This window comes from Physella acuta, unplaced genomic scaffold (assembly GCF_028476545.2).
Source record: "Physella acuta isolate Inbredline_101_S28 unplaced genomic scaffold, ASM2847654v3 ptg000315l, whole genome shotgun sequence".
Classification (NCBI taxonomy): domain Eukaryota; kingdom Metazoa; phylum Mollusca; class Gastropoda; family Physidae; genus Physella; species Physella acuta.
This window is the reverse complement of record NW_026731834.1, coordinates 862,227-1,004,568: the sequence shown is the minus strand read 5'-3', so window position 1 is coordinate 1,004,568 and position 142,342 is coordinate 862,227. Positions and strand designations below refer to the sequence as shown.

Here is a 142,342-nt window from a genome sequence, read left to right as displayed (position 1 = left end):
GCCGGTTAGCTCAGTTGGTTAGAGCGTCGTGCTAATAACGCGAATGTCGTGGGTTCAATCCCCATACTGGCCAATGTTATATTTTTTAATAAAATACAAAAATAATATTTTTACAACTTTCATGTATATTATCATGTTTTTAAATTTTCTGTTTCTTACGTATGTGGCCGGTTAGCTCAGTTGGTTAGAGCGTCGTGCTAATAACGCGAATGTCGTGGGTTAGATCCCCATACTGGCCAATGTTATCTTTTTAATAAAATACAAAGATAATATTTTCACAACTTTAAAGTGTATTGTCATGTTTTTTAATTTGTTGTTAGTCTAGTACGTGGCCGGTTAGCTCAGTTGGTTAGAGCGTCGTGCTAATAACGCGATATCGTGGGTTCGCTCCCCATACTGGCCAATGTTATATCTTTTAATAAAATACAAGGATAATATTTTTACAACTTTCAAGTATATTGTCATGTTTTTAAATTTTCTGTTTCTTAAGTATGTGGCCGGTTAGCTCAGTTGGTTAGAGCGTCGTGCTAATAACGCGAATGACGTGGGTTTCGATCCCCATACTGGCCAATGTTATATTTTTTAATAAAATACAAAAATAATATTTTTACAACTTTCATGTATATTGTCATGTTTTTAAATTTTCTGCTTCTTAAGTATGTGGCCGGTTACCTCAGTTGGTTAGAGCGTCGTGCTAATAACGCGAATGTCGTGGGTTCGATCCCCATACTGGCCAATGTTATATTTTTTAATAAAATACAAAGATAATATTTTTACAACTTTCATGTATATTGTCATGTTTTTAAATTTTCTGTTTCTTAAGTATGTGGCCGGTTAGCTCAGTTGGTTAGAGCGTCGTGCTAATAACGCGAATGTCGTGGGTTCGATCCCCATACTGGCCAATGTTATATTTTTTAATAAAATACAAAGATAATATTTTTACAACTTTCATGTATATTGTCATGTTTTTAAATTTTCTGTTTCTTAAGTATGTGGCCGGTTAGCTCAGTTGGTTAGAGCGTCGTGCTGATAACGCGAATGTCTTGGGTTCGATCTCCATACTGGCCAGTGTTATATTTTTTAATAAAATACAAAGATAATATTTTTACAACTTTCATGTATATTGTCATGTTTTTAAATTTGTTGTTTGTATTGTACGTGGCCGGTTAGCTCAGTTGGTTAGAGCGTCGTGCTAATAACGCGAATGTCGTAAGTTCAATCCCCATACTGGCCAATGTTATATTTTTTAATAAAATACAAAGATAATATTTTTACAACTTTCATGTATATTGTCATGTTTTTAAATCTTCTGTTTCTTAAGTATGTGGCCGGTTAGCTCAGTTGGTTAGAGCGTCGTGCTAATAACGCGAATGTCGTGGGTTCGATCCCCATACTGGCCTATGTTATATTTTTTAATAAAATACAAAGTTAATATTTTTACAACTTTCATGTATATTGTCATCTTTTTAAATTTGTTGTTTGTATTGTACGTGGCCGGTTAGCTCAGTTGGTTAGAGCGTCGTGCTAATAACGCGAATGTCGTGGGCTCAATCCCCATACTGATCAATGTTATATTTTTTAATAAAATACAAAAATAATATTTTTACAACTTTCATGTATATTATCATGTTTTTAAATTTTCTGTCTCAAGTATGTGGCCGGTTAGTTCAGTTGGTTAGAGCGTCGTGCTAATAACGCGAATGTCGTGGGTTCGATCCCCATACTGGCCAATGTTATATTTTTTAATAAAATACAAAGATAATATTTTTACAACTTTCATGTATATTGTCATGTTTTTAAATTTTCTGTTTCTTAAGTATGTGGCCGGTTAGCTCAGTTGGTTAGAGCGTCGTGCTAATAACGCGAATGTCGTGGGTTCGATCCCCATACTGGCCAATGTTATATTTTTAATAAAATACAAAGATAATATTTTTACAACTTTCATGTATATTGTCATGTTTTTAAATTTTCTGTTTCTTAAGTATGTAGCCGGTTAGCTCAGTTGGTTAGAGCGTCGTGCTAATAACGCGAATGTCGTGGGTTCGATCTCCATTCTGGCCAGTGTTATATTTTTTAATAAAATACAAAGATAATATTTTTACAACTTTCATGTATATTGCAGAGGCGTAGCTAGGGGGGGGGGCGGGGGGGGGGGGGCGGCCGCCCCGGGCGCCGACCCTATGGGGGCGCCAAAAGGGGTGGGAAAAATTTTTTAAAGCTGATTTTATGCTGCAGTTTTGAATTATAAACTGTCTAAGTTAAGAAATGTAATGGCTACACGCCTTTACATACTGATTTAACTGTTTTCTACCTTGATTTCTTAATGTAAAACATATACTCTTAAGAAACAGTGACCGGCAAAACCGCTTTGAAGCTTTTCTTAGATGGGGGGGGGGGCGCTTTTTCGAGACTTAAAACGGAAGAATTTACACTAGATTGTTGAGTCGAGAAACGTTACCGCTATTAAAAGAAACCAATTGTATTAAAACGTATTGTACGATTGTTGAACTGTAAAATACGTTAGTGACTTATCAAGATGGTGCAGGGGGGCGCTTTTAGGCTAAATAAAATAGCAAAATTACACAGGATTCTGAGTAAACAACCTTTAGCTCTCAGAAAGAAACGAATTGTACTGTGCATTGTATAATTGTGTAACATTTTAAAAAAAAGTTAGTTACGTTAAAAACCGCTCTACAAACTTTGTCCAAGATGGTTGTGATGAGTGTGTGTGGGGGGCGCTTTTTTCGCTAACAAAAATCGCAAGTATTTGTACTGGATTGGTGAGTAGATAACTCTCTTAACACTTAGTAAAGAAACCAAGTGTATTAACGCGTAATGTACAATTTCAATAGCCAGTTTTGTTTTAAAAAAAGACGCGACTAGTTCTTTGTAAGATTCTTACGATTCTCTCAACTTCAACGTGAGAGATCCGATACTTTTGATTGATTGCATTACATCTTACCTGGATCACTGAACTATATTAAAGAGAACTAAATATCACGGATTCTTGAATCCCTAAGCCAATAACCACCACTTTTTTCCATGCTCTTATTTCATTCTCCACTTTCTGTAATCTAGCTCCAAGCCATACAGTAAAAGAGACCACATTTAGTTATAGATCCTGATTGAATTTTTTTGACAATGCATTTGAATTCCACATTTTCTTAGAGTGCTAAAACGCGTTTTATTGCTGCTGATTATAATCAGAACGTCATGGGCTATCATTAAATTGATTGTTACTGCTTCTTCAATCAATACAATTAGTTCTGCATTTGTTGTTGACGTTGTGCGAGCAGTGTTTCTTCCAGACTTTTTTCTCCGGGGGGGGGCACTTGAAATTTTCGAGGGGGGGGGGCGGTAGACTTTCTTCGGGGGGGGGGGGGGCGGACACTGTTAAACGTATATATTTTCTATATATAAATTATATAAATTTCATTTCGTTCGAGGGGGGGCGGTAAAAAAATTTCGGGGGGCTTCGCCCCCCCCCCCCCCCAAAAGATGCCTGGAAGAAACTCTGTGTGCGAGAAGGCAGGGCAAATCTGCGAAATCCAAGACTACGAGCTGTTAACATCCGTTGGATTCCAGTTTGTTTTCTCTAGCTTGTTTTGTCATACCATCAACCAATCAACGAAATACCCATGTCGTATTCCAATGTGAACAATAAATATTTCTGATAACTTCTTCTTGTATGTCACTTGTGTGTCCTTACTCTAACAAACTTCGAATCCAACTATGTACCATATCACAACAGAGATCGTTCCAAAACTAGAACATAAAAGGCTGGTCTAAACATATTAGCGTTAGCTACAAACTACCTTCTAACACAGATCAGGCTTATTTTTTTTTACTGACATTACTAATCTTTCGCAAAAAAAATTAAACGCATCTTAATGGGAATTAAATTGTCGTAAAGTTTTAAGGAATGGAAATCATACAATGTAATTATTAAACCTTGTCCGGACTGTAGCCTACACGCTTACACACACGCTTACACACACAAATACACTCTTACCCACACACAAGCTTATATATAAACACACTATCACACACACATAATTATACACACACACATGTATATATATATATATATATATATATATATATATATATATATATATATATATATATATATATATATATATATATAAGCGGGGGGGGGGGGCGCCAAATTGAAAGTTCGCCCCGGGCGCCGGGAAGGGTCGCTACGCCTCTGGTACTATATTGTCATGTTTTTAAATTTGTTGTTTGTATTGTTCGTTGCCGGTTAGCTCAGTTGGTTAGAGCGTCGTGCTAATAACGCGAATGTCGTGGGTTCAATCCCCATACTGGCCAATGTTATATTTTTTAATAAAATACAAAAATAATATTTTTACAACTTTCATGTATATTATCATGTTTTTAAATTTTCTGTTTCTTAAGTATGTGGCCGGTTAGCTCAGTTGGTTAGAGCGTCGTGCTAATAACGCGATATCGTGGGTTCGCTCCCCATACTGGCCAATGTTATATCTTTTAATAAAATACAAGGATAATATTTTTACAACTTTCAAGTGTATTGTCATGTTTTTAAATTTTCTGTTTCTTAAGTATGTGGCCGGTTAGCTCAGTTGGTTAGAGCGTCGTGCTAATAACGCGAATGACGTGGGTTTCGATCCCCATACTGGCCAATGTTATATTTTTTAATAAAATACAAAAATAATATTTTTACAACTTTCATGTATATTGTCATGTTTTTAAATTTTCTGCTTCTTAAGTATGTGGCCGGTTAGCTCAGTTGGTTAGAGCGTCGTGCTAATAACGCGAATGTCGTGGGTTCGATCCCCATACTGGCCAATGTTATATTTTTTAATAAATTACAAAGATATTATTTTTACAACTTTAAAGTATATTGTCATGTTTTTAAATTTGTTGTTTGTGTTGTACATGGCCGGTTAGCTCAGTTGGTTAGAGCGTCGTGCTAATAACGCGAATGTCGTGGGTTCGATCCCCATACTGGCCAATGTTATATGTTTTAATAAAATACAAAGATAATATTTTTACAACTTTCATGTATATTGTCATGTTTTTAAATTTTCTGTTTCTTAAGTATGTGGCCGGTTAGCTCAGTTGGTTAGAGCGTCGTGCTAATAACGCGAATGTCGTGGGTTCGATCTCCATACATGCCAGTGTTATATTTTTAATAAAATACAAAAATAATATTTTTACAACTTTCATGTATATTGTCATGTTTTTAAATTTGTTGTTAGTCTAGTACGTGGCCGGTTAGCTCAGTTGGTTAGAGCGTCGTGCTAATAACGCGAATGTCGTGGGTTCGCTCCCCATACTGGCCAATGTTATATCTTTTAATAAAATACAAGGATAATATTTTTACAACTTTCAAGTATATTGTCATGTTTTTAAATTTGTTGTTAGTGCAGTACGTGGACGGTTAGCTCAGTTGGTTAGAGCGTCGTGCTAATAACGCAAATGTTGTGGGTTCGATCCCCATACTGGCCAATGATATATTTTTAATAAAATACAAGGATAATATTTTTTACAACTTTCATGTATATTGTCATGTTTTTAAATTTGTTGTTAGTGCAGTACGTGGACGGTTAGCTCAGTTGGTTAGAGTGTCGTGCTAATAACGCGAATGTCGTGGGTTCGATCCCCATACTGGCCAGTGATATATTTTTTAATAAAATACAAAGATAATATTTTCACAACTTTAAAGTATATTGTCATCTTTTTAAATTTGTTGTTTGTGTTGTACATGGCCGGTTAGCTCAGTTGGTTAGAGCGTCGTGCTAATAACGCGATATCGTGGGTTCGCTCCCCATACTGGCCAATGTTATATCTTTTAATAAAATACAAAAATAATATTTTTACAACTTTCAAGTATATTGTCATGTTTTTAAATTTTCTGTTTCTTAAGTATGTAGCCGGTTAGCTCAGTTGGTTAGAGCGTCGTGCTAATAACGCGAATGACGTGGGTTTCGATCCCCATACTGGCCAATGTTATATTTTTAATAAAATACAAAGATAATATTTTTACAACTTTCATGTATATTGTCATGTTTTTAAATTTTCTGTTTCTTAAGTATGTGGCCGGTTAGCTCAGTTGGTTAGAGCGTCGTGCTAATAACGCGAATGTCGTGGGTTCGATCCCCATACTGGCCAATGTTATATTTTTTAATAAATTACAAAGATAATATTTTTACAACTTTAAAGTATATTGTCATGTTTTTAAATTTGTTGTTTGTGTTGTACATGGCCGGTTAGCTCAGTTGGTTAGAGCGTCGTGCTAATAACGCGAATGTCGTGGGTTAGATCCCCATACTGGCCAATGTTATCTTTTTAATAAAATACAAAGATAATATTTTCACAACTTTAAAGTGTATTGTCATGTTTTTTAATTTGTTGTTAGTCTAGTACGTGGCCGGTTAGCTCAGTTGGTTAGAGCGTCGTGCTAATAACGCGATATCGTGGGTTCGCTCCCCATACTGGCCAATGTTATATTTTTTAATAAAATACAAAAATAATATTTTTACAACTTTCATGTATATTGTCATGTTTTTAAATTTTCTGCTTCTTAAGTATGTGGCCGGTTAGCTCAGTTGGTTAGAGCGTCGTGCTAATAACGCGAATGTCGTGGGTTCGATCCCCATACTGGCCAATGTTATATTTTTTAATAAATTACAAAGATAATATTTTTACAACTTTAAAGTATATTGTCATGTTTTTAAATTTGTTGTTTGTGTTGTACATGGCCGGTTAGCTCAGTTGGTTAGAGCGTCGTGCTAATAACGCGAATGTCGTGGGTTAGATCCCCATACTGGCCAATGTTATCTTTTTAATAAAATACAAAGATAATATTTTCACAACTTTAAAGTGTATTGTCATGTTTTTTAATTTGTTGTTAGTCTAGTACGTGGCCGGTTAGCTCAGTTGGTTAGAGCGTCGTGCTAATAACGCGATATCGTGGGTTCGCTCCCCATACTGGCCAATGTTATATCTTTTAATAAAATACAAGGATAATATTTTTACAACTTTCAAGTATATTGTCATGTTTTTAAATTTTCTGTTTCTTAAGTATGTGGCCGGTTAGCTCAGTTGGTTAGAGCGTCGTGCTAATAACGCGAATGACGTGGGTTTCGATCCCCATACTGGCCAATGTTATATTTTTTAATAAAATACAAAAATAATATTTTTACAACTTTCATGTATATTGTCATGTTTTTAAATTTTCTGCTTCTTAAGTATGTGGCCGGTTAGCTCAGTTGGTTAGAGCGTCGTGCTAATAACGCGAATGTCGTGGGTTCGATCCCCATACTGGCCAATGTTATATTTTTTAATAAAATACAAAGATAATATTTTTACAACTTTCATGTATATTGTCATGTTTTTAAATTTTCTGTTTCTTAAGTATGTGGCCGGTTAGCTCAGTTGGTTAGAGCGTCGTGCTAATAACGCGAATGTCGTGGGTTCGATCCCCATACTGGCCAATGTTATATTTTTTAATAAAATACAAAGATAATATTTTTACAACTTTCATGTATATTGTCATGTTTTTAAATTTTCTGTTTCTTAAGTATGTGGCCGGTTAGCTCAGTTGGTTAGAGCGTCGTGCTGATAACGCGAATGTCTTGGGTTCGATCTCCATACTGGCCAGTGTTATATTTTTTAATAAAATACAAAGATAATATTTTTACAACTTTCATGTATATTGTCATGTTTTTAAATTTGTTGTTTGTATTGTACGTGGCCGGTTAGCTCAGTTGGTTAGAGCGTCGTGCTAATAACGCGAATGTCGTAAGTTCAATCCCCATACTGGCCAATGTTATATTTTTTAATAAAATACAAAGATAATATTTTTACAACTTTCATGTATATTGTCATGTTTTTAAATCTTCTGTTTCTTAAGTATGTGGCCGGTTAGCTCAGTTGGTTAGAGCGTCGTGCTAATAACGCGAATGTCGTGGGTTCGATCCCCATACTGGCCAATGTTATATTTTTTAATAAAATACAAAGTTAATATTTTTACAACTTTCATGTATATTGTCATCTTTTTAAATTTGTTGTTTGTATTGTACGTGGCCGGTTAGCTCAGTTGGTTAGAGCGTCGTGCTAATAACGCGAATGTCGTGGGCTCAATCCCCATACTGATCAATGTTATATTTTTTAATAAAATACAAAAATAATATTTTTACAACTTTCATGTATATTATCATGTTTTTAAATTTTCTGTCTCAAGTATGTGGCCGGTTAGTTCAGTTGGTTAGAGCGTCGTGCTAATAACGCGAATGTCGTGGGTTCGATCCCCATACTGGCCAATGTTATATTTTTTAATAAAATACAAAGATAATATTTTTACAACTTTCATGTATATTGTCATGTTTTTAAATTTTCTGTTTCTTAAGTATGTGGCCGGTTAGCTCAGTTGGTTAGAGCGTCGTGCTAATAACGCGAATGTCGTGGGTTCGATCCCCATACTGGCCAATGTTATATTTTTTAATAAAATACAAAGATAATATTTTTACAACTTTCATGTATATTGTCATGTTTTTAAATTTTCTGTTTCTTAAGTATGTGGCCGGTTAGCTCAGTTGGTTAGAGCGTCGTGCTAATAACGCGAATGTCGTGGGTTCGATCCCCATACTGGCCAATGTTATATTTTTTAATAAAATACAAAGATCATATTTTCACAACTTTAAAGTATATTGTCATGTTCCCACGTTTTCTTTAACTTGCTTTCTCTGTGTCTTTCTGTGTTTGTTTGTCTTTCCAATCAAATCTTGCGATCGAAATTTCTGGCACTTCCCAGTTAGCTAGCGCGCTGAAATTTTCAGGGAAGCTTTATTTTGGATGACCATTGAATATTCAATTGTTATTATTACTAAATTGATCAATGGAAACATTTTATTGAGCATTTTAGACCGCTATATAATCTATATATATAGTTATCCTCTGCGAGCCATTAGAAAAAAAACGAGCGACGCGTACCTCGCGCGCAGTGAAGCGAACGATCCCAAATCGCCACAGGCTTAGGGGCAGATAATTTAGTTTGAACCGAGTTTAAAGTTACAGGAGGTAGGCCAGTTTGGGGGAGACGATATGGTCGAGTGGTTGGGCATACGATTGCTATCCCACTCGACACGGGTTCAAATCTATGTGTTAACACAACGTGTTTTTTACGAGTTGTCTTTTTACGAGTTGTCTTTTTACGAGTTGTCTTTTTACGAGTTGTCTTTTTACGAGTTGTCTTTTTACGAGTTGTCTTTTTACAAGTTGTCTTTTTACGAGTTGTCTTTTTACGAGTTGTCTTCGTTTACCCAAAAAAAGTGAAAAGATAAAATCGATAGCAAGATTTTAATGCAAACAAACAAAGACTAAAAAGTAAAAAATAATAATCATTAAAAAAGTTTTAAAAAACCCACGTTTTCTGATTGAACTAAAAAGTAGAAAATAAACGCTATACATCACAATAATGCAAGCGATCACTCTACTATAAGCGATCAAAAACGTGGGGCGCCGTGATTTTCTTACAGTTTCTAATACTGTTGACTCTCTACAAGCTCCCTAATAAAAGTCAATAGTATTATCTAATCAATAGTAATATAACTTTTACTTCGGCGCCCCACGTTTTTCATCGCTTATAGTAGAGTGATCGCTTGCATTATTGTGATGTATAGCGTTTATTTTCTACTTTTTAGTTCAATCAGAAAACGTGGGTTTTTTAAAACTTTTTTAATGATTATTATTTTTAAATTTGTTGTTTGTGTTGTACGTGGCCGGTATCTCAGTTGGTTAGAGCGTCGTGCTAATAACGCGAATGTCGTGGGTTCGATCCCCATACTGGCCAATGTTATATTTTTTAATAAATTAAGTAAAGTAAAGTTTCCCTTTCAAACCTCACGGTTTATGGGGCAAGTGAAGTAGAGTTCACTTGTTTCTGTGACCTCGGCATATGAAGAGATAGTGTGGTCAGCACTATGCCCAGCCGCCTTTACTTTCCCTAACGTGAGTTAGGTACCCATCAGAGTTGGGTGGACTCAGGGACGGTCTACTGACTTGAACCCGGATTCGAACTCGATACTTACGGGTTAGCAGTCCAGCTCTTTTTAATAAATTACAAAGATAATATTTTTATAACTTTAAAGTATATTGTCATGTTTTTAAATTTGTTGTTTGTGTTGTACATGGCCGGTTAGCTCAGTTGGTTAGAGCGTCGTGCTAATAACGCGAATGTCGTGGGTTCGATCCCCATACTGGCCAATGTTATATTTTTTAATAAAATACAAAGATAATATTTTTACAACTTTCATGTATATTGTCATGTTTTTAAATTTGTTGTTAGTCTAGTACGTGGCCGGTTAGCTCAGTTGGTTAGAGCGTCGTGCTAATAACGCGAATGTCGTGGGTTCGCTCCCCATACTGGCCAATGTTATATCTTTTAATAAAATACAAGGATAATATTTTTACAACTTTCAAGTATATTGTCATGTTTTTAAATTTGTTGTTAGTGCAGTACGTGGACGGTTAGCTCAGTTGGTTAGAGCGTCGTGCTAATAACGCAAATGTTGTGGGTTCGATCCCCATACTGGCCAATGATATATTTTTAATAAAATACAAGGATAATATTTTTTACAACTTTCATGTATATTGTCATGTTTTTAAATTTGTTGTTTGTGTTGTACGTGGCCGGTAGCTCAGTTGGTTAGAGCGTCGTGCTAATAACGCGAATGTCGTGGGTTCGATCCCCATACTGGCCAATGTTATATTTTTTAATAAAATACAAAGTTAATATTTTTACAACTTTCATGTATATTGTCATCTTTTTAAATTTGTTGTTTGTATTGTACGTGGCCGGTTAGCTCAGTTGGTTAGAGCGTCGTGCTAATAACGCGAATGTCGTGGGCTCAATCCCCATACTGATCAATGTTATATTTTTTAATAAAATACAAAAATAATATTTTTACAACTTTCATGTATATTATCATGTTTTTAAATTTTCTGTCTCAAGTATGTGGCCGGTTAGTTCAGTTGGTTAGAGCGTCGTGCTAATAACGCGAATGTCGTGGGTTCGATCCCCATACTGGCCAATGTTATATTTTTTAATAAAATACAAAGATAATATTTTTACAACTTTCATGTATATTGTCATGTTTTTAAATTTTCTGTTTCTTAAGTATGTGGCCGGTTAGCTCAGTTGGTTAGAGCGTCGTGCTAATAACGCGAATGTCGTGGGTTCGATCCCCATACTGGCCAATGTTATATTTTTTAATAAAATACAAAGATAATATTTTTACAACTTTCATGTATATTGTCATGTTTTTAAATTTTCTGTTTCTTAAGTATGTGGCCGGTTAGCTCAGTTGGTTAGAGCGTCGTGCTAATAACGCGAATGTCGTGGGTTCGATCCCCATACTGGCCAATGTTATATTTTTTAATAAAATACAAAGATCATATTTTCACAACTTTAAAGTATATTGTCATGTTTTTAAATTTGTTGTTTGTGTTGTACGTGGCCGGTATCTCAGTTGGTTAGAGCGTCGTGCTAATAACGCGAATGTCGTGGGTTCGATCCCCATACTGGCCAATGTTATATTTTTTAATAAATTACAAAGATAATATTTTTACAACTTTAAAGTATATTGTCATGTTTTTAAATTTGTTGTTTGTGTTGTACATGGCCGGTTAGCTCAGTTGGTTAGAGCGTCGTGCTAATAACGCGAATGTCGTGGGTTCGATCCCCATACTGGCCAATGTTATATTTTTTAATAAAATACAAAGATAATATTTTTACAACTTTCATGTATATTGTCATGTTTTTAAATTTGTTGTTAGTCTAGTACGTGGCCGGTTAGCTCAGTTGGTTAGAGCGTCGTGCTAATAACGCGAATGTCGTGGGTTCGCTCCCCATACTGGCCAATGTTATATCTTTTAATAAAATACAAGGATAATATTTTTACAACTTTCAAGTATATTGTCATGTTTTTAAATTTGTTGTTAGTGCAGTACGTGGACGGTTAGCTCAGTTGGTTAGAGCGTCGTGCTAATAACGCAAATGTTGTGGGTTCGATCCCCATACTGGCCAATGATATATTTTTAATAAAATACAAGGATAATATTTTTTACAACTTTCATGTATATTGTCATGTTTTTAAATTTGTTGTTAGTGCAGTACGTGGACGGTTAGCTCAGTTGGTTAGAGTGTCGTGCTAATAACGCGAATGTCGTGGGTTCGATCCCCATACTGGCCAGTGATATATTTTTTAATAAAATACAAAGATAATATTTTCACAACTTTAAAGTATATTGTCATGTTTTTAAATTTGTTGTTTGTGTTGTACGTGGCCGGTAGCTCAGTTGGTTAGAGCGTCGTGCTAATAACGCGAATGTCGTGGGTTCGATCCCCATACTGGCCAATGTTATATTTTTTAATAAATTACAAAGAAAATATTTTTACAACTTTCATGTATATTGTCATGTTTTTAAATTTTCTGTTTCTTAAGTATGTAGCCGGTTAGCTCAGTTGGTTAGAGCGTCGTGCTAATAACGCGAATGTCGTGGGTTCGATCCCCATACTGGCCAATGTTATATTTTTTAATAAAATACAAAGATAATATTTTTACAACTTTCATGTATATTGTCATGTTTTTAAATTTTCTGTTTCTTAAGTATGTGGCCGGTTAGCTCAGTTGGTTAGAGCGTCGTGCTAATAACGCGAATGTCGTGGGTTCGATCCCCATACTGGCCAATGTTATATTTTTTAATAAAATACAAAGATAATATTTTTACAACTTTCATGTATATTGTCATGTTTTTAAATTTTCTGTTTCTTAAGTATGTGGCCGGTTAGATCAGTTGGTTAGAGCGTCGTGCTAATAACGCGAATGTCGTGGGTTCGATCCCCATACTGGCCAATGTTATATTTTTTAATAAATTACAAAGATAATATTTTTACAACTTTAAAGTATATTGTCATGTTTTTAAATTTGTTGTTTGTGTTGTACATGGCCGGTTAGCTCAGTTGGTTAGAGCGTCGTGCTAATAACGCGAATGTCGTGGGTTCGATCCCCATACTGGCCAATGTTATATTTTTTAATAAAATACAAAGATAATATTTTTACAACTTTCATGTATATTGTCATGTTTTTAAATTTTCTGTTTCTTAAGTATGTGGCCGGTTAGCTCAGTTGGTTAGAGCGTCGTGCTAATAACGCGAATGTCGTGGGTTCGATCTCCATACTGGCCAATGTTATATTTTTTAATAAAATACAAAAATAATATTTTTACAACTTTCATGTATATTGTCATGTTTTTAAATTTTCTGTTTCTTAAGTATGTGGCCGGTTAGCTCAGTTGGTTAGAGCGTCGTGCTAATAACGCGAATGTCGTGGGTTCGATCCCCATACTGGCCAATGTTATATTTTTTAATAAAATACAAAGATCATATTTTCACAACTTTAAAGTATATTGTCATGTTTTTAAATTTGTTGTTTGTGTTGTACGTGGCCGGTATCTCAGTTGGTTAGAGCGTCGTGCTAATAACGCGAATGTCGTGGGTTCGATCCCCATACTGGCCAATGTTATATTTTTTAATAAATTACAAAGATAATATTTTTACAACTTTAAAGTATATTGTCATGTTTTTAAATTTGTTGTTTGTGTTGTACATGGCCGGTTAGCTCAGTTGGTTAGAGCGTCGTGCTAATAACGCGAATGTCGTGGGTTCGATCCCCATACTGGCCAATGTTATATTTTTTAATAAAATACAAAGATAATATTTTTACAACTTTCATGTATATTGTCATGTTTTTAAATTTGTTGTTAGTCTAGTACGTGGCCGGTTAGCTCAGTTGGTAAGAGCGTCGTGCTAATAACGCGAATGTCGTGGGTTCGCTCCCCATACTGGCCAATGTTATATCTTTTAATAAAATACAAGGATAATATTTTTACAACTTTCAAGTATATTGTCATGTTTTTAAATTTGTTGTTAGTGCAGTACGTGGACGGTTATTTCAGTTGGTTAGAGCGTCGTGCTAATAACGCAAATGTTGTGGGTTCGATCCCCATACTGGCCAATGATATATTTTTAATAAAATACAAAGATAATATTTTCACAACTTTAAAGTATATTGTCATGTTTTTAAATTTGTTGTTTGTGTTGTACGTGGCCGGTAGCTCAGTTGGTTAGAGCGTCGTGCTAATAACGCGAATGTCGTGGGTTCGATCCCCATACTGGCCAATGTTATATTTTTTAATAAATTACAAAGAAAATATTTTTACAACTTTCATGTATATTGTCATGTTTTTAAATTTTCTGTTTCTTAAGTATGTGGCCGGTTAGCTCAGTTGGTTAGAGCGTCGTGCTAATAACGCGAATGTCGTGGGTTCGATCCCCATACTGGCCAATGTTATATTTTTTAATAAATTACAAAGAAAATATTTTTACAACTTTCATGTATATTGTCATGTTTTTAAATTTTCTGTTTCTTAAGTATGTGGCCGGTTAGCTCAGTTGGTTAGAGCGTCGTGCTAATAACGCGAATGTCGTGGGTTCGATCCCCATACTGGCCAATGTTATATTTTTTAATAAAATACAAAGATAATATTTTTACAACTTTCATGTATATTGTCATGTTTTTAAATTTTCTGTTTCTTAAGTATGTGGCCGGTTAGCTCAGTTGGTTAGAGCGTCGTGCTAATAACGCGAATGTCGTGGGTTCGATCCCCATACTGGCCAATGTTATATTTTTTAATAAAATACAAAGATAATATTTTTACAACTTTCATGTATATTGTCATGTTTTTAAATTTGTTGTTAGTCTAGTACGTGGCCGGTTAGCTCAGTTGGTAAGAGCGTCGTGCTAATAACGCGAATGTCGTGGGTTCGCTCCCCATACTGGCCAATGTTATATCTTTTAATAAAATACAAGGATAATATTTTTACAACTTTCAAGTATATTGTCATGTTTTTAAATTTGTTGTTAGTGCAGTACGTGGACGGTTAGCTCAGTTGGTTAGAGCGTCGTGCTAATAACGCAAATGTTGTGGGTTCGATCCCCATACTGGCCAATGATATATTTTTAATAAAATACAAGGATAATATTTTTTACAACTTTCATGTATATTGTCATGTTTTTAAATTTGTTGTTAGTGCAGTACGTGGACGGTTAGCTCAGTTGGTTAGAGTGTCGTGCTAATAACGCGAATGTCGTGGGTTCGATCCCCATACTGGCCAGTGATATATTTTTTAATAAAATACAAAGATAATATTTTTACAACTTTCATGTATATTGTCATGTTTTTAAATTTGTTGTTTGTGTTGTACGTGGCCGGTAGCTCAGTTGGTTAGAGTGTCGTGCTAATAACGCGAATGTCGTGGGTTCGATCCCCATACTGGCCAATGTTATATTTTTTAATAAAATACAAAGATAATATTTTTACAACTTTCATGTATATTGTCATGTTTTTAAATTTGTTGTTAGTCTAGTACGTGGCCGGTTAGCTCAGTTGGTAAGAGCGTCGTGCTAATAACGCGAATGTCGTGGGTTCGCTCCCCATACTGGCCAATGTTATATCTTTTAATAAAATACATGGATAATATTTTTACAACTTTCAAGTATATTGTCATGTTTTTAAATTTGTTGTTAGTGCAGTACGTGGACGGTTAGCTCAGTTGGTTAGAGCGTCGTGCTAATAACGCAAATGTTGTGGGTTCGATCCCCATACTGGCCAATGATATATTTTTTAATAAAATACAAAGATAATATTTTTACAACTTTCATGTATATTGTCATGTTTTTAAATTTTCTGCTTCTTAAGTATGTGGCCGGTTACCTCAGTTGGTTAGAGCGTCGTGCTAATAACGCGAATGTCGTGGGTTCGATCCCCATACTGGCCAATGTTATATTTTTTAATAAAATACAAAGATAATATTTTTACAACTTTCATGTATATTGTCATGTTTTTAAATTTTCTGTTTCTTAAGTATGTGGCCGGTTAGCTCAGTTGGTTAGAGCGTCGTGCTAATAACGCGAATGTCGTGGGTTCGATCCCCATACTGGCCAATGTTATATTTTTTAATAAAATACAAAGATAATATTTTTACAACTTTCATGTATATTGTCATGTTTTTAAATTTTCTGTTTCTTAAGTATGTGGCCGGTTAGCTCAGTTGGTTAGAGCGTCGTGCTGATAACGCGAATGTCTTGGGTTCGATCTCCATACTGGCCAGTGTTATATTTTTTAATAAAATACAAAGATAATATTTTTACAACTTTCATGTATATTGTCATGTTTTTAAATTTGTTGTTTGTATTGTACGTGGCCGGTTAGCTCAGTTGGTTAGAGCGTCGTGCTAATAACGCGAATGTCGTAAGTTCAATCCCCATACTGGCCAATGTTATATTTTTTAATAAAATACAAAGATAATATTTTTACAACTTTCATGTATATTGTCATGTTTTTAAATCTTCTGTTTCTTAAGTATGTGGCCGGTTAGCTCAGTTGGTTAGAGCGTCGTGCTAATAACGCGAATGTCGTGGGTTCGATCCCCATACTGGCCTATGTTATATTTTTTAATAAAATACAAAGTTAATATTTTTACAACTTTCATGTATATTGTCATCTTTTTAAATTTGTTGTTTGTATTGTACGTGGCCGGTTAGCTCAGTTGGTTAGAGCGTCGTGCTAATAACGCGAATGTCGTGGGCTCAATCCCCATACTGATCAATGTTATATTTTTTAATAAAATACAAAAATAATATTTTTACAACTTTCATGTATATTATCATGTTTTTAAATTTTCTGTCTCAAGTATGTGGCCGGTTAGTTCAGTTGGTTAGAGCGTCGTGCTAATAACGCGAATGTCGTGGGTTCGATCCCCATACTGGCCAATGTTATATTTTTTAATAAAATACAAAGATAATATTTTTACAACTTTCATGTATATTGTCATGTTTTTAAATTTTCTGTTTCTTAAGTATGTGGCCGGTTAGCTCAGTTGGTTAGAGCGTCGTGCTAATAACGCGAATGTCGTGGGTTCGATCCCCATACTGGCCAATGTTATATTTTTAATAAAATACAAAGATAATATTTTTACAACTTTCATGTATATTGTCATGTTTTTAAATTTTCTGTTTCTTAAGTATGTAGCCGGTTAGCTCAGTTGGTTAGAGCGTCGTGCTAATAACGCGAATGTCGTGGGTTCGATCTCCATTCTGGCCAGTGTTATATTTTTTAATAAAATACAAAGATAATATTTTTACAACTTTCATGTATATTGCAGAGGCGTAGCTAGGGGGGGGGGGGCGGGGGGGGGGGGCGGCCGCCCCGGGCGCCGACCCTATGGGGGCGCCAAAAGGGGTGGGAAAAATTTTTTAAAGCTGATTTTATGCTGCAGTTTTGAATTATAAACTGTCTAAGTTAAGAAATGTAATGGCTACACGCCTTTACATACTGATTTAACTGTTTTCTACCTTGATTTCTTAATGTAAAACATATACTCTTAAGAAACAGTGACCGGCAAAACCGCTTTGAAGCTTTTCTTAGATGGGGGGGGGGCGCTTTTTCGAGACTTAAAACGGAAGAATTTACACTAGATTGTTGAGTCGAGAAACGTTACCGCTATTAAAAGAAACCAATTGTATTAAAACGTATTGTACGATTGTTGAACTGTAAAATACGTTAGTGACTTATCAAGATGGTGCAGGGGGGCGCTTTTAGGCTAAATAAAATAGCAAAATTACACAGGATTCTGAGTAAACAACCTTTAGCTCTCAGAAAGAAACGAATTGTACTGTGCATTGTATAATTGTGTAACATTTTAAAAAAAAGTTAGTTACGTTAAAAACCGCTCTACAAACTTTGTCCAAGATGGTTGTGATGAGTGTGTGTGGGGGGCGCTTTTTTCGCTAACAAAAATCGCAAGTATTTGTACTGGATTGGTGAGTAGATAACTCTCTTAACACTTAGTAAAGAAACCAAGTGTATTAACGCGTAATGTACAATTTCAATAGCCAGTTTTGTTTTAAAAAAAGACGCGACTAGTTCTTTGTAAGATTCTTACGATTCTCTCAACTTCAACGTGAGAGATCCGATACTTTTGATTGATTGCATTACATCTTACCTGGATCACTGAACTATATTAAAGAGAACTAAATATCACGGATTCTTGAATCCCTAAGCCAATAACCACCACTTTTTTCCATGCTCTTATTTCATTCTCCACTTTCTGTAATCTAGCTCCAAGCCATACAGTAAAAGAGACCACATTTAGTTATAGATCCTGATTGAATTTTTTTGACAATGCATTTGAATTCCACATTTTCTTAGAGTGCTAAAACGCGTTTTATTGCTGCTGATTATAATCAGAACGTCATGGGCTATCATTAAATTGATTGTTACTGCTTCTTCAATCAATACAATTAGTTCTGCATTTGTTGTTGACGTTGTGCGAGCAGTGTTTCTTCCAGACTTTTTTCTCCGGGGGGGGGCACTTGAAATTTTCGAGGGGGGGGGGGCGGTAGACTTTCTTCGGGGGGGGGGGGGGCGGACACTGTTAAACGTATATATTTTCTATATATAAATTATATAAATTTCATTTCGTTCGAGGGGGGGCGGTAAAAAAATTTCGGGGGGCTTCGCCCCCCCCCCCCCCAAAAGATGCCTGGAAGAAACTCTGTGTGCGAGAAGGCAGGGCAAATCTGCGAAATCCAAGACTACGAGCTGTTAACATCCGTTGGATTCCAGTTTGTTTTCTCTAGCTTGTTTTGTCATACCATCAACCAATCAACGAAATACCCATGTCGTATTCCAATGTGAACAATAAATATTTCTGATAACTTCTTCTTGTATGTCACTTGTGTGTCCTTACTCTAACAAACTTCGAATCCAACTATGTACCATATCACAACAGAGATCGTTCCAAAACTAGAACATAAAAGGCTGGTCTAAACATATTAGCGTTAGCTACAAACTACCTTCTAACACAGATCAGGCTTATTTTTTTTTACTGACATTACTAATCTTTCGCAAAAAAAATTAAACGCATCTTAATGGGAATTAAATTGTCGTAAAGTTTTAAGGAATGGAAATCAAACAATGTAATTATTAAACCTTGTCCGGACTGTAGCCTACACGCTTACACACACGCTTACACACACAAATACACTCTTACCCACACACAAGCTTATATATAAACACACTATCACACACACATAATTATACACACACACATGTATATATATATATATATATATATATATATATATATATATATATATATATATATATATATATATATATAAGCGGGGGGGGGGGGGGGCGCCAAATTGAAAGTTCGCCCCGGGCGCCGGGAAGGGTCGCTACGCCTCTGGTACTATATTGTCATGTTTTTAAATTTGTTGTTTGTATTGTTCGTTGCCGGTTAGCTCAGTTGGTTAGAGCGTCGTGCTAATAACGCGAATGTCGTGGGTTCAATCCCCATACTGGCCAATGTTATATTTTTTAATAAAATACAAAAATAATATTTTTACAACTTTCATGTATATTATCATGTTTTTAAATTTTCTGTTTCTTAAGTATGTGGCCGGTTAGCTCAGTTGGTTAGAGCGTCGTGCTAATAACGCGATATCGTGGGTTCGCTCCCCATACTGGCCAATGTTATATCTTTTAATAAAATACAAGGATAATATTTTTACAACTTTCAAGTGTATTGTCATGTTTTTAAATTTTCTGTTTCTTAAGTATGTGGCCGGTTAGCTCAGTTGGTTAGAGCGTCGTGCTAATAACGCGAATGACGTGGGTTTCGATCCCCATACTGGCCAATGTTATATTTTTTAATAAAATACAAAAATAATATTTTTACAACTTTCATGTATATTGTCATGTTTTTAAATTTTCTGCTTCTTAAGTATGTGGCCGGTTAGCTCAGTTGGTTAGAGCGTCGTGCTAATAACGCGAATGTCGTGGGTTCGATCCCCATACTGGCCAATGTTATATTTTTTAATAAATTACAAAGATATTATTTTTACAACTTTAAAGTATATTGTCATGTTTTTAAATTTGTTGTTTGTGTTGTACATGGCCGGTTAGCTCAGTTGGTTAGAGCGTCGTGCTAATAACGCGAATGTCGTGGGTTCGATCCCCATACTGGCCAATGTTATATGTTTTAATAAAATACAAAGATAATATTTTTACAACTTTCATGTATATTGTCATGTTTTTAAATTTTCTGTTTCTTAAGTATGTGGCCGGTTAGCTCAGTTGGTTAGAGCGTCGTGCTAATAACGCGAATGTCGTGGGTTCGATCTCCATACATGCCAGTGTTATATTTTTAATAAAATACAAAAATAATATTTTTACAACTTTCATGTATATTGTCATGTTTTTAAATTTGTTGTTAGTCTAGTACGTGGCCGGTTAGCTCAGTTGGTTAGAGCGTCGTGCTAATAACGCGAATGTCGTGGGTTCGCTCCCCATACTGGCCAATGTTATATCTTTTAATTAAATACAAGGATAATATTTTTACAACTTTCAAGTATATTGTCATGTTTTTAAATTTGTTGTTAGTGCAGTACGTGGACGGTTAGCTCAGTTGGTTAGAGCGTCGTGCTAATAACGCAAATGTTGTGGGTTCGATCCCCATACTGGCCAATGATATATTTTTAATAAAATACAAGGATAATATTTTTTACAACTTTCATGTATATTGTCATGTTTTTAAATTTGTTGTTAGTGCAGTACGTGGACGGTTAGCTCAGTTGGTTAGAGTGTCGTGCTAATAACGCGAATGTCGTGGGTTCGATCCCCATACTGGCCAGTGATATATTTTTTAATAAAATACAAAGATAATATTTTCACAACTTTAAAGTATATTGTCATCTTTTTAAATTTGTTGTTTGTGTTGTACATGGCCGGTTAGCTCAGTTGGTTAGAGCGTCGTGCTAATAACGCGATATCGTGGGTTCGCTCCCCATACTGGCCAATGTTATATCTTTTAATAAAATACAAAAATAATATTTTTACAACTTTCAAGTATATTGTCATGTTTTTAAATTTTCTGTTTCTTAAGTATGTAGCCGGTTAGCTCAGTTGGTTAGAGCGTCGTGCTAATAACGCGAATGACGTGGGTTTCGATCCCCATACTGGCCAATGTTATATTTTTAATAAAATACAAAGATAATATTTTTACAACTTTCATGTATATTGTCATGTTTTTAAATTTTCTGTTTCTTAAGTATGTGGCCGGTTAGCTCAGTTGGTTAGAGCGTCGTGCTAATAACGCGAATGTCGTGGGTTCGATCCCCATACTGGCCAATGTTATATTTTTTAATAAATTACAAAGATAATATTTTTACAACTTTAAAGTATATTGTCATGTTTTTAAATTTGTTGTTTGTGTTGTACATGGCCGGTTAGCTCAGTTGGTTAGAGCGTCGTGCTAATAACGCGAATGTCGTGGGTTAGATCCCCATACTGGCCAATGTTATCTTTTTAATAAAATACAAAGATAATATTTTCACAACTTTAAAGTGTATTGTCATGTTTTTTAATTTGTTGTTAGTCTAGTACGTGGCCGGTTAGCTCAGTTGGTTAGAGCGTCGTGCTAATAACGCGATATCGTGGGTTCGCTCCCCATACTGGCCAATGTTATATTTTTTAATAAAATACAAAAATAATATTTTTACAACTTTCATGTATATTGTCATGTTTTTAAATTTTCTGCTTCTTAAGTATGTGGCCGGTTAGCTCAGTTGGTTAGAGCGTCGTGCTAATAACGCGAATGTCGTGGGTTCGATCCCCATACTGGCCAATGTTATATTTTTTAATAAATTACAAAGATAATATTTTTACAACTTTAAAGTATATTGTCATGTTTTTAAATTTGTTGTTTGTGTTGTACATGGCCGGTTAGCTCAGTTGGTTAGAGCGTCGTGCTAATAACGCGAATGTCGTGGGTTAGATCCCCATACTGGCCAATGTTATCTTTTTAATAAAATACAAAGATAATATTTTCACAACTTTAAAGTGTATTGTCATGTTTTTTAATTTGTTGTTAGTCTAGTACGTGGCCGGTTAGCTCAGTTGGTTAGAGCGTCGTGCTAATAACGCGATATCGTGGGTTCGCTCCCCATACTGGCCAATGTTATATCTTTTAATAAAATACAAGGATAATATTTTTACAACTTTCAAGTATATTGTCATGTTTTTAAATTTTCTGTTTCTTAAGTATGTGGCCGGTTAGCTCAGTTGGTTAGAGCGTCGTGCTAATAACGCGAATGACGTGGGTTTCGATCCCCATACTGGCCAATGTTATATTTTTTAATAAAATACAAAAATAATATTTTTACAACTTTCATGTATATTGTCATGTTTTTAAATTTTCTGCTTCTTAAGTATGTGGCCGGTTAGCTCAGTTGGTTAGAGCGTCGTGCTAATAACGCGAATGTCGTGGGTTCGATCCCCATACTGGCCAATGTTATATTTTTTAATAAAATACAAAGATAATATTTTTACAACTTTCATGTATATTGTCATGTTTTTAAATTTTCTGTTTCTTAAGTATGTGGCCGGTTAGCTCAGTTGGTTAGAGCGTCGTGCTAATAACGCGAATGTCGTGGGTTCGATCCCCATACTGGCCAATGTTATATTTTTTAATAAAATACAAAGATAATATTTTTACAACTTTCATGTATATTGTCATGTTTTTAAATTTTCTGTTTCTTAAGTATGTGGCCGGTTAGCTCAGTTGGTTAGAGCGTCGTGCTGATAACGCGAATGTCTTGGGTTCGATCTCCATACTGGCCAGTGTTATATTTTTTAATAAAATACAAAGATAATATTTTTACAACTTTCATGTATATTGTCATGTTTTTAAATTTGTTGTTTGTATTGTACGTGGCCGGTTAGCTCAGTTGGTTAGAGCGTCGTGCTAATAACGCGAATGTCGTAAGTTCAATCCCCATACTGGCCAATGTTATATTTTTTAATAAAATACAAAGATAATATTTTTACAACTTTCATGTATATTGTCATGTTTTTAAATCTTCTGTTTCTTAAGTATGTGGCCGGTTAGCTCAGTTGGTTAGAGCGTCGTGCTAATAACGCGAATGTCGTGGGTTCGATCCCCATACTGGCCAATGTTATATTTTTTAATAAAATACAAAGTTAATATTTTTACAACTTTCATGTATATTGTCATCTTTTTAAATTTGTTGTTTGTATTGTACGTGGCCGGTTAGCTCAGTTGGTTAGAGCGTCGTGCTAATAACGCGAATGTCGTGGGCTCAATCCCCATACTGATCAATGTTATATTTTTTAATAAAATACAAAAATAATATTTTTACAACTTTCATGTATATTATCATGTTTTTAAATTTTCTGTCTCAAGTATGTGGCCGGTTAGTTCAGTTGGTTAGAGCGTCGTGCTAATAACGCGAATGTCGTGGGTTCGATCCCCATACTGGCCAATGTTATATTTTTTAATAAAATACAAAGATAATATTTTTACAACTTTCATGTATATTGTCATGTTTTTAAATTTTCTGTTTCTTAAGTATGTGGCCGGTTAGCTCAGTTGGTTAGAGCGTCGTGCTAATAACGCGAATGTCGTGGGTTCGATCCCCATACTGGCCAATGTTATATTTTTTAATAAAATACAAAGATAATATTTTTACAACTTTCATGTATATTGTCATGTTTTTAAATTTTCTGTTTCTTAAGTATGTGGCCGGTTAGCTCAGTTGGTTAGAGCGTCGTGCTAATAACGCGAATGTCGTGGGTTCGATCCCCATACTGGCCAATGTTATATTTTTTAATAAAATACAAAGATCATATTTTCACAACTTTAAAGTATATTGTCATGTTCCCACGTTTTCTTTAACTTGCTTTCTCTGTGTCTTTCTGTGTTTGTTTGTCTTTCCAATCAAATCTTGCGATCGAAATTTCTGGCACTTCCCAGTTAGCTAGCGCGCTGAAATTTTCAGGGAAGCTTTATTTTGGATGACCATTGAATATTCAATTGTTATTATTACTAAATTGATCAATGGAAACATTTTATTGAGCATTTTAGACCGCTATATAATCTATATATATAGTTATCCTCTGCGAGCCATTAGAAAAAAAACGAGCGACGCGTACCTCGCGCGCAGTGAAGCGAACGATCCCAAATCGCCACAGGCTTAGGGGCAGATAATTTAGTTTGAACCGAGTTTAAAGTTACAGGAGGTAGGCCAGTTTGGGGGAGACGATATGGTCGAGTGGTTGGGCATACGATTGCTATCCCACTCGACACGGGTTCAAATCTATGTGTTAACACAACGTGTTTTTTACGAGTTGTCTTTTTACGAGTTGTCTTTTTACGAGTTGTCTTTTTACGAGTTGTCTTTTTACGAGTTGTCTTTTTACGAGTTGTCTTTTTACAAGTTGTCTTTTTACGAGTTGTCTTTTTACGAGTTGTCTTCGTTTACCCAAAAAAAGTGAAAAGATAAAATCGATAGCAAGATTTTAATGCAAACAAACAAAGACTAAAAAGTAAAAAATAATAATCATTAAAAAAGTTTTAAAAAACCCACGTTTTCTGATTGAACTAAAAAGTAGAAAATAAACGCTATACATCACAATAATGCAAGCGATCACTCTACTATAAGCGATCAAAAACGTGGGGCGCCGTGATTTTCTTACAGTTTCTAATACTGTTGACTCTCTACAAGCTCCCTAATAAAAGTCAATAGTATTATCTAATCAATAGTAATATAACTTTTACTTCGGCGCCCCACGTTTTTCATCGCTTATAGTAGAGTGATCGCTTGCATTATTGTGATGTATAGCGTTTATTTTCTACTTTTTAGTTCAATCAGAAAACGTGGGTTTTTTAAAACTTTTTTAATGATTATTATTTTTAAATTTGTTGTTTGTGTTGTACGTGGCCGGTATCTCAGTTGGTTAGAGCGTCGTGCTAATAACGCGAATGTCGTGGGTTCGATCCCCATACTGGCCAATGTTATATTTTTTAATAAATTAAGTAAAGTAAAGTTTCCCTTTCAAACCTCACGGTTTATGGGGCAAGTGAAGTAGAGTTCACTTGTTTCTGTGACCTCGGCATATGAAGAGATAGTGTGGTCAGCACTATGCCCAGCCGCCTTTACTTTCCCTAACGTGAGTTAGGTACCCATCAGAGTTGGGTGGACTCAGGGACGGTCTACTGACTTGAACCCGGATTCGAACTCGATACTTACGGGTTAGCAGTCCAGCTCTTTTTAATAAATTACAAAGATAATATTTTTATAACTTTAAAGTATATTGTCATGTTTTTAAATTTGTTGTTTGTGTTGTACATGGCCGGTTAGCTCAGTTGGTTAGAGCGTCGTGCTAATAACGCGAATGTCGTGGGTTCGATCCCCATACTGGCCAATGTTATATTTTTTAATAAAATACAAAGATAATATTTTTACAACTTTCATGTATATTGTCATGTTTTTAAATTTGTTGTTAGTCTAGTACGTGGCCGGTTAGCTCAGTTGGTTAGAGCGTCGTGCTAATAACGCGAATGTCGTGGGTTCGCTCCCCATACTGGCCAATGTTATATCTTTTAATAAAATACAAGGATAATATTTTTACAACTTTCAAGTATATTGTCATGTTTTTAAATTTGTTGTTAGTGCAGTACGTGGACGGTTAGCTCAGTTGGTTAGAGCGTCGTGCTAATAACGCAAATGTTGTGGGTTCGATCCCCATACTGGCCAATGATATATTTTTAATAAAATACAAGGATAATATTTTTTACAACTTTCATGTATATTGTCATGTTTTTAAATTTGTTGTTTGTGTTGTACGTGGCCGGTAGCTCAGTTGGTTAGAGCGTCGTGCTAATAACGCGAATGTCGTGGGTTCGATCCCCATACTGGCCAATGTTATATTTTTTAATAAAATACAAAGTTAATATTTTTACAACTTTCATGTATATTGTCATCTTTTTAAATTTGTTGTTTGTATTGTACGTGGCCGGTTAGCTCAGTTGGTTAGAGCGTCGTGCTAATAACGCGAATGTCGTGGGCTCAATCCCCATACTGATCAATGTTATATTTTTTAATAAAATACAAAAATAATATTTTTACAACTTTCATGTATATTATCATGTTTTTAAATTTTCTGTCTCAAGTATGTGGCCGGTTAGTTCAGTTGGTTAGAGCGTCGTGCTAATAACGCGAATGTCGTGGGTTCGATCCCCATACTGGCCAATGTTATATTTTTTAATAAAATACAAAGATAATATTTTTACAACTTTCATGTATATTGTCATGTTTTTAAATTTTCTGTTTCTTAAGTATGTGGCCGGTTAGCTCAGTTGGTTAGAGCGTCGTGCTAATAACGCGAATGTCGTGGGTTCGATCCCCATACTGGCCAATGTTATATTTTTTAATAAAATACAAAGATAATATTTTTACAACTTTCATGTATATTGTCATGTTTTTAAATTTTCTGTTTCTTAAGTATGTGGCCGGTTAGCTCAGTTGGTTAGAGCGTCGTGCTAATAACGCGAATGTCGTGGGTTCGATCCCCATACTGGCCAATGTTATATTTTTTAATAAAATACAAAGATCATATTTTCACAACTTTAAAGTATATTGTCATGTTTTTAAATTTGTTGTTTGTGTTGTACGTGGCCGGTATCTCAGTTGGTTAGAGCGTCGTGCTAATAACGCGAATGTCGTGGGTTCGATCCCCATACTGGCCAATGTTATATTTTTTAATAAATTACAAAGATAATATTTTTACAACTTTAAAGTATATTGTCATGTTTTTAAATTTGTTGTTTGTGTTGTACATGGCCGGTTAGCTCAGTTGGTTAGAGCGTCGTGCTAATAACGCGAATGTCGTGGGTTCGATCCCCATACTGGCCAATGTTATATTTTTTAATAAAATACAAAGATAATATTTTTACAACTTTCATGTATATTGTCATGTTTTTAAATTTGTTGTTAGTCTAGTACGTGGCCGGTTAGCTCAGTTGGTTAGAGCGTCGTGCTAATAACGCGAATGTCGTGGGTTCGCTCCCCATACTGGCCAATGTTATATCTTTTAATAAAATACAAGGATAATATTTTTACAACTTTCAAGTATATTGTCATGTTTTTAAATTTGTTGTTAGTGCAGTACGTGGACGGTTAGCTCAGTTGGTTAGAGCGTCGTGCTAATAACGCAAATGTTGTGGGTTCGATCCCCATACTGGCCAATGATATATTTTTAATAAAATACAAGGATAATATTTTTTACAACTTTCATGTATATTGTCATGTTTTTAAATTTGTTGTTAGTGCAGTACGTGGACGGTTAGCTCAGTTGGTTAGAGTGTCGTGCTAATAACGCGAATGTCGTGGGTTCGATCCCCATACTGGCCAGTGATATATTTTTTAATAAAATACAAAGATAATATTTTCACAACTTTAAAGTATATTGTCATGTTTTTAAATTTGTTGTTTGTGTTGTACGTGGCCGGTAGCTCAGTTGGTTAGAGCGTCGTGCTAATAACGCGAATGTCGTGGGTTCGATCCCCATACTGGCCAATGTTATATTTTTTAATAAATTACAAAGAAAATATTTTTACAACTTTCATGTATATTGTCATGTTTTTAAATTTTCTGTTTCTTAAGTATGTAGCCGGTTAGCTCAGTTGGTTAGAGCGTCGTGCTAATAACGCGAATGTCGTGGGTTCGATCCCCATACTGGCCAATGTTATATTTTTTAATAAAATACAAAGATAATATTTTTACAACTTTCATGTATATTGTCATGTTTTTAAATTTTCTGTTTCTTAAGTATGTGGCCGGTTAGCTCAGTTGGTTAGAGCGTCGTGCTAATAACGCGAATGTCGTGGGTTCGATCCCCATACTGGCCAATGTTATATTTTTTAATAAAATACAAAGATAATATTTTTACAACTTTCATGTATATTGTCATGTTTTTAAATTTTCTGTTTCTTAAGTATGTGGCCGGTTAGATCAGTTGGTTAGAGCGTCGTGCTAATAACGCGAATGTCGTGGGTTCGATCCCCATACTGGCCAATGTTATATTTTTTAATAAATTACAAAGATAATATTTTTACAACTTTAAAGTATATTGTCATGTTTTTAAATTTGTTGTTTGTGTTGTACATGGCCGGTTAGCTCAGTTGGTTAGAGCGTCGTGCTAATAACGCGAATGTCGTGGGTTCGATCCCCATACTGGCCAATGTTATATTTTTTAATAAAATACAAAGATAATATTTTTACAACTTTCATGTATATTGTCATGTTTTTAAATTTTCTGTTTCTTAAGTATGTGGCCGGTTAGCTCAGTTGGTTAGAGCGTCGTGCTAATAACGCGAATGTCGTGGGTTCGATCTCCATACTGGCCAGTGTTATATTTTTAATAAAATACAAAAATAATATTTTTACAACTTTCATGTATATTGTCATGTTTTTAAATTTGTTGTTTGTATTGTTCGTTGCCGGTTAGCTCAGTTGGTTAGAGCGTCGTGCTAATAACGCGAATGTCGTGGGTTCAATCCCCATACTGGCCAATGTTATATTTTTTAATAAAATACAAAAATAATATTTTTACAACTTTCATGTATATTATCATGTTTTTAAATTTTCTGTTTCTTAAGTATGTGGCCGGTTAGCTCAGTTGGTTAGAGCGTCGTGCTAATAACGCGAATGTCGTGGGTTCGATCCCCATACTGGCCAATGTTATATTTTTTAATAAAATACAAAGATAATATTTTTACAACTTTCATGTATATTGTCATGTTTTTAAATTTTCTGTTTCTTAAGTATGTGGCCGGTTAGCTCAGTTGGTTAGAGCGTCGTGCTAATAACGCGAATGTCGTGGGTTCGATCCCCATACTGGCCAATGTTATATTTTTTAATAAAATACAAAGATCATATTTTCACAACTTTAAAGTATATTGTCATGTTTTTAAATTTGTTGTTTGTGTTGTACGTGGCCGGTATCTCAGTTGGTTAGAGCGTCGTGCTAATAACGCGAATGTCGTGGGTTCGATCCCCATACTGGCCAATGTTATATTTTTTAATAAATTACAAAGATAATATTTTTACAACTTTAAAGTATATTGTCATGTTTTTAAATTTGTTGTTTGTGTTGTACATGGCCGGTTAGCTCAGTTGGTTAGAGCGTCGTGCTAATAACGCGAATGTCGTGGGTTCGATCCCCATACTGGCCAATGTTATATTTTTTAATAAAATACAAAGATAATATTTTTACAACTTTCATGTATATTGTCATGTTTTTAAATTTGTTGTTAGTCTAGTACGTGGCCGGTTAGCTCAGTTGGTAAGAGCGTCGTGCTAATAACGCGAATGTCGTGGGTTCGCTCCCCATACTGGCCAATGTTATATCTTTTAATAAAATACAAGGATAATATTTTTACAACTTTCAAGTATATTGTCATGTTTTTAAATTTGTTGTTAGTGCAGTACGTGGACGGTTATTTCAGTTGGTTAGAGCGTCGTGCTAATAACGCAAATGTTGTGGGTTCGATCCCCATACTGGCCAATGATATATTTTTAATAAAATACAAAGATAATATTTTCACAACTTTAAAGTATATTGTCATGTTTTTAAATTTGTTGTTTGTGTTGTACGTGGCCGGTAGCTCAGTTGGTTAGAGCGTCGTGCTAATAACGCGAATGTCGTGGGTTCGATCCCCATACTGGCCAATGTTATATTTTTTAATAAATTACAAAGAAAATATTTTTACAACTTTCATGTATATTGTCATGTTTTTAAATTTTCTGTTTCTTAAGTATGTGGCCGGTTAGCTCAGTTGGTTAGAGCGTCGTGCTAATAACGCGAATGTCGTGGGTTCGATCCCCATACTGGCCAATGTTATATTTTTTAATAAATTACAAAGAAAATATTTTTACAACTTTCATGTATATTGTCATGTTTTTAAATTTTCTGTTTCTTAAGTATGTGGCCGGTTAGCTCAGTTGGTTAGAGCGTCGTGCTAATAACGCGAATGTCGTGGGTTCGATCCCCATACTGGCCAATGTTATATTTTTTAATAAAATACAAAGATAATATTTTTACAACTTTCATGTATATTGTCATGTTTTTAAATTTTCTGTTTCTTAAGTATGTGGCCGGTTAGCTCAGTTGGTTAGAGCGTCGTGCTAATAACGCGAATGTCGTGGGTTCGATCCCCATACTGGCCAATGTTATATTTTTTAATAAAATACAAAGATAATATTTTTACAACTTTCATGTATATTGTCATGTTTTTAAATTTGTTGTTAGTCTAGTACGTGGCCGGTTAGCTCAGTTGGTAAGAGCGTCGTGCTAATAACGCGAATGTCGTGGGTTCGCTCCCCATACTGGCCAATGTTATATCTTTTAATAAAATACAAGGATAATATTTTTACAACTTTCAAGTATATTGTCATGTTTTTAAATTTGTTGTTAGTGCAGTACGTGGACGGTTAGCTCAGTTGGTTAGAGCGTCGTGCTAATAACGCAAATGTTGTGGGTTCGATCCCCATACTGGCCAATGATATATTTTTAATAAAATACAAGGATAATATTTTTTACAACTTTCATGTATATTGTCATGTTTTTAAATTTGTTGTTAGTGCAGTACGTGGACGGTTAGCTCAGTTGGTTAGAGTGTCGTGCTAATAACGCGAATGTCGTGGGTTCGATCCCCATACTGGCCAGTGATATATTTTTTAATAAAATACAAAGATAATATTTTTACAACTTTCATGTATATTGTCATGTTTTTAAATTTGTTGTTTGTGTTGTACGTGGCCGGTAGCTCAGTTGGTTAGAGTGTCGTGCTAATAACGCGAATGTCGTGGGTTCGATCCCCATACTGGCCAATGTTATATTTTTTAATAAAATACAAAGATAATATTTTTACAACTTTCATGTATATTGTCATGTTTTTAAATTTGTTGTTAGTCTAGTACGTGGCCGGTTAGCTCAGTTGGTAAGAGCGTCGTGCTAATAACGCGAATGTCGTGGGTTCGCTCCCCATACTGGCCAATGTTATATCTTTTAATAAAATACATGGATAATATTTTTACAACTTTCAAGTATATTGTCATGTTTTTAAATTTGTTGTTAGTGCAGTACGTGGACGGTTAGCTCAGTTGGTTAGAGCGTCGTGCTAATAACGCAAATGTTGTGGGTTCGATCCCCATACTGGCCAATGATATATTTTTAATAAAATACAAGGATAATATTTTTTACAACTTTCATGTATATTGTCATGTTTTTAAATTTGTTGTTAGTGCAGTACGTGGACGGTTAGCTCAGTTGGTTAGAGTGTCGTGCTAATAACGCGAATGTCGTGGGTTCGATCCCCATACTGGCCAGTGATATATTTTTTAATAAAATACAAAGATAATATTTTCACAACTTTAAAGTATATTGTCATGTTTTTAAATTTGTTGTTTGTGTTGTACGTGGCCGGTAGCTCAGTTGGTTAGAGCGTCGTGCTAATAACGCGAATGTCGTGGGTTCGATCCCCATACTGGCCAATGTTATATTTTTTAATAAATTACAAAGAAAATATTTTTACAACTTTCATGTATATTGTCATGTTTTTAAATTTTCTGTTTCTTAAGTATGTGGCCGGTTAGCTCAGTTGGTTAGAGCGTCGTGCTAATAACGCGAATGTCGTGGGTTCGATCCCCATACTGGCCAATGTTATATTTTTTAATAAAATACAAAGATAATATTTTTACAACTTTCATGTATATTGTCATGTTTTTAAATTTTCTGTTTCTTAAGTATGTGGCCGGTTAGCTCAGTTGGTTAGAGCGTCGTGCTAATAACGCGAATGTCGTGGGTTCGATCCCCATACTGGCCAATGTTATATTTTTTAATAAAATACAAAGATAATATTTTTACAACTTTCATGTATATTGTCATGTTTTTAAATTTGTTGTTAGTCTAGTACGTGGCCGGTTAGCTCAGTTGGTAAGAGCGTCGTGCTAATAACGCGAATGTCGTGGGTTCGCTCCCCATACTGGCCAATGTTATATCTTTTAATAAAATACAAGGATAATATTTTTACAACTTTCAAGTATATTGTCATGTTTTTAAATTTGTTGTTAGTGCAGTACGTGGACGGTTAGCTCAGTTGGTTAGAGCGTCGTGCTAATAACGCAAATGTTGTGGGTTCGATCCCCATACTGGCCAATGATATATTTTTAATAAAATACAAGGATAATATTTTTTACAACTTTCATGTATATTGTCATGTTTTTAAATTTGTTGTTAGTGCAGTACGTGGACGGTTAGCTCAGTTGGTTAGAGTGTCGTGCTAATAACGCGAATGTCGTGGGTTCGATCCCCATACTGGCCAGTGATATATTTTTTAATAAAATACAAAGATAATATTTTCACAACTTTAAAGTATATTGTCATGTTTTTAAATTTGTTGTTTGTGTTGTACGTGGCCGGTAGCTCAGTTGGTTAGAGCGTCGTGCTAATAACGCGAATGTCGTGGGTTCGATCCCCATACTGGCCAATGTTATATTTTTTAATAAATTACAAAGAAAATATTTTTACAACTTTCATGTATATTGTCATGTTTTTAAATTTTCTGTTTCTTAAGTATGTGGCCGGTTAGCTCAGTTGGTTAGAGCGTCGTGCTAATAACGCGAATGTCGTGGGTTCGATCCCCATACTGGCCAATGTTATATTTTTAAATAAAATACAAAGATAATATTTTTACAACTTTCATGTATATTGTCATGTTTTTAAATTTTCTGTTTCTTAAGTATGTGGCCGGTTAGCTCAGTTGGTTAGAGCGTCGTGCTAATAACGCGAATGTCGTGGGTTCGATCTCCATACTGGCCAGTGTTATATTTTTAATAAAATACAAAGATAATATTTTTACAACTTTCATGTATATTGTCATGTTTTTAAATTTGTTATTAGTCTAGTACGTGGCCGGTTAGCTCAGTTGGTTAGAGCGTCGTGCTAATAACGCAAATGTTGTGGGGTCGATCCCCATACTGGCCAATGATATATTTTTAATAAAATACAAAGATAATATTTTTTACAACTTTCATGTATATTGTCATGTTTTTAAATTTGTTGTTAGTGCAGTACGTGGACGGTTAGCTCAGTTGGTTAGAGTGTCGTGCTAATAACGCGAATGTCGTGGCTTCTATCCCCATACTGGCCAGTGATATATTTTTTAATAAAATACAAAGATAATATTTTCACAACTTTAAAGTATATTGTCATGTTTTTAAATTTGTTGTTTGTGTTGTACGTGGCCGGTAGCTCAGTTGGTTAGAGCGTCGTGCTAATAACGCGAATGTCGTGGGTTCGATCCCCATACTGGCCAATGTTATATTTTTTAATAAATTACAAAGAAAATATTTTTACAACTTTCATGTATATTGTCATGTTTTTAAATTTTCTGTTTCTTAAGTATGTGGCCGGTTAGCTCAGTTGGTTAGAGCGTCGTGCTAATAACGCGAATGTCGTGGGTTCGATCCCCATACTGGCCAATGTTATATTTTTTAATAAAATACAAAGATCATATTTTCACAACTTTAAAGTATATTGTCATGTTTTTAAATTTGTTGTTTGTGTTGTACGTGGCCGGTATCTCAGTTGGTTAGAGCGTCGTGCTAATAACGCGAATGTCGTGGGTTCGATCCCCATACTGGCCAATGTTATATTTTTTAATAAATTACAAAGATAATATTTTTACAACTTTAAAGTATATTGTCATGTTTTTAAATTTGTTGTTTGTGTTGTACATGGCCGGTTAGCTCAGTTGGTTAGAGCGTCGTGCTAATAACGCGAATGTCGTGGGTTCGATCCCCATACTGGCCAATGTTATATTTTTTAATAAAATACAAAGATAATATTTTTACAACTTTCATGTATATTGTCATGTTTTTAAATTTGTTGTTAGTCTAGTACGTGGCCGGTTAGCTCAGTTGGTAAGAGCGTCGTGCTAATAACGCGAATGTCGTGGGTTCGCTCCCCATACTGGCCAATGTTATATCTTTTAATAAAATACAAGGATAATATTTTTACAACTTTCAAGTATATTGTCATGTTTTTAAATTTGTTGTTAGTGCAGTACGTGGACGGTTATTTCAGTTGGTTAGAGCGTCGTGCTAATAACGCAAATGTTGTGGGTTCGATCCCCATACTGGCCAATGATATATTTTTAATAAAATACAAGGATAATATTTTTTACAACTTTCATGTATATTGTCATGTTTTTAAATTTGTTGTTAGTGCAGTACGTGGACGGTTAGCTCAGTTGGTTAGAGTGTCGTGCTAATAACGCGAATGTCGTGGGTTCGATCCCCATACTGGCCAGTGATATATTTTTTAATAAAATACAAAGATAATATTTTCACAACTTTAAAGTATATTGTCATGTTTTTAAATTTGTTGTTTGTGTTGTACGTGGCCGGTAGCTCAGTTGGTTAGAGCGTCGTGCTAATAACGCGAATGTCGTGGGTTCGATCCCCATACTGGCCAATGTTATATTTTTTAATAAATTACAAAGAAAATATTTTTACAACTTTCATGTATATTGTCATGTTTTTAAATTTTCTGTTTCTTAAGTATGTGGCCGGTTAGCTCAGTTGGTTAGAGCGTCGTGCTAATAACGCGAATGTCGTGGGTTCGATCCCCATACTGGCCAATGTTATATTTTTTAATAAAATACAAAGATAATATTTTTACAACTTTCATGTATATTGTCATGTTTTTAAATTTTCTGTTTCTTAAGTATGTGGCCGGTTAGCTCAGTTGGTAAGAGCGTCGTGCTAATAACGCGAATGTCGTGGGTTCGCTCCCCATACTGGCCAATGTTATATCTTTTAATAAAATACAAGGATAATATTTTTACAACTTTCAAGTATATTGTCATGTTTTTAAATTTGTTGTTAGTGCAGTACGTGGACGGTTAGCTCAGTTGGTTAGAGCGTCGTGCTAATAACGCGAATGTTGTGGGTTCGATCCCCATACTGGCCAATGATATATTTTTAATAAAATACAAGGATAATATTTTTTACAACTTTCATGTATATTGTCATGTTTTTAAATTTGTTGTTAGTGCAGTACGTGGACGGTTAGCTCAGTTGGTTAGAGTGTCGTGCTAATAACGCGAATGTCGTGGGTTCGATCCCCATACTGGCCAGTGATATATTTTTTAATAAAATACAAAGATAATATTTTTACAACTTTCATGTATATTGTCATGTTTTTAAATTTGTTGTTTGTGTTGTACGTGGCCGGTAGCTCAGTTGGTTAGAGTGTCGTGCTAATAACGCGAATGTCGTGGGTTCGATCCCCATACTGGCCAATGTTATATTTTTTAATAAAATACAAAGATAATATTTTCACAACTTTAAAGTATATTGTCATGTTTTTAAATTTGTTGTTTGTGTTGTACGTGGCCGGTAGCTCAGTTGGTTAGAGCGTCGTGCTAATAACGCGAATGTCGTGGGTTCGATCCCCATACTGGCCAATGTTATATTTTTTAATAAATTACAAAGAAAATATTTTTACAACTTTCATGTATATTGTCATGTTTTTAAATTTTCTGTTTCTTAAGTATGTGGCCGGTTAGCTCAGTTGGTTAGAGCGTCGTGCTAATAACGCGAATGTCGTGGGTTCGATCCCCATACTGGCCAATGTTATATTTTTTAATAAAATACAAAGATAATATTTTTACAACTTTCATGTATATTGTCATGTTTTTAAATTTTCTGTTTCTTAAGTATGTGGCCGGTTAGCTCAGTTGGTTAGAGCGTCGTGCTAATAACGCGAATGTCGTGGGTTCGATCCCCATACTGGCCAATGTTATATTTTTTAATAAAATACAAAGATAATATTTTTACAACTTTCATGTATATTGTCATGTTTTTAAATTTGTTGTTAGTCTAGTACGTGGCCGGTTAGCTCAGTTGGTAAGAGCGTCGTGCTAATAACGCGAATGTCGTGGGTTCGCTCCCCATACTGGCCAATGTTATATCTTTTAATAAAATACAAGGATAATATTTTTACAACTTTCAAGTATATTGTCATGTTTTTAAATTTGTTGTTAGTGCAGTACGTGGACGGTTAGCTCAGTTGGTTAGAGCGTCGTGCTAATAACGCAAATGTTGTGGGTTCGATCCCCATACTGGCCAATGATATATTTTTAATAAAATACAAGGATAATATTTTTTACAACTTTCATGTATATTGTCATGTTTTTAAATTTGTTGTTAGTGCAGTACGTGGACGGTTAGCTCAGTTGGTTAGAGTGTCGTGCTAATAACGCGAATGTCGTGGGTTCGATCCCCATACTGGCCAGTGATATATTTTTTAATAAAATACAAAGATAATATTTTCACAACTTTAAAGTATATTGTCATGTTTTTAAATTTGTTGTTTGTGTTGTACGTGGCCGGTAGCTCAGTTGGTTAGAGCGTCGTGCTAATAACGCGAATGTCGTGGGTTCGATCCCCATACTGGCCAATGTTATATTTTTTAATAAATTACAAAGAAAATATTTTTACAACTTTCATGTATATTGTCATGTTTTTAAATTTTCTGTTTCTTAAGTATGTGGCCGGTTAGCTCAGTTGGTTAGAGCGTCGTGCTAATAACGCGAATGTCGTGGGTTCGATCCCCATACTGGCCAATGTTATATTTTTTAATAAAATACAAAGATAATATTTTTACAACTTTCATGTATATTGTCATGTTTTTAAATTTTCTGTTTCTTAAGTATGTGGCCGGTTAGCTCAGTTGGTTAGAGCGTCGTGCTAATAACGCGAATGTCGTGGGTTCGATCTCCATACTGGCCAGTGTTATATTTTTAATAAAATACAAAGATAATATTTTTACAACTTTCATGTATATTGTCATGTTTTTAAATTTGTTATTAGTCTAGTACGTGGCCGGTTAGCTCAGTTGGTTAGAGCGTCGTGCTAATAACGCAAATGTTGTGGGGTCGATCCCCATACTGGCCAATGATATATTTTTAATAAAATACAAAGATAATATTTTTTACAACTTTCATGTATATTGTCATGTTTTTAAATTTGTTGTTAGTGCAGTACGTGGACGGTTAGCTCAGTTGGTTAGAGTGTCGTGCTAATAACGCGAATGTCGTGGCTTCTATCCCCATACTGGCCAGTGATATATTTTTTAATAAAATACAAAGATAATATTTTCACAACTTTAAAGTATATTGTCATGTTTTTAAATTTGTTGTTTGTGTTGTACGTGGCCGGTAGCTCAGTTGGTTAGAGCGTCGTGCTAATAACGCGAATGTCGTGGGTTCGATCCCCATACTGGCCAATGTTATATTTTTTAATAAATTACAAAGAAAATATTTTTACAACTTTCATGTATATTGTCATGTTTTTAAATTTTCTGTTTCTTAAGTATGTGGCCGGTTAGCTCAGTTGGTTAGAGCGTCGTGCTAATAACGCGAATGTCGTGGGTTCGATCTCCATACTGGCCAGTGTTATATTTTTAATAAAATACAAAAATAATATTTTTACAACTTTCATGTATATTGTCATGTTTTTAAATTTGTTGTTTGTATTGTTCGTTGCCGGTTAGCTCAGTTGGTTAGAGCGTCGTGCTAATAACGCGAATGTCGTGGGTTCAATCCCCATACTGGCCAATGTTATATTTTTTAATAAAATACAAAAATAATATTTTTACAACTTTCATGTATATTATCATGTTTTTAAATTTTCTGTTTCTTAAGTATGTGGCCGGTTAGCTCAGTTGGTTAGAGCGTCGTGCTAATAACGCGAATGTCGTGGGTTCGATCCCCATACTGGCCAATGTTATATTTTTTAATAAAATACAAAGATAATATTTTTACAACTTTCATGTATATTGTCATGTTTTTAAATTTTCTGTTTCTTAAGTATGTGGCCGGTTAGCTCAGTTGGTTAGAGCGTCGTGCTAATAACGCGAATGTCGTGGGTTCGATCCCCATACTGGCCAATGTTATATTTTTTAATAAAATACAAAGATCATATTTTCACAACTTTAAAGTATATTGTCACGTTTTTAAATTTGTTGTTTGTGTTGTACGTGGCCGGTATCTCAGTTGGTTAGAGCGTCGTGCTAATAACGCGAATGTCGTGGGTTCGATCCCCATACTGGCCAATGTTATATTTTTTAATAAATTACAAAGATAATATTTTTACAACTTTAAAGTATATTGTCATGTTTTTAAATTTGTTGTTTGTGTTGTACATGGCCGGTTAGCTCAGTTGGTTAGAGCGTCGTGCTAATAACGCGAATGTCGTGGGTTCGATCCCCATACTGGCCAATGTTATATTTTTTAATAAAATACAAAGATAATATTTTTACAACTTTCATGTATATTGTCATGTTTTTAAATTTGTTGTTAGTCTAGTACGTGGCCGGTTAGCTCAGTTGGTAAGAGCGTCGTGCTAATAACGCGAATGTCGTGGGTTCGCTCCCCATACTGGCCAATGTTATATCTTTTAATAAAATACAAGGATAATATTTTTACAACTTTCAAGTATATTGTCATGTTTTTAAATTTGTTGTTAGTGCAGTACGTGGACGGTTATTTCAGTTGGTTAGAGCGTCGTGCTAATAACGCAAATGTTGTGGGTTCGATCCCCATACTGGCCAATGATATATTTTTAATAAAATACAAGGATAATATTTTTTACAACTTTCATGTATATTGTCATGTTTTTAAATTTGTTGTTAGTGCAGTACGTGGACGGTTAGCTCAGTTGGTTAGAGTGTCGTGCTAATAACGCGAATGTCGTGGGTTCGATCCCCATACTGGCCAGTGATATATTTTTTAATAAAATATAAAGATAATATTTTCACAACTTTAAAGTATATTGTCATGTTTTTAAATTTGTTGTTTGTGTTGTACGTGGCCGGTAGCTCAGTTGGTTAGAGCGTCGTGCTAATAACGCGAATGTCGTGGGTTCGATCCCCATACTGGCCAATGTTATATTTTTTAATAAATTACAAAGAAAATATTTTTACAACTTTCATGTATATTGTCATGTTTTTAAATTTTCTGTTTCTTAAGTATGTGGCCGGTTAGCTCAGTTGGTTAGAGCGTCGTGCTAATAACGCGAATGTCGTGGGTTCGATCCCCATACTGGCCAATGTTATATTTTTTAATAAAATACAAAGATAATATTTTTACAACTTTCATGTATATTGTCATGTTTTTAAATTTTCTGTTTCTTAAGTATGTGGCCGGTTAGCTCAGTTGGTTAGAGCGTCGTGCTAATAACGCGAATGTCGTGGGTTCGATCCCCATACTGGCCAATGTTATATTTTTTAATAAAATACAAAGATAATATTTTTACAACTTTCATGTATATTGTCATGTTTTTAAATTTGTTGTTAGTCTAGTACGTGGCCGGTTAGCTCAGTTGGTAAGAGCGTCGTGCTAATAACGCGAATGTCGTGGGTTCGCTCCCCATACTGGCCAATGTTATATCTTTTAATAAAATACAAGGATAATATTTTTACAACTTTCAAGTATATTGTCATGTTTTTAAATTTGTTGTTAGTGCAGTACGTGGACGGTTAGCTCAGTTGGTTAGAGCGTCGTGCTAATAACGCAAATGTTGTGGGTTCGATCCCCATACTGGCCAATGATATATTTTTAATAAAATACAAGGATAATATTTTTTACAACTTTCATGTATATTGTCATGTTTTTAAATTTGTTGTTAGTGCAGTACGTGGACGGTTAGCTCAGTTGGTTAGAGTGTCGTGCTAATAACGCGAATGTCGTGGGTTCGATCCCCATACTGGCCAGTGATATATTTTTTAATAAAATACAAAGATAATATTTTCACAACTTTAAAGTATATTGTCATGTTTTTAAATTTGTTGTTTGTGTTGTACGTGGCCGGTAGCTCAGTTGGTTAGAGCGTCGTGCTAATAACGCGAATGTCGTGGGTTCGATCCCCATACTGGCCAATGTTATATTTTTTAATAAATTACAAAGAAAATATTTTTACAACTTTCATGTATATTGTCATGTTTTTAAATTTTCTGTTTCTTAAGTATGTTGCCGGTTAGCTCAGTTGGTTAGAGCGTCGTGCTAATAACGCGAATGTCGTGGGTTCAATCCCCATACTGGCCAATGTTATATTTTTTAATAAAATACAAAGATAATATTTTTACAACTTTCATGTATATTGTCATGTTTTTAAATTTTCTGTTTCTTAAGTATGTGGCCGGTTAGCTCAGTTGGTTAGAGCGTCGTGCTAATAACGCGAATGTCGTGGGTTCGATCTCCATACTGGCCAGTGTTATATTTTTAATAAAATACAAAGATAATATTTTTACAACTTTCATGTATATTGTCATGTTTTTAAATTTGTTATTAGTCTAGTACGTGGCCGGTTAGCTCAGTTGGTTAGAGCGTCGTGCTAATAACGCAAATGTTGTGGGGTCGATCCCCATACTGGCCAATGATATATTTTTAATAAAATACAAAGATAATATTTTTTACAACTTTCATGTATATTGTCATGTTTTTAAATTTGTTGTTAGTGCAGTACGTGGACGGTTAGCTCAGTTGGTTAGAGTGTCGTGCTAATAACGCGAATGTCGTGGGTTCGATCCCCATACTGGCCAGTGATATATTTTTTAATAAAATACAAAGATAATATTTTCACAACTTTAAAGTATATTGTCATGTTTTTAAATTTGTTGTTTGTGTTGTACGTGGCCGGTAGCTCAGTTGGTTAGAGCGTCGTGCTAATAACGCGAATGTCGTGGGTTCGATCCCCATACTGGCCAATGTTATATTTTTTAATAAAATACAAAGATAATATTTTTACAACTTTCATGTATATTGTCATGTTTTTAAATTTTCTGTTTCTTAAGTATGTGGCCGGTTAGCTCAGTTGGTTAGAGCGTCGTGCTAATAACGCGAATGTCGTGGGTTCGATCCCCATACTGGCCAATGTTATATTTTTTAATAAAATACAAGGATAATATTTTTACAACTTTCAAGTATATTGTCATGTTTTTAAATTTGTTGTTAGTGCAGTACGTGGACGGTTAGCTCAGTTGGTTAGAGCGTCGTGCTAATAACGCAAATGTTGTGGGTTCGATCCCCATACTGGCCAATGATATATTTTTAATAAAATACAAGGATAATATTTTTTACAACTTTCATGTATATTGTCATGTTTTTAAATTTGTTGTTAGTGCAGTACGTGGACGGTTAGCTCAGTTGGTTAGAGTGTCGTGCTAATAACGCGAATGTCGTGGGTTCGATCCCCATACTGGCCAGTGATATATTTTTTAATAAAATACAAAGATAATATTTTCACAACTTTAAAGTATATTGTCATGTTTTTAAATTTGTTGTTTGTGTTGTACGTGGCCGGTAGCTCAGTTGGTTAGAGCGTCGTGCTAATAACGCGAATGTCGTGGGTTCGATCCCCATACTGGCCAATGTTATATTTTTTAATAAATTACAAAGAAAATATTTTTACAACTTTCATGTATATTGTCATGTTTTTAAATTTGTTATTAGTCTAGTACGTGGCCGGTTAGCTCAGTTGGTTCGAGCGTCGTGCTAATAACGCAAATGTTGTGGGTTCGATCCCCATACTGGCCAATGATATATTTTTAATAAAATACAAGGATAATATTTTTTACAACTTTCATGTATATTGTCATGTTTTTAAATTTGTTGTTAGTGCAGTACGTGGACGGTTAGCTCAGTTGGTTAGAGTGTCGTGCTAATAACGCGAATGTCGTGGGTTCGATCCCCATACTGGCCAGTGATATATTTTTTAATAAAATACAAAGATAATATTTTCACAACTTTAAAGTATATTGTCATGTTTTTAAATTTGTTGTTTGTGTTGTACGTGGCCGGTAGCTCAGTTGGTTAGAGCGTCGTGCTAATAACGCGAATGTCGTGGGTTCGATCCCCATACTGGCCAATGTTATATTTTTTAATAAATTACAAAGAAAATATTTTTACAACTTTCATGTATATTGTCATGTTTTTAAATTTTCTGTTTCTTAAGTATGTGGCCGGTTAGCTCAGTTGGTTAGAGCGTCGTGCTAATAACGCGAATGTCGTGGGTTCGATCCCCATACTGGCCAATGTTATATTTTTTAATAAAATACAAAGATAATATTTTTACAACTTTCATGTATATTGTCATGTTTTTAAATTTTCTGTTTCTTAAGTATGTGGCCGGTTAGCTCAGTTGGTTAGAGCGTCGTGCTAATAACGCGAATGTCGTGGGTTCGATCTCCATACTGGCCAGTGTTATATTTTTAATAAAATACAAAGATAATATTTTTACAACTTTCATGTATATTGTCATGTTTTTAAATTTGTTATTAGTCTAGTACGTGGCCGGTTAGCTCAGTTGGTTAGAGCGTCGTGCTAATAACGCAAATGTTGTGGGGTCGATCCCCATACTGGCCAATGATATATTTTTAATAAAATACAAAGATAATATTTTTTACAACTTTCATGTATATTGTCATGTTTTTAAATTTGTTGTTAGTGCAGTACGTGGACGGTTAGCTCAGTTGGTTAGAGTGTCGTGCTAATAACGCGAATGTCGTGGCTTCTATCCCCATACTGGCCAGTGATATATTTTTTAATAAAATACAAAGATAATATTTTCACAACTTTAAAGTATATTGTCATGTTTTTAAATTTGTTGTTTGTGTTGTACGTGGCCGGTAGCTCAGTTGGTTAGAGCGTCGTGCTAATAACGCGAATGTCGTGGGTTCGATCCCCATACTGGCCAATGTTATATTTTTTAATAAATTACAAAGAAAATATTTTTACAACTTTCATGTATATTGTCATGTTTTTAAATTTTCTGTTTCTTAAGTATGTGGCCGGTTAGCTCAGTTGGTTAGAGCGTCGTGCTAATAACGCGAATGTCGTGGGTTCGATCTCCATACTGGCCAGTGTTATATTTTTAATAAAATACAAAAATAATATTTTTACAACTTTCATGTATATTGTCATGTTTTTAAATTTGTTGTTTGTGTTGTACGTGGCCGGTATCTCAGTTGGTTAGAGCGTCGTGCTAATAACGCGAATGTCGTGGGTTCGATCCCCATACTGGCCAATGTTATATTTTTTAATAAATTACAAAGATAATATTTTTACAACTTTAAAGTATATTGTCATGTTTTTAAATTTGTTGTTTGTGTTGTACATGGCCGGTTAGCTCAGTTGGTTAGAGCGTCGTGCTAATAACGCGAATGTCGTGGGTTCGATCCCCATACTGGCCAATGTTATATTTTTTAATAATATACAAAGATAATATTTTTACAACTTTCATGTATATTGTCATGTTTTTAAATTTGTTGTTAGTCTAGTACGTGGCCGGTTAGCTCAGTTGGTAAGAGCGTCGTGCTAATAACGCGAATGTCGTGGGTTCGCTCCCCATACTGGCCAATGTTATATCTTTTAATAAAATACAAGGATAATATTTTTACAACTTTCAAGTATATTGTCATGTTTTTAAATTTGTTGTTAGTGCAGTACGTGGACGGTTATTTCAGTTGGTTAGAGCGTCGTGCTAATAACGCAAATGTTGTGGGTTCGATCCCCATACTGGCCAATGATATATTTTTAATAAAATACAAGGATAATATTTTTTACAACTTTCATGTATATTGTCATGTTTTTAAATTTGTTGTTAGTGCAGTACGTGGACGGTTAGCTCAGTTGGTTAGAGTGTCGTGCTAATAACGCGAATGTCGTGGGTTCGATCCCCATACTGGCCAGTGATATATTTTTTAATAAAATACAAAGATAATATTTTCACAACTTTAAAGTATATTGTCATGTTTTTAAATTTGTTGTTTGTGTTGTACGTGGCCGGTAGCTCAGTTGGTTAGAGCGTCGTGCTAATAACGCGAATGTCGTGGGTTCGATCCCCATACTGGCCAATGTTATATTTTTTAATAAATTACAAAGAAAATATTTTTACAACTTTCATGTATATTGTCATGTTTTTAAATTTTCTGTTTCTTAAGTATGTGGCCGGTTAGCTCAGTTGGTTAGAGCGTCGTGCTAATAACGCGAATGTCGTGGGTTCGATCCCCATACTGGCCAATGTTATATTTTTTAATAAAATACAAAGATAATATTTTTACAACTTTCATGTACATTGTCATGTTTTTAAATTTTCTGTTTCTTAAGTATGTGGCCGGTTAGCTCAGTTGGTAAGAGCGTCGTGCTAATAACGCGAATGTCGTGGGTTCGCTCCCCATACTGGCCAATGTTATATCTTTTAATAAAATACAAGGATAATATTTTTACAACTTTCAAGTATATTGTCATGTTTTTAAATTTGTTGTTAGTGCAGTACGTGGACGGTTAGCTCAGTTGGTTAGAGCGTCGTGCTAATAACGCAAATGTTGTGGGTTCGATCCCCATACTGGCCAATGATATATTTTTAATAAAATACAAGGATAATATTTTTTACAACTTTCATGTATATTGTCATGTTTTTAAATTTGTTGTTAGTGCAGTACGTGGACGGTTAGCTCAGTTGGTTAGAGTGTCGTGCTAATAACGCGAATGTCGTGGGTTCGATCCCCATACTGGCCAGTGATATATTTTTTAATAAAATACAAAGATAATATTTTTACAACTTTCATGTATATTGTCATGTTTTTAAATTTGTTGTTTGTGTTGTACGTGGCCGGTAGCTCAGTTGGTTAGAGTGTCGTGCTAATAACGCGAATGTCGTGGGTTCGATCCCCATACTGGCCAATGTTATATTTTTTAATAAAATACAAAGATAATATTTTCACAACTTTAAAGTATATTGTCATGTTTTTAAATTTGTTGTTTGTGTTGTACGTGGCCGGTAGCTCAGTTGGTTAGAGCGTCGTGCTAATAACGCGAATGTCGTGGGTTCGATCCCCATACTGGCCAATGTTATATTTTTTAATAAATTACAAAGAAAATATTTTTACAACTTTCATGTATATTGTCATGTTTTTAAATTTTCTGTTTCTTAAGTATGTGGCCGGTTAGCTCAGTTGGTTAGAGCGTCGTGCTAATAACGCGAATGTCGTGGGTTCGATCCCCATACTGGCCAATGTTATATTTTTTAATAAAATACAAAGATAATATTTTTACAACTTTCATGTATATTGTCATGTTTTTAAATTTTCTGTTTCTTAAGTATGTGGCCGGTTAGCTCAGTTGGTTAGAGCGTCGTGCTAATAACGCGAATGTCGTGGGTTCGATCCCCATACTGGCCAATGTTATATTTTTTAATAAAATACAAAGATAATATTTTTACAACTTTCATGTATATTGTCATGTTTTTAAATTTGTTGTTAGTCTAGTACGTGGCCGGTTAGCTCAGTTGGTAAGAGCGTCGTGCTAATAACGCGAATGTCGTGGGTTCGCTCCCCATACTGGCCAATGTTATATCTTTTAATAAAATACAAGGATAATATTTTTACAACTTTCAAGTATATTGTCATGTTTTTAAATTTGTTGTTAGTGCAGTACGTGGACGGTTAGCTCAGTTGGTTAGAGCGTCGTGCTAATAACGCAAATGTTGTGGGTTCGATCCCCATACTGGCCAATGATATATTTTTAATAAAATACAAGGATAATATTTTTTACAACTTTCATGTATATTGTCATGTTTTTAAATTTGTTGTTAGTGCAGTACGTGGACGGTTAGCTCAGTTGGTTAGAGTGTCGTGCTAATAACGCGAATGTCGTGGGTTCGATCCCCATACTGGCCAGTGATATATTTTTTAATAAAATACAAAGATAATATTTTCACAACTTTAAAGTATATTGTCATGTTTTTAAATTTGTTGTTTGTGTTGTACGTGGCCGGTAGCTCAGTTGGTTAGAGCGTCGTGCTAATAACGCGAATGTCGTGGGTTCGATCCCCATACTGGCCAATGTTATATTTTTTAATAAATTACAAAGAAAATATTTTTACAACTTTCATGTATATTGTCATGTTTTTAAATTTTCTGTTTCTTAAGTATGTGGCCGGTTAGCTCAGTTGGTTAGAGCGTCGTGCTAATAACGCGAATGTCGTGGGTTCGATCCCCATACTGGCCAATGTTATATTTTTTAATAAAATACAAAGATAATATTTTTACAACTTTCATGTATATTGTCATGTTTTTAAATTTTCTGTTTCTTAAGTATGTGGCCGGTTAGCTCAGTTGGTTAGAGCGTCGTGCTAATAACGCGAATGTCGTGGGTTCGATCTCCATACTGGCCAGTGTTATATTTTTAATAAAATACAAAGATAATATTTTTACAACTTTCATGTATATTGTCATGTTTTTAAATTTGTTATTAGTCTAGTACGTGGCCGGTTAGCTCAGTTGGTTAGAGCGTCGTGCTAATAACGCGAATGTCGTGGGTTCAATCCCCATACTGGCCAATGTTATATTTTTTAATAAAATACAAAAATAATATTTTTACAACTTTCATGTATATTATCATGTTTTTAAATTTTCTGTTTCTTAAGTATGTGGCCGGTTAGCTCAGTTGGTTAGAGCGTCGTGCTAATAACGCGAATGTCGTGGGTTCGATCCCCATACTGGCCAATGTTATATTTTTTAATAAAATACAAAGATAATATTTTTACAACTTTCATGTATATTGTCATGTTTTTAAATTTTCTGTTTCTTAAGTATGTGGCCGGTTAGCTCAGTTGGTTAGAGCGTCGTGCTAATAACGCGAATGTCGTGGGTTCGATCCCCATACTGGCCAATGTTATATTTTTTAATAAAATACAAAGATCATATTTTCACAACTTTAAAGTATATTGTCATGTTTTTAAATTTGTTGTTTGTGTTGTACGTGGCCGGTATCTCAGTTGGTTAGAGCGTCGTGCTAATAACGCGAATGTCGTGGGTTCGATCCCCATACTGGCCAATGTTATATTTTTTAATAAATTACAAAGATAATATTTTTACAACTTTAAAGTATATTGTCATGTTTTTAAATTTGTTGTTTGTGTTGTACATGGCCGGTTAGCTCAGTTGGTTAGAGCGTCGTGCTAATAACGCGAATGTCGTGGGTTCGATCCCCATACTGGCCAATGTTATATTTTTTAATAAAATACAAAGATAATATTTTTACAACTTTCATGTATATTGTCATGTTTTTAAATTTGTTGTTAGTCTAGTACGTGGCCGGTTAGCTCAGTTGGTAAGAGCGTCGTGCTAATAACGCGAATGTCGTGGGTTCGCTCCCCATACTGGCCAATGTTATATCTTTTAATAAAATACAAGGATAATATTTTTACAACTTTCAAGTATATTGTCATGTTTTTAAATTTGTTGTTAGTGCAGTACGTGGACGGTTATTTCAGTTGGTTAGAGCGTCGTGCTAATAACGCAAATGTTGTGGGTTCGATCCCCATACTGGCCAATGATATATTTTTAATAAAATACAAGGATAATATTTTTTACAACTTTCATGTATATTGTCATGTTTTTAAATTTGTTGTTAGTGCAGTACGTGGACGGTTAGCTCAGTTGGTTAGAGTGTCGTGCTAATAACGCGAATGTCGTGGGTTCGATCCCCATACTGGCCAGTGATATATTTTTTAATAAAATACAAAGATAATATTTTCACAACTTTAAAGTATATTGTCATGTTTTTAAATTTGTTGTTTGTGTTGTACGTGGCCGGTAGCTCAGTTGGTTAGAGCGTCGTGCTAATAACGCGAATGTCGTGGGTTCGATCCCCATACTGGCCAATGTTATATTTTTTAATAAATTACAAAGAAAATATTTTTACAACTTTCATGTATATTGTCATGTTTTTAAATTTTCTGTTTCTTAAGTATGTGGCCGGTTAGCTCAGTTGGTTAGAGCGTCGTGCTAATAACGCGAATGTCGTGGGTTCGATCCCCATACTGGCCAATGTTATATTTTTTAATAAAATACAAAGATAATATTTTTACAACTTTCATGTATATTGTCATGTTTTTAAATTTTCTGTTTCTTAAGTATGTGGCCGGTTAGCTCAGTTGGTTAGAGCGTCGTGCTAATAACGCGAATGTCGTGGGTTCGATCCCCATACTGGCCAATGTTATATTTTTTAATAAAATACAAAGATAATATTTTTACAACTTTCATGTATATTGTCATGTTTTTAAATTTGTTGTTAGTCTAGTACGTGGCCGGTTAGCTCAGTTGGTAAGAGCGTCGTGCTAATAACGCGAATGTCGTGGGTTCGCTCCCCATACTGGCCAATGTTATATCTTTTAATAAAATACAAGGATAATATTTTTACAACTTTCAAGTATATTGTCATGTTTTTAAATTTGTTGTTAGTGCAGTACGTGGACGGTTAGCTCAGTTGGTTAGAGCGTCGTGCTAATAACGCAAATGTTGTGGGTTCGATCCCCATACTGGCCAATGATATATTTTTAATAAAATACAAGGATAATATTTTTTACAACTTTCATGTATATTGTCATGTTTTTAAATTTGTTGTTAGTGCAGTACGTGGACGGTTAGCTCAGTTGGTTAGAGTGTCGTGCTAATAACGCGAATGTCGTGGGTTCGATCCCCATACTGGCCAGTGATATATTTTTTAATAAAATACAAAGATAATATTTTCACAACTTTAAAGTATATTGTCATGTTTTTAAATTTGTTGTTTGTGTTGTACGTGGCCGGTAGCTCAGTTGGTTAGAGCGTCGTGCTAATAACGCGAATGTCGTGGGTTCGATCCCCATACTGGCCAATGTTATATTTTTTAATAAATTACAAAGAAAATATTTTTACAACTTTCATGTATATTGTCATGTTTTTAAATTTTCTGTTTCTTAAGTATGTTGCCGGTTAGCTCAGTTGGTTAGAGCGTCGTGCTAATAACGCGAATGTCGTGGGTTCGATCCCCATACTGGCCAATGTTATATTTTTTAATAAAATACAAAGATAATATTTTTACAACTTTCATGTATATTGTCATGTTTTTAAATTTTCTGTTTCTTAAGTATGTGGCCGGTTAGCTCAGTTGGTTAGAGCGTCGTGCTAATAACGCGAATGTCGTGGGTTCGATCTCCATACTGGCCAGTGTTATATTTTTAATAAAATACAAAGATAATATTTTTACAACTTTCATGTATATTGTCATGTTTTTAAATTTGTTATTAGTCTAGTACGTGGCCGGTTAGCTCAGTTGGTTAGAGCGTCGTGCTAATAACGCAAATGTTGTGGGGTCGATCCCCATACTGGCCAATGATATATTTTTAATAAAATACAAAGATAATATTTTTTACAACTTTCATGTATATTGTCATGTTTTTAAATTTGTTGTTAGTGCAGTACGTGGACGGTTAGCTCAGTTGGTTAGAGTGTCGTGCTAATAACGCGAATGTCGTGGGTTCGATCCCCATACTGGCCAGTGATATATTTTTTAATAAAATACAAAGATAATATTTTCACAACTTTAAAGTATATTGTCATGTTTTTAAATTTGTTGTTTGTGTTGTACGTGGCCGGTAGCTCAGTTGGTTAGAGCGTCGTGCTAATAACGCGAATGTCGTGGGTTCGATCCCCATACTGGCCAATGTTATATTTTTTAATAAAATACAAAGATAATATTTTTACAACTTTCATGTATATTGTCATGTTTTTAAATTTTCTGTTTCTTAAGTATGTGGCCGGTTAGCTCAGTTGGTTAGAGCGTCGTGCTAATAACGCGAATGTCGTGGGTTCGATCCCCATACTGGCCAATGTTATATTTTTTAATAAAATACGAAGATAATATTTTTACAACTTTCATGTATATTGTCATGTTTTTAAATTTTCTGTTTCTTAAGTATGTGGCCGGTTAGCTCAGTTGGTTAGAGCGTCGTGCTAATAACGCGAATGTCGTGGGTTCGATCCCCATACTGGCCAATGTTATATTTTTTAATAAAATACAAAGATAATATTTTTACAACTTTCATGTATATTGTCATGTTTTTAAATTTTCTGTTTCTTAAGTATGTGGCCGGTTAGCTCAGTTGGTTAGAGCGTCGTGCTAATAACGCGAATGTCGTGGGTTCGATCTCCATACTGGCCAGTGTTATATTTTTAATAAAATACAAAGATAATATTTTTACAACTTTCATGTATATTGTCATGTTTTTAAATTTGTTGTTAGTCTAGTACGTGGCCGGTTAGCTCAGTTGGTTAGAGCGTCGTGCTAATAACGCAAATGTTGTGGGGTCGATCCCCATACTGGCCAATGATATATTTTTAATAAAATACAAGGATAATATTTTTTACAACTTTCATGTATATTGTCATGTTTTTAAATTTGTTGTTAGTGCAGTACGTGGACGGTTAGCTCAGTTGGTTAGAGTGTCGTGCTAATAACGCGAATGTCGTGGGTTCGATCCCCATACTGGCCAGTGATATATTTTTTAATAAAATACAAAGATAATATTTTCACAACTTTAAAGTATATTGTCATGTTTTTAAATTTGTTGTTTGTGTTGTACGTGGCCGGTAGCTCAGTTGGTTAGAGCGTCGTGCTAATAACGCGAATGTCGTGGGTTCGATCCCCATACTGGCCAATGTTATATCTTTTAATAAAATACAAGGATAATATTTTTACAACTTTCATGTATATTGTCATGTTTTTAAATTTGTTGTTAGTGCAGTACGTGGACGGTTAGCTCAGTTGGTTAGAGTGTCGTGCTAATAACGCGAATGACGTGGGTTCGATCCCCATACTGGCCAGTGATATATTTTTTAATAAAATACAAAGATAATATTTTCACAACTTTAAAGTATATTGTCATGTTTTTAAATTTGTTATTTGTGTTGTACGTGGCCGGTAGCTCAGTTGGTTAGAGCGTCGTGCTAATAACGCGAATGTCGTGGGTTCGATCCCCATACTGGCCAATGTTATATTTTTTAATAAAATACAAAGATAATATTTTTACAACTTTCATGTATATTGTCATGTTTTTAAATTTTCTGTTTCTTAAGTATGTGGCCGGTTAGCTCAGTTGGTTAGAGCGTCGTGCTAATAACGCGAATGTCGTGGGTTCGATCCCCATACTGGCCAATGTTATATTTTTTAATAAAATACAAAGATAATATTTTTACAACTTTCATGTAAATTGTCATGTTTTTAAATTTGTTGTTAGTCTAGTACGTGGCCGGTTAGCTCAGTTGGTAAGAGCGTCGTGCTAATAACGCAAATGTCGTGGGTTCGCTCCCCATACTGGCCAATGTTATATCTTTTAATAAAATACAAGGATAATATTTTTACAACTTTCAAGTATATTGTCATGTTTTTAAATTTGTTGTTAGTGCAGTACGTGGACGGTTAGCTCAGTTGGTTAGAGCGTCGTGCTAATAACGCAAATGTTGTGGGTTCGATCCCCATACTGGCCAATGATATATTTTTAATAAAATACAAGGATAATATTTTTTACAACTTTCATGTATATTGTCATGTTTTTAAATTTGTTGTTAGTGCAGTACGTGGACGGTTAGCTCAGTTGGTTAGAGTGTCGTGCTAATAACGCGAATGTCGTGGGTTCGATCCCCATACTGGCCAGTGATATATTTTTTAATAAAATACAAAGATAATATTATCACAACTTTAAAGTATATTGTCATGTTTTTAAATTTGTTGTTTGTGTTGTACGTGGCCGGTAGCTCAGTTGGTTAGAGCGTCGTGCTAATAACGCGAATGTCGTGGGTTCGATCCCCATACTGGCCAATGTTATATTTTTTAATAAATTACAAAGAAAATATTTTTACAACTTTCATGTATATTGTCATGTTTTTAAATTTTCTGTTTCTTAAGTATGTGGCCGGTTAGCTCAGTTGGTTAGAGCCTCGTGCTAATAACGCGAATGTCGTGGGTTCGATCCCCATACTGGCCAATGTTATATTTTTTAATAAAATACAAAGATAATATTTTTACAACTTTCATGTATATTGTCATGTTTTTAAATTTGTTGTTAGTCTAGTACGTGGCCGGTTAGCTCAGTTGGTAAGAGCGTCGTGCTAATAACGCAAATGTCGTGGGTTCGCTCCCCATACTGGCCAATGTTATATCTTTTAATAAAATACAAGGATAATATTTTTACAACTTTCAAGTATATTGTCATGTTTTTAAATTTGTTGTTAGTGCAGTACGTGGACGGTTAGCTCAGTTGGTTAGAGCGTCGTGCTAATAACGCAAATGTTGTGGGTTCGATCCCCATACTGGCCAATGATATATTTTTAATAAAATACAAGGATAATATTTTTTACAACTTTCATGTATATTGTCATGTTTTTAAATTTGTTGTTAGTGCAGTACGTGGACGGTTAGCTCAGTTGGTTAGAGTGTCGTGCTAATAACGCGAATGTCGTGGGTTCGATCCCCATACTGGCCAGTGATATATTTTTTAATAAAATACAAAGATAATATTTTCACAACTTTAAAGTATATTGTCATGTTTTTAAATTTGTTGTTTGTGTTGTACGTGGCCGGTAGCTCAGTTGGTTAGAGCGTCGTGCTAATAACGCGAATGTCGTGGGTTCGATCCCCATACTGGCCAATGTTATATTTTTTAATAAATTACAAAGAAAATATTTTTACAACTTTCATGTATATTGTCATGTTTTTAAATTTTCTGTTTCTTAAGTATGTGGCCGGTTAGCTCAGTTGGTTAGAGCGTCGTGCTAATAACGCGAATGTCGTGGGTTCGATCCCCATATTGGCCAATGTTATATTTTTTAATAAAATACAAAGATAATATTTTTACAACTTTCATGTATATTGTCATGTTTTTAAATTTTCTGTTTCTTAAGTATGTGGCCGGTTAGCTCAGTTGGTTAGAGCGTCGTGCTAATAACGCGAATGTCGTGGGTTCGATCTCCATACTGGCCAGTGTTATATTTTTTAATAAAATACAAAGATAATATTTTTACAACTTTCATGTATATTGTCATGTTTTTAAATTTTCTGTTTCTTAAGTATGTGGCCGGTTAGCTCAGTTGGTTAGAGCGTCGTGCTAATAACGCGAATGTCGTGGGTTCGATCCCCATACTGGCCAATGTTATATTTTTTAATAAAATACAAAGATAATATTTTTACAACTTTCATGTATATTGTCATGTTTTTAAATTTGTTGTTAGTGCAGTACGTGGACGGTTAGCTCAGTTGGTTAGAGCGTCGTGCTAATAACGCGAATGTCGTGGGTTCGATCTCCATACTGGCCAGTGTTATATTTTTTAATAAAATACAAAGATAATATTTTTACAACTTTCATGTATATTGTCATGTTTTTAAATTTGTTGTTTGTATTGTACGTTGCCGGTTAGCTCAGTTGGTTAGAGCGTCGTGCTAATAACGCGAATGTCGTGGGTTCGATCCCCATACTGGCCAATGTTATATTTTTAATAAAATACAAAGATAATATTTTTACAACTTTCATGTATATTGTCATGTTTTTAAATTTTCTGTTTCTTAAGTATGTGGCCGGTTAGCTCAGTTGGTTAGAGCGTCGTGCTAATAACGCGAATGTCGTGGGTTCGATCCCCATACTGGCCAATGTTATATTTTTTAATAAAATACAAAGATAATATTTTTACAACTTTCATGTATATTGTCATGTTTTTAAATTTTCTGTTTCTTAAGTATGTGGCCGGTTAGCTCAGTTGGTTAGAGCGTCGTGCTAATAACGCGAATGTCGTGGGTTCGATCTCCATACTGGCCAGTGTTATATTTTTAATAAAATACAAAGATAATATTTTTACAACTTTCATGTATATTGTCATGTTTTTAAATTTGTTGTTAGTCTAGTACGTGGCCGGTTAGCTCAGTTGGTTAGAGCGTCGTGCTAATAACGCGAATGTCGTGGGTTCGATCTCCATACTGGCCAGTGTTATATTTTTAATAAAATACAAAGATAATATTTTTACAACTTTCATGTATATTGTCATGTTTTTAAATTTGTAGTTAGTCTAGTACGTGGCCGGTTAGCTCAGTTGGTTAGAGCGTCGTGCTAATAACGCAAATGTTGTGGGGTCGATCCCCATACTGGCCAATGATATATTTTTAATAAAATACAAGGATAATATTTTTTACAACTTTCATGTATATTGTCATGTTTTTAAATTTGTTGTTAGTGCAGTACGTGGACGGTTAGCTCAGTTGGTTAGAGTGTCGTGCTAATAACGCGAATGTCGTGGGTTCGATCCCCATACTGGCCAGTGATATATTTTTTAATAAAATACAAAGATAATATTTTCACAACTTTAAAGTATATTGTCATGTTTTTAAATTTGTTGTTTGTGTTGTACGTGGCCGGTAGCTCAGTTGGTTAGAGCGTCGTGCTAATAACGCGAATGTCGTGGGTTCGATCCCCATACTGGCCAATGTTATATCTTTTAATAAAATACAAGGATAATATTTTTACAACTTTCAAGTATATTGTCATGTTTTTAAATTTGTTGTTAGTGCAGTACTTGGACGGTTAGCTCATTTGGTTAGAGCGTCGTGCTAATAACGCAAATGTTGTGGGTTCGATCCCCATACTGGCCAATGATATATTTTTAATAAAATACAAGGATAATATTTTTTACAACTTTCATGTATATTGTCATGTTTTTAAATTTGTTGTTAGTGCAGTACGTGGACGGTTAGCTCAGTTGGTTAGAGTGTCGTGCTAATAACGCGAATGTCGTGGGTTCGATCCCCATACTGGCCAGTGATATATTTTTTAATAAAATACAAAGATAATATTTTCACAACTTTAAAGTATATTGTCATGTTTTTAAATTTGTTGTTTGTGTTGTACGTGGCCGGTAGCTCAGTTGGTTAGAGCGTCGTGCTAATAACGCGAATGTCGTGGGTTCGATCCCCATACTGGCCAATGTTATATTTTTTAATAAATTACAAAGAAAATATTTTTACAACTTTCATGTATATTGTCATGTTTTTAAATTTTCTGTTTCTTAAGTATGTGGCCGGTTAGCTCAGTTGGTTAGAGCGTCGTGCTAATAACGCGAATGTCGTGGGTTCGATCCCCATACTGGCCAATGTTATATTTTTTAATAAAATACAAAGATAATATTTTTACAACTTTCATGTATATTGTCATGTTTTTAAATTTTCTGTTTCTTAAGTATGTGGCCGGTTAGCTCAGTTGGTTAGAGCGTCGTGCTAATAACGCGAATGTCGTGGGTTCGATCTCCATACTGGCCAATGTTATATCTTTTAATAAAATACAAGGATAATATTTTTACAACTTTCATGTATATTGTCATGTTTTTAAATTTGTTGTTAGTCTAGTACGTGGCCGGTTAGCTCAGTTGGTTAGAGCGTCGTGCTAATAACGCAAATGTTGTGGGGTCGATCCCCATACTGGCCAATGATATATTTTTAATAAAATACAAGGATAATATTTTTTACAACTTTCATGTATATTGTCATGTTTTTAAATTTGTTGTTAGTGCAGTACGTGGACGGTTAGCTCAGTTGGTTAGAGTGTCGTGCTAATAACGCGAATGTCGTGGGTTCGATCCCCATACTGGCCAGTGATATATTTTTTAATAAAATACAAAGATAATATTTTCACAACTTTAAAGTATATTGTCATGTTTTTAAATTTGTTGTTTGTGTTGTACGTGGCCGGTAGCTCAGTTGGTTAGAGCGTCGTGCTAATAACGCGAATGTCGTGGGTTCGATCCCCATACTGGCCAATGTTATATTTTTTAATAAATTACAAAGAAAATATTTTTACAACTTTCATGTATATTGTCATGTTTTTAAATTTTCTGTTTCTTAAGTATGTGGCCGGTTAGCTCAGTTGGTTAGAGCCTCGTGCTAATAACGCGAATGTCGTGGGTTCGATCCCCATACTGGCCAATGTTATATTTTTTAATAAAATACAAAGATAATATTTTTACAACTTTCATGTATATTGTCATGTTTTTAAATTTGTTGTTAGTCTAGTACGTGGCCGGTTAGCTCAGTTGGTAAGAGCGTCGTGCTAATAACGCAAATGTCGTGGGTTCGCTCCCCATACTGGCCAATGTTATATCTTTTAATAAAATACAAGGATAATATTTTTACAACTTTCAAGTATATTGTCATGTTTTTAAATTTGTTGTTAGTGCAGTACGTGGACGGTTAGCTCAGTTGGTTAGAGCGTCGTGCTAATAACGCAAATGTTGTGGGTTCGATCCCCATACTGGCCAATGATATATTTTTAATAAAATACAAGGATAATATTTTTTACAACTTTCATGTATATTGTCATGTTTTTAAATTTGTTGTTAGTGCAGTACGTGGACGGTTAGCTCAGTTGGTTAGAGTGTCGTGCTAATAACGCGAATGTCGTGGGTTCGATCCCCATACTGGCCAGTGATATATTTTTTAATAAAATACAAAGATAATATTTTCACAACTTTAAAGTATATTGTCATGTTTTTAAATTTGTTGTTTGTGTTGTACGTGGCCGGTAGCTCAGTTGGTTAGAGCGTCGTGCTAATAACGCGAATGTCGTGGGTTCGATCCCCATACTGGCCAATGTTATATTTTTTAATAAAATACAAAGATAATATTTTTACAACTTTCATGTATATTGTCATGTTTTTAAATTTTCTGTTTCTTAAGTATGTGGCCGGTTAGCTCAGTTGGTTAGAGCGTCGTGCTAATAACGCGAATGTCGTGGGTTCGATCCCCATACTGGCCAATGTTATATTTTTTAATAAAATACAAAGATAATATTTTTACAACTTTCATGTATATTGTCATGTTTTTAAATTTGTTGTTAGTCTAGTACGTGGCCGGTTAGCTCAGTTGGTAAGAGCGTCGTGCTAATAACGCAAATGTCGTGGGTTCGCTCCCCATACTGGCCAATGTTATATCTTTTAATAAAATACAAGGATAATATTTTTACAACTTTCAAGTATATTGTCATGTTTTTAAATTTGTTGTTAGTGCAGTACGTGGACGGTTAGCTCAGTTGGTTAGAGCGTCGTGCTAATAACGCAAATGTTGTGGGTTCGATCCCCATACTGGCCAATGATATATTTTTAATAAAATACAAGGATAATATTTTTTACAACTTTCATGTATATTGTCATGTTTTTAAATTTGTTGTTAGTGCAGTACGTGGACGGTTAGCTCAGTTGGTTAGAGTGTCGTGCTAATAACGCGAATGTCGTGGGTTCGATCCCCATACTGGCCAGTGATATATTTTTTAATAAAATACAAAGATAATATTTTCACAACTTTAAAGTATATTGTCATGTTTTTAAATTTGTTGTTTGTGTTGTACGTGGCCGGTAGCTCAGTTGGTTAGAGCGTCGTGCTAATAACGCGAATGTCGTGGGTTCGATCCCCATACTGGCCAATGTTATATTTTTTAATAAATTACAAAGAAAATATTTTTACAACTTTCATGTATATTGTCATGTTTTTAAATTTTCTGTTTCTTAAGTATGTGGCCGGTTAGCTCAGTTGGTTAGAGCGTCGTGCTAATAACGCGAATGTCGTGGGTTCGATCTCCATACTGGCCAGTGTTATATTTTTTAATAAAATACAAAGATAATATTTTTACAACTTTCATGTATATTGTCATGTTTTTAAATTTTCTGTTTCTTAAGTATGTGGCCGGTTAGCTCAGTTGGTTAGAGCGTCGTGCTAATAACGCGAATGTCGTGGGTTCGATCCCCATACTGGCCAATGTTATATTTTTTAATAAAATACAAAGATAATATTTTTACAACTTTCATGTATATTGTCATGTTTTTAAATTTGTTGTTAGTGCAGTACGTGGACGGTTAGCTCAGTTGGTTAGAGCGTCGCGCTAATAACGCGAATGTCGTGGGTTCGATCTCCATACTGGCCAGTGTTATATTTTTTAATAAAATACAAAGATAACATTTTTACAACTTTCATGTATATTGTCATGTTTTTAAATTTGTTGTTTGTATTGTACGTTGCCGGTTAGCTCAGTTGGTTAGAGCGTCGTGCTAATAACGCGAATGTCGTGGGTTCGATCCCCATACTGGCCAATGTTATATTTTTTAATAAAATACAAAGATAATATTTTTACAACTTTCATGTATATTGTCATGTTTTTAAATTTTCTGTTTCTTAAGTATGTGGCCGGTTAGCTCAGTTGGTTAGAGCGTCGTGCTAATAACGCGAATGTCGTGGGTTCGATCCCCATACTGGCCAATGTTATATTTTTTAATAAAATACAAAGATAATATTTTTACAACTTTCATGTATATTGTCATGTTTTTAAATTTTCTGTTTCTTAAGTATGTGGCCGGTTAGCTCAGTTGGTTAGAGCGTCGTGCTAATAACGTGAATGTCGTGGGTTCGATCTCCATACTGGCCAGTGTTATATTTTTAATAAAATACAAAGATAATATTTTTACAACTTTCATGTATATTGTCATGTTTTTAAATTTGTTGTTAGTCTAGTACGTGGCCGGTTAGCTCAGTTGGTTAGAGCGTCGTGCTAATAACGCAAATGTTGTGGGGTCGATCCCCATACTGGCCAATGATATATTTTTAATAAAATACAAGGATAATATTTTTTACAACTTTCATGTATATTGTCATGTTTTTAAATTTGTTGTTAGTGCAGTACGTGGACGGTTAGCTCAGTTGGTTAGAGTGTCGTGGTAATAACGCGAATGTCGTGGGTTCGATCCCCATACTGGCCAGTGATATATTTTTTAATAAAATACAAAGATAATATTTTCACAACTTTAAAGTATATTGTCATGTTTTTAAATTTGTTGTTTGTGTTGTACGTGGCCGGTAGCTCAGTTGGTTAGAGCGTCGTGCTAATAACGCGAATGTCGTGGGTTCGATCCCCATACTGGCCAATGTTATATCTTTTAATAAAATACAAGGATAATATTTTTACAACTTTCAAGTATATTGTCATGTTTTTAAATTTGTTGTTAGTGCAGTACTTGGACGGTTAGCTCAGTTGGTTAGAGCGTCGTGCTAATAACGCAAATGTTGTGGGTTCGATCCCCATACTGGCCAATGATATATTTTTAATAAAATACAAGGATAATATTTTTTACAACTTTCATGTATATTGTCATGTTTTTAAATTTGTTGTTAGTGCAGTACGTGGCCGGTTAGCTCAGTTGGTTAGAGTGTCGTGCTAATAACGCGAATGTCGTGGGTTCGATCCCCATACTGGCCAGTGATATATTTTTTAATAAAATACAAAGATAATATTTTCACAACTTTAAAGTATATTGTCATGTTTTTAAATTTGTTGTTTGTGTTGTACCTGGCCGGTAGCTCAGTTGGTTAGAGCGTCGTGCTAATAACGCGAATGTCGTGGGTTCGATCCCCATACTGGCCAATGTTATATTTTTTAATAAATTACAAAGAAAATATTTTTACAACTTTCATGTATATTGTCATGTTTTTAAATTTTCTGTTTCTTAAGTATGTGGCCGGTTAGCTCAGTTGGTTAGAGCGTCGTGCTAATAACGCGAATGTCGTGGGTTCGATCCCCATACTGGCCAATGTTATATTTTTTAATAAAATACAAAGATAATATTTTTACAACTTTCATGTATATTGTCATGTTTTTAAATTTGTTGTTAGTCTAGTACGTGGCCGGTTAGCTCAGTTGGTAAGAGCGTCGTGCTAATAACGCAAATGTCGTGGGTTCGCTCCCCATACTGGCCAATGTTATATCTTTTAATAAAATACAAGGATAATATTTTTACAACTTTCAAGTATATTGTCATGTTTTTAAATTTGTTGTTAGTGCAGTACGTGGACGGTTAGCTCTGTTGGTTAGAGTGTCGTGCTAATAACGCGAATGTCGTGGGTTCGATCCCCATACTGGCCAGTGATATATTTTTTAATAAAATACAAAGATAATATTTTCACAACTTTAAAGTATATTGTCATGTTTTTAAATTTGTTGTTTGTGTTGTACGTGGCCGGTAGCTCAGTTGGTTAGAGCGTCGTGCTAATAACGCGAATGTCGTGGGTTCGATCCCCATACTGGCCAATGTTATATTTTTTAATAAATTACAAAGAAAATATTTTTACAACTTTCATGTATATTGTCATGTTTTTAAATTTTCTGTTTCTTAAGTATGTGGCCGGTTAGCTCAGTTGGTTAGAGCGTCGTGCTAATAACGCGAATGTCGTGGGTTCGATCCCCATACTGGCCAATGTTATATTTTTTAATAAAATACAAAGATAATATTTTTACAACTTTCATGTATATTGTCATGTTTTTAAATTTTCTGTTTCTTAAGTATGTGGCCGGTTAGCTCAGTTGGTTAGAGCGTCGTGCTAATAACGCGAATGTCGTGGGTTCGATCTCCATACTGGCCAGTGTTATATTTTTTAATAAAATACAAAGATAATATTTTTACAACTTTCATGTATATTGTCATGTTTTTAAATTTTCTGTTTCTTAAGTATGTGGCCGGTTAGCTCAGTTGGTTAGAGCGTCGTGCTAATAACGCGAATGTCGTGGGTTCGATCCCCATACTGGCCAATGTTATATTTTTTAATAAAATACAAAGATAATATTTTTACAACTTTCATGTATATTGTCATGTTTTTAAATTTGTTGTTAGTCTAGTACGTGGCCGGTTAGCTCAGTTGGTAAGAGCGTCGTGCTAATAACGCAAATGTCGTGGGTTCGCTCCCCATACTGGCCAATGTTATATCTTTTAATAAAATACAAGGATAATATTTTTACAACTTTCAAGTATATTGTCATGTTTTTAAATTTGTTGTTAGTGCAGTACGTGGACGGTTAGCTCAGTTGGTTAGAGCGTCGTGCTAATAACGCAAATGTTGTGGGTTCGATCCCCATACTGGCCAATGATATATTTTTTATAAAATACAAGGATAATATTTTTTACAACTTTCATGTATATTGTCATGTTTTTAAATTTGTTGTTAGTGCAGTACGTGGACGGTTAGCTCTGTTGGTTAGAGTGTCGTGCTAATAACGCGAATGTCGTGGGTTCGATCCCCATACTGGCCAGTGATATATTTTTTAATAAAATACAAAGATAATATTTTCACAACTTTAAAGTATATTGTCATGTTTTTAAATTTGTTGTTTGTGTTGTACGTGGCCGGTAGCTCAGTTGGTTAGAGCGTCGTGCTAATAACGCGAATGTCGTGGGTTCGATCCCCATACTGGCCAATGTTATATTTTTTAATAAATTACAAAGAAAATATTTTTACAACTTTCATGTATATTGTCATGTTTTTAAATTTTCTGTTTCTTAAGTATGTGGCCGGTTAGCTCAGTTGGTTAGAGCGTCGTGCTAATAACGCGAATGTCGTGGGTTCGATCCCCATACTGGCCAATGTTATATTTTTTAATAAAATACAAAGATAATATTTTTACAACTTTCATGTATATTGTCATGTTTTTAAATTTTCTGTTTCTTAAGTATGTGGCCGGTTAGCTCAGTTGGTTAGAGCGTCGTGCTAATAACGCGAATGTCGTGGGTTCGATCTCCATACTGGCCAGTGTTATATTTTTTAATAAAATACAAAGATAATATTTTTACAACTTTCATGTATATTGTCATGTTTTTAAATTTTCTGTTTCTTAAGTATGTGGCCGGTTAGCTCAGTTGGTTAGAGCGTCGTGCTAATAACGCGAATGTCGTGGGTTCGATCCCCATACTGGCCAATGTTATATTTTTTAATAAAATACAAAGATAATATTTTTACAACTTTCATGTATATTGTCATGTTTTTAAATTTGTTGTTAGTGCAGTACGTGGACGGTTAGCTCAGTTGGTTAGAGCGTCGTGCTAATAACGCGAATGTCGTGGGTTCGATCTCCATACTGGCCAGTGTTATATTTTTTAATAAAATACAAAGATAATATTTTTACAACTTTCATGTATATTGTCATGTTTTTAAATTTGTTGTTTGTATTGTACGTTGCCGGTTAGCTCAGTTGGTTAGAGCGTCGTGCTAATAACGCGAATGTCGTGGGTTCAATCCCCATACTGGCCAATGTTATATTTTTTAATAAAATACAAAAATAATATTTTTACAACTTTCATGTATATTATCATGTTTTTAAATTTTCTGTTTCTTAAGTATGTGGCCGGTTAGCTCAGTTGGTTAGAGCGTCGTGCTAATAACGCGAATGTCGTGGGTTCGATCCCCATACTGGCCAATGTTATATTTTTTAATAAAATACAAAGATAATATTTTTACAACTTTCATGTATATTGTCATGTTTTTAAATTTGTTGTTTGTATTGTACGTGGACGGTTAGCTCAGTTGGTTAGAGTGTCGTGCTAATAACGCGAATGTCGTGGGTTCGATCCCCATACTGGCCAATGTTATATTTTTTAATAAAATACAAAGATAATATTTTTACAACTTTCATGTATATTGTCATGTTTTTAAATTTTCTGTTTCTTAAGTATGTGGCCGGTTAGCTCAGTTGGTTAGAGCGTCGTGCTGATAACGCGAATGTCTTGGGTTCGATCTCCATACTGGCCAGTGTTATATTTTTTAATAAAATACAAAGATAATATTTTTACAACTTTCATGTATATTGTCATGTTTTTAAATTTTTTGTATGTATTGTACGTGGCCGGTTAGCTCAGTTGGTTAGAGCGTCGTGCTAATAACGCGAATGTCGTAAGTTCAATCCCCATACTGGCCAATGTTATATTTTTTAATAAAATACAAAGATAATATTTTTACAACTTTCATGTATATTGTCATGTTTTTAAATCTTCTGTTTCTTAAGTATGTGGCCGGTTAGCTCAGTTGGTTAGAGCGTCGTGCTAATAACGCGAATGTCGTGGGTTCGATCCCCATACTGGCAAATGTTATATTTTTTAATAAAATACAAAGTTAATATTTTTACAACTTTCATGTATATTGTCATCTTTTTAAATTTGTTGTTTGTATTGTACGTGGCCGGTTAGCTCAGTTGGTTAGATCGTCGTGCTAATAACGCGAATGTCGTGGGCTCAATCCCCATACTGATCAATGTTATATTTTTTAATAAAATACAAAAATAATATTTTTACAACTTACATGTATATTATCATGTTTTTAAATTTTCTGTCTCAAGTATGTGGCCGGTTAGTTCAGTTGGTTAGAGCGTCGTGCTAATAACGCGAATGTCGTGGGTTCGATCCCCATACTGGCCAATCTTATATTTTTTAATAAAATACAAAGATAATATTTTTACAACTTTCATGTATATTGTCATGTTTTTAAATTTTCTGTTTCTTAAGTATGTGGCCGGTTAGCTCAGTTGGTTAGAGCGTCGTGCTAAAAACGCGAAGGTCGTGGGTTCGATCCCCATACTGGCCAATGTTATATTTTTAATAAAATACAAAGATAATATTTTTACAACTTTCATGTATATTGTCATGTTTTTAAATTTTCTGTTTCTTAAGTATGTAGCCGGTTAGCTCAGTTGGTTAGAGCGTCGTGCTAATAACGCGAATGTCGTGGGTTCGATCTCCATACTGGCCAGTGTTATATTTTTTAATAAAATACAAAGATAATATTTTTACAACTTTCATGTATATTGTCATGTTTTTAAATTTGTTGTTTGTATTGTTCGTTGCCGGTTAGCTCAGTTGGTTAGAGCGTCGTGCTAATAACGCGAATGTCGTGGGTTCAATCCCCATACTGGCCAATGTTATATTTTTTAATAAAATACAAAAATAATATTTTTACAACTTTCATGTATATTATCATGTTTTTAAATTTTCTGTTTCTTAAGTATGTGGCCGGTTAGCTCAGTTGGTTAAAGCGTCGTGCTAATAACGCGAATGTCGTGGGTTCGATCCCCATACTGGCCAATGTTATATTTTTTAATAAAATACAAAGATAATATTTTTACAACTTTCATGTATATTGTCATGTTTTTAAATTTTCTGTTTCTTAAGTATGTGGCCGGTTAGCTCAGTTGGTTAGAGCGTCGTGCTAATAACGCGAATGTCGTGGGTTCGATCCCCATACTGGCCAATGTTATATTTTTTAATAAAATACAAAGATAATATTTTTACAACTTTAAAGTATATTGTCATGTTTTTAAATTTGTTGTTGTGTTGTACATGGCCGGTTAGCTCAGTTGGTTAGAGCGTCGTGCTAATAACGCGAATGTCGTGGGTTCGATCCCCATACTGGCCAATGTTATATTTTTTAATAAAATACAAAGATAATATTTTTACAACTTTCATGTATATTGTCATGTTTTTAAATTTGTTGTTAGTCTAGTACGTGGCCGGTTAGCTCAGTTGGTTAGAGCGTCGTGCTAATAACGCGAATGTCGTGGGTTCGCTCCCCATACTGGCCAATGTTATATCTTTTAATAAAATACAAGGATAATATTTTTACAACTTTCAAGTATATTGTCATGTTTTTAAATTTGTTGTTTGTATTGTTCGTTGCCGGTTAGCTCAGTTGGTTAGAGCGTCGTGCTAATAACGCGAATGTCGTGGGTTCAATCCCCATACTGGCCAATGTTATATTTTTTAATAAAATACAAAAATAATATTTTTACAACTTTCATGTATATTATCATGTTTTTAAATTTTCTGTTTCTTAAGTATGTGGCCGGTTAGCTCAGTTGGTTAGAGCGTCGTGCTAATAACGCGAATGTCGTGGGTTCGATCCCCATACTGGCCAATGTTATATTTTTTAATAAAATACAAAGATAATATTTTTACAACTTTCATGTATATTGTCATGTTTTTAAATTTGTTGTTAGTGCAGTACGTGGACGGTTAGCTCAGTTGGTTAGAGCGTCGCGCTAATAACGCGAATGTCGTGGGTTCGATCTCCATACTGGCCAGTGTTATATTTTTTAATAAAATACAAAGATAACATTTTTACAACTTTCATGTATATTGTCATGTTTTTAAATTTGTTGTTTGTATTGTACGTTGCCGGTTAGCTCAGTTGGTTAGAGCGTCGTGCTAATAACGCGAATGTCGTGGGTTCGATCCCCATACTGGCCAATGTTATATTTTTTAATAAAATACAAAGATAATATTTTTACAACTTTCATGTATATTGTCATGTTTTTAAATTTTCTGTTTCTTAAGTATGTGGCCGGTTAGCTCAGTTGGTTAGAGCGTCGTGCTAATAACGCGAATGTCGTGGGTTCGATCCCCATACTGGCCAATGTTATATTTTTTAATAAAATACAAAGATAATATTTTTACAACTTTCATGTATATTGTCATGTTTTTAAATTTTCTGTTTCTTAAGTATGTGGCCGGTTAGCTCAGTTGGTTAGAGCGTCGTGCTAATAACGCGAATGTCGTGGGTTCGATCTCCATACTGGCCAGTGTTATATTTTTAATAAAATACAAAGATAATATTTTTACAACTTTCATGTATATTGTCATGTTTTTAAATTTGTTGTTAGTCTAGTACGTGGCCGGTTAGCTCAGTTGGTTAGAGCGTCGTGCTAATAACGCAAATGTTGTCGGGTCGATCCCCATACTGGCCAATGATATATTTTTAATAAAATACAAGGATAATATTTTTTACAACTTTCATGTATATTGTCATGTTTTTAAATTTGTTGTTAGTGCAGTACGTGGACGGTTAGCTCAGTTGGTTAGAGTGTCGTGCTAATAACGCGAATGTCGTGGGTTCGATCCCCATACTGGCCAGTGATATATTTTTTAATAAAATACAAAGATAATATTTTCACAACTTTAAAGTATATTGTCATGTTTTTAAATTTGTTGTTTGTGTTGTACGTGGCCGGTAGCTCAGTTGGTTAGAGCGTCGTGCTAATAACGCGAATGTCGTGGGTTCGATCCCCATACTGGCCAATGTTATATCTTTTAATAAAATACAAGGATAATATTTTTACAACTTTCAAGTATATTGTCATGTTTTTAAATTTTCTGTTTCTTAAGTATGTGGCCGGTTAGCTCAGTTGGTTAGAGCGTCGTGCTAATAACGCGAATGTCGTGGGTTCGATCCCCATACTGGCCAATGTTATATTTTTTAATAAAATACAAGGATAATATTTTTTACAACTTTCATGTATATTGTCATGTTTTTAAATTTGTTGTTAGTGCAGTACGTGGCCGGTTAGCTCAGTTGGTTAGAGTGTCGTGCTAATAACGCGAATGTCGTGGGTTCGATCCCCATACTGGCCAGTGATATATTTTTTAATAAAATACAAAGATAATATTTTCACAACTTTAAAGTATATTGTCATGTTTTTAAATTTGTTGTTTGTGTTGTACCTGGCCGGTAGCTCAGTTGGTTAGAGCGTCGTGCTAATAACGCGAATGTCGTGGGTTCGATCCCCATACTGGCCAATGTTATATTTTTTAATAAATTACAAAGAAAATATTTTTACAACTTTCATGTATATTGTCATGTTTTTAAATTTTCTGTTTCTTAAGTATGTGGCCGGTTAGCTCAGTTGGTTAGAGCGTCGTGCTAATAACGCGAATGTCGTGGGTTCGATCCCCATACTGGCCAATGTTATATTTTTTAATAAAATACAAAGATAATATTTTTACAACTTTCATGTATATTGTCATGTTTTTAAATTTGTTGTTAGTCTAGTACGTGGCCGGTTAGCATAGTTGGTAAGAGCGTCGTGCTAATAACGCAAATGTCGTGGGTTCGCTCCCCATACTGGCCAATGTTATATCTTTTAATAAAATACAAGGATAATATTTTTACAACTTTCAAGTATATTGTCATGTTTTTAAATTTGTTGTTAGTGCAGTACGTGGACGGTTAGCTCAGTTGGTTAGAGCGTCGTGCTAATAACGCAAATGTTGTGGGTTCGATCCCCATACTGGCCAATGATATATTTTTAATAAAATACAAGGATAATATTTTTTACAACTTTCATGTATATTGTCATGTTTTTAAATTTGTTGTTAGTGCAGTACGTGGACGGTTAGCTCTGTTGGTTAGAGTGTCGTGCTAATAACGCGAATGTCGTGGGTTCGATCCCCATACTGGCCAGTGATATATTTTTTAATAAAATACAAAGATAATATTTTCACAACTTTAAAGTATATTGTCATGTTTTTAAATTTGTTGTTTGTGTTGTACGTGGCCGGTAGCTCAGTTGGTTAGAGCGTCGTGCTAATAACGCGAATGTCGTGGGTTCGATCCCCATACTGGCCAATGTTATATTTTTTAATAAATTACAAAGAAAATATTTTTACAACTTTCATGTATATTGTCATGTTTTTAAATTTTCTGTTTCTTAAGTATGTGGCCGGTTAGCTCAGTTGGTTAGAGCGTCGTGCTAATAACGCGAATGTCGTGGGTTCGATCCCCATACTGGCCAATGTTATATTTTTTAATAAAATACAAAGATAATATTTTTACAACTTTCATGTATATTGTCATGTTTTTAAATTTTCTGTTTCTTAAGTATGTGGCCGGTTAGCTCAGTTGGTTAGAGCGTCGTGCTAATAACGCGAATGTCGTGGGTTCGATCTCCATACTGGCCAGTGTTATATTTTTTAATAAAATACAAAGATAATATTTTTACAACTTTCATGTATATTGTCATGTTTTTAAATTTTCTGTTTCTTAAGTATGTGGCCGGTTAGCTCAGTTGGTTAGAGCGTCGTGCTAATAACGCGAATGTCGTGGGTTCGATCCCCATACTGGCCAATGTTATATTTTTTAATAAAATACAAAGATAATATTTTTACAACTTTCATGTATATTGTCATGTTTTTAAATTTGTTGTTAGTCTAGTACGTGGCCGGTTAGCTCAGTTGGTAAGAGCGTCGTGCTAATAACGCAAATGTCGTGGGTTCGCTCCCCATACTGGCCAATGTTATATCTTTTAATAAAATACAAGGATAATATTTTTACAACTTTCAAGTATATTGTCATGTTTTTAAATTTGTTGTTAGTGCAGTACGTGGACGGTTAGCTCAGTTGGTTAGAGCGTCGTGCTAATAACGCAAATGTTGTGGGTTCGATCCCCATACTGGCCAATGATATATTTTTAATAAAATACAAGGATAATATTTTTTACAACTTTCATGTATATTGTCATGTTTTTAAATTTGTTGTTAGTGCAGTACGTGGACGGTTAGCTCTGTTGGTTAGAGTGTCGTGCTAATAACGCGAATGTCGTGGGTTCGATCCCCATACTGGCCAGTGATATATTTTTTAATAAAATACAAAGATAATATTTTCACAACTTTAAAGTATATTGTCATGTTTTTAAATTTGTTGTTTGTGTTGTACGTGGCCGGTAGCTCAGTTGGTTAGAGCGTCGTGCTAATAACGCGAATGTCGTGGGTTCGATCCCCATACTGGCCAATGTTATATTTTTTAATAAAATACAAAGATAATACTTTTACAACTTTCATGTATATTGTCATGTTTTTAAATTTTCTGTTTCTTAAGTATGTGGCCGGTTAGCTCAGTTGGTTAGAGCGTCGTGCTAATAACGCGAATGTCGTGGGTTCGATCTCCATACTGGCCAGTGTTATATTTTTTAATAAAATACAAAGATAATATTTTTACAACTTTCATGTATATTGTCATGTTTTTAAATTTTCTGTTTCTTAAGTATGTGGCCGGTTAGCTCAGTTGGTTAGAGCGTCGTGCTAATAACGCGAATGTCGTGGGTTCGATCCCCATACTGGCCAATGTTATATTTTTTAATAAAATACAAAGATAATATTTTTACAACTTTCATGTATATTGTCATGTTTTTAAATTTGTTGTTAGTGCAGTACGTGGACGGTTAGCTCAGTTGGTTAGAGCGTCGTGCTAATAACGCGAATGTCGTGGGTTCGATCTCCATACTGGCCAGTGTTATATTTTTTAATAAAATACAAAGATAATATTTTTACAACTTTCATGTATATTGTCATGTTTTTAAATTTGTTGTTTGTATTGTACGTTGCCGGTTAGCTCAGTTGGTTAGAGCGTCGTGCTAATAACGCGAATGTCGTGGGTTCAATCCCCATACTGGCCAATGTTATATTTTTTAATAAAATACAAAAATAATATTTTTACAACTTTCATGTATATTATCATGTTTTTAAATTTTCTGTTTCTTAAGTATGTGGCCGGTTAGCTCAGTTGGTTAGAGCGTCGTGCTAATAACGCGAATGTCGTGGGTTCGATCCCCATACTGGCCAATGTTATATTTTTTAATAAAATACAAAGATAATATTTTTACAACTTTCATGTATATTGTCATGTTTTTAAATTTGTTGTTTGTATTGTACGTGGACGGTTAGCTCAGTTGGTTAGAGTGTCGTGCTAATAACGCGAATGTCGTGGGTTCGATCCCCATACTGGCCAATGTTATATTTTTTAATAAAATACAAAGATAATATTTTTACAACTTTCATGTATATTGTCATGTTTTTAAATTTTCTGTTTCTTAAGTATGTGGCCGGTTAGCTCAGTTGGTTAGAGCGTCGTGCTGATAACGCGAATGTCTTGGGTTCGATCTCCATACTGGCCAGTGTTATATTTTTTAATAAAATACAAAGATAATATTTTTACAACTTTCATGTATATTGTCATGTTTTTAAATTTGTTGTTTGTATTGTACGTGGCCGGTTAGCTCAGTTGGTTAGAGCGTCGTGCTAATAACGCGAATGTCGTAAGTTCAATCCCCATACTGGCCAATGTTATATTTTTTAATAAAATACAAAGATAATATTTTTACAACTTTCATGTATATTGTCATGTTTTTAAATCTTCTGTTTCTTAAGTATGTGGCCGGTTAGCTCAGTTGGTTAGAGCGTCGTGCTAATAACGCGAATGTCGTGGGTTCGATCCCCATACTGGCAAATGTTATATTTTTTAATAAAATACAAAGTTAATATTTTTACAACTTTCATGTATATTGTCATCTTTTTAAATTTGTTGTTTGTATTGTACGTGGCCGGTTAGCTCAGTTGGTTAGAGCGTCGTGCTAATAACGCGAATGTCGTGGGCTCAATCCCCATACTGATCAATGTTATATTTTTTAATAAAATACAAAAATAATATTTTTACAACTTACATGTATATTATCATGTTTTTAAATTTTCTGTCTCAAGTATGTGGCCGGTTAGTTCAGTTGGTTAGAGCGTCGTGCTAATAACGCGAATGTCGTGGGTTCGATCCCCATACTGGCCAATCTTATATTTTTTAATAAAATACAAAGATAATATTTTTACAACTTTCATGTATATTGTCATGTTTTTAAATTTTCTGTTTCTTAAGTATGTGGCCGGTTAGCTCAGTTGGTTAGAGCGTCGTGCTAAAAACGCGAAGGTCGTGGGTTCGATCCCCATACTGGCCAATGTTATATTTTTAATAAAATACAAAGATAATATTTTTACAACTTTCATGTATATTGTCATGTTTTTAAATTATCTGTTTCTTAAGTATGTAGCCGGTTAGCTCAGTTGGTTAGAGCGTCGTGCTAATAACGCGAATCTCGTGGGTTCGATCTCCATTCTGGCCAGTGTTATATTTTTTAATAAAATACAAAGATAATATTTTTACAACTTTCATGTATATTGTCATGTTTTTAAATTTGTTGTTTGTATTGTTCGTTGCCGGTTAGCTCAGTTGGTTAGAGCGTCGTGCTAATAACGCGAATGTCGTGGGTTCAATCCCCATACTGGCCAATGTTATATTTTTTAATAAAATACAAAAATAATATTTTTACAACTTTCATGTATATTATCATGTTTTTAAATTTTCTGTTTCTTAAGTATGTGGCCGGTTAGCTCAGTTGGTTAGAGCGTCGTGCTAATAACGCGAATGTCGTGGGTTCGATCCCCATACTGGCCAATGTTATATTTTTTAATAAAATACAAAGATAATATTTTTACAACTTTCATGTATATTGTCATGTTTTTAAATTTTCTGTTTCTTAAGTATGTGGCCGGTTAGCTCAGTTGGTTAGAGCGTCGTGCTAATAACGCGAATGTCGTGGGTTCGATCCCCATACTGGCCAATGTTATATTTTTTAATAAAATACAAAGATAATATTTTTACAACTTTAAAGTATATTGTCATGTTTTTAAATTTGTTGTTGTGTTGTACATGGCCGGTTAGCTCAGTTGGTTAGAGCGTCGTGCTAATAACGCGAATGTCGTGGGTTCGATCCCCATACTGGCCAATGTTATATTTTTTAATAAAATACAAAGATAATATTTTTACAACTTTCATGTATATTGTCATGTTTTTAAATTTGTTGTTAGTCTAGTACGTGGCCGGTTAGCTCAGTTGGTTAGAGCGTCGTGCTAATAACGCGAATGTCGTGGGTTCGCTCCCCATACTGGCCAATGTTATATCTTTTAATAAAATACAAGGATAATATTTTTACAACTTTCAAGTATATTGTCATGTTTTTAAATTTGTTGTTTGTATTGTTCGTTGCCGGTTAGCTCAGTTGGTTAGAGCGTCGTGCTAATAACGCGAATGTCGTGGGTTCAATCCCCATACTGGCCAATGTTATATTTTTTAATAAAATACAAAAATAATATTTTTACAACTTTCATGTATATTATCATGTTTTTAAATTTTCTGTTTCTTAAGTATGTGGCCGGTTAGCTCAGTTGGTTAGAGCGTCGTGCTAATAACGCGAATGTCGTGGGTTCGATCCCCATACTGGCCAATGTTATATTTTTTAATAAAATACAAAGATAATATTTTTACAACTTTCATGTATATTGTCATGTTTTTAAATTTTCTGTTTCTTAAGTATGTGGCCGGTTAGCTCAGTTGGTTAGAGCGTCGTGCTAATAACGCGAATGTCGTGGGTTCGATCCCCATACTGGCCAATGTTATATTTTTTAATAAAATACAAAGATAATATTTTTACAACTTTCATGTATATTGTCATGTTTTTAAATTTTCTGTTTCTTAAGTATGTGGCCGGTTAGCTCAGTTGGTTAGAGCGTCGTGCTAATAACGCGAATGTCGTGGGTTCGATCTCCATACTGGCCAGTGTTATATTTTTAATAAAATACAAAGATAATATTTTTACAACTTTCATGTATATTGTCATGTTTTTAAATTTGTTGTTAGTCTAGTACGTGGCCGGTTAGCTCAGTTGGTTAGAGCGTCGTGCTAATAACGCAAATGTTGTGGGGTCGATCCCCATACTGGCCAATGATATATTTTTAATAAAATACAAGGATAATATTTTTTACAACTTTCATGTATATTGTCATGTTTTTAAATTTGTTGTTAGTGCAGTACGTGGACGGTTAGCTCAGTTGGTTAGAGTGTCGTGCTAATAACGCGAATGTCGTGGGTTCGATCCCCATACTGGCCAGTGATATATTTTTTAATAAAATACAAAGATAATATTTTCACAACTTTAAAGTATATTGTCATGTTTTTAAATTTGTTGTTTGTGTTGTACGTGGCCGGTAGCTCAGTTGGTTAGAGCGTCGTGCTAATAACGCGAATGTCATGGGTTCGATCCCCATACTGGCCAATGTTATATCTTTTAATAAAATACAAGGATAATATTTTTACAACTTTCAAGTATATTGTCATGTTTTTAAATTTGTTGTTAGTGCAGTACTTGGACGGTTAGCTCAGTTGGTTAGAGCGTCGTGCTAATAACGCAAATGTTGTGGGTTCGATCCCCATACTGGCCAATGATATATTTTTAATAAAATACAAGGATAATATTTTTTACAACTTTCATGTATATTGTCATGTTTTTAAATTTGTTGTTAGTGCAGTACGTGGACGGTTAGCTCAGTTGGTTAGAGTGTCGTGCTAATAACGCGAATGTCGTGGGTTCGATCCCCATACTGGCCAGTGATATATTTTTTAATAAAATACAAAGATAATATTTTCACAACTTTAAAGTATATTGTCATGTTTTTAAATTTGTTGTTTGTGTTGTACCTGGCCGGTAGCTCAGTTGGTTAGAGCGTCGTGCTAATAACGCGAATGTCGTGGGTTCGATCCCCATACTGGCCAATGTTATATTTTTTAATAAATTACAAAGAAAATATTTTTACAACTTTCATGTATATTGTCATGTTTTTAAATTTTCTGTTTCTTAAGTATGTGGCCGGTTAGCTCAGTTGGTTAGAGCGTCGTGCTAATAACGCGAATGTCGTGGGTTCGATCCCCATACTGGCCAATGTTATATTTTTTAATAAAATACAAAGATAATATTTTTACAACTTTCATGTATATTGTCATGTTTTTAAATTTGTTGTTAGTCTAGTACGTGGCCGGTTAGCTCAGTTGGTAAGAGCGTCGTGCTAATAACGCAAATGTCGTGGGTTCGCTCCCCATACTGGCCAATGTTATATCTTTTAATAAAATACAAGGATAATATTTTTACAACTTTCAAGTATATTGTCATGTTTTTAAATTTGTTGTTAGTGCAGTACGTGGACGGTTAGCTCAGTTGGTTAGAGCGTCGTGCTAATAACGCAAATGTTGTGGGTTCGATCCCCATACTGGCCAATGATATATTTTTAATAAAATACAAGGATAATATTTTTTACAACTTTCATGTATATTGTCATGTTTTTAAATTTGTTGTTAGTGCAGTACGTGGACGGTTAGCTCTGTTGGTTAGAGTGTCGTGCTAATAACGCGAATGTCGTGGGTTCGATCCCCATACTGGCCAGTGATATATTTTTTAATAAAATACAAAGATAATATTTTCACAACTTTAAAGTATATTGTCATGTTTTTAAATTTGTTGTTTGTGTTGTACGTGGCCGGTAGCTCAGTTGGTTAGAGCGTCGTGCTAATAACGCGAATGTCGTGGATTCGATCCCCATACTGGCCAATGTTATATTTTTTAATAAATTACAAAGAAAATATTTTTACAACTTTCATGTATATTGTCATGTTTTTAAATTTTCTGTTTCTTAAGTATGTGGCCGGTTAGCTCAGTTGGTTAGAGCGTCGTGCTAATAACGCGAATGTCGTGGGTTCGATCCCCATACTGGCCAATGTTATATTTTTTAATAAAATACAAAGATAATATTTTTACAACTTTCATGTATATTGTCATGTTTTTAAATTTTCTATTTCTTAAGTATGTGGCCGGTTAGCTCAGTTGGTTAGAGCGTCGTGCTAATAACGCGAATGTCGTGGGTTCGATCTCCATACTGGCCAGTGTTATATTTTTTAATAAAATACAAAGATAATATTTTTACAACTTTCATGTATATTGTCATGTTTTTAAATTTTCTGTTTCTTAAGTATGTGGCCGGTTAGCTCAGTTGGTTAGAGCGTCGTGCTAATAACGCGAATGTCGTGGGTTCGATCCCCATACTGGCCAATGTTATATTTTTTAATAAAATACAAAGATAATATTTTTACAACTTTCATGTATATTGTCATGTTTTTAAATTTGTTGTTAGTGCAGTACGTGGACGGTTAGCTCAGTTGGTTAGAGCGTCGTGCTAATAACGCGAATGTCGTGGGTTCGATCTCCATACTGGCCAGTGTTATATTTTTTAATAAAATACAAAGATAATATTTTTACAACTTTCATGTATATTGCCATGTTTTTAAATTTGTTGTTTGTATTGTACGTTGCCGGTTAGCTCAGTTGGTTAGAGCGTCGTGCTAATAACGCGAATGTCGTGGGTTCAATCCCCATACTGGCCAATGTTATATTTTTTAATAAAATACAAAAATAATATTTTTACAACTTTCATGTATATTATCATGTTTTTAAATTTTCTGTTTCTTAAGTATGTGGCCGGTTAGCTCAGTTGGTTAGAGCGTCGTGCTAATAACGCGAATGTCGTGGGTTCGATCCCCATACTGGCCAATGTTATATTTTTTAATAAAATACAAAGATAATATTTTTACAACTTTCATGTATATTGTCATGTTTTTAAATTTGTTGTTTGTATTGTACGTGGACGGTTAGCTCAGTTGGTTAGAGTGTCGTGCTAATAACGCGAATGTCGTGGGTTCGATCCCCATACTGGCCAATGTTATATTTTTTAATAAAATACAAAGATAATATTTTTACAACTTTCATGTATATTGTCATGTTTTTAAATTTTCTGTTTCTTAAGTATGTGGCCGGTTAGCTCAGTTGGTTAGAGCGTCGTGCTGATAACGCGAATGTCTTGGGTTCGATCTCCATACTGGCCAGTGTTATATTTTTTAATAAAATACAAAGATAATATTTTTACAACTTTCATGTATATTGTCATGTTTTTAAATTTGTTGTTTGTATTGTACGTGGCCGGTTAGCTCAGTTGGTTAGAGCGTCGTGCTAATAACGCGAATGTCGTAAGTTCAATCCCCATACTGGCCAATGTTATATTTATAATAAAATACAAAGATAATATTTTTACAACTTTCATGTATATTGTCATGTTTTTAAATCTTCTGTTTCTTAAGTATGTGGCCGGTTAGCTCAGTTGGTTAGAGCGTCGTGCTAATAACGCGAATGTCGTGGGTTCGATCCCCATACTGGCCAATGTTATATTTTTTAATAAAATACAAAGTTAATATTTTTACAACTTTCATGTATATTGTCATCTTTTTAAATTTGTTGTTTGTATTGTACGTGGCCGGTTAGCTCAGTTGGTTAGAGCGTCGTGCTAATAACGCGAATGTCGTGGGCTCAATCCCCATACTGATCAATGTTATATTTTTTAATAAAATACAAAAATAATATTTTTACAACTTACATGTATATTATCATGTTTTTAAATTTTCTGTCTCAAGTATGTGGCCGGTTAGTTCAGTTGGTTAGAGCGTCGTGCTAATAACGCGAATGTCGTGGGTTCGATCCCCATACTGGCCAATCTTATATTTTTTAATAAAATACAAAGATAATATTTTTACAACTTTCATGTATATTGTCATGTTTTTAAATTTTCTGTTTCTTAAGTATGTGGCCGGTTAGCTCAGTTGGTTAGAGCGTCGTGCTAAAAACGCGAAGGTCGTGGGTTCGATCCCCATACTGGCCAATGTTATATTTTTAATAAAATACAAAGATAATATTTTTACAACTTTCATGTATATTGTCATGTTTTTAAATTTTCTGTTTCTTAAGTATGTAGCCGGTTAGCTCAGTTGGTTAGAGCGTCGTGCTAATAACGCGAATGTCGTGGGTTCGATCTCCATTCTGGCCAGTGTTATATTTTTTAATAAAATACAAAGATAATATTTTTACAACTTTCATGTATATTGTCATGTTTTTAAATTTGTTGTTTGTATTGTTCGTTGCCGGTTAGCTCAGTTGGTTAGAGCGTCGTGCTAATAACGCGAATGTCGTGGGTTCAATCCCCATACTGGCCAATGTTATATTTTTTAATAAAATACAAAAATAATATTTTTACAACTTTCATGTATATTGTCATGTTTTTAAATTTTCTGTTTCTTAAGTATGTGGCCGGTTAGCTCAGTTGGTTAGAGCGTCGTGCTAATAACGCGAATGTCGTGGGTTCGATCTCCATACTGGCCAGTGTTATATTTTTAATAAAATACAAAGATAATATTTTTACAACTTTCATGTATATTGTCATGTTTTTAAATTTTCTGTTTCTTAAGTATGTGGCCGGTTAGCTCAGTTGGTTAGAGCGTCGTGCTAATAACGCGAATGTCGTGGGTTCGATCCCCATACTGGCCAATGTTATATTTTTTAATAAAATACAAAGATAATATTTTTACAACTTTCATGTATATTGTCATGTTTTTAAATTTTCTGTTTCTTAAGTATGTGGCCGGTTAGCTCAGTTGGTTAGAGCGTCGTGCTAATAACGCGAATGTCGTGGGTTCGATCCCCATACTGGCCAATGTTATATTTTTTAATAAAATACAAAGATAATATTTTTACAACTTTAAAGTATATTGTCATGTTTTTAAATTTGTTGTTTGTGTTGTACATGGCCGGTTAGCTCAGTTGGTTAGAGCGTCGTGCTAATAACGCGAATGTCGTGGGTTCGATCCCCATACTGGCCAATGTTATATTTTTTAATAAAATACAAAGATAATATTTTTACAACTTTCATGTATATTGTCATGTTTTTAAATTTGTTGTTAGTCTAGTACGTGGCCGGTTAGCTCAGTTGGTTAGAGCGTCGTGCTAATAACGCGAATGTCGTGGGTTCGATCCCCATACTGGCCAATGTTATATTTTTTAATAAAATACAAAGATAATATTTTTACAACTTTCATGTATATTGTCATGTTTTTAAATTTTCTGTTTCTTAAGTATGTGGCCGGTTAGCTCAGTTGGTTAGAGCGTCGTGCTAATAACGCGAATGTCGTGGGTTCGATCCCCATACTGTCCAATGTTATATTTTTTAATAAAATACAAAGATAATATTTTTACAACTTTAAAGTATATTGTCATGTTTTTAAATTTGTTGTTTGTGTTGTACATGGCCGGTTAGCTCAGTTGGTTAGAGCGTCGTGCTAATAACGCGAATGTCGTGGGTTCGATCCCCATACTGGCCAATGTTATATTTTTTAATAAAATACAAAGATAATATTTTTACAACTTTCATGTATATTGTCATGTTTTTAAATTTGTTGTTAGTCTAGTACGTGGCCGGTTAGCTCAGTTGGTTAGAGCGTCGTGCTAATAACGCGAATGTCGTGGGTTCGCTCCCCATACTGGCCAATGTTATATCTTTTAATAAAATACAAGGATAATATTTTTACAACTTTCAAGTATATTGTCATGTTTTTAAATTTGTTGTTAGTGCAGTACGTGGACGGTTAGCTCAGTTGGTTAGAGCGTCGTGCTAATAACGCAAATGTTGTGGGGTCGATCCCCATACTGGCCAATGATATATTTTTAATAAAATACAAGGATAATATTTTTTACAACTTTCATGTATATTGTCATGTTTTTAAATTTGTTGTTAGTGCAGTACGTGGACGGTTAGCTCAGTTGGTTAGAGTGTCGTGCTAATAACGCGAATGTCGTGGGTTCGATCCCCATACTGGCCAGTGATATATTTTTTAATAAAATACAAAGATAATATTTTCACAACTTTAAAGTATATTGTCATGTTTTTAAATTTGTTGTTTGTGTTGTACGTGGCCGGTAGCTCAGTTGGTTAGAGCGTCGTGCTAATAACGCGAATGTCGTGGGTTCGATCCCCATACTGGCCAATGTTATATTTTTACTTTCTCGTATATACGTAGTATAGAGAAAGTATTGTAATCGTGCAAAAAAAAAATCGAGATTTTTACAAATCTCGACGTTTTACACCTCACTGATACGGAAAAACATAATTTTGCAATCTTGTCCGTATGTCTGTGTGTGTGTGTGTCTGTCCGTGTGTGTGTCCGTGTGTAAACACGATAACTTGAGTACCGTTACAGCTAGGTTGATGAAATTTCATATATAAGTATTTTATCAAAATCGTAGATCCGTGTCAACTTTTGAGCGATTTCCGATAACCGGAAGTGGTACTTTTCCTACTTTGAATTTTTTAAAAGCCTATAACTTGAGTACTATTTCAGATAGATAAATGAAATTTCACATGTAAGTAAAAGATCTAATTCTCTACCTTCTGTTAAATTTTGAGTAATTTCCGTTGACTGGAAGTAGTAATTTACGCTACTTCCGATTTCTCAAAAAACTAATGTAAATTTTAAAAGTACTAATAATATTGCGCACTATTATGCGCTTTTTTTATTTGCGTTCACATGGTGTGCAATTAATTTGTCTACGAGATTTTATTCTATTTTTAAAACTTTAAGTATTTAAAATGGATTAAAAATCATGTCTATAGCCCGAGTTTCCATCCCGTTATTTTATATAAGAATATTCGAGAAAGTTTAGGGGAGATCACTCCCGGTTTATTTAATAAATTACAAAGAAAATATTTTTACAACTTTCATGTATATTGTCATTTTTTTAAATTTTCTGTTTCTTAAGTATGTGGCCGGTTAGCTCAGTTGGTTAGAGCGTCGTGCTAATAACGCGAATGTCGTGGGTTCGATCCCCATACTGGCCAATGTTATATTTTTTAATAAAATACAAAGATAATATTTTTACAACTTTCATGTATATTGTTATGTTTTTAAATTTTCTGTTTCTTACGTATGTGGCCGGTTAGCTCAGTTGGTTAGAGCGTCGTGCTAATAACGCGAATGTCGTGGGTTCGATCTCCATACTGGCCAGTGTTATATTTTTAATAAAATACAAAGATAATATTTTTACAACTTTCATGTATATTGTCATGTTTTTAAATTTGTTGTTAGTCTAGTACGTGGCCGGTTAGCTCAGTTGGTTAGAGTGTCGTGCTAATAACGCGAATGTCGTGGGTTCGATCCCCATACTGGCCAGTGATATATTTTTTAATAAAATACAAAGATAATATTTTTACAACTTTCATGTATATTGTCATGTTTTTAAATGTGTTGTTTGTATTGTACGTGGACGGTTAGCTCAGTTGGTTTGAGTGTCGTGCTAATAACGCGAATGTCGTGGGTTCGATCCCCATACTGGCCAATGTTATATTTTTTAATAAAATACAAAGATAATATTTTTACAACTTTCATGTATATTGTCATGTTTTTAAATTTTCTGTTTCTTAAGTATGTGGCCGGTTAGCTCAGTTGGTTAGAGCGTCGTGCTAATAACGCGAATGTCGTGGGTTCGATCTCCATACTGGCCAGTGTTATATTTTTAATAAAATACAAAGATAATATTTTTACAACTTTCATGTATATTGTCATGTTTTTAAATTTTCTGTTTCTTAAGTATGTGGCCGGTTAGCTCAGTTGGTTAGAGCGTCGTGCTAATAACGCGAATGTCGTGGGTTCGATCCCCATACTGGCCAATGTTATATTTTTTAATAAAATACAAAGATAATATTTTTACAACTTTCATGTATATTGTCATGTTTTTAAATTTGTTGTTAGTGCAGTACGTGGACGGTTAGCTCAGTTGGTTAGAGTGTCGTGCTAATAACGCGAATGTCGTGGGTTCGATCCCCATACTGGCCAGTGATATATTTTTTAATAAAATACAAAGATAATATTTTCACAACTTTAAAGTATATTGTCATGTTTTTAAATTTGTTGTTTGTGTTGTACGTGGCCGGTAGCTCAGTTGGTTAGAGCGTCGTGCTAATAACGCGAATGTCGTGGGTTCGATCCCCATACAGGCCAATGTTATATCTTTTAATAAATTACAAAGAAAATATTTTTACAACTTTCATGTATATTGTCATGTTTTTAAATTTTCTGTTTCTTAAGTATGTGGCCGGTTAGCTCAGTTGGTTAGAGCGTCGTGCTAATAACGCGAATGTCGTGGGTTCGATCCCCATACTGGCCAATGTTATATTTTTTAATAAAATACAAAGATAATATTTTTACAACTTTCATGTATATTGTCATGTTTTTAAATTTGTTGTTAGTGCAGTACGTGGACGGTTAGCTCAGTTGGTTAGAGTGTCGTGCTAATAACGCGAATGTCGTGGGTTCGATCTCCATACTGGCCAGTGTTATATTTTTTAATAAAATACAAAGATAATATTTTTACAACTTTCATGTATATTGTCATGTTTTTAAATTTTCTGTTTTTTAAGTATGTGGCCGGTTAGCTCAGTTGGTTAGAGCGTCGTGCTAATAACGCGAATGTCGTGGGTTCGATCTCCATACTGGCCAGTGTTATATTTTTAATAAAATACAAAGATAATATTTTTACAACTTTCATGTATATTGTCATGTTTTTAAACTTGTTGTTAGTCTAGTACGTGGCCGGTTAGCTCAGTTGGTTAGAGCGTCGTGCTAATAACGCAAATGTTGTGGGGTCGATCCCCATACTGGCCAATGATATATTTTTAATAAAATACAAGGATAATATTTTTTACAACTTTCATGTATATTGTCATGTTTTTAAATTTGTTGTTAGTGCAGTACGTGGACGGTTAGCTCAGTTGGTTAGAGTGTCGTGCTAATAACGCGAATGTCGTGGGTTCGATCCCCATACTGGCCAGTGATATATTTTTTAATAAAATACAAAGATAATATTTTCACAACTTTAAAGTATATTGTCATGTTTTTAAATTTGTTGTTTGTGTTGTACGTGGCCGGTAGCTCAGTTGGTTAGAGCGTCGTGCTAATAACGCGAATGTCGTGGGTTCAATCCCCATACTGGCCAATGTTATATTTTTTAATAAAATACAAAAATAATATTTTTACAACTTTCATGTATATTATCATGTTTTTAAATTTTCTGTTTCTTAAGTATGTGGCCGGTTAGCTCAGTTGGTTAGAGCGTCGTGCTAATAACGCGAATGTCGTGGGTTCGATCCCCATACTGGCCAATGTTATATTTTTTAATAAAATACAAAGATAATATTTTTACAACTTTCATGTATATTGTCATGTTTTTAAATGTGTTGTTTGTATTGTACGTGGACGGTTAGCTCAGTTGGTTAGAGTGTCGTGCTAATAACGCGAATGTCGTGGGTTCGATCTCCATACTGGCCAGTGTTATATTTTTAATAAAATACAAAGATAATATTTTTACAACTTTCATGTATATTGTCATGTTTTTAAACTTGTTGTTAGTCTAGTACGTGGCCGGTTAGCTCAGTTGGTTAGAGCGTCGTGCTAATAACGCAAATGTTGTGGGGTCGATCCCCATACTGGCCAATGATATATTTTTAATAAAATACAAGGATAATATTTTTTACAACTTTCATGTATATTGTCATGTTTTTAAATTTGTTGTTAGTGCAGTACGTGGACGGTTAGCTCAGTTGGTTAGAGTGTCGTGCTAATAACGCGAATGTCGTGGGTTCGATCCCCATACTGGCCAGTGATATATTTTTTAATAAAATACAAAGATAATATTTTCACAACTTTAAAGTATATTGTCATGTTTTTAAATTTGTTGTTTGTGTTGTACGTGGCCGGTAGCTCAGTTGGTTAGAGCGTCGTGCTAATAACGCGAATGTCGTGGGTTCAATCCCCATACTGGCCAATGTTATATTTTTTAATAAAATACAAAAATAATATTTTTACAACTTTCATGTATATTATCATGTTTTTAAATTTTCTGTTTCTTAAGTATGTGGCCGGTTAGCTCAGTTGGTTAGAGCGTCGTGCTAATAACGCGAATGTCGTGGGTTCGATCCCCATACTGGCCAATGTTATATTTTTTAATAAAATACAAAGATAATATTTTTACAACTTTCATGTATATTGTCATGTTTTTAAATGTGTTGTTTGTATTGTACGTGGACGGTTAGCTCAGTTGGTTAGAGTGTCGTGCTAATAACGCGAATGTCGTGGGTTCGATCTCCATACTGGCCAGTGTTATATTTTTAATAAAATACAAAGATAATATTTTTACAACTTTCATGTATATTGTCATGTTTTTAAATTTGTTGTTAGTCTAGTACGTGGCCGGTTAGCTCAGTTGGTTAGAGCGTCGTGCTAATAACGCAAATGTTGTGGGGTCGATCCCCATACTGGCCAATGATATATTTTTAATAAAATACAAGGATAATATTTTTTACAACTTTCATGTATATTGTCATGTTTTTAAATTTGTTGTTAGTGCAGTACGTGGACGGTTAGCTCAGTTGGTTAGAGTGTCGTGCTAATAACGCGAATGTCGTGGGTTCGATCCCCATACTGGCCAGTGATATATTTTTTAATAAAATACAAAGATAATATTTTCACAACTTTAAAGTATATTGTCATGTTTTTAAATTTGATGTTTGTGTTGTACGTGGCCGGTAGCTCAGTTATTTAGAGCGTCGTGCTAAAAACGCGAATGTCGTGGGTTCAATCCCCATACTGGCCAATGTTATATTTTTTAATAAAATACAAAAATAATATTTTTACAACTTTCATGTATATTATCATGTTTTTAAATTTTCTGTTTCTTAAGTATGTGGCCGGTTAGCTCAGTTGGTTAGAGCGTCGTGCTAATAACGCGAATGTCGTGGGTTCGATCCCCATACTGGCCAATGTTATATTTTTTAATAAAATACAAAGATAATATTTTTACAACTTTCATGTATATTGTCATGTTTTTAAATTTTCTGTTTCTTAAGTATGTGGCCGGTTAGCTCAGTTGGTTAGAGCGTCGTGCTAATAACGCGAATGTCGTGGGTTCGATCCCCATACTGGCCAATGTTATATTTTTTAATAAAATACAAAGATAATATTTTTACAACTTTCATGTATATTGTCATGTTTTTAAATTTGTTGTTAGTGCAGTACGTGGACGGTTAGCTCAGTTGGTTAGAGCGTCGTGCTAATAACGCGAATGTCGTGGGTTCAATCCCCATACTGGCCAATGTTATATTTTTTAATAAAATACAAAAATAATATTTTTACAACTTTCATGTATATTATCATGTTTTTAAATTTTCTGTTTCTTAAGTATGTGGCCGGTTAGCTCAGTTGGTTAGAGCGTCGTGCTAATAACGCGAATGTCGTGGGTTCGATCCCCATACTGGCCAATGTTATATTTTTTAATAAAATACAAAGATAATATTTTTACAACTTTCATGTATATTGTCATGTTTTTAAATTTGTTGTTTGTATTGTACGTGGACGGTTAGCTCAGTTGGTTAGAGTGTCGTGCTAATAACGCGAATGTCGTGGGTTCGATCCCCATACTGGCCAATGTTATATTTTTTAATAAAATACAAAGATAATATTTTTACAACTTTCATGTATATTGTCATGTTTTTAAATTTTCTGTTTCTTAAGTATGTGGCCGGTTAGCTCAGTTGGTTAGAGCGTCGTGCTGATAACGCGAATGTCTTGGGTTCGATCTCCATACTGGCCAGTGTTATATTTTTTAATAAAATACAAAGATAATATTTTTACAACTTTCATGTATATTGTCATGTTTTTAAATTTGTTGTTTGTATTGTACGTGGCCGGTTAGCTCAGTTGGTTAGAGCGTCGTGCTAATAACGCGAATGTCGTGGGTTCGATCCCCATACTGGCCAGTGATATATTTTTTAATAAAATACAAAGATAATATTTTCACAACTTTAAAGTATATTGTCATGTTTTTAAATTTGTTGTTTGTGTTGTACGTGGCCGGTAGCTCAGTTGGTTAGAGCGTCGTGCTAATAACGCGAATGTCGTGGGTTCGACCCCCATACTGGCCAATGTTATATTTTTTAATAAATTACAAAGATAATATTTTTACAACTTTCATGTATATTGTCATGTTTTAAAATTTTCTGTTTCTTAAGTATGTGGCCGGTTAGCTCAGTTGGTTAGAGCGTCGTGCTAATAACACGAATGACGTGGGTTTCGATCCCCATACTGGCCAATGTTAAATTTTTTAATAAAATACAAAGATAATATTTTTACAACTTTCATGTATATTGTCATGTTTTTAAATTTTCTGTTTCTTAAGTATGTTTCCGGTTAGCTCAGTTGGTTAGAGCGTCGTGCTAATAACGCGAATGACGTGGGTTTCGATCCCCATACTGGCCAATGTTATATTTTTTAATAAAATACAAAGATAATATTTTTACAACTTTCATGTATATTGTTATGTTTTTAAATTTGTTGTTTGTATTGTACGTGGACGGTTAGCTCAGTTGGTTAGAGTGTCGTGCTAATAACGCGAATGTCGTGGGTTCAATCCCCATACTGGCCAATGTTATATTTTTTAATAAAATACAAAAATAATATTTTTACAACTTTCATGTATATTATCATGTTTTTAAATTTTCTGTTTCTTAAGTATGTGGCCGGTTAGCTCAGTTGGTTAGAGCGTCGTGCTAATAACGCGAATGACGTGGGTTTCGATCCCCATACTGGCCAATGTTATATTTTTTAATAAAATACAAAGATAATATTTTTACAACTTTCATGTATATTGTCATGTTTTTAAATTTTCTGTTTCTTAAGTATGTGGCCGGTTAGCTCAGTTGGTTAGAGCGTCGTGCTAATAACGCGAATGTCGTGGGTTCGATCTCCATTCTGGCCAGTGTTATATTTTTAATAAAATACAAAGATAATATTTTTACAACTTTCATGTATATTGTCATGTTTTTAAATTTGTTGTTAGTCTAGTACGTGGCCGGTTAGCTCAGTTGGTTAGAGCGTCGTGCTAATAACGCGAATGTCGTGGGTTCGCTCCCCATACTGGCCAATGTTATATCTTTTAATAAAATACAAGGATAATATTTTTTACAACTTTCATGTATATTGTCATGTTTTTAAATTTGTTGTTAGTGCAGTACGTGGACGGTTAGCTCAGTTGGTTAGAGTGTCGTGCTAATAACGCGAATGTCGTGGGTTCGATCCCCATACTGGCCAGTGATATATTTTTTAATAAAATACAAAGATAATATTTTCACAACTTTAAAGTATATTGTCATGTTTTTAAATTTATTGTTTGTGTTGTGGGTTCGATCCCCATACTGGCCAATGTTATATTTTTTAATAAATTACAAAGATAATATTTTTACAACTTTCATGTATATTGTCATGTTTTTAAATTTTCTGTTTCTTAAGTATGTGGCCGGTTAGCTCAGTTGGTTAGAGCGTCGTGCTAATAACGCGAATGTCGTGGGTTCGATCCCCATACTGGCCAATGTTTTATTTTTTAATAAAATACAAAGATAATATTTTTACAACTTTCATGTATATTGTCATGTTTTTAAATTTTCTGTTTCTTAAGTATGTGGCCGGTTAGCTCAGTTGGTTAGAGCGTCGTGCTAATAACGCGAATGTCGTGAGTTCGATCTCCATACTGGCCAGTGTTATATTTTTTTAATAAAATACAAAGATAATAATTTTACAACTTTCATGTATATTGTCATGTTTTTAAATTTGTTGTTAGTGCAGTACGTGGCCGGTTAGCTCAGTTGGTTAGAGCGTCGTGCTAATAACGCGAATGTCGTGGGTTCGATCCCCATACTGGCCAACGTTATCTTTTTAATAAAATACAAAGATAATATTTTTAACAACCTTCATGTATATTGTCATCTTTTTAATTTGTTGTTTGTGTTTTACGTGGCCGGTTAGCTCAGTTGGTTAGAGCGTCGTGCTAATAACGCGAATGTCGTGGGTTCGATCCCCATACTGGCCAATGTTATATTTTTTTAATAAAATACAATGATAATATTTTTACAACTTTCATGTATATTGTCATGTTTTTAAATTTGTAGTTTCTGTAGTACGTGGCCGGTTAGCTCAGTTGGTTAGAGCGTGGGTTCGATCCTCATAATGGCGAATGTTATATTTTTAGTAAACTTTATTCAAACCTAATATTTTTATTACCTTATTATATCTTGTCATGTTTTAAAATTAAACGTTTCTTTGTGTACTTTTGGACATATGAGATTTGTAGAACGAGTTTATAAAGTTTATAAATTTTTGTTATTTTAAATTGACAATAAAATTTGATACTTTAGCTATAAAAAGGCAATTCATTTTTGTAATATGTAGAGAGAGTCAGTATTATTTTACTGTTTTGATGAATTAAATTAATTTTATATTAATATATATTTTATATGATATATATTGGCAAAGTTAAGGTATTTACATGCAAAAATATGTAAATACCCGCCGGAAGATCGTTTAAACTAATGGGATAGATAATATACAAATAATAATCATTAAAAAAGTTTTAAAAAACCCACGTTTTCTGATTGAACTAAAAAGTAGAAAATAAATGCTATAGGCCCTACATCACAATAATGCAAGCGATCACTCTACTATAAGCGATCAAAAACGTGGGGCGTCGAAGTAAAAGTTATATTACTATTGATTAGATAATACTATTGACTTTTATTAGGGAGCTTGTAGAGAGTCAACAGTATTAGAAACTGTAAGAAAATCACGGCGCCCCACGTTTTTGCTTGCTTTTGATGGGAAAATAGACCTGTGATATTTATATTTTTATATTTTAATTTTTATTGCACATATAGTGAATTTTAGCAAATTTGTTTCGAAAGGAATCAAAGTTTGTATTTTAGATTTTAAACACTTTAAATAGACTTGGATGAATGTTTTACAAATTTAATGAACTATAAAAACATTTTTTACTCGTATGACAACCTCTGTTGCTGTATTTCTGTTCTGAAGCATAAATAAATATTTTATATACTCTGAATTTTAATTCATTGTGTTTTTCAATTATTTATGTTTCCTTTTACTTTACTTTTAAAAGTGTGAGATTTTATCTTTAAAATATAGAGCAACAAATGCTTCTTAACTAAAAGCAATAATTGTATATTAAAATAGAAAACAATTATTTGTTACTGAGATCCTCTTATTGTACTGATTGTCAGTACGGTAAATAAAATAGATTTCAACAATTTGATGAAACTGGGCCGTGCGTATAGTGCTGGCATTTTCGAAATTGCAAGACCCATTTTATGTTTTAGTGTATGTTAACAATTTTTAGTGAGAATTACATAAAGCGAAAAAAGAACAAAATATTGTATTGACACAAGGCAGGTCTTCACAAAAACCCGAAGTTGTCTCCTTAAATGGTAGCAGCTTGTCTTTAAAAATATATACACGAACTATTCACTAATTTCTTGATTCTTTTTTACCTCTTCTCTTTGCCTTATTTACCTTTTGTTTGTATTTCATTTGTAGTGTCAAAATTTTTGTATTTTACGCACATTAAAAAAGCAATTCTCATTAAAGTTCGTATTTTCCTAAAACAGATAATAGTTGGTATAGAGATCTTAATTTAATGTGTTAAACTAAAACAAATATAAAAACACAATAAATGTTTAAGTTTGTTTTCTTAACTATATCAGGGCTTTTATATTTCATATAAATCTTTGTTTCATAGACATGAAAACCCTTAAGGTTAAATTAGGATATAATTTAATGTCAATACTATTTTGGGTAATTTTACTTTATGATGAAGAATGATCTTCTAAGTGGTAAGGGTTCCAAACACCTCATGTCGGTGTTAGTTTTTTTTAATTTAATTTTACAACATAGAAAGTGTACAGTGGGAAATCTTTTTTTTTTAGTTGACGTTAGCTTTTATAATTTATTCATTTGTTATTTAAATGAGGTTCAAGCTCAGAAAATATTATAGAAAGACTTTTTTGAGATAATGATTTACAGTGGGGGTGGGGGGTAGCGGGAAAGGGGAAGATAAAAATCGTCAAACAAGAGTGACATCATTTATGAATGACCAATAAAGTTACAGTTATCCAAGGATAATGGGTGGTCTAGTAAGATTTAAAATTAATTCAAATTACCAAGGCCAGGGATGTCTCAGAACAGATCAGTTGACATTAAAAAACTGTGAGGATAGCTTGCCGTGGTTGTAGCTGGTAAACATTTTCATAAATTAAATTTGATAAAAAATGTGTCAGACCAGTGATAAATAATGACACAAAATGAACAAGGAGAGGAATAGTACTTTGCAAATTGATGAATTCGTAACCGAGTAGTTCAATTTAGTTGAAAAAGCGGGTACTAAAAAATTAAAAATAGATTGATTCGACATTGAAACTTACAAAAATCAACCACGCGATGTTAAATTTTTTAAATTTTTTAAACACATAAAAACTATGTAACATTTTAAAATCCACTAACTATGTAAATAGAACACAGAATAGACTAATTTAGGTAGCTTCATAAATCTTACTGGTGCATATATTTTAACAAGCGAACTCAAGCAATCTTTTTTTAGTTGTTTATCTTAAGTCCAAAGAAAAATTTAAGAGCGATGTTTGTCTTTCAATATTTGAACTTTTAAAATAAAAATATAACGCGTGACATTTCAATAGCCACTAATTAGGTAGCTATGAATGTTTTAACGACAAGTCAATTTAGATAACTTAAATAAACTTTGTGTTGCAAATATTTTTACATGACAACAATAGCAGCTAACGAGCTAGTGACCACGTGACGGTACTTTAGGTAGTTTCCAGGAAATCAGTCACGCGTAGCCAGTAACATTACAATAGCGGCTAACGATCGACTGACCAGGGCGTGGCCTAATATTTGGGTAACTGGTAAAATCACTCAGGCGCAACCGTTCCATTGTGTACACTCTAGCCAATAGGATGCTGGCGAAACTAGTTTTCCAAGAACACGGGTCTTACGGACAAGCCCTATATATACATCAGACCAGGTGTACTGGGGCATTAAAACAACTGAAATCTCTCCAGTAGGATTCTAGTGTGATATAAATATTCTTTCATTATCTCAAGATTTCACCAGCCTTCAAGGTAAGCAGTTTTACTCTGATTACATTGAATACAGTAGGATACTAATGAGAATGTAACCGTTTAACTAACGATGTAATTTAAAGATTCTTCTATATGTCTTCATTATAAAATCACCCTTAAGATTTTAAATAATTAGTAATTTTATATTGACGTTTTAAATTTATAGCCGACGTCTGTTTAGTTGTTTTATTTAATTTTATTATTTAATTTTTTTTTTGAATTTTTTATTTAACACTAAATTAAATACAATAATACATGTTTTACATTTATTTAAATTCTAGTTTAACATATTCAACATCAACATTTTCCTTTACCGTTACAGATTACAATGGCATTGTCGTGGCATCGCATACCCAAACAGAGGATTTACTGTTTCGACTTGTTTTCTAACAAAGTCCCAAGCTCCAGATGTCTCAAATGGCCTCCAGTAAAATACAACCAACTGCCCACTACTGAGCCAGGTTTTGAAGGAAGAGTTTCACCAGTCCTGTTTGGTTTAGAGCCGGACATGGAAGATCTGGCCCTACAAAATGACCACTCAAAGCAAATGTCAAGTCACGTGATTAGTTCAAACAACAAACTTCGCACTGGGATGGTCAACAGTAGAAAAGTAAGGGACGGTTCAGACAGTGATATTGAATTAACTACACCAGATGTTATCCCTCGTAAAGTCAAGTCGCCAAGACAAAACACTGATGTTAAACAAACAAAATTGGACAGTAAACCACTGTGTAATACCAAACTCATTGACTCTAAATCTTTCACTACAGACGTCAAAAGCAAGCTTTCAAGTAGATCTAAAGATGTAAAAGACATTAAACTGGATTCTAGGCCACCAAGTGATGCAACTAATTTTGTATTTGCAATACCTAAAGTACCAGATGTCAATCCTCGCAAACGGAAACTTCAACCACCAAGCAGTGATGCTAAAAAACTTAAACTCGACACGAAAAAACAGTGTAATGCAAATATCTCTGACGTTAAACCAACCACACCAGATGCAAATCATTGCAAACAAAAGCTTCCAGTACCAAGCACTGATAAACACAAATCTCAATTTGTCTCAAGGACAGCAACAAGAACTGATACAAACAAATCTAAATGGGACTCTAAGAAAGCATCAAGCACTAAAAGAAACAAATTTAAACCGGACTCTAACCCAGGATGTAAAATCCAAATTATCAAGTCACAGATCGCCCCAGAAACCATCAACGTGACAATGGATGACTTTGACTTAGACAACACACCAAGGTGGGCAAAAAACTACATGATCAGAAGCTTCCACTACAAAAATTGTTACCTCGACACCTACTGTGACGTTGAGGATTTCAATGCCTCCCTGCACATGTACCCAGATTATAACCTTGAGAAACACACCTTGCCCATAAACTATGCAGGTGTTATAGCTGTCTTCTCCAACCCAAAAATCTACAACCCAACAAGTAAGTTTATATTTATCTTTTTTTTATTTCTATTTTCTTTATATATTATTGTAGCTAGATTTACCTCATTAACTTTCTCTGTAAAATATTAATCATATTGATTTACCTTAATATCCTCATAGTATAAAATGATTGTTTAATTCCGCTTTAAGTGCTTAGTGATCACCTACTAAATCGTGTCATTATCTAATTATCTTAATGAAATATTACTTTTTATGATACCCCTCGTATTCCTCATTGTAACAAGTGTTTTATTTCTCATTAAGGGCCTGATGATAACCTACTAAAACTTGTCATGAAAAGAGACGATGCCTGGCTCACCTTTGGCTGCCATCCTAAATATGCTTCCAGCTTCACCCCGGCTCATATACCAGCACTAAAGACAAAGCTGTTGCATGAAAGATCTGTGGCTGTGGGCCCGTGTGGTTTAAACTACACATTAGCCACGAGCGTGGAAAGCCAAAAGTCTGCTTTCATGGCCCAGGTTGAGCTTGCTGTACAGATGAAAATCCCAATTGTGATTCAATGTCCGCAGTCTGACAGAGATTGTTTTAACATTTTAAGAAAGGTGAGAGTAATGTATGTACATCAATTATATTTTAGCCAGCACGTCTTCATTGTTTAACATCTGTAATACCACCATTTTTTCTTGCTTAACAATTACAAAATATACAACTCTTTAATACTTACAAACTTTATAGTTTAAAATAAATTTAAAAAATTATTTCAATTTAACTCAATACAATGTGTGTTTTATAAACATGAAAAACCTATTTTTATTGAATATGAAATGTATCTCTTATATTTTAATTACAGATTTCACCAAGAGACCAGAAGATCCACATCCAAGGTTTTACTGGATCAAAGGAAACAGCCGCCCTTTGGATGGAACATTTTTCCAATGTGTACTTTGGCTTGACTCCTGAGGTCATGTTCAGTACAAAAACAAATGAGCTCAAGGAAATGGTCAAGTTTCTGCCACTAGATAGAATTCTTCTTGAGTCTGGAGCACCTTACATTATTCCTGAACGTTATAAGGTGCGTGAAAACTGTTTTAATTTTAGTAGTGTGTTTCTATTTTGTTGTTTTTTTTTTCATTTTTTTAATAATAGTTTCAATAAATTTTATTATCATTGCAATCGCAGGTTAAGTTTTTCTAAATTAATTTGTTATTCTTAAAAATAATTTAAACAGAATTTCGGTTTGTAATTAAATATATTACATTTTGGTTTTAATTTAGAAAGATGATTTTTTTTAATGTTTGCAAAATAAAAATCACAATAAAACAAAATGCAATAATATTCTGAATTTATTTTCTATTTCCAGAAACACATCCCAATGACCCACTACGGATTTGCGCTGTTTACGGCTAAAGCTCTTGCCGTGTTAAAATACCTACTGACAGACCAAGTTCTTAAAGCATGTCGAACAAACACTAAAATTGTGTATAACATTTAATTTTTTAAATAGTGACAAAACCACTTTTTGTAGGCTTAATATATTCTGTGATTCAGATTTTAATTTTGGAAGCTCATATTTGTATATAATTATATAGAACAACAGTTTAGAGATGTGTTATGTATCTAAAATAAAATGTAATGTATAACTTTTAAAAATTTAAATATGTGTGAACTTTTGCTTAATAGAATCAGTATGGTTTGTCTTTTTTTAGTTTTTTTAATTTTACATTTAATTTTATTTTTTACATTTATAATATTATACATTGTCGGGGAACATGACAGGCTACATTCATGACTGGTTTCTATCTCCCTAATTACCATCATATTTTAATGTTATTACTAGGTTATTATAGACTAGTTCTAAGTTACTTTAGGGTTCCTTATATAATTGTATGGCTTTAGAAAATATTGTATATCAACCTCGAACAAATACTTTCTATATACAGATTATAAGCTTATATGAAATGCAAATTAAATTGTATATCTAATTTACTTGTTCTGAATTTTAGAACAAGTTGATTGATTGTTTTTAAATAGTGTATAATAATAATCAACAAATATTTGATTTTATTTTACGACAAATTATGATATTTTTTTCTTTTAAAAGGGCTATGAATTTTTATACATTTTGATGCATGATATTATTTTTTTATTTTTTATTTTATTTTATTGAAAAATTATATAAACTTATATTCATACCTATTTTCCCACGTTTTCTTTAACTTGCTTTCTCTGTTTGTCTTTCCAATCAAATCTTGCGATCGAAATTTCTGGCACTTCCCAGTTAGCTAGCGCGCTGAAATTTTCAGGGAAGCTTTCTTTTGGATGACCATTGAATATTCAATTGTTATTATTACTAAATTGATCAATGGAAACATTTTATTGAGCATTTTAGACCGCTATATAATCTATATATATAATTCTCCTCTGCTAGCCATTAGAAAAAAAACCAGCGACGCGTACCTCGCGCGCAGTGAAGCGAACGATCACATGTCGCCACAGGCTTAGGGGCAGAGAATTTAGCTTGAACCGAGTTTAAACTTACAGGAGGTAGGCCAGTTTGGGGGAGACGATATGGTCGAGTGGTTGGGCACACGATTGCTATCCCACTCGACACGGGTTCAAATCTATGTGTTCTAGTCAGTAACGTATTCAAACAACGAGTTTTTTACGAGTTGTCTTTTTACGAGTTGTCTTTTTACGAGTTGTCTTTTTACGAGTTGTCTTCGTTTACCCAAAAAAAGTGAAAAGATAAAATCGATAGCAAGATTTTAATGCAAACAAACAGACAAAGACTAAAAAGTAGAAAATAATAATCATTAAAAAAGTTTTAAAAAACCCACGTTTTCTGATTGAACTAAAAAGTAGAAAATAAATGCTATAGGCCCTACATCACAATAATGCAAGCGATCACTCTACTATAAGCGAGCAAAAACGTGGGGCGCCGTGATTTTCTTACAGTTTCTAATACTGTTGACTCTCTACAAGCTCCCTAATAAAAGTAAATAGTATTATCTAATCAATAGTAATATAACTTTTACTTCGGCGCCCCACGTTTTTGATCGCTTATAGTAGAGTGATCGCTTGCATTATTGTGATGTAGGGCCTATAGCATTTATTTTCTACTTTTTAGTTCAATCAGAAAACGTGGGTTTTTTAAAACTTTTTTAATGATTATTATTTAAGATACATTTTACTATGCAACTAGTCAAATGAAAGAGATTTATATGTTTTATATTAGTATCACAATTCGCAAGTACCAAGTTTAATGTAAAAAAGAAATGTGTTAAAATACTTTTATAAGAATGACAATCTCTATTGATGTATAATATGTATTACTGTTACAAAGCGCAAATAAATATTTTATCTACTTTGAATTTTACTTTGTTTTTTAATATTTGTTTTTCAAATTAGTTTTGTCAAAACAAAAATAAAATCAATAAAATCCAATAAAAATAAAAATTATGTGAATAATATCCACGTTATCGTATTGATTGTCGTTGTCGCAAATAAAGTATTACAAAAGTATTATAAATTCATAACAAACCCCGGTATACCAAGATGGGTTAAAAACAAGCACATGAATATGAGGAAACAGATATCTGTCTATGATATCTACTTTAATTTCACACTTAAGTTTCAACACCTATCATAAATCGCAAGGAAGGTACAGTGAAAAAATCCCCATGCCACTCCCTACTGGTCAGATTAGTCGCCCTACCCAGGTCAATCCTGACGGTCATAACACATTGAACTCATCATTGCAAAACCACAGGCAGTGCACATCTATTTGCAGATTTTAAAAGGAAACTCCAGCACATATACTCATGTCATGTCATGTTGACACTTGTTTGTGAGTAGATTAACCGAGAAAACATGTCTGGCTTTAAACTGGCACGAGACAGGTCTAAACAAAAATCCAAAGTTATCTAAAAAAATTACCATCTTATAATGATTACAAATATAGGGGAGAATATGTTTTAAATGAAACAGTATATTAAATATAGGAAAACCATATTCCGCCAATCGAACACAATGGCGCTGTAAGCCGAAGGTAGGCAGACGAGTTAATGGGGTGGGGGGGGGGACGAATCACTTCGTTACCTCGCTTTTGAGAATAAACATAAAATAGGTGTTTGTTTTTGTTTGTTTGTTTGCTTTTCGCCCCAGTTTTAAGGAACACACATAAATATATTACTTCCCATCTGAGCATTTAAAAAAATAAGGGTAACAGCCTATAACAATTAACACCAAAAATATGTACCCATTAGCCTAAAAATTGCATTGACCATTGATCGGTTCCAAACTGAACTCAATATTTTTGTAACCGGATATGTGTAAAGTAGCAACTAAACCTAATAACACAGTCAACCCCCCGAACAGCCCAACACACATACACATACACACACTTACAGATACACACACACACATTCCCAATCGTTTCTTATTCATCCATGATTCTGAACTATTTTAGGTGGACAAAAAAATCTGAACATAATCAACATGACGCGTTACATTATGTAATGTATATCAAAACCTATTTTAAGACAAAGTATGCTTTTATCATGGAATAAAAGATTTATTTTTTAATAAAAAGAAAAAAAAATAACAAAAAGCATTTAAACTAGTCAGGGGAAACAACCTTTACTACGCTCTGAAAAGTCAGTAAAAAAAACCCAAGACATTGAAAATTAAGACATACACATAAATATCATTGTTTATAATATAAATATTAATTAAACTTAAAATATCTACATCCAATTTGATCTAACCTTCATGTTATCTAGATAATTTTAATTATTTACATGTATAGTTTTTATTAAAAACCTTATAAATTTAAACTTATAAAACTAATATAACAATGTTATTGTCCATTTGATGTACATTTGCTCCTCTTGTTCGAAAGGATATATATTTTTAAATAATCTCAGACATCGAATTGCACACCCAGTGTATCGGGGGGGGGGGGAGGGGGCGGTCAATATTTTTCGGGGAGGCGGACACTAGTAAAAGTGTCTATTTACGGGGGGGGGGGGGGGCGGGAGACTTTCTGGAAGAAACTCTGTACACACCTATTTTAGTCTAGTCCTTTACCTTTTTACTATCACCATTTAATTACTAAATAATTACTTTATATACAATTGATATTCATGTCTTTGAAACTGTGTAAAACTACCAAATAAACTATTATTACAATTTTAAATGATTAAAATATTTTTTTTTAAATGCGGGATGACAGTTATAGATATAGATGTTTGAAAATGAAAAAGTTTTATTTGATGTGCCTTAATGTACTCAACATAACATCCCGATTGCTTAAATTTTTTATAATATTATTTTTCTTTAATTCCAAATTTATTTCACCTCTACTTAAAATCCCAAGACCCCTAAGCCCACCACGCCGATGAAAAAAAACAACCTTTGAATCATCAATTAATTACACGTTTGCATTTTAAGTTTTTTTTTGTTGTAGTTTTTTAAATTGTAATTAAACGTGTTGTGTGAGATCTATGTAAGCAAACCTTAAATAAATGATAGTAGGCTACATGTAAGAGAGAAGTATTACTATTTTAAATCTGTATTAGTCCTCACAAGCTGATGTTGAAAACTGTAATACTAAGGCGAACATGCAAGGCAAACTGTCGCCAGTGGCGTAGCTATCGTAAAGCTAGCGTTTAAATCAAATTTCATCTAACCATAATGTTATCTAGATAGTTTTGATTATTTACATTTATAGTTTCTATTTAAAAACCTTATAAATATAAAACTTATAAAATTATTATAACAATGTTATTGTCCAGTTGTTGTACAGTTACATTCTTTTTCGACACTGTATATTTTCAAATAATATCTGACATCGAATTTCACACCCTATTTTAGTCTAGTTCTTTTGCCTTTTTACTTTCACCATTTAATTACTACATAATTACTATACATACAATTGATGTTCATGCCTTTGAAACTGTGTAAAACTACCAAATAAACCACTATTACTATTTTAAATGTTTAAAATAAATTTTTAAAAAAAATTCGGGATGACAACTATATGTTTGAAAAGGGAGAATGTTTGATTTGATGTCCTTACTGTACTCAACATAACATCCCGGTTGCTTAAAACTTTTTATAATATTATTTTTCTTTAATTCCAAATTTATTTCAGCTCTACTTAAAATCCCAAGCCCCCTTAGCCTACCAGCCCGATTTTTAAAAATCGCTTGAATCATCAATTAATTACACATTTGCATTTTCAGGTTGCTGTTTTTTTATTTGTAATTAGACGCTTTGTATTAGATCTATGTATAAATAAACGATCTTAAATAAATGAAAGTAGGCTACATGTAAGAGAGAAGTATTAATAAAATAAATAATTATTAAAAGGCGTAATGTAATGACGAACAACCTGACCGTGATTTAGTGTATCGTTCACGTGGCTGGGTAAAGATGTTGGGAGATCTGTTGGACTCAGGGGCGCCCTACTTACTCGCACACAGAATTCGAACTCTAGACATTCGAGACTGCCGATAGTGATGTCCTGCATTTGCCAACAGGTTTTATTAGTATTCATATTAGTTGTGTACCAGCAGAAATATCTAACAATAAGCCTAAAAATGCATTGACCATTGATCGGTGCCAAATTCAACTCAATAATTTTTTTAAACGGATATGTGTAAAGTAGCAACTGAACCTAATAAGACAATCATCCACCCACACACCCCAACACACATACACATACACACACCAACCCACACCCACACATTCACACACACATTCCCAACCGACTGTTATTCGTCCATGATTCTGATCTCTTTTGGGTGGACAAAAAAACGAAACAAAATCAACATAACGCGTTGCATTATGCAATGTATTTTAAAACCTATTTTATGTCGAAGTATGCGATTAACATGTGAAATAAAAGATTCCCTTTTTAACAAAAAGAAAAACTTAATAACTACCCACTCCAAAATAAACCAACCATTGTTCGCTTTATATATTTTTACGAATAAGACTATAAATTAAATCTAGTCTATTTGAGTAGCTTTCAAAAACTTTCGGCCATTAACCATCTAAAATAAAAACATAACGTTTGACATTTCAATACCCACTAACTAGATAGCTACCACTGTTTTAACGACTCGTCGCTTTAAATAACTAAAATCAACTTTATGCTGCAAATATTTTGACATGGCAACAATAGCAGCTAACGAGCTAGTGACCACGTGACGGTACTTTAGGAAGTTTCCAGGAAATCAATCACGCGTAGCCAGTAACATTACAATAGCGGCTAACGATCGACTGACCAGGGCGTGGCCTAATACTTGGGTAGCTGGTAAAATCACTCAGGCGCAACCGTTCCATTGTGTACACTCTAGCCAATGGGATGCTGGCGAAACTAGTTTTCCAAGAACACGGGTCTTACGGACAACCCCTATATATAAATCAGACCAGCTGTACTGGGTCATTAACACAACTGAAATCTCTCTAGTAGGATTCTAGTGTGATATAAATATTCTTTCATTATCTCAAGCATTCACCAGCCTTCAAGGTAAGCAGTTTTACTTTAATGAGCTTTAATACAGGAGATGACTAATGAGAATTTAACCGTTTAATGTAATTTAAAGATTCCTATATATTTTTTCATTAACAAATCACCGTAAAATTTTGATAATTTTGTCAATATATTTAAGCGTACGACTGTTTAGTTGTTGTTTTATTTTTAGTTTTTATTTTTATTTTTTTATAGTAAATAAAATACAATAATAAATGTTTTAAATTTATTTTAATGCATGTTTAACATATTCAACATCAACATCAATTTATTGACCTTTAACGTTACAGATTACAATGGCATTGTCGTGGCATCGCATATCCAAACAGAGGATTTACTGTTTCGACTTGTTTTCTAACAAAGTCCCAAGCTCCAGATGTCTTAAATGGCCACCAGTAAAATACAACCAACTGCCCACTACTGAGCCGGGTTTTGAAGGAAGGATTTCACCAGTCCTGTTCGGTATAGAGCCAGACATGGAAGATCTGGCCTTACTAAATGACCACTCAAACCAAATGTCAAGTCACGTGATTAGTTCAAAACACAAACTCCGCACTGGGATGGTCAGCAGTAGAAAAGTAAGGGACGGTTCAGACAATGATGTTGAATCAACCAAACCAGACGTTACTCCTAGTAAAGTCAAGTCTCCAAGACAAAACACTGATGCTAAACAAACAAAATTGAACACTAATCCACTCTGCAATACCAAACACATTGACTCTAAATCTTTCACTACAGATGTCAAAAGCAAGCTTTCAAGTACAACTAAAGATGTAAAAGACATTAAACTGGATTCTAGGCCACTAAGTGATGCAACTAATTTTGTCTTTGCAATTCCTAAAGTACCAGATGTCAATCCTCGTAAACGGAAACTTCAACCACCAAGCAGTGATGCTAAAAAACCTAAACTCGACACGAAAACACAGTGTAATGCAAACATCTCTAACGTTAAACCAACCACACCAGTTGCAAATCATTGCAAACAAAAGCTTCCAGTACCAAGCACTGATAAACACAAATCTCAATTTGTCTCAAGGACAGCAACAAGAACTGATACAAACAAATCTAAACGAGACTCTAAGAAAGCATCAAGCACTAAAAGAAACAAATTTAAACCAGACTCTAACCCAGAATGTAAAATCCAAATTATCAAGTCACAGATCGCCCCAGAAACCATCAACGTGACAATGGATGACTTTGACTTAGACAACACACCAAGGTGGGCAAAAAACTACATGATCAGAAGCTTCCACTACAAAAATTGTTTCCTCGACACCTACTGTGACGTTGAGGATTTCAATGCCTCCCTGCACATGTACCCAGATTATAACCTTGAGAAACACACCTTGCCCATAAACTATGCAGGTGTTATAGCTGTCTTCTCCAACCCAAAAATCTACAACCCAACAAGTAAGTTTATATTTATCTTTTTTTATTTCTATTTTCTTTATATATTATTGTAGCTAGATTTACCTCATTAACTTTCTCTGTTAAATATTAATCCTATTGATTTACCTTAATATCCTCATAGTATAAAATGATTGTTTAATTCCGCTTTAAGTGCTTAGTGATCACCTACTAAATCGTGTCATTAACTAATTATCTTAATGAAATATTACTTTTTATGATACACCTCGTATTCCTCGTTGTAATAAGTGTTTTATTTCTCTTTAAGGGCCTGATGATAACCTACTAAAACTTGTCATGAAAAGAGACGATGCCTGGCTCACCTTTGGCTGCCATCCTAAATATGCTTCCAGCTTCACCCCGGCTCATATACCAGCACTAAAGACAAAGCTGTTGCATGAAAGATCTGTGGCTCTGGGTCCGTGTGGTTTAAACTACACATTAGCCACGGGCGTGGAAAGCCAAAAGTCTGCTTTCATGGCCCAGGTTGAGCTTGCTGTACAGATGAAAATCCCAATTGTGATTCAATGTCCGCAGTCTGACAGAGATTGTTTTAACATTTTAAGAAAGGTGAGAGTAATATATGTACATCAATTATATTTTAGCCAGCACGTCTTCATTGTTTAACATCTGTAATACCAACATTTTTTCTTGCTTAACAATTACAAAATATACAACTCTTTAATACTTACAAACTTTATAGTTTAAAATAAATTTTTAAAATTATTTCAATTTAACTCAATACAATATGTGTTTTATAAACATGAAAAACCTATTTTTATTGAATATGAAATGTATCTCTTATATTTTAATTACAGATTTCACCAAGAGACCAGAAGATCCACATCCAAGGTTTTACTGGATCAAAGGAAACAGCCGCCCTTTGGATGGAACATTTTTCCAATGTGTACTTTGGCTTGACTCCCGAGGTCATGTTCAGTACAAAAACAAATGAGCTCAAGGAAATGGTCAAGTTTCTGCCACTAGATAGAATTCTTCTTGAGTCTGGAGCACCTTACATTATTCCTGAACGTTATAAGGTGCGTGAAAACTGTTTTACATTTTAGTAATGTGTTTCTATTTTGTTGTTTGTTTTTTTTTTCATTTTTTTTATAATAGTTTCAATAAATTTTATTATCATTGCAATCGCAGGTTAAGTTTTTCTAAATTAATTTGTTATTCTTAAAAATAATTTAAACAGAATTTCGGTTTTTAATTAAATATATTATATTTTTGTTTTAATTTAGAAAGATGATTTTTTTTTTAATGTTTGCAAAATAAAAATCACAATAAAACAAAATGCAATAATATTCTGAATTTATTTTCTCTTTCCAGAAACACATCCCAATGACCCACTACGGATTTGCGCTGTTTACGGCTAAAGCTCTTGCCGTGTTAAAATACCTACTGACAGACCAAGTTCTTAAAGCATGTCGGACAAACACTAAAATTGTGTATAACATTTAATTTTTTAAATAGTGACAAAACCACTTTTTTGTAGGCTTATTATTTTCTTTGATTCAGATTTTAATTTTGGAAGCTCATATTTGTATATAATTATCTAGAACAACAGTTTAGAGATGTGTTATGTATCTAAAATAAAATGTGATGTATAACTTTTAAAAATTTAAATATGTTTGAACTTTTGCTTAATAGAATCAGTATGGTTTGTCTTTTTTTAGTTTTTTTAATTTTACATTTAATTTTATTTTTTACATTTATAATATTATACATTGTCGGGGAACATGACAGGCTACATTCATGACTGGTTTCTAACTTCCTAATTACCATCATATTCTAATGTTATTACTAGGTTATTATAGACTAGTTCTAAGTTACTTTAGGGTTCCTTATATAATTGTATGGCTTTAGAAAATATTGTGGATCAACCTCGAACAAATACTTTCTATATACAGATTATAAGCTTATATGAAATGCAAATTAAATTGTATATCTATTTTACTTGTTCTGAATTTTAGAACAAGTTGATTGATTGTTTTTAAACAGTGTATAATAATAATCAACAAATCTTTGATTTTATTTTACGACAAATTATGATTTTTTTTTCTTTTAAAAGGGCTATGAATTTTTATTCATTTTGATGCATGATATTATTTTTTTATTTTTTATTTTATTTTTATTGAAAAATTATATAAACTTATATTCATACCTATTTTTAAGATACATTTTACTATGCAACTAGTCAAATGAAAGAGATTTATATGTTTTATATTAGTATCACAATTCGCAAGTACCAAGTTTTAATGTAAAAAAGAAATGTGTCAAAATACTTTTATAAGAATGACAATCTCTATTGATGTATAATATGTATTACTGTTACAAAGCGCAAATAAATATTTTATCTACTTTGAATTTTACTTTGTTTTTGAATATTTGTTTTTCAAATTAGTTTTGTCAAAACAAAAATAAAATCAATAAAATCCAATAAAAATAAAAATTATGTGAATAATATCCACGTTATCGTATTGATTGTCGTTGTCGCAAATAAAGTATTACAAAAGTATTATAAATTCATAACAAACCCCGGTATACCAAGATGGGTTAAAAACAAGCACATGAATATGAGGAAACAGATATCTGTCTATGATATCTACTTTAATTTCACACTTAAGTTTCAACACCTATCATAAATCGCAAGGAAGGTACAGTGAAAAAATCCCCATGCCACTCCCTACTGGTCAGATTAGTCGCCCTACCCAGGTCAATCCTGACGGTCATAACACATTGAACTCATCATTGCAAAACCACAGGCAGTGCACATCTATTTGCAGATTTTAAAAGGAAACTCCAGCACATATACTCACATGTCATGTCATGTTGACACTTTTTTGTGAGTAGATTAACCGAGAAAACATGTCTGGCTTTAAACTGGCACGAGACAGGTCTAAACAAAAATCCAAAGTTATCTAAAAAAATTTACCATCTTATAACGGTTACAAAAATATAGGGGAGAATATGTTTTAAATAAAACAGTATATTAAATATAGGAAAACCATATGCCGCCAATCGAACACAATGGCGCTGTAAGCCGAAGGTAGGCAGACGAGTTAATGGGGTGGGGGGGGGGAACGAATCACTTCGTTACCTCGCTTTTGAGAATAAACATAAAATAGGTGTTTGTTTTTGTTTGTTTGTTTGCTTTTCGCCCCAGTTTTAAGGAACACACATTAATATATTACTTCCCATCTGAGTATTTTAAAAAATAAAGGTAACAGCCTATAACAATTAACACCAAAATATGTATTAATTAGCCTAAAAATTGCATTGACCATTGATCGGTTCCAAACTGATCTCAATATTTTTGAAACCGGATATGTGTAAAGTAGCAACTAAACCTAATAACACAGTCAACCCCCCGAACAGCCCAACACACATACACATACACACACTTACAGATACACACACATTCCCAATCGTTTGTTATTCATCCATGATTCTGAACTATTTTAGGTGGACAAAAAAATCTGAACATAATCAACATGACGCGTTACATTATGTAATGTATATCAAAACCTATTTTAAGACAAAGTATGCTTTTATCATGGAATAAAAGATTTATTTTTTCAATAAAAAGAAAAAAATAAATAAAAGCATTTAAACTAGTCAGGGGAAATACCTTTACTACGCTCTGAAAAGTCAGTAAAAAAACCCAAGACATTGAAAATTAAGACATACACATAAATATCATTGTTTATAATATAAATATTAATTAAACTTAAAATATCTACATCCAATTTGATCTAACCTTCATGTTATCTAGATAATTTTAATTATTTACATGTATAGTTTTTATTAAAAACCTTATAAATTTAAACTTATAAAACTAATATAACAATGTTATTGTCCATTTGATGTACATTTGCTCCTCTTGTTCGAAAGGATATATATTTTTAAATAATCTCAGACATCGAATTGCACACCCAGTGTATCGGGGGGGGGGGGGGGGGGGGAGGGGGCGGTCAATATTTTTCGGGGAGGCGGACACTAGTAAAAGTGTCTATTTACGGGGGGGGGGGGGGGCGGGAGACTTTCTGGAAGAAACTCTGTACACACCTATTTAGTCTAGTCCTTTACCTTTTTACTATCACCATTTAATTACTAAATAATTACTTTATATACAATTGATATTCATGTCTTTGAAACTGTGTAAAACTACCAAATAAACTATTATTACAATTTTAAATGATTAAAATATTTTTTTTTAAATGCGGGATGACAGTTATAGATATAGATGTTTGAAAATGAAAAAGTTTTATTTGATGTGCCTTAATGTACTCAACATAACATCCCGATTGCTTAAATTTTTTATAATATTATTTTTCTTTAATTCCAAATTTATTTCACCTCTACTTAAAATCCCAAGACCCCTAAGCCCACCACGCCGATGAAAAAAAACAACCTTTGAATCATCAATTAATTACACGTTTGCATTTTAAGTTTTTTTTTGTTGTAGTTTTTTAAATTGTAATTAAACGTGTTGTGTGAGATCTATGTAAGCAAACCTTAAATAAATGATAGTAGGCTACATGTAAGAGAGAAGTATTACTATTTTAAATCTGTATTAGTCCTCACAAGCTGATGTTGAAAACTGTAATACTAAGGCGAACATGCAAGGCAAACTGTCGCCAGTGGCGTAGCTATCGTAAAGCTAGCGTTTAAATCAAATTTCATCTAACCATAATGTTATCTAGATAGTTTTAATTATTTACATTTATAGTTTCTATTTAAAAACCTTATAAATATAAAACTTATAAAATTATTATAACAATGTTATTGTCCAGTTGTTGTGCAGTTACATTCTTTTTCGACACTGTATATTTTCAAATAATATCTGACATCGAATTTCACACCCTATTTTAGTCTAGTTCTTTTGCCTTTTTACTTTCACCATTTAATTACTACATAATTACTATACATACAATTGATGTTCATGCCTTTGAAACTGTGTAAAACTACCAAATAAACCACTATTACTATTTTAAATGTTTAAAATAAATTTTTAAAAAAAATTCGGGATGACAACTATATGTTTGAAAAGGGAGAATGTTTGATTTGATGTCCTTACTGTACTCAACTTAACATCCCGGTTGCTTAAAACTTTTTATAATATTATTTTTCTTTAATTCCAAATTTATTTCAGCTCTACTTAAAATCCCAAGCCCCCTTAGCCTACCAGCCCGATTAAAAAAAATCCCTTGAATCATCAATTAATTACACATTTGCATTTTCAGGTTGCTGTTGTTTTTTTATTTGTAATTAGACGCTTTGTATTAGATCTATGTATAAATAAACGATCTTAAATAAATGAAAGTAGGCTACATGTAAGAGAGAAGTATTAATAAAATAAATAATTATTAAAAGGCGTAATGTAATGACGAACAACCTGACCGTGATTTAGTGTATCGTTCACGTGGCTGGGTAAAGATGTTGGGAGATCTGTTGGACTCAGGGGCGCCCTACTTACTCGCACACAGAATTCGAACTCTAGACATTCGAGACTGCCGATAGTGATGTCCTGCATTTGCCAACTGATTTTACTAGTATTCATATTAGTTGTGTACCAGCAGAAATATCTAACAATAAGCCTAAAAATGCATTGACCATTGATTGGTGTCAAATTCAACTCAATAATTTTTTTAAACGGATATGTGTAAAGTAGCAACTGAACCTAATAACACAATCATCCACCCACACACCCCAACACACATACACATACACACATTAACCCACACCCACACATTCACACACACATTCCCAACCGACTGTCATTCGTCCATGATTCTGATCTCTTTTGGGTGGACAAAAAAAACGAAACAAAATCAACATAACGCGTTGCATTATGCAATGTATTTTAAAACCTATTTTATGTCGAAGTATGCGATTAACATGTGAAATAAAAGATTCCCTTTTTAACAAAAAGAAAAACTTAATAACTACCCACTCCAAAATAAACCAACCATTGTTCGCTTTATATATTTTTACGAATCGGACTCTAACTTAAATCTAGTCTATTTGAGTAGCTTTCAAAAAGTTTCGACCATTAACCATCTAAAATAAAAACATAACGTTTGACATTTCAATAGCCACTAACTAGATAGCTACCACTGTTTTAACGACGCGTCGCTTTAAATAACTTAAATCAACTTTATGCTGCAAATATTTTGAGATGGCAACAATAGCAGCTAACGAGCTAGTGACCACGTGACGGTACTTTAGGAAGTTTCCAGGAAATCAATCACGCGTAGCCAGTAACATTACAATAGCGGCTAACGATCGACTGACCAGGGCGTGGCCTTATACTTGGGTAGCTGGTAAAATCACTCAGGCGCAACCGTTCCATTGTGTACACTCTAGCCAATGGGATGCTGGCGAAACTAGTTTTCCAAGAACACGGGTCTTACGGACAACCCCTATATATAAATCAGACCAGCTGTACTGGGCCATTAACACAACTGAAATCTCTCTAGTAGGAAAGTAAGGAGAATTTAACCGTTTAATGTAATTTAAAGATTCCCATATATTTTTTCATTATAAAATCACCGTAAAATTTTGATAATTTTGTCAATATATTTAAGCGTACGACTGTTTAGTTGTTGTTTTATTTTTATTTTTATTTTTATTTTTTATTTTTTATTTTTTACAGTAAATAAAATACAATAATAAATGTTTTAAATTTATTTTAATGCATGTTTAACATATTCAACATCAACATCAATTTATTGTCCTTTAACGTTACAGATTACAATGGCATTGTCGTGGCATCGCATACCCAAACAGAGGATTTACTGTTTCGACTTGTTTTCTAACAAAGTCCCAAGCTCCAGATGTCTTAAATGGCCACCAGTAAAATACAACCAACTGCCCACTACTGAGCCAGGTTTTGAAGGAAGGATTTCACCAGTCCTGTTCGGTATAGTGCCGGACATGGAAGATCTGGCCTTACTAAATGACCACTCAAACCAAATGTCAAGTCACGTGATTAGTTCAAAACACAAACTCCGCACTGGGATGGTCAGCAGTAGAAAAGTAAGGGACGGTTCAGACAATGATGTTGAATCAACCAAACCAGACGTTACTCCTAGTAAAGTCAAGTCTCCAAGACAAAATACTGATGCTAAACAAACAAAATTGAACACTAATCCACTCTGCAATACCAAACTCATTGACTCTAAATCTTTCACTACAGATGTCAAAAGCAAGCTTTCAAGTACAACTAAAGATGTAAAAGACATTAAACTGGATTCTAGGCCACTAAGTGATGCAACTAATTTTGTCTTTGCAATTCCTAAAGTACCAGATGTCAATCCTCGTAAACGGAAACTTCAACCACCAAGCAGTGATGCTAAAAAACCTAAACTCGACACGAAAACACAGTGTAATGCAAACATCTCTAACGTTAAACCAACCACACCAGATGCAAATCATTGCAAACAAAAGCTTCCAGTACCAAGCACTGATAAACACAAATCTCAATTTGTCTCAAGGACAGCAACAAGAACTGATACAAACAAATCTAAACGGGACTCTAAGAAAGCATCAAGCACTAAAAGAAACAAATTTAAACCAGACTCTAACCCAGAATGTAAAATCCAAATTATCAAGTCACAGATCGCCCCAGAAACCATCAACGTGACAATGGATGACTTTGACTTAGACAACACACCAAGGTGGGCAAAAAACTACATGATCAGAAGCTTCCACTACAAAAATTGTTTCCTCGACACCTACTGTGACGTTGAGGATTTCAATGCCTCCCTGCACATGTACCCAGATTATAACCTTGAGAAACACACCTTGCCCATAAACTATGCAGGTGTTATAGCTGTCTTCTCCAACCCAAAAATCTACAACCCAAAAAGTAAGTTTATATTTATCTTTTTTTATTTCTATTTTCTTTATATATTATTGTAGCTAGATTTACCTCATTAACTTTCTCTGTAAAATATTCATATTGATTTACCTTAATATCCTCATAGTATAAAATGATTGTTTAATTCCGCTTTAAGTGCTTAGTGATCACCTACTAAATCGTGTCGTTAACTAATTATCTCAATGAAATATTACTTGTTATGATACCCCTCGTATTCCTCATTGTAATAAGTGTTTTATTTCTCTTTAAGGGCCTGATGATAACCTACTAAAACTTGTCATGAAAAGAGACGATGCCTGGCTCACCTTTGGCTGCCATCCTAAATATGCTTCCAGCTTCACCCCGGCTCATATACCAGCACTAAAGACAAAGCTGTTGCATGAAAGATCTGTGGCTGTGGGCCCATGTGGTTTAAACTACACATTAGCCACGAGCGTGGAAAGCCAAAAGTCTGCTTTCATGGCCCAGGTTGAGCTTGCTGTACAAATGAAACTCCCAATTGTGATTCAATGTCCGCAGTCTGACAGAGATTGTTTTAACATTTTAAGAAAGGTGAGAGTAATTTTTGTACAGAAATTATATTTTAGCCAGCATGTCTTAGTTGATTACTATCTATAATATCAACATTTTTTCTAGCTCAATAATTAAAAAAAGATGTAGCACTTTAATTTAAATTAACTTAAGATAATTTATGTTTTTTTTTTTAAATCTTCAACGTGTATTGTTTTTATTAAATCTTAAATGTATCTGTTATATTTTAATTACAGATTTCACCAAGAGACCAGAAGATCCACATCCAAGGTTTTACTGGATCAAAGGAAACAGCCGCCCTTTGGATGGAACATTTTTCCAATGTGTACTTTGGCTTGACTCCTGAGGTCATGTTCAGTACTAAAACAAATGAGCTCAAGGAAATGGTCAAGTTTCTGCCACTAGATAGAATTCTTCTTGAGTCTGGAGCACCTTACATTATTCCTGAACGTTATAAGGTGCGTGAAAACTGTTTTACATTGTAGTAGTGTGTTTCTATTTTGTTGTTGTTTTTTTTTTTTTGTTTTTTTTTTATAATAGTTTCATTAAATTTTATTATCATTGCAATCGCAGGTTAAGTTTTTCTAAATTATTTTGTTATTCTTAAAAATAATTTAAACATAATTTCGGTTTGTAATTAAATATATTACATTTTGGTTTTAATTTAGAAAGATGATTATTTTTTATGTTTGCAAAATAAAAATCACAATAAAACAAAATGCAACAATATTCTGAATTTATTTTCTCTTTCCAGAAACACATCCCAATGACCCACTACGGATTTGCGCTGTTTACGGCTAAAGCTCTTGCCGTGTTAAAATACCTACTGACAGACCAAGTTCTTAAAGCATGTCGGACAAACACTAAAATTGTGTATAACATTTAATTTTTTAAATAGTGACAAAACCACTTTTTGTAGGCTTAATATATTCTGTGATTCAGATTTTAATGTTGGAAGCTCATATTTGTATATAATTATATAGAACAACAGTTTAGAGATGTGTTATGTATCTAAAATAAAATGTGATGTATAACTTTTAAAAATTTAAATATGTGTGAACTTTTGCTTAATAGAATCAGTATGGTTTGTCTTTTTTTAGTTTTTTTAACTTTACATTTAATTTTATTTTTTACATTTATAATATTATACATTGTCGGGGAACATGACAGGCTACATTCATGACTATTTTCTAACTTCCTAATTACCATCATATTCTAAAGTTATTACTAGGTTATTATAGACTAGTTCTAAGTTACTTTAGGGTTCCTTATATAATTGTATGGCTTTAGTAAATATTGTGGATCAACCTCGAACAAATACTTTCTATATACAGATTATAAGCTTATATGAAATGCAAATTAAATTGAATATCTAATTTACTTGTTCTGAATTTAAGAACAAGTTGATTGATTGTTTTTAAACAGTGTATAATAATAATCAACAAATCTTTGATTTTATTTTACGACAAATTATGATATTTTTACAAGCTTTTATTTAACTCACTTCCTCTGTCTGTCGTAAGTCGTCAGTCGTCAGTCTAGACGGAAACGCAGGAGTGAAAATTCGGACAGTTCTACTTGACCGATACGATTCACAGTTTGCACGTGGGTCAAGACATGAAGACAATGCAATCTGAAACTAAATTTGACTTAATTGGATGCCTAATTAATTTTTTATGAATTAATAAAAATTTGGACCGAATTAGTAGGCATGTCTAGCCAACCACACCACACGCGTCATCAATAGCTGCGCCATTACGACCACGTAATGGCTGCGTTCAAAAACCATTGCGCGCCTACTGAACGTGATATTCAGTAGGCGCGCAATGGTTTTTAGTCATATAACTCTATTGTAAATAAAACATGTAAAGTACTGAAAAAAAATTCATAAAAAACGTTTTAATAACAAGCTTTTATGTAATGATGCACTAAAAAGTAGAAAATAAATTATAGACTACTATTTAAATAACTATAAAGAAAAGCGTGGGTGTCTTCCTTAACATTAGTAAAGGTATCCAATAGATACTAAAGTGACCCACGCTTTTCTTTATAGTTATTTAAATAGTAGTCTATAATTTATTTTCTACTTTTTAGTGCATCATTACATAAAAGCTTGTTATTAAAACGTTTTTATGAATTTTTTTTTCTTTTAAAACGGCTATGAATTTTTATACATTTTGATGCATGATATTACCTTTTTATTTTTTATTTTATTTTTATTGAAAAATTATATAAACTTATATTCATACCTATTTTTAAGATACATTTTACTATGCAACTAGTCAAATGAAAGAGATTTATACGTTTTATATTAGTATCACAATTCGCAAGTACCAAGTTTAATGTAAAAAAGAAATGTGTCAAAATACTTTTATAAGAATGACAATCTCTATTGATGTATAATATGTATTACTGTTACAAAGCGCAAATAAATATTTTATCTACTTTGAATTTTACTTTGTTTTTTAATATTTGTTTTTCTAATTAGTTATGTCAAAACAAAAATAAAATCAATAAAATCCAATAAAAATAAAAATTGTCGCAAATAAAGTATTACAAAAGTATTATAAATTCATAACAAACCCCGGTATACCAAGATGGGTTAAAAACAAGCACATGAATATGAGGAAACAGATATCTGTCTATGATATCTACTTTAATTTCACACTTAAGTTTCAACACCTATCATAAATCGCAAGGAAGGTACAGTGAAAAAATCCCCATGCCACTCCCTACTGGTCAGATTAGTCGCCCTACCCAGGTCAATCCTGACGGTCATAACACATTGAACTCATCATTGCAAAACCACAGGCAGTGCACACCTATTTGCAGATTTTAAAAGGAAACTCCAGCACATATACTCATGTCATGTCATGTTGACACTTTTTTGTGAGTACATTAAGCGAGAAAACATGTCTGGCGTTAAACTGGCACGAGACAGGTCCAAAAAAAAAATCCAAAGTTATCTAAAAAATTTACCATCTTATAATGGTTAAAAATATAGGAGAGAATATGTTTTAAATAAAACAGTATATTAAATATAGGAAAACCATATGCCGCCAATCGAACACAATGGCGCTGTAAGCCGAAGGTAGGCAGACGAGTTAATGGGGTGGAGGGGAACGAATCACTTCGTCACCTCGCTTTTGAGAATAAACATAAAATAAGTGTTTGTTTTTGTTTGTTTGTTTGCTTTTCTCCCCAGTTTTAAGGAACACACATTAATATATTACTTCCCATCTGAGCATTTAAAAAAATAAGGGTAACAGCCTATAACAATTAACACAAAAAATATGTACCAATTAGCCTAAAAATTGCATTGACCATTGATCGGTTCCAAAATGAACTCAATATTTTTGTAACCGGATATGTGTAAAGTAGCAACTAAACCTAATAACACACTCAACCCCCCGAACAGCCCAACACACATACACATACACACACTTACAGATACACACACATTCCCAATAGTTTGTTATTCATCCATGATTCTGAACTATTTTAGGTGGACAAAAAAATCTGAACATAATCAACATGACGCTTTACATTATGTAATGTATATCAAAACCTATTTTAAGACAAAGTATGCTTTTATCATGGAATAAAAGATTTATTTTTTAATAAAAAGAAAAAAAAACAAAAAGCATTTAAACTAGTCAGGGGAAACAACCTTTACTACACTCTAAAAAGTCAGTAAAAAACCCAAGACATTGAAAATTAAGACATACACATAAATATCATTGTTTATAATATAAATATTAATTAAACTTAAAATATCTACATCCAATTTGATCTAAATTTCATGTTATCCAGATAATTTTAATTATTTACATGTATAGTTTTTATTAAAAACATTATAAATTTAAACTTATAAAACTAATATAACAATGTTATTGTCCATTTGATGTACTGTTTCCTCACTTGTTCGAAAGGATATATATTTTTTAAATAATCTCAGACATCGAATTGCACACCCAGTGTTTCGGGGGGGGGGGGGGGCGGTCAATATTTTTCGGGGAGGCGGACACTAGTAAAAGTGTCTATTTACTATATAAAATCCATCTCGTTCGGGGGGGGGGGGTTCGGGAGACTTTCTGGAAGAAACTCTGTACACACCTATTTTAGTCTAGTCCTTTACCTTTTTACTATCACCATTTAATTACTAAATAATTACTTTATATACAATTGATGTTCATGTCTTTGAAACTGTGTAAATCTACCAAATAAACTATTATTGCAATTTTAAATTATTAAAATATTTTTTTAAATGCGGGATGACAGTTATAGATATAGATGTTTGAAAATGAAAAAGTTTTATTTGATGTGCCTTAATGGACTCAACATAACATCCCGGTTGCTTAAATTTTTTATAATATTATTTTTCTTTAATTCCAAATTTATTTCACCTCTACTTAAAATCCCAAGACCCCTAAGCCCACCACGCCGATGAAAAAAAACAACCTTTGAATCATCAATTAATTACAAGTTTGCATTTTAAGTTTTTTTGTTTTTTTTTTTGTAGTTTTTTAAATTGTAATTAAACGTGTTGTGTGAGATCTATGTAAGCAAACCTTAAATAAATGATAGTAGGCTACATGTAAGAGAGAAATTACTATTTTAAATCTGTATTAGTCCTCACAAGCTAATGTTGAAAACTGTAATACTAAGGCGAACATGCAAGGCAAACTGTCGCCAGTGGCGTAGCAACCGTAAAGCTAGCGTTTAAATCAAATTTCATCTAACCTTAATGTTATCTAGATAGTTTTAATTATTTACATTTATAGTTTTTATTTAAAATCCTTATAAATATAAAACTTATAAAATTATTATAACAATGTTATTGTCCAGTTGTTGTACAGTTACATTCTTTTTCAACACTGTATATTTTCAAATAATATCTGACATCGAATTTCACACCCTATTTTAGTCTAGTTCTTTTGCATTTCACTTTCACCATTTAATTACTACATAATTACTTTACATACAATTGATGTTCATGCATTTGAAACTGTGTAAAACTACCAAATAAACAACTATTACTATTTTAAATGTTTAAAATAATTTTTTTTTAAAATTCGGGATGACAACTATATGTTTGAAAAGGAAGAATGTTTGATTTGATGTCCTTACTGTACTCAACATAACATCCCGGTTGCTTAAATTTTTTATAATATTATTTTTCTTTAATTCCAAATTTATTTCAGCTCTACTTAAAATCCCAAGCCCCCTTAGCCTACCAGCCCGATTTAAAAAAATCCCTTGAATCATCAATTAATTACACATTTGCATTTTCAGGTTGCTGTTGTTTTTTTATTTGTAATTAGACGCTTTGTATTAGATCTATGTATAAATAAACGATCTTAAATGAATGAAAGTAGGCTACAAGTAAGAGAGAAGTATTAATAAAATAATAATTATTAAAAGGCGTAATGTAATGACGAACAACCTGACCGTGATTTAGTGTATCGTTCACGTGGCTGGGTAAAGATGTTGGGAGATCTGTTGGACTCAGGGGCGCCCTACTTACTCGCACACAGAATTCGAACTCTAGACATTCGAGACTGCCGATAGTGATGTCCTGCATTTGCCAACTGATTTTACTAGTATTCATATTAGTTGTGTACCAGCAGAAATATCTAACAATAAGCCTAAAAATGCATTGACCATTGATCGGTGCCAAATTCAACTCAATAATTTTTTTAAACGGATATGTGTAAAGTAACAACTGAACCTAATAACACAATCATCCACCCACACACCCCAACACAATTACACATACACACACCAACCTACACCCACACATTCACACACACATTCCCAACCGACTGTTATTCGTCCATGATTCTGATCTCTTTTGGGTGGACAAAAAAACGAAACAAAATCAACATAACGCGTTGCATTATGCAATGTATTTTAAAATCTATTTTATGTCTAAGTATGCGATTAACATGTGAAATAAAACATTCCCTTTTAACAAATAGAATAAAACTTAATAACTACCCACTCCAAAATAAACCAATCACTGTTCGCTTTATAGATTTTTACGAATCGGACTCTAAATTAAATCTAGTCTATATGAGTAGCTTTCAAAACGTTTCGGCCATTAACCATCTAAAATAAAAACATAACGTTTGACATTTCAATAGCCACTAACTAGATAGCTACCACGGTTTTAACGACGCGTCGCTTTAAATAACTTAATCAACTTTCTGCTGCAAATATTTTGACATGGCAACAATAGCAGCTAACAAGCTAGTGACCACGTGACGGTACTTTAGGAAGTTTCCAGGAAATCAGTCACGCGTAGCCTGTAACATTACAATAGCGGCTAACGATCGACTAACCAGGGCGTAGCCTAATACTTGGGTAGCTGGTAAAATCACCCAGGCGCGACCGTTCCATTGTGTACACTCGAGCCAATGGGATGATGGCAAAACTAGTTTTCCGAGAACACGGTCTTACGGACAAGCCCTATATATACATCAGACCAGATGTACTGGGCCATTAACACAACTGAAATCTCTCCAGTAGGATTCTAGTGTGATATAAATATTCTTTCATTATCTCAAGATTTCACCAGGCTTCAAGGTAAGCAAGTTTTACTTTAATAATCTTTAATACAGTAGATGACTAATGAGAATTTAACCGTTTTATGTGATTTAAAGATTCCTATTTATTTTTTCATTATAAAATCACCGTTAAAATTTTGATTATGTAGGCAATATATTTAAGCGTACGTCTGTTTAGTTGTTGTTTTTTTTTTATTTATTTATTATTTTTTGTATTTTTAACAGTAAATAAAATACAATAATACATATTTAAATGTAATTAAATGCATGTTTAGCATATTCACCTTCAACATCAATTTGTTTTCCTTTAACGTTACAGATTACAATGGCATTGTCGTGGCATCGCATACCCAAACAGAGGATTTACTGTTTCGACTTGTTTTCTAACAAAGTCCCAAGCTCCAGATGTCTTAAATGGCCACCAGTAAAATACAACCAACTGCCCACTACTGAGCCAGGTTTTGAAGGAAGGATTTCACCAGTCCTGTTCGGTATAGAGCCGGACATGGAAGATCTGGCCTTACTAAATGACCGCTCAAACCAAATGTCAAGTCACGTGATTAGTTCAAAACACATACTCCGCACTGGGATGGTCAACAGTAGAAAAGTAAGGGACGCTACAGACAATGATGTTGAATCAACCACACCAGACTTTACCCCTCGCAAAGTCAAGTCTCCAAGACAAAACACTGATGCTAAACAAACAAAATTGGACTCTAAGCCACTGTGTAACACCAAACTCATTGACTCTAAATCTTTCACTACAGATGTCAAAAGCAAGCTTTCAAGTAGATCTAAAGATGTAAAAGACATTAAACTGGATTGTAAGCCACTAAGTGATGCAACTAATTTTGTCTTTGCAATACCTAAAGTACCAGATGTCAATCCTCGCAAACGGAAACTTCAACCACCAAGCAGTGACGCTAAAAAACCTAAACTCGACACGAAAACACAGTGTAAGGCAAACATCTCTGACGTTAAACCAACCACATCAGATGCAAATCATTGCAAACAAAAGCTTCCAGTGCCAAGTACTGATAAACACAAATCTCAATTTGTCTCAAGGACAGCAACAAGAACTAATACAAACAAATCTAAACGGGACTCTAAGAAAGCATCAAGCACTAAAAGAAACAAATTGAAACCAGACTCTAACCCAGAATGTAAAATCCAAATTATCAAGTCACAGATCGCCCCAGAAACCATCAACGTGACAATGGATGACTTTGACTTAGACAACACACCAAGGTGGGCAAAAAACTACATGATCAGAAGCTTCCACTACAAAAATTGTTTCCTCGACACCTACTGTGACGTTGAGGATTTCAATGCCTCCCTGCACATGTACCCAGATTATAACCTTGAGAAACACACCTTGCCCATAAACTATGCAGGTGTTATAGCTGTCTTCTCCAACCCAAAAATCTACAACCCAACAAGTAAGTTTATATTTATCTTTTTTTATTTCTATTTTCTTTATATATTATTGTAGCTAGATTTACCTCATTAACTTTCTCTGTAAAATAATCATATTGATTTACCTTAATATCCTCATAGTATAAAATGTTTGTTTAATTCCGCTTTAAGTGCTTAGTGATCACCTACTAAATCGTGTCATTAACTAATTATCTTAATGAAATATTATTTTTTTATGATACCCCTCGTATTCCTCATTGTAATAAGTGTTTTATTTCTCTTTAAGGGCCTGATGATAACCTACTAAAACTTGTCATGAAAAGAGACGATGCCTGGCTCACCTTTGGCTGCCATCCTAAATATGCTTCCAGCTTCACCCCGGCTCATATACCAGCACTAAAGACAAAGCTTTTGCATGAAAGATCTGTGGCTCTGGGTCCGTGTGGTTTAAACTACACATTTGCCACGAGCGTGGAAAGCCAAAAGTCTGCTTTCATGGCCCAGGTTGAGCTTGCTGTACAGATGAAAATCCCAATTGTGATTCAATGTCCGCAGTCTGACAGAGATTGTTTTAACATTTTAAGAAAGGTGAGAGTAATGTATGTACATCAATTATATTTTAGCCAGCACGTCTATATTGTTTAACATCTGTAATACCAACATTTTTTCTTGCTTAACAATTACAAAATATACAACTCTTTAATACTTACAAACTTTATAGTTTAAAATAAATTTTAAAAATTATTTCAATTTAACTCAATACAATTTGTGTTTTATAAACATGAAAAACCTATTTTTATTGAATATGAAATGTATCTCTTATATTTTAATTACAGATTTCACCAAGAGACCAGAAGATCCACATCCAAGGTTTTACTGGATCAAAGGAAACAGCCACCCTTTGGATGGAACATTTTTCCAATGTGTACTTTGGCTTGACTCCTGAGGTCATGTTCAGTACAAAAACAAATGAGCTCAAGGAAATGGTCAAGTTTCTGCCACTAGATAGAATTCTTCTTGAGTCTGGAGCACCTTACATTATTCCTGAACGTTATAAGGTGCGTGAAAACTGTTTTACATTTTAGTAGTGTGTTTCTATTTTGTTGTTTTTTTTTTCATTTTTTTTATAATAGTTTCAATAAATTTTATTATCATTGCAATCGCAGGTTAAGTTTTTCTAAACTAATTTGTTATTCTTAAAAATAATTTAAACATAATTTCGGTTTGTAATTAAATATATTACATGTTGGTTTTAATTTAGAAAGATGATTTTTTTAAATGTTTGCAAAATAAAAATCACAATAAAACAAAATGCAATAATATTCTGAATTTATTTTCTCTTTCCAGAAACACATCCCAATGACCCACTACGGATTTGCGCTGTTTACGGCTAAAGCTCTTGCCGTGTTAAAATACCTACTGACAGACCAAGTTCTTAAAGCATGTCGGACAAACACTAAAATTGTGTATAACATTTAATTTTTTAAATAGTGACAAAACCACATTTTTGTAGGCTTAATATTTTCTGTGATTCAGATTTTAATTTTGAAAGCTCATATTTGTATATAATTATATAGAACAACAGTTTAGAGATGTGTTATGTATCTAAAATAAAATGTGATAATAACTTTTAAAAAATTAAATATGTGTGAACTTTTGCTTAATAGAATCAGTATGGTTTGTCTTTTTTTAGTTTTTTTAATTTTACATTTAATTTTATTTTTTACATTTATAATATTATACATTGTCAGGGAACATGACAGGCTACATTCATGACTGGTTTCTAACTTCCTAATTACCATCATATTTTAATGTTATTACTAGGTTATTATAGACTAGTTCTAAGTTACTTTAGGGTTCCTTTAATAATTGTATGGCTTTAGAAAATATTGTGGATCAACCTCGAACAAATACTTTCTATATACAGATTATAAGCTTATATGAAATGCAAATTAAATTGTATATCTAATTTACTTGTTCTGAATTTTAGAACAAGTTGATTGATTGTTTTTAAACAGTGTATAATAATAATCAACAAATCTTTGATTTTATTTTACGACAAATTATGATATTTTTTTCTTTTAAAAGGGCTATGAATTTTTATACATTTTGATGCATGATATTATTTTTTTATTTTTTATTTTAATTTTATTTAAAAATTATATAAACTTATATTCATACCTATTTTTAAGATACATTTTACTATGCAACTAGTCAAATGAAAGAGATTTATATGTTTTATATTAGTATCACAATTCGCAAGTACCAAGTTTAATGTAAAAAAGAAATGTGTCAAAATACTTTTATAAGAATGACAATCTCTATTGATGTATAATATGTATTACTGTTACAAAGCGCAAATAAATATTTTATCTACTTTGAATTTTACTTTGTTTTTTAATATTTGTTTTTCAAATTAGTTATGTCAAAACAAAAATAAAATCAATAAAATCCAATAAAAATAAAAATTATGTGAATAATATCCACGTTATCGTATTGATTGTCGTTGTCGCAAATAAAGTATTACAAAAGTATTATAAATTCATAACAAACCCCGGTATACCAAGATGGGTTAAAAACAAGCACATGAATATGAGGAAACAGATATCTGTCTATGATATCTACTTTAATTTCACACTTAAGTTTCAACACCTATCATAAATCGCAAGGAAGGTACAGTGAAAAAAATCCCCATGCCACTCCCTACTGGTCAGATTAGTCGCCCTACCCAGGTCAATCCTGACGGTCATAACACATTGAACTCATCATTGCAAAACCACAGGCAGTGCACATCTATTTGCAGATTTTAAAAGGAAACTCCAGCACATATACTCATGTCATGTCATGTTGACACTTTTTTGTGAGTACATTAAGCGAGAAAACATGTCTGGCTTTAAACTGGCACGAGACAGGTCTAAACAAAAATCCAAAGTTATCTAAAAAAATTTACCATCTTATAACGGTTACAAAAATATAGGGGAGAATATGTTTTAAATAAAAAAGTATATTAAATATAGGAAAACCATATGCCGCCAATCGAACACAATGGCGCTGTAAGCCGAAGGTAGGCAGACAAGTTAATGGGGGGGGGGGGGAACGAATCATTTCGTCACCTCGCTTTTGAGAATAAACATAGAATAAGTGTTTGTTTTTGTTTGTTTGTTTTCTTTTCTCCCCAGTTTTAAGGAACACACATTAATATATTACTTCCCATCTGAAGTATGTGGCCGGTTAGCTCAGTTGGTTAGAGCGTCGTGCTAATAACGCGAATGTCGTGGGTTCGATCCCCATACTGGCCAATGTTATCTTTTTTAATAAAATAAAAAGATAATATTTTTACAACTTTCATGTATATTGTCATCTTTTAAATTTGTTGTGTATGTAGTAAGTGGCCGGTTAGCTCAGTTGGTTAGAGCGTCGTGCTAATAACGCAAATGTCGTGGGTTCGATCCCCATACTGGCCAATGTTATATTTTTTATTAAAATACAAAGATAATATTTTTACAACTTTCATGTATTTATCATGTTTTTCAATTTTTTGAATCTTAGTACGTGGCCGGTTAGCTCAGTTGGTTAGAGCGTCGTGCTAATAACGCGAATGTCGTGGGTTCGATCCCCATACTGGCCAATGTTATATTTTTTATTAAAATACAAAGATAATGTTTTTACAACTTTCATGTATATATCATGTTTTTAAATTTTTTGATTCTTCAGTACGTGGCCGGTTAGCTCAGTTGGTTAGAGCGTCGTGCTAATAACGCGAATGTCGTGGGTTCGATCCCCATACTGGCCAATGCTATCTTTTTTAATAAAATAAAAAGATAATATTTTTACAACTTTCATGTATATTGTCATATTTCAAAATTTGTAGTTTCTGTAGTACGTGGCCGGTTAGCTCAGTTGGTTAGAGCGTGGGTTCGATCCCCATAATGGCGAATGTTATATTTTTAGTAAACGTTATTCAAACCTAATATTTTTATTACCTTATTATATCTTGTCATGTTTTAAAAATTAAACGTTTCTTTGTGTACTTTTGGACATATGAGATTTGTAGAACGAGTTTATCATGTTAAAAAATTTTGTTTTTTTAAAATGTATTTTTAATTTGACAATAAAATTTGATACTTTATCTATAAAAAGGCAATTCATTTTTATAATATGTAGAGAGAGTCAGTATTATTTTACTGTTTTGATGAATAATATTAATTTTATATTAATATATATTTTATATGATGTATATTGGCAAAGTTAAGGGATTTACATGTAGAAATATGTAAAAACCCTTGGGAAGATCGTTTAAAGATAGATAATATATAAAAAGAGACCATTTATATTTTTATTTTTTTTATTTTTATTGCACATATAATGAATTTTAGCAATTTTGTTTCGAAAGGAATCAAAGTTTGTATTTTATATTTTAAACACTTTAAATAGACTTGGATGAATGTTTTACAAATTTAATGAACTATAAAAACATTTTTTACTCGTATGACAACCTCTGTTGCTGTATTTCTGTTCTGAAGCATAAATAAATATTTTATATTCTCTGAATTTTACTTCATTGTGTTTTTCAATTATTTATTTTTCCTTTTACTTTACTTTTAAAAGTGTGAGATTTTATCTTTAAAATATAGAGCAACAAATGCTTCTTAACTAAAATCAATAATTGTATATTAAAATAGAAAACAATTATTTGTTACTGAGATCCTCTTATTGTACTGATTGTCAGTACGGTAAATAAAATAGATTTCAACAATTTTATGACACTGGGCCGTGCGTATAGTGCTGGCATTTTCGAAATTGCAAGACCCATTTTATGTTTTAGTGTATGTTAACAATTTTTAGTGAGAATTACATAAAGCGAAAAAAGAACAAAATATTGTATTGACACAAGGCAGGTCTTCACAAAAACCCGAAGTTGTCTCCTTAAATGGTAGCAGCTTGTCTTTAAAAATATATACACGAACTATTCACTAATTTCTTGATTCTTTTTTACCTCTTCTCTTTGCCTTATTTACCTTTTGTTTGTATTTCATTTGTAGTGTCAAATTTTTTGTATTTTACTCACATTAAAAAAGCAATTCTCATTAAAGTTCGTATTTTCCTAAAACAGATAATAGTTGGTATAGAGATCTTAATTTAATGTGTTAAACTAAAACAAATATAAAAACACAATAAATGTTTGAGTTTGTTTTCTTAACTATATCAGGGCTTTTATATTTCATATAAATCTTTGTTTCATAGACATGAAAACCCTTAAGGTTAAATTAGGATATAATTTAATGTCAATACTATTTTGGGTAATTTTACTTTATGATGAAGAATGATCTTTTAAGTGGTAAGGTTTCCAAACACCTCATGTCGGTGTTAGTTTTTTTAATTTAATTTTACAACATAGAAAGTGTACAGTGGGAAATCTTTTTTTTTTTATTTTGACGTTAGCTTTTATAATTTATTCATTTGTTATTTAAATGAGGTTCGAGCTCAGAAAATATTATAGAAAGACTTTTTTGAGATAATGATTTACAGTGGGGGTGGGGGGTAGCGGGAAAGGGGAAGATAAAAATCGTCAAACAAGAGTGACATCATTTATGAGTGACCAATAAAGTTACAGCTATCCAAGCATAATGGGTGGTCTAGTAAGATTTAAAATCATTTCAAATTCCTAAGGCCAAGGATGTCTCAGAACAGATCAGTTGACAGTGAAAAAGGTGAGGATGGTTTGACATGGTTGTAGCTGGTAAACATTTTCATCAATTAAATTCTATAAAAAGTCTCGTGTCAGACCAATGATACATAATCACACGAAATGAATAAGGAGAGGAATAGTAATTTGCAAACTGATTAATTCGTAACCAAGTAGTTCAGTTTAGTTGAACAAGCGGGTACTAAAATATAAAAAATAGATTGATTCGACATTGAAACTTCGAACCACGCGATGTTAAATATTTGAATTTTTTAAACACATAAAACATGTAACCTTTTATTAGCCACTAACTATGTAAATAGAACACAGGATAGACTAATTTAGGTAGCTTCATAAATGTTAGTATTGCATACATTTTAACAATCGAACTCAAGCAATCTTTTTTTAAGTTGCTTATCTTAAGTCCAAAGAAAAATCTAAGAGCGATGTTTGTCTTCAATATTTGACTAGCTTTCAAAAAGGTTTGGCCCTTAACTTTCTAAAATAAAAACATAACGTGTGACATTTCAATAGCCACTAACTAGGTGGCTATGAATGTTTTAAGGACACGTCGATTTAGATAGCTTAAATAAACTTTCTGATGCAAATATTTTGACATGGCAACAATAGCAGCTAACAAGCTAGTGACCACGTGACGGTACTTTAGGAAGTTTCCAGGAAATCAATCACGCGTAGCCAGTAACATTACAATAGCGGCTAACGATCGACTGACCAGGGCGTGGCCTAATACTTGGGTAGCTGGTAAAATCACTCAGGCGCAACCGTTCCATTGTGTACACTCTAGCCAATGGGATGCTGGCGAAACTAGTTTTCCAAGAACATGGGTTTTACAGACAAGCCCTATATATAAATCAGACCAGCTGTACTGGGTCATTAACACAACTGAAATCTCTCTAGTAGGATTCTAGTGTGATATAAATATTCTTTCATTATCTCAAGCATTCACCAGCCTTCAAGGTAAGCAGTTTTACTTTAATGAGCTTTAATACAGGAGATGACTAATGAGAATTTAACCGTTTAATGTAATTTAAAGATTCCTATATATTTTTTCATTATAAAATCACCGTAAGATTTTGATAATTTTGTCAATATATTTAAGCGTACGACTGTTTAGTTGTTGTTTTATTTTTAGTTTTTATTTTTATTTTTTATAGTAAATAAAATACAATAATAAATGTTTTAAATTTATTTTAATGCATGTTTAACATATTCAACATCAACATCAATTTATTGTCCTTTAACGTTACAGATTACAATGGCATTGTCGTGGCATCGCATACCCAAACAGAGGATTTACTGTTTCGACTTGTTTTCTAACAAAGTCCCAAGCTCCAGATGTCTTAAATGGCCACCAGTAAAATATAACCAACTGCCCATTACTGAGCCAGGTTTTCAAGGAAGGATTTCACCAGTCCTGTTCGGTTTAGAGCCGGACATGGAAGATCTGGCCTTACTAAATGACCACTCAAACCAAATGTCAAATCACGTGATTAGTTCAAAACACAAACTCCGCACTGGGATGGTCAGCAGTAGAAAAGTAAGGGACGGTTCAGACAATGATGTTGAATCAACCAAACCAGACGTTACTCCTAGTAAAGTCAAGTCTCCAAGACAAAACACTGATGCTAAACAAACAAAATTGAACACTAATCCACTCTGCAATACCAAACTCATTGACTCTAAATCTTTCACTACAGATGTCAAAAGCAAGCTTTCCAGTACAACTAAAGATGTAAAAGACATTAAACTGGATTCTAGGCCACTAAGTGATGCAACTAATTTTGTCTTTGCAATTCCTAAAGTACCAGATGTCAATCCTCGTAAACGGAAACTTCAAACACCAAGCAGTGATGCTAAAAAACCTAAACTCGACACGAAAACACAGTGTAATGCAAACATCTCTAACGTTAAACCAACCACACCAGATGCAAATCATTGCAAACAAAAGCTTCCAGTACCAAGCACTGATAAACACAAATCTCAATTTGTCTCAAGGACAGCAACAAGAACTGATACAAACAAATCTAAACGGGACTCTAAGAAAGCATCAAGCACTAAAAGAAACAAATTTAAACTAGACTCTAACCCAGAATGTAAAATCCAAATTATCAAGTCACAGATCGCCCCAGAAACCATCAACGTGACAATGGATGACTTTGACTTAGACAACACACCAAGGTGGGCAAAAAACTACATGATCAGAAGCTTCCACTACAAAAATTGTTTCCTCGACACCTACTGTGACGTTGAGGATTTCAATGCCTCCCTGCACATGTACCCAGATTATAACCTTGAGAAACACACCTTGCCCATAAACTATGCAGGTGTTATAGCTGTCTTCTCCAACCCAAAAATCTACAACCCAACAAGTAAGTTTATATTTATCTTTTTTTATTTCTATTTTCTTTATATATAATTGTAGCTAGATTTACCTCATTAACTTTCTCTGTAAAATATTAATCATATTGATTTACCTTAATATCCTCATAGTATAAAATGATTGTTTAATTCCGCTTTAAGTGCTTAGTGATCACCTACTAAATCGTGTCATTAACTAATTATCTTAATGAAATATTACTTTTTATGATACCCCTCGTATTCCTCATTGTAATAAGTGTTTTATTTCTCTTTAAGGGCCTGATGATAACCTACTAAAACTTGTCATGAATAGAGACGATGCCTGGCTCACCTTTGGCTGCCATCCTAAATATGCTTCTAGCTTCACCCCGGCTCATATACCAGCACTAAAGACAATGCTTTTGCATGAAAGATGTGTGGCTTTGGGTCCGTGTGGTTTAAACTACACATTAGCCACGAGCGTGGAAAGCCAAAAGTCTGCTTTCATGACCCAGGTTGAGCTTGCTGTACAGATGAAAATCCCAATTGTGATTCAATGTCCGCAGTCTGACAGAGATTGTTTTAACATTTTAAGAAAGGTGAGAGTAATGTATGTACATCAATTATATTTTAGCCAGCACGTCTTCATTGTTTAACATCTGTGATACCAACATTTATTCTTGCTTAACAATTACAAAATATACAACTCTTTAATACTTACAAACTTTCTAGTTTAAAATAAATTTTAAAAATTATTTCAATTTAACTCAATACAATTGTGTTTTATAAACATGAAAAACCTATTTTTATTGAATATGAAATGTATCTCTTATATTTTAATTACAGATTTCACCAAGAGACCAGAAGATCCACATCCAAGGTTTTACTGGATCAAAGGAAACAGCCGCCCTTTGGATGGAACATTTTTCTAATGTGTACTTTGGCTTGACTCCTGAGGTCATGTTCAGTACAAAAACAAATGAGCTCAAGGAAATGGTCAAGTTTCTGCCACTAGATAGAATTCTTCTTGAGTCTGGAGCACCTTACATTATTCCTGAACGTTATAAGGTGCGTGAAAACTGTTTTACATTTTAGTAGTGTGTTTCTATTTTGTTGGGTTTTTTTTTTCATTTTTTTTTATAATAGTTTCAATACATTTTATTATCATTGCAATCGCAGGTTAAGTTTTTCTAAATTAATTTGTTATTCTTAAAAATAATTTAAACAGAATTTCGGTTTGTAATTAAATATATTACATTTTGGTTTTAATTTAGAAAGATGATTTTTTTTTAATGTTTGCAAAATAAAAATCACAATAAAACAAAATGCAATAATATTCTGAATTTATTTTCTCTTTCCAGAAACACATCCCAATGACCCACTACGGATTTGCGCTGTTTACGGCTAAAGCTCTTGCCGTGTTAAAATACCTACTGACAGACCAAGTTCTTAAAGCATGTCGGACAAACACTAAAATTGTGTATTACATTTAATTTTTTAAATAGTGACAAAACCACTTTTTTGTAGGCTTAATATATTCTGTGATTCAGATTTTAATTTTGGAAGCTCATATTTGTATATAATTATATAGAACAACAGTTTAGAGATGTGTTATGTATCTAAAATAAAATGTGATGTATAACTTTTAAAAATTTAAATATGTGTGAACTTTTGCTTAATAGAATCAGTATGGTTTGTCTATTTTTAGTTTTTTTAATTTTACATTTAATTTTATTTTTTACATTTATAATATTATACATTGTCGGGGAACATGACAGGCTACATTCATGACTGGTTTCTAACTTCCTAATTACCATCATATTTTAATGTTATTACTAGGTTATTATAGACTCGTTCTAAGTTACTTTAGGGTTCCTTATATAATTGTATGGCTTTAGAAAATATTGTATATCAACCTCGAACAAATACTTTCTATATACAGATTATAAGCTTATATGAAATGCAAATTAAATTGTATATCTAATTTACTTGTTCTGAATTTTAGAACAAGTTGATTGATTGTTTTTAAACAGTGTATAATAATAATCAACAAATCTTTGATTTTATTTTACGACAAATTATGATATTTTTTTTCTTTTAAAAGGGCTATGAATTTTTATACATTTTGATGCATGATATTATTTTTTTATTTTTTATTTTATTTTTATTGAAAAATTATATAAACTTATATTAATACCTATTTTTAAGATACATTTTACTATGCAACTAGTCAAATGAAAGAGATTTATATGTTTTATATTAGTATCACAATTCGCAAGTACCAAGTTTAATGTAAAAAAGAAATATGTCAAAATACTTTTATAAGAATGACGATCTCTATTGATGTATAATATGTATTACTGTTACAAAGCGCAAATAAATATTTTATCTACTTTGAATTTTACTTTGTTTTTTAATATTTGTTTTTCAAATTAGTTATGTCAAAACAAAAATAAAATCAATAAAATCGAATAAAAATAAAAATTATGTGAATAATATCCACGTTATCGTATTGATTGTCGCTGTCGCAAATAAAGTATTACAAAAGTATTATAAATTCATAACAAACCCCGGTATACCAAGATGGGTTAAAAACAAGCACATGAATATGAGGAAACAGATATCTGTCTATGATATCTACTTTAATTTCACACTTAAGTTTCAACACCTATCATAAATCGCAAGGAAGGTACAGTGAAAAAATCCCCATGCCACTCCCCACTGGTCAGATTAGTCGCCCTACCCAGGTCAATCCTGACGGTCATAACACATTGAACTCATCATTGCAAAACCACAGGCAGTGCACATCTATTTGCAGATTTAAAAAGGAAACTCCAGCACATATACTCATGTCATGTCATGTTGACACTTTTTTGTGAGTACATTAAGCGAGAAAACATGTCTGGCTTTAAACTGGCACGAGACAGGTCTAAACAAAAATCCAAAGTTATCTAAAAAATTTACCATCTTATAATGGTTACAAATATAGGGGAGAATATGTTTTAAATAAAACAGTATATTAAATATAGGAAAACCATATGCCGCCAATCGAACACAATGGCGCTGTAAGCCGAAGGTAGGCGGACGAGTTAATGGGGTGGGGGGGGGAATGAATCACTTCGTCACCTCGCTTGTAAGAATAAACATAAAATAAGTGTTTGTTTTTGTTTGTTTGTTTGCTTTTTGCCCCAGTTTGAAGGAACACACATTAATATATTACTTCCCATCTGAGCATTTTAAAAAAATAAGGGTAACAGCCTATAACAATTAACACCAAAATATTTACCAATTAGCTTAAAAATTGCATTGACCATTGATCGGTTCCAAACTGAACTCAATATTTTTGTAACCGGATATTTGTAAAGTAGCAACTAAACCTAATAACACAGTCAACCCCCCCCCCCCCCCGAACAGCCCAACACACATACACATACACACACTTACAGATACACACACATTCCCAATCGTTTGTTATTCATCCATGATTCTGAACTATTTTAGATGGACAAAAAAATCTGAACATAATCAACATGACGCGTTGCATTATGTAATGTATATCAAAACCTATTTTAAGACAAAGTATGCTTTTATCATGGAATAAAAGATTTATTTTTTAATAAAAAGAAATAAACCGGGAGTGATCTCCCCTAAACTTTCTCGAATATTCTTATATAAAATAACAGGGGATGGGAACTCGGGCTATAGACATGATTTTTAATCCATTTTAAATACTTAAAGTTTTAAAAATAGAATAAAATCTCGTAGACAAATTAATTGCACACCAAGTGAACGCGAAATAAAAAAGCGCATAATAGTGCGCAATATTATTATTACTTTTAAAATTTACATTAGTTTTTTGAGAAATCGGAAGTAGCGTAAAGTACTACTTCCAGTCAACGGAAATGACTCAAAATTTAATAGAAGGTAGAAAATTAGATCTTTTACTTACGTATGAAATTTCATTTATCTATCTGAAATAGTACTCAAGTTATAGGCTTTTGAAAAATTCAAAGTAGGAAAAGTACCACTTCCGGTTATCGGAAATCGCTCAAAAGTTGATACGGATCTACGATTTTGATTAAATACTTATATATGAAATTTCATCAACCTAGCTGTAACGGTACTCAAGTTATCGTGTTTACACACGGACACACACACACACACAGAGACACACAGACATACGGACAAGATTGCAAAATTATGTTTTTCCGTATCAGTGAGACTATTTTTTTTTTGCACGATTACAAGACTTTCTCTATACTTCGTATATACGAGAAAGTAAAAAAATAACAAAAAGCATTTAAACTAGTCAGGGGAAACAACCTTTACTACGATCTGAAAAGTCAGTAAAAAAACCCAAGACATTGAAAATTAAGACATACACATAAATATCATTGTTTATAATATAAATATTAATTAAACTTAAAATATCTACATCCAATTTGATCTAACCTTCATGTTATCTAGATAATTTTAATTATTTACATGTATAGTTTTTATTAAAAACCTTATAAATTTAAACTTATAAAACTAATATAACAATGTTATTGTCCATTTGATGTATCATCTCTATTCAGTTTTGAAAGGATATATATTTTTAAATTATCTCAGACATCGAATTGCACACCCAGTGTTTCGGGGGGGGGGGGGGCTATCAATATTTTTCGGGGAGGCGGACACTAGTAAAAGTGTCTATTTACTATATAAAATCCATCTCGTTCGGGGGGGGGGGGGGGGGGAGCGGGAGACTTTCCGGAAGAAACTCTGTACACACCTATTTTAGTCTAGTCCTTTACCTTTTTACTATTACCATTTAATTACTAAATAATTACATTATATACAATTGATGTTCATGTCTTTGAAACTGTGTAAAACTACCAAATAAACTATTATTACAATTTTAAATGATTAAAATATTTTTTTAAATGCGGGATGACAGTTATAGATATAATATAGATGTTTGAAAATGAAAAAGTTTTATTTGATGTGCCTTAATGTACTCAACATAACATCCCGGTTGCTTAAATTTTTTATAATATTATTTTTCTTTAATTCCAAATTTATTTCACCTCTACTTAAAATCCCAAGACGCCTAAGCCCACCACTCCGATGAAAAAAAAAACAACCTTTGAATCATCAATTAATTACACGTTTGCATTTTAAGTTTTTTTGTTTTTTTTGTTGTAGTTTTTTAAATTGTAATTAAACGTGTTGTGTGAGATCTATGTAAGCAAACCTTAAATAAATGATAGTAGGCTACATGTAAGAGAGAAGTATTACTATTTTAAATCTGTATTAGTCCTCACAAGCTGATGTTGAAAACTGTAATACTAAGGCGAACATGCAAGGCAAACTGTCGCCAGTGGCGTAGCTACCGTAAAGCTAGCGTTTAAATCAAATTTCATCTAACCATAATGTTATCTAGATAGTTTTAATTATTTACATTTATAGTTTTTATTTAAAAACCTTATAAATATAAAACTTATAAAATTATTATAACAATGTTATTGTCCAGTTGTTGTACAGTTACATTCTTTTTCAACACTGTATATTTTCAAATAATATCTGACATCAAATTTCACACCCTATTTTAGTCTAGTTCTTTTGCATTTTTACTTTCACCGTTTAATTACTACATAATTACTATACATACAATTGATGTTCATGCCTTTGAAACTGTGTAAAACTACCAAATAAACCACTATTACTATTTTAAATGTTTAGAATAAATTTAAAAAAAAAAATTCGGGATGACAACTATATGTTTGAAAAGGGAGAATGTTTGATTTGATGTCCTTACTGTACTCAACATAACATCCCGGTTGCTTAAAACTTTTTATAATATTATTTTTCTTTAATTCCAAATTTATTTCAGCTCTACTTAAAATCCCAAGCCCCCTTAGCCTACCAGCCCGATTAAAAAAAAACCTTGAATCATCAATTAATTACACATTTGCATTTTCAGGTTGCTGTTTTTTTTATTTGTAATTAGACGCTTTGTATTAGATCTATGTATAAATAAACGATCTTAAATGAATGAAAGTAGGCTACATGTAAGAGAGAAGTATTAATAAAATAAATAATTATTAAAAGGCGTAATGTAATGACGAACAACCTGACCGTGATTTAGTGTATCGTTCACGTGGCTGGGTAAAGATGTTGGGAGATCTGTTGGACTCAGGGGCGCCCTACTTACTCGCACACAGAATTCGAACTCTAGACATTCGAGACTGCCGATAGTGATGTCCTGCATTTGCCAACTGATTTTACTAGTATTCATATTAGTTGTGTACCAGCAGAAATATCTAACAATAAGCCTAAAAATGCATTGACCATTGATCGGTGCCAAATTCAACTCAATAATTTTTTTAAACGGATAAGTGTAAAGTAGCAACTGAACCTAATAACACAATCATCCACCCACACACCCCAACACACATACACCAACCCACACCCACACATTCACACACACATTCCCAACCGACTGTTATTCGTCCATGATTCTGATCTCTTTTGGGTGGACAAAAAAAACGAAACAAAATCAACATAACGGGTTGCATTATGCAATGTATTTTAAAACCTATTTTATGTCGAAGTATGCGATTAACATGTGAAATAAAAGATTCCCTTTTTAACAAAAAGAAAAACTTAATAACTATCCACTCCAAAATAAACCAACCATTGTTCGCTTTATATATTTTTACGAATCGGACTCTAGTCTATTTGAGTAGCTTTCAAAAAGCTTCGGCCATTAACCATCTAAAATAAAAACATAACGTTTGACATTTCAATAGCCACTAACTAGATAGCTACCACTGTTTTAACGACGCGTCACTTTAAATAACTTAAATCAACTTTATGCTGCAAATATTTTGACATGGCAACAATAGCAGCTTACGAGCTAGTGACCACGTGACGGTACTTTAGGAAGTTTCCAGGAAATCAATCACGCGTAGCCAGTAACATTACAATAGCGGCTAACGATCGACTGACCAGGGCGTGGCCTAATACTTGGGTAGCTGGTAAAATCACTCAGGCGCAACCGTTCCATTGTGTACACTCTAGCCAATGGGATGCTGGCGAAACTAGTTTTCCAAGAACACGGGTCATACGCACAACCCCTATATATAAATCAGACCAGCTGTACTGGGTCATTAACACAACTGAAATCTCTCTAGTAGGATTCTAGTGTGATATAAATATTCTTTCATTATCTCAAGCATTCACCAGCCTTCAAGGTAAGCAGTTTTACTTTAATGAGCTTTAATACAGGAGATGACTAATGAGAATTTAACCGTTTAATGTAATTTAAAGATTCCCATATATTTTTTCATTATAAAATCACCGTAAAATTTTGATAATTTTGTCAATATATTTACGCGTACGACTGTTTAGTTGTTGTTTTATTTTTATTTTTTATTTTTATTTTTTATTTTTTACAGTAAATAAAATACAATAATAAATGTTTTAAATTTATTTTAATGCATGTTTAACATATTCAACATCAACATCAATTTATTGTCCTTTAACGTTACAGATTACAATGGCATTGTCGTGGCATCGCATACCCAAACAGAGGATTTACTGTTTCGACTTGTTTTCTAACAAAGTCCCAAGCTCCAGATGTCTTAAATGGCCACCAGTAAAATACTACCAACTGCCCACTACTGAGCCAGGTTTTGAAGGAAGGATTTCACCAGTCCTGTTCGGTTTAGAGCCGGACATGGAAGATCTGGCCTTACTAAATGACCACTCAAACCAAATGTCAAGTCACGTGATTAGTTCAAAACTCCGCACTGGGATGGTCAGCAGTAGAAAAGTAAGGGACGGTTCAGACAATGATGTTGAATCAACCAAACCAGACGTTACTCCTAGTAAAGTCAAGTCTCCAAGACAAAACACTGATGCTAAACAAACAAAATTGAACACTAATCCACTCTGCAATACCAAACTCATTGACTCTAAATCTTTCACTACAGATGTCAAAAGCAAGCTTTCAAGTACAACTAAAGATGTAAAAGACATTAAACTGGATTCTAGGCCACTAAGTGATGCAACTAATTTTGTCTTTGCAATTCCTAAAGTACCAGATGTCAATCCACGTAAACGGAAAATTCAACCACCATGCAGTGATGCTAAAAAACCTAAACTCGACACGAAAACACAGTGTAATGCAAACATCTCTAACGTTAAACCAACCACACCAGATGCAAATCATTGCAAACAAAAGCTTTCAGTACCAAGCACTGATAAAAACAAATCTAAATTTGTATCAAGGACAGAAACAAGAACTGATACAAACAAATCTAAACGGGACTCTAAGAAAGCATCAAGCACTAAAAGAAACAAATTTAAACCAGACTCTAACCCAGAATGTAAAATCCAATTTATCAAGTCACAGATAGCCCCAGAAACCATCAACGTGACAATGGATGATTTTGACTTAGACAACACACCAAGGTGGGCAAAAAACTACATGATCAGAAGCTTCCACTACAAAAACTGTTTCCTCGACACCTACTGTGACGTTGAGGATTTCAATGCCTCCCTGCACATGTACCCAGATTATAACCTTGAGAAACACACCTTGCCCATAAACTATGCAGGTGTTATAGCTGTCTTCTCCAACCCAAAAATCTACAACCCAACAAGTAAGTTTATATTTATCTTTTTTTATTTCTATTTTCTTTATATATTATTGTAGCTAGATTTACCTCATTAACTTTCTCTGTAAAATAATCATATTGATTTACCTTAATATCCTCATAGTATAAAATGATTGTTTAATTCCGCTTTAAGTGCTTAGTGATCACCTACTGAATCGTGTCATTAACTAATTATCTTAATGAAATATTACTTTTTATGATACCCCTCGTATTCCTCATTGTAATAAGTGTTTTATTTCTCTTTAAGGGCCTGATGATAACCTACTAAAACTTGTCATGAAAAGAGACGATGCCTGGCTCACCTTTGGCTGCCATCCTAAATATGCTTCCAGCTTCACCCCGGCTCATATACCAGCACTAAAGACAAAGCTTTTGCATGAAAGATCTGTGGCTCTGGGTCCGTGTGGTTTAAACTACACATTTGCCACGAGCGTGGAAAGCCAAAAGTCTGCTTTCATGGCCCAGGTTGAGCTTGCTGTACAGATGAAAATCCCAATTGTGATTCAATGTCCGCAGTCTGACAGAGATTGTTTTAACATTTTAAGAAAGGTGAGAGTAATGTATGTACATCAATTATATTTTAGCCAGCACGTCTATATTGTTTAACATCTGTAATACCAACATTTTTTCTTGCTTAACAATTACAAAATATACAACTCTTTAATACTTACAAACTTTATAGTTTAAAATAAATTTTAAAAATTATTTCAATTTAACTCAATACAATTTGTGTTTTATAAACATGAAAAACCTATTTTTATTGAATATGAAATGTATCTCTTATATTTTAATTACAGATTTCACCAAGAGACCAGAAGATCCACATCCAAGGTTTTACTGGATCAAAGGAAACAGCCACCCTTTGGATGGAACATTTTTCCAATGTGTACTTTGGCTTGACTCCTGAGGTCATGTTTAGTACAAAAACAAATGAGCTCAAGGAAATGGTCAAGTTTCTGCCACTAGATAGAATTCTTCTTGAGTCTGGAGCACCTTACATTATTCCTGAACGTTATAAGGTGCGTGAAAACTGTTTTACATTTTAGTAGTGTGTTTCTATTTTGTTGTTTTTTTTTTCATTTTTTTTATAATAGTTTCAATAAATTTTATTATCATTGCAATCGCAGGTTAAGTTTTTCTAAACTAATTTGTTATTCTTAAAAATAATTTAAACATAATTTCGGTTTGTAATTAAATATATTACATGTTGGTTTTAATTTAGAAAGATGATTTTTTTAAATGTTTGCAAAATAAAAATCACAATAAAACAAAATGCAATAATATTCTGAATTTATTTTCTCTTTCCAGAAACACATCCCAATGACCCACTACGGATTTGCGCTGTTTACGGCTAAAGCTCTTGCCGTGTTAAAATACCTACTGACAGACCAAGTTCTTAAAGCATGTCGGACAAACACTAAAATTGTGTATAACATTTAATTTTTTAAATAGTGACAAAACCACATTTTTGTAGGCTTAATATTTTCTGTGATTCAGATTTTAATTTTGAAAGCTCATATTTGTATATAATTATATAGAACAACAGTTTAGAGATGTGTTATGTATCTAAAATAAAATGTGATAATAACTTTTAAAAAATTAAATATGTGTGAACTTTTGCTCAATAGAATCAGTATGGTTTGTCTTTTTTTAGTTTTTTTAATTTTACATTTAATTTTATTTTTTACATTTATAATATTATACATTGTCAGGGAACATGACAGGCTACATTCATGACTGGTTTCTAACTTCCTAATTACCATCATATTTTAATGTTATTACTAGGTTATTATAGACTAGTTCTAAGTTACTTTAGGGTTCCTTATATAATTGTATGGCTTTAGAAAATATTGTGGATCAACCTCGAACAAATACTTTCTATATACAGATTATAAGCTTATATGAAATGCAAATTAAATTGTATATCTAATTTACTTGTTCTGAATTTTAGAACAAGTTGATTGATTGTTTTTAAACAGTGTATAATAATAATCAACAAATCTTTGATTTTATTTTACGACAAATTATGATATTTTTTTCTTTTAAAAGGGCTATGAATTTTTATACATTTTGATGCATGATATTATTTTTTTATTTTTTATTTTAATTTTATTTAAAAATTATATAAACTTATATTCATACCTATTTTTAAGATACATTTTACTATGCAACTAGTCAAATGAAAGAGATTTATATGTTTTATATTAGTATCACAATTCGCAAGTACCAAGTTTAATGTAAAAAAGAAATGTGTCAAAATACTTTTATAAGAATGACAATCTCTATTGATGTATAATATGTATTACTGTTACAAAGCGCAAATAAATATTTTATCTACTTTGAATTTTACTTTGTTTTTTAATATTTGTTTTTCAAATTAGTTATGTCAAAACAAAAATAAAATCAATAAAATCCAATAAAAATAAAAATTATGTGAATAATATCCACGTTATCGTATTGATTGTCGTTGTCGCAAATAAAGTATTACAAAAGTATTATAAATTCATAACAAACCCCGGTATACCAAGATGGGTTAAAAACAAGCACATGAATATGAGGAAACAGATATCTGTCTATGATATCTACTTTAATTTCACACTTAAGTTTCAACACCTATCATAAATCGCAAGGAAGGTACAGTGAAAAAAATCCCCATGCCACTCCCTACTGGTCAGATTAGTCGCCCTACCCAGGTCAATCCTGACGGTCATAACACATTGAACTCATCATTGCAAAACCACAGGCAGTGCACATCTATTTGCAGATTTTAAAAGGAAACTCCAGCACATATACTCATGTCATGTCATGTTGACACTTTTTTGTGAGTACATTAAGCGAGAAAACATGTCTGGCTTTAAACTGGCACGAGACAGGTCTAAACAAAAATCCAAAGTTATCTAAAAAAATTTACCATCTTATAACGGTTACAAAAATATAGGGGAGAATATGTTTTAAATAAAAAAGTATATTAAATATAGGAAAACCATATGCCGCCAATCGAACACAATGGCGCTGTAAGCCGAAGGTAGGCAGACAAGTTAATGGGGGGGGGGGGAACGAATCATTTCGTCACCTCGCTTTTGAGAATAAACATAGAATAAGTGTTTGTTTTTGTTTGTTTGTTTTCTTTTCTCCCCAGTTTTAAGGAACACACATTAATATATTACTTCCCATCTGAAGTATGTGGCCGGTTAGCTCAGTTGGTTAGAGCGTCGTGCTAATAACGCGAATGTCGTGGGTTCGATCCCCATACTGGCCAATGTTATCTTTTTTAATAAAATAAAAAGATAATATTTTTACAACTTTCATGTATATTGTCATCTTTTAAATTTGTTGTGTATGTAGTAAGTGGCCGGTTAGCTCAGTTGGTTATAGCGTCGTGCTAATAACGCAAATGTCGTGGGTTCGATCCCCATACTGGCCAATGTTATATTTTTTATTAAAATACAAAGATAATATTTTTACAACTTTCATGTATTTATCATGTTTTTCAATTTTTTGAATCTTAGTACGTGGCCGGTTAGCTCAGTTGGTTAGAGCGTCGTGCTAATAACGCGAATGTCGTGGGTTCGATCCCCATACTGGCCAATGTTATATTTTTTATTAAAATACAAAGATAATGTTTTTACAACTTTCATGTATATATCATGTTTTTAAATTTTTTGATTCTTCAGTACGTGGCCGGTTAGCTCAGTTGGTTAGAGCGTCGTGCTAATAACGCGAATGTCGTGGGTTCGATCCCCATACTGGCCAATGCTATCTTTTTTAATAAAATAAAAAGATAATATTTTTACAACTTTCATGTATATTGTCATATTTCAAAATTTGTAGTTTCTGTAGTACGTGGCCGGTTAGCTCAGTTGGTTAGAGCGTGGGTTCGATCCCCATAATGGCGAATGTTATATTTTTAGTAAACGTTATTCAAACCTAATATTTTTATTACCTTATTATATCTTGTCATGTTTTAAAAATTAAACGTTTCTTTGTGTACTTTTGGACATATGAGATTTGTAGAACGAGTTTATCATGTTAAAAAATTTTGTTTTTTTAAAATGTATTTTTAATTTGACAATAAAATTTGATACTTTATCTATAAAAAGGCAATTCATTTTTATAATATGTAGAGAGAGTCAGTATTATTTTACTGTTTTGATGAATAATATTAATTTTATATTAATATATATTTTATATGATGTATATTGGCAAAGTTAAGGGATTTACATGTAGAAATATGTAAAAACCCTTGGGAAGATCGTTTAAAGATAGATAATATATAAAAAGAGACCATTTATATTTTTATTTTTTTTATTTTTATTGCACATATAATGAATTTTAGCAATTTTGTTTCGAAAGGAATCAAAGTTTGTATTTTAGATTTTAAACACTTTAAATAGACTTGGATGAATGTTTTACAAATTTAATGAACTATAAAAACATTTTTTACTCGTATGACAACCTCTGTTGCTGTATTTCTGTTCTGAAGCATAAATAAATATTTTATATACTCTGAATTTTAATTCATTGTGTTTTTCAATTATTTATGTTTCCTTTTACTTTACTTTTAAAAGTGTGAGATTTTATCTTTAAAATATAGAGCAACAAATGCTTCTTAACTAAAAGCAATAATTGTATATTAAAATAGAAAACAATTATTTGTTACTGAGATCCTCTTATTGTACTGATTGTCAGTACGGTAAATAAAATAGATTTCAACAATTTGATGAAACTGGGCCGTGCGTATAGTGCTGGCATTTTCGAAATTGCAAGACCCATTTTATGTTTTAGTGTATGTTAACAATTTTTAGTGAGAATTACATAAAGCGAAAAAAGAACAAAATATTGTATTGACACAAGGCAGGTCTTCACAAAAACCCGAAGTTGTCTCCTTAAATGGTAGCAGCTTGTCTTTAAAAATATATACACGAACTATTCACTAATTTCTTGATTCTTTTTTACCTCTTCTCTTTGCCTTATTTACCTTTTGTTTGTATTTCATTTCTAGTGTCAAAATTTTTGTATTTTACGCACATTAAAAAAGCAATTCTCATTAAAGTTCGTATTTTCCTAAAACAGATAATAGTTGGTATAGAGATCTTAATTTAATGTGTTAAACTAAAACAAATATAAAAACACAATAAATGTTTAAGTTTGTTTTCTTAACTATATCAGGGCTTTTATATTTCATATAAATCTTTGTTTCATAGACATGAAAACCCTTAAGGTTAAATTAGGATATAATTTAATGTCAATACTATTTTGGGTAATTTTACTTTATGATGAAGAATGATCTTCTAAGTGGTAAGGGTTCCAAACACCTCATGTCGGTGTTAGTTTTTTTTAATTTAATTTTACAACATAGAAAGTGTACAGTGGGAAATCTTTTTTTTTTAGTTGACGTTAGCTTTTATAATTTATTCATTTGTTATTTAAATGAGGTTCAAGCTCAGAAAATATTATAGAAAGACTTTTTTGAGATAATGGTTTACAGTGGGGGTGGGGGGTAGCGGGAAAGGGGAAGATAAAAATCGTCAAACAAGAGTGACATCATTTATGAATGACCAATAAAGTTACAGTTATCCAAGGATAATGGGTGGTCTAGTAAGATTTAAAATTAATTCAAATTACCAAGGCCAGGGATGTCTCAGAACAGATCAGTTGACATTAAAAAACTGTGAGGATAGCTTGCCGTGGTTGTAGCTGGTAAACATTTTCATAAATTAAATTTGATAAAAAATGTGTCAGACCAGTGATAAATAATGACACAAAATGAACAAGGAGAGGAATAGTACTTTGCAAATTGATGAATTCGTAACCGAGTAGTTCAATTTAGTTGAAAAAGCGGGTACTAAAAAATTAAAAATAGATTGATTCGACATTGAAACTTACAAAAATCAACCACGCGATGTTAAATTTTTTAAATTTTTTAAACACATAAAAACTATGTAACATTTTAAAATCCACTAACTATGTAAATAGAACACAGAATAGACTAATTTAGGTAGCTTCATAAATCTTACTGGTGCATATATTTTAACAAGCGAACTCAAGCAATCTTTTTTTAGTTGTTTATCTTAAGTCCAAAGAAAAATTTAAGAGCGATGTTTGTCTTTCAATATTTGAACTTTTAAAATAAAAATATAACGCGTGACATTTCAATAGCCACTAATTAGGTAGCTATGAATGTTTTAACGACAAGTCAATTTAGATAACTTAAATAAACTTTGTGTTGCAAATATTTTTACATGACAACAATAGCAGCTAACGAGCTAGTGACCACGTGACGGTACTTTAGGTAGTTTCCAGGAAATCAGTCACGCGTAGCCAGTAACATTACAATAGCGGCTAACGATCGACTGACCAGGGCGTGGCCTAATATTTGGGTAACTGGTAAAATCACTCAGGCGCAACCGTTCCATTGTGTACACTCTAGCCAATAGGATGCTGGCGAAACTAGTTTTCCAAGAACACGGGTCTTACGGACAAGCCCTATATATACATCAGACCAGGTGTACTGGGGCATTAAAACAACTGAAATCTCTCCAGTAGGATTCTAGTGTGATATAAATATTCTTTCATTATCTCAAGATTTCACCAGCCTTCAAGGTAAGCAGTTTTACTCTGATTACATTGAATACAGTAGGATACTAATGAGAATGTAACCGTTTAACTAACGATGTAATTTAAAGATTCTTCTATATGTCTTCATTATAAAATCACCCTTAAGATTTTAAATAATTAGTAATTTTATATTGACGTTTTAAATTTATAGCCGACGTCTGTTTAGTTGTTTTATTTAATTTTATTATTTAATTTTTTTTTTGAATTTTTTATTTAACACTAAATTAAATACAATAATACATGTTTTACATTTATTTAAATTCTAGTTTAACATATTCAACATCAACATTTTCCTTTACCGTTACAGATTACAATGGCATTGTCGTGGCATCGCATACCCAAACAGAGGATTTACTGTTTCGACTTGTTTTCTAACAAAGTCCCAAGCTCCAGATGTCTCAAATGGCCTCCAGTAAAATACAACCAACTGCCCACTACTGAGCCAGGTTTTGAAGGAAGAGTTTCACCAGTCCTGTTTGGTTTAGAGCCGGACATGGAAGATCTGGCCCTACAAAATGACCACTCAAAGCAAATGTCAAGTCACGTGATTAGTTCAAACAACAAACTTCGCACTGGGATGGTCAACAGTAGAAAAGTAAGGGACGGTTCAGACAGTGATATTGAATTAACTACACCAGATGTTATCCCTCGTAAAGTCAAGTCGCCAAGACAAAACACTGATGTTAAACAAACAAAATTGGACAGTAAACCACTGTGTAATACCAAACTCATTGACTCTAAATCTTTCACTACAGACGTCAAAAGCAAGCTTTCAAGTAGATCTAAAGATGTAAAAGACATTAAACTGGATTCTAGGCCACCAAGTGATGCAACTAATTTTGTCTTTGCAATACCTAAAGTACCAGATGTCAATCCTCGCAAACGGAAACTTCAACCACCAAGCAGTGATGCTAAAAAACTTAAACTCGACACGAAAAAACAGTGTAATGCAAATATCTCTGACGTTAAACCAACCACACCAGATGCAAATCATTGCAAACAAAAGCTTCCAGTACCAAGCACTGATAAACACAAATCTCAATTTGTCTCAAGGACAGCAACAAGAACTGATACAAACAAATCTAAATGGGACTCTAAGAAAGCATCAAGCACTAAAAGAAACAAATTTAAACCGGACTCTAACCCAGGATGTAAAATCCAAATTATCAAGTCACAGATCGCCCCAGAAACCATCAACGTGACAATGGATGACTTTGACTTAGACAACACACCAAGGTGGGCAAAAAACTACATGATCAGAAGCTTCCACTACAAAAATTGTTACCTCGACACCTACTGTGACGTTGAGGATTTCAATGCCTCCCTGCACATGTACCCAGATTATAACCTTGAGAAACACACCTTGCCCATAAACTATGCAGGTGTTATAGCTGTCTTCTCCAACCCAAAAATCTACAACCCAACAAGTAAGTTTATATTTATCTTTTTTTTATTTCTATTTTCTTTATATATTATTGTAGCTAGATTTACCTCATTAACTTTCTCTGTAAAATATTAATCATATTGATTTACCTTAATATCCTCATAGTATAAAATGATTGTTTAATTCCGCTTTAAGTGCTTAGTGATCACCTGCTAAATCGTGTCATTAACTAATTATCTTAATGAAATATTACTTTTTATGATACCCCTCGTATTCCTCATTGTAATAAGTGTTTTATTTCTCTTTAAGGGCCTGATGATAACCTACTAAAACTTGTCATAAAAAGAGACGATGCCTGGCTCACCTTTGGCTGCCATCCTAAATATGCTTCCAGCTTCACCCCGGCTCATATACCAGCACTAAAGACAAAGCTGTTGCATGAAAGATGTGTGGCTCTGGGTCCGTGTGGTTTGAACTACACATTAGCCACGAGCGTGGAAAGCCAAAAGTCTGCTTTCATGGCACAGGTTGAGCTTGCTGTACAGATGAAAATCCCAATTGTGATTCAATGTCCGCAGTCTGACAGAGATTGTTTTAACATTTTAAGAAAGGTGAGAGTAATGTATGTACATCAATTATATTTTAGCCAGCACGTCTATATTGTTTAACATCTGTAATACCAACATTTTTTCTTGCTTAACAATTACAAAATATACAACTCTTTAATACTTACAAACTTTATAGTTTAAAATAAATTTTAAAAATTATTTCAATTTAACTCAATACAATTTGTGTTTTATAAACATGAAAAACCTATTTTTATTGAATATGAAATGTATCTCTTATATTTTAATTACAGATTTCACCAAGAGACCAGAAGATCCACATCCAAGGTTTTACTGGATCAAAGGAAACAGCCGCCCTTTGGATGGAACATTTTTCCAATGTGTACTTTGGCTTGACTCCTGAGGTCATGTTCAGTACAAAAACAAATGAGCTCAAGGAAATGGTCAAGTTTCTGCCACTAGATAGAATTCTTCTTGAGTCTGGAGCACCTTACATTATTCCTGAACGTTATAAGGTGCGTGAAAACTGTTTTACATTTTAGTATTGTGTTTCTATTTTGTTGTTTTTTTTTTTTTTCATTTTTTTTATAATAGTTTCATTAAATTTTATTATCATTGCAATCGCAGGTTAAGATTTCTAAATTAATTTGTTATTCTTAAAAATAATTTAAACAGAATTTCGGTTTGTAATTAAATATGTTACATTTTGGTTTTAATTTAGAAAGATGATTTTTTTTAATGTTTGCAAAATAAAAATCACAATAAAACAAAATGCAATAATATTCTGAATTTATTTTCTATTTCCAGAAACACATCCCAATGACCCACTACGGATTTGCGCTGTTTACGGCTAAAGCTCTTGCCGTGTTAAAATACCTACTGACAGACCAAGTTCTTAAAGCATGTCGGACAAACACTAAAATTGTGTATAACATTTAATTTTTTAAATAGTGACAAAACCACTTTTTTGTAGGCTTAATATTTTCTGTGATTCACATTTTAATTTTGGAAGCTCATATTTGTATATAATTATATAGAACAACAGTTTAGAGATGGGTTATGTATCTAAAATAAAATGTGATGTATAACTTTTAAAAATTTAAATATGTGTGAACTTTTGCTTAATAGAATCAGTATGGTTTGTCTTTTTTTAG

The 142,342-nt window shown here is 33.4% G+C and overlaps 66 non-coding genes across 66 annotated transcripts; all 66 read left to right on the top strand.

The window, feature by feature from the left end:
- The first annotated feature begins 994 nt into the window (after positions 1 to 994).
- Positions 995 to 1,068, top strand: Trnai-gau (transfer RNA isoleucine (anticodon GAU)). Its single transcript has one exon. It is a non-coding gene; the product is annotated as a tRNA-Ile (tRNA).
- Positions 1,069 to 7,573: 6,505 nt separating this feature from the next.
- Trnai-gau (transfer RNA isoleucine (anticodon GAU)) lies at positions 7,574 to 7,647 on the top strand. Its single transcript has one exon. It is a non-coding gene; the product is annotated as a tRNA-Ile (tRNA).
- An 8,497-nt stretch (positions 7,648 to 16,144) lies between these two features.
- On the top strand, positions 16,145 to 16,218 carry Trnai-gau (transfer RNA isoleucine (anticodon GAU)). Its single transcript has one exon. It is a non-coding gene; the product is annotated as a tRNA-Ile (tRNA).
- A 6,502-nt stretch (positions 16,219 to 22,720) lies between these two features.
- Positions 22,721 to 22,794, top strand: Trnai-gau (transfer RNA isoleucine (anticodon GAU)). The gene has a single exon. It is a non-coding gene; the product is annotated as a tRNA-Ile (tRNA).
- A 30,701-nt stretch (positions 22,795 to 53,495) lies between these two features.
- Positions 53,496 to 53,569, top strand: Trnai-aau (transfer RNA isoleucine (anticodon AAU)). The gene has a single exon. It is a non-coding gene; the product is annotated as a tRNA-Ile (tRNA).
- Positions 53,570 to 54,985: 1,416 nt separating this feature from the next.
- Positions 54,986 to 55,059, top strand: Trnai-aau (transfer RNA isoleucine (anticodon AAU)). The gene has a single exon. It is a non-coding gene; the product is annotated as a tRNA-Ile (tRNA).
- Positions 55,060 to 56,643: 1,584 nt separating this feature from the next.
- Positions 56,644 to 56,717, top strand: Trnai-aau (transfer RNA isoleucine (anticodon AAU)). Its single transcript has one exon. It is a non-coding gene; the product is annotated as a tRNA-Ile (tRNA).
- Positions 56,718 to 57,638: 921 nt separating this feature from the next.
- Positions 57,639 to 57,712, top strand: Trnai-aau (transfer RNA isoleucine (anticodon AAU)). Its single transcript has one exon. It is a non-coding gene; the product is annotated as a tRNA-Ile (tRNA).
- A 424-nt stretch (positions 57,713 to 58,136) lies between these two features.
- Positions 58,137 to 58,210, top strand: Trnai-aau (transfer RNA isoleucine (anticodon AAU)). Its single transcript has one exon. It is a non-coding gene; the product is annotated as a tRNA-Ile (tRNA).
- A 1,251-nt stretch (positions 58,211 to 59,461) lies between these two features.
- On the top strand, positions 59,462 to 59,535 carry Trnai-aau (transfer RNA isoleucine (anticodon AAU)). Its single transcript has one exon. It is a non-coding gene; the product is annotated as a tRNA-Ile (tRNA).
- Positions 59,536 to 60,124: 589 nt separating this feature from the next.
- Trnai-aau (transfer RNA isoleucine (anticodon AAU)) lies at positions 60,125 to 60,198 on the top strand. The gene has a single exon. It is a non-coding gene; the product is annotated as a tRNA-Ile (tRNA).
- A 258-nt stretch (positions 60,199 to 60,456) lies between these two features.
- On the top strand, positions 60,457 to 60,530 carry Trnai-aau (transfer RNA isoleucine (anticodon AAU)). The gene has a single exon. It is a non-coding gene; the product is annotated as a tRNA-Ile (tRNA).
- A 755-nt stretch (positions 60,531 to 61,285) lies between these two features.
- Trnai-aau (transfer RNA isoleucine (anticodon AAU)) lies at positions 61,286 to 61,359 on the top strand. Its single transcript has one exon. It is a non-coding gene; the product is annotated as a tRNA-Ile (tRNA).
- A 258-nt stretch (positions 61,360 to 61,617) lies between these two features.
- Trnai-aau (transfer RNA isoleucine (anticodon AAU)) lies at positions 61,618 to 61,691 on the top strand. Its single transcript has one exon. It is a non-coding gene; the product is annotated as a tRNA-Ile (tRNA).
- Positions 61,692 to 62,115: 424 nt separating this feature from the next.
- Positions 62,116 to 62,189, top strand: Trnai-aau (transfer RNA isoleucine (anticodon AAU)). The gene has a single exon. It is a non-coding gene; the product is annotated as a tRNA-Ile (tRNA).
- A 258-nt stretch (positions 62,190 to 62,447) lies between these two features.
- On the top strand, positions 62,448 to 62,521 carry Trnai-gau (transfer RNA isoleucine (anticodon GAU)). Its single transcript has one exon. It is a non-coding gene; the product is annotated as a tRNA-Ile (tRNA).
- A 754-nt stretch (positions 62,522 to 63,275) lies between these two features.
- On the top strand, positions 63,276 to 63,349 carry Trnaf-aaa (transfer RNA phenylalanine (anticodon AAA)). The gene has a single exon. It is a non-coding gene; the product is annotated as a tRNA-Phe (tRNA).
- A 589-nt stretch (positions 63,350 to 63,938) lies between these two features.
- Trnai-aau (transfer RNA isoleucine (anticodon AAU)) lies at positions 63,939 to 64,012 on the top strand. Its single transcript has one exon. It is a non-coding gene; the product is annotated as a tRNA-Ile (tRNA).
- A 91-nt stretch (positions 64,013 to 64,103) lies between these two features.
- Positions 64,104 to 64,177, top strand: Trnai-aau (transfer RNA isoleucine (anticodon AAU)). The gene has a single exon. It is a non-coding gene; the product is annotated as a tRNA-Ile (tRNA).
- Positions 64,178 to 64,601: 424 nt separating this feature from the next.
- Trnai-aau (transfer RNA isoleucine (anticodon AAU)) lies at positions 64,602 to 64,675 on the top strand. The gene has a single exon. It is a non-coding gene; the product is annotated as a tRNA-Ile (tRNA).
- Positions 64,676 to 65,099: 424 nt separating this feature from the next.
- On the top strand, positions 65,100 to 65,173 carry Trnai-aau (transfer RNA isoleucine (anticodon AAU)). Its single transcript has one exon. It is a non-coding gene; the product is annotated as a tRNA-Ile (tRNA).
- Positions 65,174 to 65,927: 754 nt separating this feature from the next.
- Trnai-aau (transfer RNA isoleucine (anticodon AAU)) lies at positions 65,928 to 66,001 on the top strand. Its single transcript has one exon. It is a non-coding gene; the product is annotated as a tRNA-Ile (tRNA).
- Positions 66,002 to 66,425: 424 nt separating this feature from the next.
- Trnai-aau (transfer RNA isoleucine (anticodon AAU)) lies at positions 66,426 to 66,499 on the top strand. Its single transcript has one exon. It is a non-coding gene; the product is annotated as a tRNA-Ile (tRNA).
- A 755-nt stretch (positions 66,500 to 67,254) lies between these two features.
- Trnai-aau (transfer RNA isoleucine (anticodon AAU)) lies at positions 67,255 to 67,328 on the top strand. The gene has a single exon. It is a non-coding gene; the product is annotated as a tRNA-Ile (tRNA).
- Positions 67,329 to 67,586: 258 nt separating this feature from the next.
- Positions 67,587 to 67,660, top strand: Trnai-aau (transfer RNA isoleucine (anticodon AAU)). The gene has a single exon. It is a non-coding gene; the product is annotated as a tRNA-Ile (tRNA).
- A 921-nt stretch (positions 67,661 to 68,581) lies between these two features.
- Trnai-aau (transfer RNA isoleucine (anticodon AAU)) lies at positions 68,582 to 68,655 on the top strand. Its single transcript has one exon. It is a non-coding gene; the product is annotated as a tRNA-Ile (tRNA).
- Positions 68,656 to 69,079: 424 nt separating this feature from the next.
- On the top strand, positions 69,080 to 69,153 carry Trnai-aau (transfer RNA isoleucine (anticodon AAU)). Its single transcript has one exon. It is a non-coding gene; the product is annotated as a tRNA-Ile (tRNA).
- Positions 69,154 to 69,411: 258 nt separating this feature from the next.
- On the top strand, positions 69,412 to 69,485 carry Trnai-gau (transfer RNA isoleucine (anticodon GAU)). The gene has a single exon. It is a non-coding gene; the product is annotated as a tRNA-Ile (tRNA).
- Positions 69,486 to 70,239: 754 nt separating this feature from the next.
- Positions 70,240 to 70,313, top strand: Trnaf-aaa (transfer RNA phenylalanine (anticodon AAA)). Its single transcript has one exon. It is a non-coding gene; the product is annotated as a tRNA-Phe (tRNA).
- A 423-nt stretch (positions 70,314 to 70,736) lies between these two features.
- On the top strand, positions 70,737 to 70,810 carry Trnai-aau (transfer RNA isoleucine (anticodon AAU)). Its single transcript has one exon. It is a non-coding gene; the product is annotated as a tRNA-Ile (tRNA).
- A 92-nt stretch (positions 70,811 to 70,902) lies between these two features.
- Trnai-aau (transfer RNA isoleucine (anticodon AAU)) lies at positions 70,903 to 70,976 on the top strand. The gene has a single exon. It is a non-coding gene; the product is annotated as a tRNA-Ile (tRNA).
- Positions 70,977 to 71,067: 91 nt separating this feature from the next.
- Trnai-aau (transfer RNA isoleucine (anticodon AAU)) lies at positions 71,068 to 71,141 on the top strand. The gene has a single exon. It is a non-coding gene; the product is annotated as a tRNA-Ile (tRNA).
- A 424-nt stretch (positions 71,142 to 71,565) lies between these two features.
- On the top strand, positions 71,566 to 71,639 carry Trnai-aau (transfer RNA isoleucine (anticodon AAU)). Its single transcript has one exon. It is a non-coding gene; the product is annotated as a tRNA-Ile (tRNA).
- Positions 71,640 to 71,731: 92 nt separating this feature from the next.
- Trnai-aau (transfer RNA isoleucine (anticodon AAU)) lies at positions 71,732 to 71,805 on the top strand. The gene has a single exon. It is a non-coding gene; the product is annotated as a tRNA-Ile (tRNA).
- Positions 71,806 to 73,056: 1,251 nt separating this feature from the next.
- On the top strand, positions 73,057 to 73,130 carry Trnai-aau (transfer RNA isoleucine (anticodon AAU)). Its single transcript has one exon. It is a non-coding gene; the product is annotated as a tRNA-Ile (tRNA).
- A 755-nt stretch (positions 73,131 to 73,885) lies between these two features.
- Positions 73,886 to 73,959, top strand: Trnai-aau (transfer RNA isoleucine (anticodon AAU)). The gene has a single exon. It is a non-coding gene; the product is annotated as a tRNA-Ile (tRNA).
- A 258-nt stretch (positions 73,960 to 74,217) lies between these two features.
- Positions 74,218 to 74,291, top strand: Trnai-aau (transfer RNA isoleucine (anticodon AAU)). The gene has a single exon. It is a non-coding gene; the product is annotated as a tRNA-Ile (tRNA).
- A 424-nt stretch (positions 74,292 to 74,715) lies between these two features.
- Positions 74,716 to 74,789, top strand: Trnai-aau (transfer RNA isoleucine (anticodon AAU)). Its single transcript has one exon. It is a non-coding gene; the product is annotated as a tRNA-Ile (tRNA).
- A 258-nt stretch (positions 74,790 to 75,047) lies between these two features.
- On the top strand, positions 75,048 to 75,121 carry Trnai-gau (transfer RNA isoleucine (anticodon GAU)). The gene has a single exon. It is a non-coding gene; the product is annotated as a tRNA-Ile (tRNA).
- Positions 75,122 to 75,378: 257 nt separating this feature from the next.
- Positions 75,379 to 75,452, top strand: Trnai-aau (transfer RNA isoleucine (anticodon AAU)). Its single transcript has one exon. It is a non-coding gene; the product is annotated as a tRNA-Ile (tRNA).
- Positions 75,453 to 75,874: 422 nt separating this feature from the next.
- On the top strand, positions 75,875 to 75,948 carry Trnaf-aaa (transfer RNA phenylalanine (anticodon AAA)). The gene has a single exon. It is a non-coding gene; the product is annotated as a tRNA-Phe (tRNA).
- Positions 75,949 to 76,536: 588 nt separating this feature from the next.
- Positions 76,537 to 76,610, top strand: Trnai-aau (transfer RNA isoleucine (anticodon AAU)). The gene has a single exon. It is a non-coding gene; the product is annotated as a tRNA-Ile (tRNA).
- A 92-nt stretch (positions 76,611 to 76,702) lies between these two features.
- Positions 76,703 to 76,776, top strand: Trnai-aau (transfer RNA isoleucine (anticodon AAU)). Its single transcript has one exon. It is a non-coding gene; the product is annotated as a tRNA-Ile (tRNA).
- Positions 76,777 to 76,868: 92 nt separating this feature from the next.
- Positions 76,869 to 76,942, top strand: Trnai-aau (transfer RNA isoleucine (anticodon AAU)). The gene has a single exon. It is a non-coding gene; the product is annotated as a tRNA-Ile (tRNA).
- Positions 76,943 to 77,034: 92 nt separating this feature from the next.
- Positions 77,035 to 77,108, top strand: Trnai-aau (transfer RNA isoleucine (anticodon AAU)). The gene has a single exon. It is a non-coding gene; the product is annotated as a tRNA-Ile (tRNA).
- Positions 77,109 to 77,366: 258 nt separating this feature from the next.
- Trnai-aau (transfer RNA isoleucine (anticodon AAU)) lies at positions 77,367 to 77,440 on the top strand. The gene has a single exon. It is a non-coding gene; the product is annotated as a tRNA-Ile (tRNA).
- Positions 77,441 to 78,880: 1,440 nt separating this feature from the next.
- Positions 78,881 to 78,954, top strand: Trnai-aau (transfer RNA isoleucine (anticodon AAU)). The gene has a single exon. It is a non-coding gene; the product is annotated as a tRNA-Ile (tRNA).
- Positions 78,955 to 79,708: 754 nt separating this feature from the next.
- Positions 79,709 to 79,782, top strand: Trnai-aau (transfer RNA isoleucine (anticodon AAU)). The gene has a single exon. It is a non-coding gene; the product is annotated as a tRNA-Ile (tRNA).
- Positions 79,783 to 80,205: 423 nt separating this feature from the next.
- On the top strand, positions 80,206 to 80,279 carry Trnai-aau (transfer RNA isoleucine (anticodon AAU)). The gene has a single exon. It is a non-coding gene; the product is annotated as a tRNA-Ile (tRNA).
- Positions 80,280 to 81,199: 920 nt separating this feature from the next.
- On the top strand, positions 81,200 to 81,273 carry Trnai-aau (transfer RNA isoleucine (anticodon AAU)). Its single transcript has one exon. It is a non-coding gene; the product is annotated as a tRNA-Ile (tRNA).
- A 754-nt stretch (positions 81,274 to 82,027) lies between these two features.
- On the top strand, positions 82,028 to 82,101 carry Trnai-aau (transfer RNA isoleucine (anticodon AAU)). The gene has a single exon. It is a non-coding gene; the product is annotated as a tRNA-Ile (tRNA).
- Positions 82,102 to 82,689: 588 nt separating this feature from the next.
- Trnaf-aaa (transfer RNA phenylalanine (anticodon AAA)) lies at positions 82,690 to 82,764 on the top strand. Its single transcript has one exon. It is a non-coding gene; the product is annotated as a tRNA-Phe (tRNA).
- Positions 82,765 to 82,855: 91 nt separating this feature from the next.
- Positions 82,856 to 82,929, top strand: Trnai-aau (transfer RNA isoleucine (anticodon AAU)). The gene has a single exon. It is a non-coding gene; the product is annotated as a tRNA-Ile (tRNA).
- A 92-nt stretch (positions 82,930 to 83,021) lies between these two features.
- Positions 83,022 to 83,095, top strand: Trnai-aau (transfer RNA isoleucine (anticodon AAU)). Its single transcript has one exon. It is a non-coding gene; the product is annotated as a tRNA-Ile (tRNA).
- Positions 83,096 to 83,353: 258 nt separating this feature from the next.
- Positions 83,354 to 83,427, top strand: Trnai-aau (transfer RNA isoleucine (anticodon AAU)). The gene has a single exon. It is a non-coding gene; the product is annotated as a tRNA-Ile (tRNA).
- Positions 83,428 to 83,685: 258 nt separating this feature from the next.
- Trnai-gau (transfer RNA isoleucine (anticodon GAU)) lies at positions 83,686 to 83,759 on the top strand. The gene has a single exon. It is a non-coding gene; the product is annotated as a tRNA-Ile (tRNA).
- Positions 83,760 to 83,851: 92 nt separating this feature from the next.
- Trnai-aau (transfer RNA isoleucine (anticodon AAU)) lies at positions 83,852 to 83,925 on the top strand. The gene has a single exon. It is a non-coding gene; the product is annotated as a tRNA-Ile (tRNA).
- Positions 83,926 to 85,458: 1,533 nt separating this feature from the next.
- On the top strand, positions 85,459 to 85,532 carry Trnai-aau (transfer RNA isoleucine (anticodon AAU)). The gene has a single exon. It is a non-coding gene; the product is annotated as a tRNA-Ile (tRNA).
- A 259-nt stretch (positions 85,533 to 85,791) lies between these two features.
- Trnai-aau (transfer RNA isoleucine (anticodon AAU)) lies at positions 85,792 to 85,865 on the top strand. Its single transcript has one exon. It is a non-coding gene; the product is annotated as a tRNA-Ile (tRNA).
- A 91-nt stretch (positions 85,866 to 85,956) lies between these two features.
- On the top strand, positions 85,957 to 86,030 carry Trnai-aau (transfer RNA isoleucine (anticodon AAU)). Its single transcript has one exon. It is a non-coding gene; the product is annotated as a tRNA-Ile (tRNA).
- A 33,105-nt stretch (positions 86,031 to 119,135) lies between these two features.
- On the top strand, positions 119,136 to 119,209 carry Trnai-aau (transfer RNA isoleucine (anticodon AAU)). Its single transcript has one exon. It is a non-coding gene; the product is annotated as a tRNA-Ile (tRNA).
- Positions 119,210 to 119,464: 255 nt separating this feature from the next.
- On the top strand, positions 119,465 to 119,538 carry Trnai-aau (transfer RNA isoleucine (anticodon AAU)). Its single transcript has one exon. It is a non-coding gene; the product is annotated as a tRNA-Ile (tRNA).
- A 91-nt stretch (positions 119,539 to 119,629) lies between these two features.
- Trnai-aau (transfer RNA isoleucine (anticodon AAU)) lies at positions 119,630 to 119,703 on the top strand. Its single transcript has one exon. It is a non-coding gene; the product is annotated as a tRNA-Ile (tRNA).
- A 16,102-nt stretch (positions 119,704 to 135,805) lies between these two features.
- Positions 135,806 to 135,879, top strand: Trnai-aau (transfer RNA isoleucine (anticodon AAU)). The gene has a single exon. It is a non-coding gene; the product is annotated as a tRNA-Ile (tRNA).
- A 255-nt stretch (positions 135,880 to 136,134) lies between these two features.
- Positions 136,135 to 136,208, top strand: Trnai-aau (transfer RNA isoleucine (anticodon AAU)). Its single transcript has one exon. It is a non-coding gene; the product is annotated as a tRNA-Ile (tRNA).
- Positions 136,209 to 136,299: 91 nt separating this feature from the next.
- Trnai-aau (transfer RNA isoleucine (anticodon AAU)) lies at positions 136,300 to 136,373 on the top strand. The gene has a single exon. It is a non-coding gene; the product is annotated as a tRNA-Ile (tRNA).
- Positions 136,374 to 142,342: the final 5,969 nt, after the last annotated feature.